Genomic DNA, 144179 nt, shown 5'->3' on the forward strand with positions numbered 1-144179 from the left:
TTGAAAGTGAGTTTAGGTATGGAGTTGTGTTTTAATTTTGTATGGGATTTGACAGGAGTTTTGTTTCGTGTTTGCGCTAAGAACACGATAGCGGCAGAGAACACGCTAGCGGCTGCGGTGGAAACTTACTATTAGCGCAAACACGAAACAAAACTCCTGTCAAATCCCATACAAAATTAAAACACAACTCCATACCTAAACTCACTTTCAAAGCGTGTTTTGTGGGTTTGCGTCTAATTTAAAGCGTGTTTTGTTGGGTTTGCGTCTAATTTAATTATTAAGTGGTGGCAATGTTGCTCATTTTCCTCATTTATTATTGCATTCTTATCGAAACATGGCAACAATGATTGCAATTTGTCAATATGACATTTGATTGACGGCCGCCGTAGCCGAGTGGGTTGGTGCGTGATCACCATTCGGAATTCACAGAGAGGTCGTTGGTTCGAATCTCGGTGAAAGCAAAATTAATAAAAACATTTTTCTAATAGCGGTCGCCCCTCGGCAGGCAATGGCAAACCTCCGAGTGTATTTCTGCCATGAAAAAAATCTGCTCATAAACATATCATAAAACAAAATGAAATAAATGTATAAAAAAAAAAAATTTTTTTTGTGATTCGAACCAAGGATTTCGGATCGGAAGCCCACATTGCTAGCCGCTGGGCTATCGCGCTGTGCTGTCGCCGCAAAATAATGTATCATAAATCTGCTTACCATACCAAAGACCATACACTTTGCAAACACATTTCGGTGGAAACAGTTGACAGTTCTCCCAAACACAACTCCTGCAAACACGGTGTTTGCTTTTGGTGGAAACGTAATATAAGACGAAAGCAGCATTAGGAGCGGGATAATTATAGGTTCATTATAATATTGTTATAAAGTTCATATTTTATTTTCTTCATTTTATCATTATTCCTTCAATGTTTTCAATTTCAACAAATGATACGAGTGGCTTATGATAAATAAAATATGATACAAATTCGATGTTGTCAAAAAAAATACCCAAACGGACCGAAGAAACAGACTTACAAATTTCTTCCATTTTCGTCTACTTGTATTCATATAAAAATTTATGTCTCTTCCCACCAAAGCTAAATGTATGTATTTGTATATTTCTTCTTGTATTTATTCAATAATTTGGGCCTAAATCCCGGCGGTACTGCAATACCGGGCCAACCCGTGGCAGAGGTGGAGCAAGCCCCTAAAACACTCCGCCCATTTCCAAAAATCAGTTTAACATTTGTTGTCCTCCGATGGAGGATCTATCAGATGTTAAGCTGATAAGAACAGATACTACACTTTGATCTTAGCCATAAGGCCGAGAAGCGATAACCATACACAACCAACAAACTACCTTGTCATTACATTTTCTAATAAACCTTTTGAGAATTACACGCTCACAAAAATTAATGTACGAAATATTTATACCGATTCACTTAAACACGGCGAGCTGTTTGATTTCATGTTCGTGCCTGTGTATGTGCATTTATGCGTTCATATCGCCACAGTGCATGACTACCAGCCTTGGCTAAGCACAGTAAGAAAATGTATTCGAGCGTATATATATATGTATGTACGTTAGTGTGTTTGTACGATTGTGCTCTGTGCTGCGCAGGTTGGGGTATTCTTGCAGAATTTAAAGATGATTCACACACTGTCGACCGACTGGGTACAGTTGTCACAAGTGATGATATGTAAAATTTTTATATGAAAAATCAAGGCGAATCTATTGAAGGTGGTAGCAATAACACAGCTGATTTGTTATTTTCTTCTTCCGCCGTGTACATTTGGATGTTAACACAAAATTGAATTACGAAACGTTTTACTTAGCTTAGTGTATGAATTCACCTTGGAAAAAATTCAATTTTCTTCTATAATAAATTTTAATAAAAAACTGTTTTCAATAAATAATCAAAAATGTCCTACAATGCAAATTTCAAAAAAAAAAAATTTTTTTTTCTTGTGATCCGAACCAAGAATTTTGGATCGGAAGCTCACATCGCTAGCCGCTCGGCTATCGCGCCATACTGTCGGGGCTGGCCTAAAAGTTATTTAGTTCGTCGCTACGTTTATATGTAATATTTGTAGCCAAGATGGTCGCTTTTTTCGTTTCACTTTTTCTCAAATCACTCCCAACGATTCTAAAGAAGTTTTCACTTCAAAAATGGGCTATAGAAAATAGGGTGTAACATAATGTAGTTAGACATCTACATACATACTTCAAATGCTTAGGAGAATAGGCGTCAAAGATTTGCCCCTGTCGGCTAAAACTCTTTTTAAAAGGATTTGCTTTTCGAAAAAAGTTCATAACCTACGTTCTGATGTTTCTTTTAAATATAGAGCAGAACCCGGCACATCATAGTTATACTTTTAGAACTTGCGAAAGCATTTTAGAAAAATCAGGTTTTAAAATGGTGTCACAATTTCCACTTGATCCAATGCACCTAGTCGATCTTCGTGTAACTAAAAAGTTGACTCAGTTGTTAATGAAGAGAGCTAATTTTACTAAAATTAATGAAAAAAATAATTTTTGTCAAAATATGTTCCTACAGAATTTGGTCGTGTGTGCAGGGACTTCAATGAAATCAATAATTGGAAATCGACGAAATACAGACAATTTTTATTGTATATAGGAATTTTCGTATTAAAAGACTGTATTGGTAGTGATTTTTACTTTCTCTTCCTCCTATTGCACACTGGAATACGGCTATTATCAAGCCAAAAATCATTAAAAACTGAAGCAGACGTCGTAGCACAGAATATTTTGCAGGAGTTCGCCTATTTGTTTGGGCAAATCTTTGGTGACTATTCAGTTAGTTATAATGTGCATGGGTTGTTGCACATAACAGATTGTGCTAGGCAGTATGGAACTCTTGATAGTTTTTCGGCATATATGTAAGTTCGAAAACTATATGCAATATTTAAAGAAAATTGTTAAAAAGCCAAACAAAATTCTTGAGCAAATATATTTTGGGCTAGAAGAAGGAAATGATGTCGAGAATATTTCAAAAATTGCTGCTTTCAAAATTGATCACAAAAAAGAAAAAGATTCCTACCGTTTTAGCAGAAAAGTTGGGCCTGTCAAAATAATAGGTATAGATGATTATTTGATAGGATACAGTTTTGACAAATTAGAAAACTATTTTGACCAACCGGTACAATCTTCTCCGGCACTAGGTGTAATACTAGGTGATCAATTAGTTAATGAAGTAATAAAAATACCCAAAAAGGGCATTGCATACAAATACTTTTGCATACCCCATGAAGGCAAACACCTACTTATGCCAGTTCTGCATCACCTTTTCCACGTTTTTGAAAATTAGATTTAACATTTAAAATATTAAGAAATTTGATACTGCTATTTTTTATGCTATTATTACAGATATGCAGTTTTTGTGCGGCGAAGAAAGTATTGGCATTGAGGGTCAGCAGCCAGTTGGCGATAAGGGCATTTTAAATGCATATATATATTATATTTATATTGTTAATTTAAACTTAAATTTATAATTTTTCCCATCAGTTGAAGATTTGTTAAAAATGGTTTTAGCAAACCAAGCAAAAATATTGGAAAACCAGAAAGTAGTTGTCGACCAATTCTTTCATTTCGGCAAGCGACTAAGTAATTTAGAAAACATATTTAATGAAAATGTACGTATTTAGCGGCATACCACTGTCGTATCAAACTATTTACATTCTTATTTTGATAACTAAAGAAAATCGAAGCCAGTGAGCAGTTTACTCAATTTAAGACGGTGCGTGAATGTAAGGTACTACTCCGCAGAATTCATCATTCTGTTTGCAAAATGACTGGAGAAGAAGTAGATGAAATGTAAACGGAAATATCGTCCACACTACCATTGCAAACGTTAGCTGCCGCTAAAGAATTTGAGACAAAGCTGCTGCAACAAGAATATCTTGAGGCAATGGTTAGTAAAAAAATAATATAATTTCTTCGTTCTTGACTAATAAATATTTTTGTTTTAATTTTTAGCAAACTTTTCTTTTGAGACTTAAGGGTCCTGAAACGACTGTTGACGATTTGTTTCGTCAAATTTATAATGATGATTTTTTGGCGCTTTGCAACTGGGATGGTAGGGGTAACAAGGAAGCATTATCCCAATTTTCTATTGTTTTGGACATACTTTATGGTAGGTAAATTTGTACTTTCTTTTGTTTTTGGTTATTCACTTTATGTAAAATTGTAATATGGTAAATAACTAGTTCTAAAAGTTTGCACAAAAATTAAAAAAAAAAATTAACATATGTACATATATACACCGCATCTATAACATCGTATCTGTTTTCTTGTTTCAGATATTTTTCAGCTATACGGACGAGCAACTTACGAGAAGAACATTCGTAAGTCCCTTGAGCTTAGTCACCACCGTTTTAAGCAGCGAAATTATGGACAGCGGAATATAAATAAAAAATAGTATTTAACAGTTAATATATGTATGTATATGTATATAAAAGTTATATGTAAATAAATTATAAATAATAATAACTAAAAAAAATTTTAAATTAACTAATTATTAATCAATGAATGTTGCCTTCGAATATCAATGTTTGTACTATTTTCGTGAGCACATAGTTTCTAAAATATAAGTGTAAATATATTAATAGAGTTAAATGAATGTTATTTACGTCATATTTGCCGTTAATTTGTAAAAAAAAACCACTAAACTAAAACAAAATCAAATAAATATAAAAAAAAAATTGTTTGTGACTCGAACTGAGGATTTTGGATTGGAAAGTTGTATTGCTATCCGCTCGGCTACCGCGTTAGACTATTAGTGATGCGCTAAAAGTTTAAAGGCCTAAAAACCATGAGTGCTAAGGACAGATATGATAGCGAATCCATATGTATGAAGGTGATGGAAAATCACACGTACAGAATTGATGACTTTTGCTTGGGTCTTGGCGACAAGAAAAAGTTTTGGCGGCAAAAATGATTTAGCGACTTATCTGGCGACTTTTGCAGAGCAAATCAAAACTGTTTTAGACACTTATTTCTTTGGCTGTCACAGTGGTGTTCCTCCTTAAAGCGTAGCTTTTTTATGCCACTTTTTCTTCACTATGCTTAAACATATTTTATACATCCATTTTAAGACTTTAATTAATAATAATATAGTAAATTGTTGTATGATTTGCCTGGTTTTATTATAAAATCGTCATAGTTAATATTATTAATTTTATAAATTTTCAAATTTGCATTTGAATCCAGTACTGGATCAACTTCGTAAATAACTTTTTCAACATTTCTTGAATCATTCATGCTTTCCAATGATATTTTAAAGAGACAAATGTTTTTCAGACACAAATTAACAAAGCGTTAGAAAATTTAGTAGATTTATCGAATCATAATAAAAAACCAGTATTTCAGGAGATTGAAACTAACTTCCGTTGATATCAAATTTCAGTAGAGTTGGTATTACTGGTTTAATTATTATTCATCTAAAAATTTTAAGTCCGCAGCTGGCCTCTTGTGCACCTCTCAGAATGAAATTTAGGATCCGCCCCTGATGGAGTTAGCGACTTTCTAGCGACTTTTGATATTGGCCCTAGCGACTCAAATTTATTAGCGTTGGCAACACTGCGTTTAACGGTCATGCGTGACGGTAACGAGACCAGGACTCTTCTTGCTGGGTTTTGTCCAAAGTATGATACATCCATACCTACATATGTATATATTTTTCTCGTTTTGTTTTTAGAATTATGAGGTTTGTTTTGCGGGTTATGATATTTTCTGGAGTAAGCTTATATTACGTTTCCACCAAAAGCAAACACCGTGTTTGCAGGAGTTGTGTTTGGGAGAACTGTCAACTGTTTCCACCGAAATGTGTTTGCAAAGTGTATGGTCTTTGGTATGGTAAGCAGATTTATGATACATTATTTTGCGGCGACAGCACAGCGCGATAGCCCAGCGGCTAGCAATGTGGGCTTCCGATCCGAAATCCTTGGTTCGAATCACAAAAAAATTTTTTTTTTTTATACATTTATTTCATTTTGTTTTATGATATGTTTATGAGCAGATTTTTTTCATGGCAGAAATACACTCGGAGGTTTGCCATTGCCTGCCGAGGGGCGACCGCTATTAGAAAAATATTTTTCTTCATTTTGGTGTTTCACCGAGATTCGAACCAACGACCTCTCTGTGAATTCCGAATGGTGATCACGCACCAACCCACTCGGCTACGGCGGCCGTCAATCAAATGTCATATTGACAAATTGCAATCATTGTTGCCATGTTTCGATAAGAATGCAATAATAAATGAGGAAAATGAGCAACATTGCCACCACTTAATAATTAAATTAGACGCAAACCCAACAAAACACGCTTTAAATTAGACGCAAACCCACAAAACACGCTTTGAAAGTGAGTTTAGGTATGGAGTTGTGTTTTAATTTTGTATGGGATTTGACAGGAGTTTTGTTTCGTGTTTGCGCTAAGAACACGATAGCGGCAGAGAACACGATAGCGGCTGCGGTGGAAACTTAGCATTAGGCAGCCAGTTTAAAACCGCTTCTTTTCAATGAAGAAAATATTATCTGCAGTATCACAGAAAAATCTTATAAAAGGTGGTTTTAAAATAAATAAGAAAGATGTTTAAAGTATTTATTAATCAATAACATATTTTCCTTCATTATTTACAAGGTCTTTCCAACGTTTAGGCAAATTTTTAATTCGCTGCTCAAAAAATTGTTTGTCCTTGGAGCCAAAATACACTTCGATATCCCTTTTTATAGCTTCTTTTGAGGAGTAGTTCTTGTTACTCATATGGAATTGAAGTCCACCGAAAAGGTGATAATCACCAGGTGCAATATCCGGAGAGTATGGTGAATGCAGCATTAGCTCCCATCCGAGCTCGTTCAGCTTCCCTAATGTTTGCCTTGCGGTATGAGATCTTGCGTTGTCGTGGTGAAACAAAACTTTGCGTCTATCGCTAAAGACGGTCGCTTTTTTTAAGTGCCTCATTCAGGTTTGTGATAGCTGATGGGAATAATAATCAGCAGTTATCGTCTGGTTTAGTTCCAAAAGTTTATAATAAACAATACCGGCCATATCCCACCAAATAGACAGGAGAATCTTCTTGGGGTGAAGGCCATCTCTAGGGGTTGGTTCTTGTGTTTCATCTTTATCTAACTATTGGCGTTTGCGAACAGGATTATTGTAAAGGACCCAGTTTTCATCACCAGTAACGATACGGTTAAAAAAAACTTTCATTTTCGAGCCGTTGCAGCAGCTGAGCACACACAATCACTCTCTGCTGGAGGTTGGCGACGGAAAGTCTATGCGGAACCCGTTTTCCCAGCTTGGAAACTTTTTCCAACTGAACCAGGTGCCTGTGAATTGTTCCATGCGATGAATTAACCTCTGAGCTATCTTATCGACTGTCGAATTTGGCTCAGCTTCCACGAGTTCGAGCGTCAGAGTTAAAGACTTCAGTACGACCACCGCGCGGGGCATTCTCCACGTCGCAGTTACCACTTGGGAATTTTGAAAACCACTTTTGCGCAGTCCTTACACTCACGGTATCCTCTCCGTGAACAGTGTTTATTTCTGCAGCAGCAGTTGTTCCAATTTTACCAATTTTATAAAAAAAAAAAAAAAAAATATGCGTTTTATACGCGTTGGAAGATTCCATTTTATTTTTTAACAACACGTGCTTCTATCCGCGAATAAAATCACTTGTTGAATGCACAATCTATCAAAATAAATATAAATAGTTCCGTTATGTTCCGCGAATAATTTTTTGTATGCAAAATCGTTAAAAAGTGAAATTATGGGTAAAATACGCACGAACTTATGGACTAACCTGATATTTATATTTACCTGCAGCAATGATTTTTTTAAATTGTCACTTGGAAGTGTCTAAAGTTTTGTCCGCGACACTGTAAAACAGCAAACTTTTTTAAAATTATTTTTAAAATAGCCCAGCATAAAAATGTGCTTCCCGGATATTTCAATATTTTAGTTATTGAATTTCTAATAACTCGATGGACCTGCCGAAGGTCTAAGTGTATCTTTCGACAACCACCCTACCTACCTACCTTCTAATAACTCTAATGAAAATTCATAATCGAGCAAAAATGTACTCATAAATTGTATTGGATATTTTTTTCCCACCAAAAAATCTACTAAAAGGTACAAAACTTGATCCATAATAAGAACTAAATGGCTCTTACTTAACAATATTTTAATCTGAAAACAGACATTTAATTATTTAGTTTCCCATAGAAGAAAAAACGCATGATTGAGAAGGGACGATTGCCGACACACAATTTACTTCTTAAATTCCAACAACAATCATATTATGTTTTTCTCATAACTTTCAACCATATAAAATTGACTACTTAACCTTCAATTACTTCATTTAAGTATTAGTAAAAACTACTAGAACCGAAACTAAAGTTTAAATTCATTCATTAACGTCGGGACGGCGCGAACGCCATTCCCGGCTACCAAAAATTACACGCACGAGTTATTCGCATTAGGAATAATCGCGAAGGTCAACTCAGCCGAAGTGCAATGGCCAAGCCTCGCTCCGGAGGAACCGCCTTCATGATCACGGTAACCTCTACGCCAGGTAAGTATGCTTTCCTCCGCTCACAACCAACTTCTTACGCCATAACTCTCATAAAACATCTGAGAATAACAAATACAAAAAATTCGAAGTCAAACTGATGAATGAAAATTTCAAATACAAATTCTGGCACAATTCTATTTTTAGTGGTTGATTTGCTTGTATACACACAATTTCATGCATTGTGCTAAGTCACACGCTCTGCTACAGGGCATAATGAAGAGGTAGCGTACGTTTACAGTGGCTACCTAAGCATATACGACAAAATAAGATTAACATTCGGTCGTGATTAGTGGCAAACCTGAGAGTATTTTATCGCTTTAAAAAGACATATGTGTATGTATGTATGTGCATAGCTAAGTACAAAATCACATTACACTAATAAAAGCAGTAGAATAAAAAAAAACAAAAGCAATGTATTTTGTCCTTGCATTTGCTACCTAGAATGTCAAATTCTATAAACAAAATTTGACAGTTCAGAGTAACTTAAACAAAATTTGATAATTAGAGACCAAATAAGTAGAGAAAAATCAGAATTACGCCTACTTCTACCACCTGATTAATGTGCCCAGCTTTGTTGTACTCGTACGTATGTATGTACATACATATGTATACTCGTATGCAAGTAGAGATACCCAATAAACATTGAAGTAGACTGGCTTATTATAGTAGGCATTAATTTTAAATTGTAGTTAATATTCAATATAATTTAGTAAGTTAACCCATAATTAAAATAAAAATGCCTTCTAAATACAAGAAAGGTGTTCGACAATGGATTGAAATTCTAGTAAAGAACGATTAAAGTGTCGTACGCCTTCCGATTATCACCTGTTCCGATCGATGGCACATGGTCTAGCTGACCAGCAGTTCCATTCATATGAAGACATCAAAAATGGCTTGATCCGTGGATAGCCTCCAAAGATGAACAGTTTTACGAGATCTACCAGAAAGATGGGAAAAAGTAGTAGGCAGCGATGGGCAATACTTTCAATGATTCAACCATTTTTTCAGAATAAAGTTGTGTTTTCATCAAAAAAAAAAAAAAAACAGCGATAACTTAGTTGCGCACCTAATAATATAAAATCAAGTGATTTAAAACAAAATAAAAAAAATAAAAAAAAATTAATTCAAAATAAAATAATAAAAGCATAAAAATAAGTTAACAGAAAATAATAACCAACAGCGAAACAAAATAAAAATAAAGTTAAAATAAAAAATGATAAATAAAAATTAAATTAATTAAAGTAGAATAAACCAAAATAATTAAAAAAAAAAAATAAACAAATAAAAATAAAGTAAAGAATAAATACAATAACAGTGAATATCAGTAATAGTACAAATTAAAAAAAAATTAAATAAAATAAAATCATATGCATCTACATTTTGGAGGACAAACAATTTTGCAAAGCTCAATTCATTTTTCCCTAAAATAAAAATTTTAATCCACAAAAAAATGTTTTTTTGAGAATCTCTGGAAAATTATAAAAAATCGTTCCAAAGTAATAAACACAAGCCTTATCACACGTTGCTAATTTTATTACGGTATTTATAATACTTTCCTGTTATAAAGAGCATTAAAAGAATTAACAATTAAATATACTTATGTGGGTAAGTTGGGATTTGCAATAGTGGAGAGGTAGATAAATAATTCGTTTTTAATTACGATAAAATTTGATAAAACATTCTACTAATAAGCGCAAAAATTTCCAAAATCTATAGAAGTTGCCATTCACATAGACTTCCTTTTCATACTTCTGCATTACCAAAGCCAGCATATCCATTACGACCAACTTTTCCGTTTTGAGTGCGCTCGATCAGCTGCATATCCGGCTGATCGCCATCTGGTTGCTGATCCTGATGATGGTGGTTGTGGTTGTGATTGTGATTGTGGTTGTGATGTCTATGATGATGGTGGTGGCGATGGTGATGATGCGGTTGCGGTGCTGACTGCTCGACTGGCTGCTCTTCCACCTCCTCCTGCTGCTGCTGTTGTTCCTTCTCCTCTTCCTCATCCGACTGCTCATCTGAGATTGGTGTCGTCTGCTGAGCCACCTCGCGTACCATTTGCGTGCTCTTGCGAATTGTGGCATGATTGTGATTGTTGGGGTGGTGATCGTTGCTTTTCAATGCTGGTTGCGCTTCTAAGTGTATGTTATTCACAGATGGTTCGGATCGTGCAGACTTCAGTGAAAACATAGAGCTGATCTTACGCAGCTTATCATGCACAGACAACCTATCCTTCTCCTGATCGTGCTTGTCATTCGTGATACTTTTCGAGCTGTGAGAGAAGGAGCGGGCATAGGATTTTGATGAGTGTTTAGAGCGCTTTGATGAGGTGGAGGAGGAAGAGGACGATTTAGTGGACTTGGAAGACTTGGACGAGGAGGATGAGGAGGAGGAAGAACCGCCACTACTGGTCGATGCGATGTGTACTGGTTTAGTTTGTATCCAGAAGCGTAAGGCGAATAAGAGTTCAGATTGAAAGGCCTCCGAGAGAGAGATCTGGGAGAGACAAAATGTGTGCAAATTTATAAAAACTTCGTTAACAACAAAAAAACAAATATATAGAAGAAAATTAAACATAAGGAAAAACAAAGTAAAAGTTATGGTAACCTGAAATAAGATAAAGTAAAAAAGTAATAAAAATTTAATAATTAAATAAATAAAGGGCGGAAAATAAATAGAAATAATTATTAAATTAAATACAAATAAAATAAAGGTAAATAAAAGAAAGATACAGAATAATAATATTAACTAATATCACATTAAAAAAAAAAATACAATATAAAAAAACATCTGGTGAAAATAACAAAACAAAACAAAAAATATAAAGTTAAATAAATAAAAAAAACATAGGTACAAATAAAATTAAAATTTAGTTGAGTAAAATAATATAAAATAAAATAGGACGAAAGAGATAAATATAAATAAAATAACAAAAACTGAAATAATAATATAAATATAGTAAAGTACAACAATATACACAAAAAAAATTTAAAAACAAATTAAGTAATAAAATAAAAAACTAAAAATATATATATATACAAAATATTAAATTCGAAATCAATAGCGAAGAAATAATGAAAAACGTTAGAAAAAAGATAAAATATCAATTCAATTATATCTAAAATGAGATAAGTAAGAAAACATAATAAATTACAGTAAAACATAATTCAATTAAAATTAAAATTAAGTGGAGCAAAATAATATAATATAAAATAAGATAAGAAATATAATATAAATTTAAATAAAATTAACAACTTAAAAAAAAGAGACATAGAAAACTAAAATTAATAAGATTAATTAAAAATTAATAAAATTAATTAAAAACAAATTTAAAAAAACAAAGTAAATATATATCATAATAACAAAAAAATTGGAAGCAAAATGTTAAAAATGTCAAGAAGAAAATTACACAAAGTATAATAAAATTAAAAATGTATTAAAAAATAAAAAAAATTATAATAAATTTAAAATCAATTGCGAAGAAATTAATGAAAAATTAGAAAACAAATCCCTATCCACATAATGAATTCTAATAAAACAAAAACACTAATAAAATTAAACTTAAGTTGCAAATGGGAATTTAAATTAAATAACATAAAATGAAAACTTAAACAAAACGATGTAAAAAAATTAATAAAAAAAAAAACAATTAAAAAAAGCAAAATTACGTAACATAAAATAAGATTAAAAATATAAATTTAAATAAATCAACAAAAAATAAAAACTTAAACAAACCGAAGTCAAGAAAACTGATATTAATAAAAACAATGAAATACATGAAAAAATAATTAAGTAAAAAAACTAAATAAAATAAAGTTAAATAAAGTTACATAAAACAAATAATAACAATTTAATAAAATGGAATAATATTAAATAATATGAAATAAAATAAAACAATAAAAAAAGTAAAAAAACAAGAAAAGAGAGAATATCAGTAAAACAAAGTAGATAAATTTTAGAATAAATAAATAAAAAAGTATTAAATACAAAAGGTTTAATAAAAGTAAATGGAAATAAAATAAACACAAAAGAAAGGAAAAAATAAAAAAGAATTGCAATTAAAAATATATATATAAAACAGTATGAATAAGTTTATCAATTTTTTATTAATTAATTTAATTTAATTTAAAAATAGTTAGGAAAATATTAATAAAAAAAAGTTAGAAATACAAGTAAAAATATATGTATATAAATAAAAAAAAAATTTATTTGAATTTATTTAAATTTAATTCATTTAATTAAAGTAAGAAACAAAAAAAATATATAAATAAAAAAATTAATAAATTTATTTAAGATGCTTTCCATTTCAATTCAACCGGGCTATTCGGGTCATGTTCTTCGATTTCGATGTAACTCAAATACATATGTTGCTATCTGGTCAAAATAATGAGACACGTATTTTTTTGTTCGCCCGAAAAAAATTTTTTTCAAGAGTTATCGGCAATTTTGTTTTTCGGCTCAAAATCGATTTTTTTAATTATATAAGAAAATTTTTTTTTTAAATGCCCATACGGCGGCCGCCGTAGCCGAATGGGTTGGTGCGTGATTACCATTCGGAATTCACAGAGAGGTCGTTGGTTCGAATCTCGGTGAAAGCAAAATTAATAAAAACATTTTTCTAATAGCGGTCGCCCCTCGGCAGGCAATGGCAAACCTCCGAGTGTATTTCTGCCATGAAGAAGCTCCTCATAAAAATATCTGCCGTTCGGAGTCGGCTTGAAACTGTAGGTCCCTCCATTTGTGGAACAACATCAAGACGCACACCACAAATAGGAGGAGGAGCTCGGCCCAACACCTAACAGAAGTGTACGCGCCAATTATTTATTTTATTTTTTTATGGGCATTTAAAAAAAAATTTTCTTATATCATTAAAAAAAATCGATTTTGAGCCGAAAAACAAAATTGCCGATAACTCTTGAAAAAAATTTTTTTTCGTGCGACCAAAAAAATACGTGTCTCATTATTTTGACCAGAGAGCAACATATTTGAGTTACATCGAAATCGAAGAACATGACCCGAATAGCCCGGTTGAATTGAAATGGAAAGCATCTTAAATTAAATTAAATTTAAAAATAATTAGCAAAAAATGAATAATAAGAAAGAAATTTTAGTAATAAATTATACGTATAAATAAAAAAAAATATTTTTTTAAATTAAATAAATTAATACACAAAAAAAATGAAATCAAATTTAAAACCAATTAGTAAGAAATTAATTAAAAATGTTAGAAATATAGGTAAAAAAACTAAAAAAAAATTAAATTAAATTTAAAAACAATTAGGACAAAATAATTAAAAATAAATAATCATAAGTAAAAATATATTAGGTGCGCAACTAAGTTCCCGCTGTTTGTCAATAGATGCCGCCAGCAGTGTGTGCTGGTCGATTCTAACATAACCCAACGTCATAAACCAAGCTTAGACATATGGTAAACAATCCACTTCGACACATTAGTGATTTTGTTTTGGTATCATATACTTTTGGTGTTGTGAAAATCTCAGATTTTGTGCCGAATAATGTGTGTTTGATTTTCCTCTTTCATTCGAAAAAAAACGGCGGCTGACGCGCATGAAAGCTACAAAAAGTTTATGGAGATGCTGCTTTAAGTGAAACAACGTACCGAGATTGGTTCCGTCGCTTCAAAGACGGTGATTTTAATGTTGACGACCGTCCGCGTGAAGGAAGGCCAAAGCCTTCGAAGACGCTGAATTGGAGGCATTGCTCAATGAGGATCCGTGCCAATGCAAGAAGAGCTTGCTTCAGTATTAGGAGTTAATCGCCAATCCATTTCGAAGCGATTGCATGCTTTGGGAATGATTCAGAAACAGGGGGCTTGGGTTCCTTGTGAGTTAAAACCAAGGGATGTTGAACGTTGTTTTTTCGACGTTTCGCCTGTGAACAACTGCTCCAGTGGCAAAAAAGGAAGGGTTTTCTTCATCGCATCGTGACGGGTGATGAAAAATGGATTCATTTGAGCAATCCAAAGAAAAGAAAGTCATGGGGACTGCCCGGTCATGCTTCTACGTCGTCGCCTCGGCCGAATATTCACGCTGCGAAAGTTATGCTGTGTATTTGGTGGGACCAAGTCGGTGTTATTTATTATTATGAACTGTTAAAACCAAGCGAAACCATCATTGGGTCGATGGGTATCGATTTCAATTGATGCGATTGAGCCCAGGACTGCGCGAGAAGCGGCCGCAATACGCGGAGAGGCATGGAAAAGTGATTCTACAGCATGACAACGCTCAGCCTCACATTGCCAACCGTTAAAACCTATCTGGAAACACTGAAATGGGAAATCCTACCCCACCCGGCATACTCTGATGTTCCGATCGATCGCACATGGTCTAGCCCTGCTGGTCACATGAAGACATCAAAAAATGACTTGATCCGTGGATAGCCTCAAAAGATGAACAGTTTTACGAGATCTACCAGAAAGATGGGGAAAATATTGTAGTAGTCAGCGATGGGCAATACTTTCAATGATTCACTTGTAACCATTTTTTCAGAATAAAGTTGTATCTTCATCAAAAAAACAGCGAGAACTTAGTTGCGCACCTAATATAAATACAAAGTAAATTAAAGTAAATTAAAACAAAAAAATAATTAAATCAAGTTTAAAAACATTTAGGAAGACATTAATTAAAAAATTTATAATAGAATTTAAGTCAAAATGTTCAAACACAAAAATTAGTAAATTTATTTAAATTAAATTTAATTTGAAAACAATTAAGAAGATATTAATTAAAAAAGTTAAAATAATGAATATAAAATATTTATATCTAAAATAATTTATTTAGAAAACAAAAACCATTTCCTCAGTCGTATGGCATACAGTAAAACAAAATCAAAAAAATATAAATAAAAGTAAAAGTAACGAAAAAATGTATATAAAATAAATAAATTTAAGTTAAATAACAAAAAATAAAATAAAGTAAAAAAACTAAAATAAATACAAGCAATAAAAAGAACACAAAATATAAATAAAAAATTTCATTAACTGAAAAATAAAAAGTTAGTGCTAGTAACAATAATAATATTAATACATGATCAAATTGAATAAAGAGGAATAAACAAAAAAAAATAGAAATAAGGTAAAATAAAAATAACAAGAAAACAGTAAAACAAAATAAAAACGTTACTAAAAATAAAAAAAAAAAACATTTATATAAAATAAAGTAAAGTAAGATAACTTGAAGTAAAATAAAACAAATCCAAAAATAAACAAAATAAAATGTTAAAAACATCAAAAGCAGAAAAAATTGGATAGCATAGAGTAAAACCAACATAAAAAATTAATAGAAATAAAAAAATTAAATTATGTAAAAAAATAATATAAAATAAAAATATATAAATGAATGAAAATAGAAATAAATAAACAAATAATTGACGCGCACACTTTTGTTAGGTGTTTGCCCGAGCTCCTCCTCCTATTTATGGTGTGCGTCTCGATGTTGTTTCACAAATGGAGGGATCTACAGTTGTAAGCGGATGCCGAACGGCAAATGGTTTTTTACGAGGAAATAAAGCAAAATAAAATAAACTAAGATAAAAAAATACAAAATAAAGAAATGAAAGGAATAAAAATTAAATAAAAAAAGATAAAAAATAACCTAAAATAGCAATAAAAAAATAATAAAAGATAAAAATAGCCTAAAATACCAAAAAAAAAAAAATAATAATAAATAAAATAAAAAATGAAACTAATAATAAATAATTAAAATTAAAAGCGATTAAGAAAAACTTAATTAAAAAATGTGGGAAAAAGATAAAACTGAATTTTATAAAACAAATACCTTTTCTTCAATCGCTACCGCTTTAATGTTCCACAAAAATTCACACATCCCGATAAGAATAGCAGTGAGTAGACCAATGCCCAGCACCAAGAATACACCACCCACATTCTCCAAATCCAATTCGGGAGTGTCATCACTGCTGCTCTCCGTTTGCGAACACGAACCACCGCCATGCATCTCCTTCCACCATTTGCGCTTCAATTCGGACAGCGTACCCGATTCACCAAGCTTCAACACAGCGCCGCTAATCTGCTTGCGATATGGGGAATCTACGCACGAATATACCATATTTCGAATCATTAAAACTCCAAGCATCGGTATCAATCAAGATACTCACTAAACGGCATTGCAATGCCATAGGTTTTATAGTCCAACCAACCGCCCACTTGCATTAGAGCACAATCACGTTCAATTATATACTCCAGTGTAGTCGACTCCATTAGAAAAGCATAAAGTCCCTTGCCCTTGAGTACGCGATCCTTGCCTTCGTCATTATTTTTGGTAAATACCGAAGGACGAGCTGTTTCCATGGCAGTCCACATGCGTTGATAGGTGGTGAAATTGGAGTCCTGATTGTGGGGAAAAACAAGAAAATGAGCAAAAGTTCTAGTTAAAAGTGAAAGCTCTCAAGCTAACGCTTTCAAAGCAATGCGCTCACCCGAAAAAAACCCATTGTGCTGCCGCCCAATAAAGTGCCATATTTAATTTTACTTTGAGTCGCCAAATCTTCGGCGCTCTTAATCGAACTCTCCATCTGTAGAAAGAAAATAGAACTTTGAATGTTGTACGCAGAAAGACTTTATGTAAAAAGTCACCCTCGACATTGTCAAAAAGGCAGCCAAGTTAGCGGTATAGGAGTTCAACATCATCAAGGCAAAGAACCACCACATGCCGGTAACGAGGCGTGTCGAAGCAGCTCTGTTAAGAAAAGATAAAGTAGGTTTCATGAGTTGGGTAGAGCTTTAATGAAGCTCTGTCTCTGCTCTTCTACTCACTTAGGCAATATATCACATCCCTGACCCATGATGGAGCCGACTGCCAACCATGTCGTATTCGACATGCACCAAGGATTTTCCACCTCTTCTGGTTCCTTGCAGGGATGTGGATTCTCCCAGTCTGCGGGCGCCATGCGTGATAGACCGAAAATCAATAGCGACACACCCAAATAAGCGGTGGCCATATAAACCCATACATCCAAAGAAAATGGTGAGAGGAAAGAGAATAGATCTGGCGGTTGCTGCTCGGGCTTAGCGTATAAGATACTAATGCCCAGTGTCATGAAGGGTGGTGTGAAGTCGACAGCTTGGCGACGCGCTGAGGTCATGGTCAGATCGCAAATGCCCAGATCGGCATTCTAGCAAATAAAGAAGAAGGTTTATAAACATTTTCGTAAGCATTAAAGCTCATTGCCTGGTACTTACGCCATCCAAAAGCTGCTTCACCAGTCCATCCCAGCTTTCAGTTAGTTTATTAAAACTACCGTATTTACCATCTGGCGCTAACACGAATTCATATTTGAAATTCAGCAGTCTGGCTATGGCATCAATTAAATCCATTGAGTAGCCTTCATAACGCGCATTGCCCTGAAGTATTTCGCCATCTTTTGGCTCTCTGCAAGTGATGAACTTTAGCTGTAAATATTTATTTGCCAAAAAATTTCCTATTCTTACCGATCCAACAAGAAAGGCGCACCAATACGCGACGTGATTATGAAAGTTTTATTCGAAAGCTTCTCACCTACACGCTTCTCACTGGCATCCTCTTTTTCAACTGAATCTAAGCCATTTACCGGATCCCAAGTAGATAATTCCAGAAAACCACTGGGTGTGAATTCCATAAAGCGTAGAGTAAAGAAGTTTCGTTCGCCGTGCTGGTTGAAACCGATGCGACCTGTGGCGCCTTCTAGGGGACGCTAAAGAAAAACGGTAAAGAGGAGTTGCAGTTATTAAGATTTATAAAAAAAGGAAAGGATCTATTTTCGGTTCTTTCTTATACGAATACTCTCGGTGCGTTTACAACCTACGACTTATCTACTCTGTTACTGTCTTGTATCTCTTTTAAGAGACGAGAGAGAGAGCGAAAAAAAAAACGTTTAGTACGATACGAGATCGAATTTGTAGGGAGCGTTGGATGTATTCACCTAGTAAGCATTGGACCCAGCATTCCCTTCGTTAAGCAAACGATTTTGGTTAATCTAATGTTCTTCATACACGATTTAACAATGACCCCCTACAACCACTGAGGCATTGGGGTCGATATACAATATTTGTAGGCTTTCTGAGGACACTCTCCTTCATCCAGATCTTCCAGAAGCTCGCCGTCCAGGTACTTCCAATTTATTCAGCAGTAGAGTTTGCTTTTCCAGTCTGGGTTTAGGTAAGGATGAGATAGCTGGGCTCAAAGTGTACAATTCGGCTCTTCTCCTACATAGTGTGGGTCAGTCAAACTATATTTGCCTGACAGTTTTTGCATCCTCTTCGCCAAAATAGGTTTTCCAGATATTGCACGCCATTCTGCTGTCTCCGGATCAGAATATGACCTGGGAATAATCTGCATGGCTATGACTATTTCTGTTCTACTTAGAATAGAACCACATGAATATGTTTCCCTGTCGTTCAAGATTATTTGAGGAAGCATTCTATAATCCTGTGCTTGTAGAAAGAGACTGGCATGCCTAATGCCGTCTAGGTAGTCGAGAGGGGTACTGAAGTACGCTTTCTCGCAAGTTTTTCTGCTTCTCGCTACCTGGATTACTACATTGCACCAGCTACCACAGCAGACAAAAAGCGAAATGCTCTGTTAACGAATCTGCTGCAGTAAACAGTAGCGAGTTTCCGATTCGGTAAAAAGATAGAGAGTCAGCCTGACTGAAACCTCGTTTGGTATTAAATGGCTCGAAGAGGTCTTTCTCAATCCTGACCGAGCTGATATTGCTGCTGGTATTGCATCAGTTTTGCGTGTTATTGTGTTAGTTCTGTACTAGACGGTGGTGTGTGTCGATTCTCCTTTCATGAGTCTTTTTCAAAACTTCGCATATTGTGAATATCTGGCCGATTGTGGATTTTCCAGGTCTAAAGCCACACTGATAAGGTTCAATCAGTTGGTGAATGGTGGGCTTCAGCCTTTTACACAATGCCTTCGCTAGAGCCTTATATGCGCTATTTTGTAAACTAATTCCGCGGTAGTTTGCACAGCTCGCAGGATCACCCTTCTAAGGGTTGGACAGAGCACACTTAAATTCCAATCGATAGCCATGAATTCATTCGACCATATTTTGCATAGGAGCTGATGCATGCACCTTATCAGCTTCTAGCTCAGACGACAGTCCGTCGGCTCCCGCGGTTTGTTCTTTACCCCCGTAATCGCTATTCGCATCTCATCATGGTCGGGTAGCTTATAATTAAAGAGCGATTGAGGGATTGGGATTTTCACATTCTCTGTGACATTCACACTTGTGAGAAGTAGATCACTTGGAGTTTCGGATAATATTTAATTCCATATCGATGGGTCGTTCGTGTCCGGCCAATTCGTTCAGAAATCATGATTTTTTATGAAACTACTGCACGGTGCATGTTTCACAACATTTGGTTATGATAGATACCTTATGAAGTTTTTCTAATTTTTTCTAATTTTTTGCTGGCGTTATATAGTAGTAATAAGCGCCGGACGCAAACGACCCATGGGATGAAAGTGCCAAATGAAACATAAACCTGCGTCCAGGCCCTCTGCCCGGGACGGTAATGCATCGAAGATAATCTCCATTTGCTTCCACTGTAGATGGGAAAAGGAACAACAACAATACTGTCTTGATTAAGTCGTGGGTGTCAAACTCGGGCGTCTGTGATTGTCGCCAGTTCGTCTCTTGTTGATCTCCACTGGACTCTGCTTCTAAATTAATATAGGATCAGGCTTCATAACTATCAGTCTGTAGCTGCGGCTGTTGAAACAGTTCCTTTCTTAGCCTTTCTTCATCGAACCTTATGCTTATTAGATCAGATACACTCGGTTATATTCTACATACTAGGGTTAACTTCTTGCGAACCTGTGGAACAGAACAAGCTTCGCGACGTCGAGCTCTTCAAGGTGGGTGGGCCAATATGGTGAAGCAGCCAGACCAAATATGTGCAGATGAACTTGAATGCATTCCTGATCAGTCAGAAACGGTGCTAGGTAAAAGTCTCTTCATATCTACAATACAACCATGTCTCGGCGTACGGGATGAGCAAGCGTGTCCAGCGACCAGTGGAGGATGAATTCAATCTTCGTTGCCACTCATTCATGAGGTGTTGAGCTTCGTTCCTCTCATTTCTGCTATCTTGAAGCTCTTGCGCCTGTCCAAGAGATATCCAAAAGAATTTTTCGGGCAATAACACAGATTGCGTTTTCGGATACTGTCCTATAGGCGCAGGCTTCGCGCTTGTCCTATATACATCTGGCATCGCGCAGGTGCATATCTCGAGCTTGGGACTATATTGGTGCGGCATAAAACAAGATGGAGTATGTAACTGTGTAGAAAAATCTTCGTCTGGCGCCTTGTGCTCCCCCTATATTGGACAGGCGTCTTGATGTTGTTTTATAAATGGAGGGACCTACAGTTTTGGGACGTCTCCGAACGACAAGTGGTGTTTTAAGAGGAACTTTTTCATGCCAGAAATTGAATCGAAAGTTTGCTCTGTGTACCAACCCATTCGGCTACGGCGGCCGCTATATTCGAGGGTCTTTTGAAAAGACCGAGACATGGCACAACTGCCGCGATCGAGGTTATGTTTAGTTACTTGCACCTCGTGGAAGTACAAATAGTTAGTTATTGCGAACACAAATGAAAAGTTAGGTTAGGTTAATGTAAACAAGAAAGGGTATAGAGAAGAAAATAGAAAGAGAAAAGTTTGTTGAACACAAAAAAAGAGCACTCTGCAATTATGTCAACTCAATGACTGCCAAATTAATTGAGGGCTGAGTAGTGGTATTCTCTCAACCGTGACTCGTAGTATCAAAGTTCTATTTTTTGCGATTGTACTATCACTACTCTACATATGTAGAGTTTTTTTCACTCGACTATTTTCCCATATGATATCCTGTATTTTTTCTACAATTTCTGGTGTTGTTGCTGTTTTTGAACGTCCTTGTCGTGGATCGTCTTCAAGGCTGGTGAGGCCACTTTTAAATTCAGAACTTTTGTTTGATGAAAAACACTTTCCACGCATGAATTATTTTAGGTCTGGAAACAGATCGAAGTCGCTAGGGGCCAAATATGGTGAATATAGTGGATGCTCGAATAATTCGAACTTTAATTCATGGATTTTAGCTATTGTCAAAATGCTCTTGTGAGACGGTGTATTGGCCTGTTGAAAAAGAATTTCTTTTCTTTTGCAAACTGGGTCTTTTCTCACGAATTTTTTCCTTAAGCTGGCCTACAATAATATTCATAATTTATTATATTATTTTACCAGTTTGCAAGTAATCCACAAACAAAATTTCTTTTGCGTTCCAATAAATTGACCTTCTCGGTCGATTTCTTGACACAAACGAGCCACTCTTTAGACTCTCGTTTTAACTTATCCTCTTTATGATAGTCCCAAGTCTCATCCATAGTGATGTATCGATGCTCAAAATCCACTTTATCCTTTCGAAAGTGCTCTAAATGTTGCTGAGAAAGTCACATTCGAATATGTCTTTGGTCTATTCTTAGCGAATGCGGCTCACAGCTTTCTGACACCCGATACTTCAGTCAAAATAACCTAATCTGGACTTCAAACAGGATTTCAAAGCAGACAAATCGTAAATAATCAACTGAAAAAAAATATTACCGCTTTCAAGAACTCAATGATGCGTTTCCCATGCGGCCAAGCGCGGTTTTTACGACACTCCAATTTCGGTGGACTAAGCTTCTCGACAATATCCAGCTCAGCAAGCCCTTTTGCAAACATGGCAACAGCATCATTAGCCAAGATCATATTTGTCTATACAAATGCAAAAGAAAAACATAAAACCGTTACAAAAATTTAGTTAACAAAGACTAACTTTACGGAATTAATTTCAAGTCTTACCTTAACTACTGATGGGTCAGCACGATAATAACGTTTCTCACGGTTTTCACGTTCCTCCCAATCATGTGCCGCATTCTTCACCTTATAATCGGTGGGATCCATTAATCGTATAGTGGTAATATTGGCTGAAACTGAGAGCAATTCTTTGAAGTCCTGTGTGTGTGTGTCGAGTGCGGTGATGAAAACGCTCTGTGCAGAGAGAAGAAATCCAGTGAAATGTGTTGCGTGAAATAATATTTAGTCACATGCGAAATCACCTGATATTCACCCAACATTTTTAACTCATCAGCTTGCCTTAAAACGCTCAAAATGTTCTCCGTCGCGCAGTGCAGTATCATACAGTTATCGCTAGACAATTTTATATTCTTCAGAAATGGACGATAATCGGGGCCCTCACCCAATTGGCGTAACGTTGTTGGATTATTTTCGGGTTCACCCACCTGCAGCACGTCTTGTAATTGTTGCAGCTCTAAAAGTGTATAAATTATGAGGGGTTTGCAAATATTTGATGCCTGAATTAATCCAACCCTTTTCCGTTTCATAGACGATGGTGTAACTGCGCCAATTGAAACTTTGTAATATCTCAGCCATGCCGCGTGAAAGCAAAATATTATTCGGATGCACATTGAGTGTCATGGAAGTGTGCTCGCGATCGGAAAGCGACTCACTGGGCGACCAATCGAAAACTATGTGCGGTATATCGAGCGTGTTGCATATGTTGGTAACTATGTCTGGAAATTTAGAGTGAAAAATTTATTGAGTTTTAATTAATATTTTACTATATTAGATAACGAGCAGTCACGTTGGTTTACAAGAAACTCATCCCTTTTTAACTTTCTTTATATAAAGGGTGGTTAAATTTCATGAGCCGATGTTGAATGTGAACCTCACCTAAACGTCAAGTTGTTTTCTGCATTTCAATTGACATTTTTCAATTTCAGACTAACTCAATTTGAACCATGGAAAGACACGCAATCAAGCAACGCGTTAAAGTTATTCAGGCTTTGTATGAAAACGGGCGTTCAAATCAAAATGCATATCGCGCACTTCATCTTCAGTGATGAGGCACATTTTCACCTCAGTGGATTCGTCAATAAGCAGAATAGCCGCATTTGGGAGAATGATAATCCAAGAGTGATTGCCGAAAAACCAATGCACCCACAAAGAGTGACTGTTTGGTGTTGTTTATCGGCCGGCGGCCGTATTTTTTCCAAAATGAGGCCGGAGAGACAGTTACTGTGAATAGTGTTCGCTATCGTAAGATGATAACGAACTTTTTATGGCCCGAATTGGACGATATGTGGTTTCAACAGGACGGTGCCACTTGTCACACAGCTAACGAAACAATGGCTCTTTTGCGCGAAAAATTTGATGGCCAAATAATCTCACGTCGTGGCGATGTCAATTGGCCGCCAAGATCATGTGATTTGACACCGTTGGACTTCTTTCTTTGGGGTTATTTGAAGGAAACGGTGTACGTCGATAAGCCAGCAATAATTCAAGAGCTAAAGGATGAGATAATTCGGCACATTAACGGCATAGAACCTCAATTATGGCTCAGTGTCATCGAAAAAATTTGGACCATCGGATGGAGGTGTGTCGCCGAGATCGCGGCGGCCATTTGGCCGATATTTTGTTGTACACGTAATTGAGTCATACCAATATTATCATAATAAAGAGAAATGATAGTAATTTTCTAAAAAAATTGTATTTTATTCAAAATCAACACCGGCCCTTAAAACTTAACCACCCTTTATATGTAAAGGGTGAAAGGGCGTTCATATTGGGGGTACTTTTGGTAATAGCGTTTTTTGACAGATCACGCGTGACTAATGTCAAACTACAAGGTGAAGTCCAAAATAAACAAGACTGGCGTCATAAAAATGTTTTTGGTTGCGACATCTTTTTAGTGGGTAAGTGCGTTGGAAGTTACATCCCTAGCTGATTTCCAGTAAAAGCTTGGTGACATTTTTTTGTGTTTTTTTTGGTGGTGCGGTAGGGTTAAAAATGCTTTACTTAATTACAGCGGCCGTCGTCTACTGCGTCGTGATCTACTGCGTCGTGTGGTGTGGCCACTAAAACGATCCCTCCTCTCCTTCTGGGGAGACACCCTTCCCGGGACTGTTTTATTATTTCGGGAGGGCCCAGAACGGCATCCATAAAGGACCAATTCTATTCACCTACGTCTGGGTCCACCATATTTGTAACAAGCTTTCATGCTATAGGCTCCTCTTCTTGTGTCTCTATCTGTGCTTCGCTTTGTTGGACTCTGTCGAGGTCAATCTTTTTTTCGTTCTCGTACGTTCTCGATGTATTCCTTTATCGCGTTTCAGCTGTCCTCGCGGTCGAGCATTTTGCTGATTATGTTGCATGGCGCGATGTCGCCAACCTGCTCCCTCAGAGCATTTCTTTCCACGAGCCATCAGTCGCACCAAAAAAAAACGTGTGTTCAGCGTCATCGCTCAGCGCTTCGCAGTATATATACTTAGAATCGGTTACTTTGCCCATGTGATATAGGTATGTATATCTGAAATAAGTTTCGCCGTCCATTTGCCACACGGTTCAGTGTCCCATCGGCTTTGCCACCGCAGCATGGTTTGGCATATCGGTTACGCGCCGCTAGTGATGAGGTGTTTCTTCTTGTATGGGTATCTGCCCGCTGATCACGAAAATTGCTGCGCCTGAGACAGTGCGGTAGGCTGAGGCAACTCTGCTGCTGTTCGTTGCACAGCCTCCAGTGCTTTGTGCTTGGCTTTGCAGTTTAGCGCACCTCCACATACTTCACTGCCGTACAGAAGTATTGAGTTTGTGGCCGCCATGATTAGCCTTCTTTTGCTCTGTGTTTGCCCATTGACGTTTGCCATTAATCTGCTTAACCTTCCCGTGATCTCTGCTGCTTTGGTAGCCGCATGCCGTATCTGGACCTAGAAAGTAAGTCTGCAGTCAGGTTTAATACCTAGGTATTTCTCTACTTTTTGGGTCATTAGGTATGTGTCGCCTATTTGCATGCTGGCCTTGTGTCATTAGGATGACTTCGGTATAATGTTTGGCGAGCTCCAGGCCATGATCCTCAAGCCATATTTGCGCCGTTATCATAACTTAATTAAGCGTCCTCCTAGCGACCTCAGTGTCTCGAACTGGTGTGACTGCGCTTATATCGTCCGCATATCCCACGTGATATGTATCTTCTGGCATTTCTATGCGCCAGACGTTACCGCTTTTATTTCCTGCCCATCTGGTGTGTGGCACAGCAGTTCCCGCTCACTCAGGTAGCTCTGGAGAATCCTTAGCAGGTATGTAGGTATGCAAGTATTTGAAATCTTTCTTGTAGTGCATTTATTATATCCATCTATCCATTCGCAAGCTGTTATAGGTGTTTTGTAGATCAAGCAATGCCAGAACGGTGATATGGTTAGGGTAGTGGCGTCTGCGTTGAGTGCGGTCTGCGCATTATTATTTCTTATTTATTTCATGGTGGGAGGGCTCTAAAATAATATTAATGCGGCGGCCGCCGTAGCCGAATGGGTTGGTGCGTGACTACCATTCGGAATTCACAGAGAGAACGTAGTTTCGAATCTCGGTGAAAGACCAAAATGAAAAAAAGTTTTTTCTAATAGCGGTCGCGCCTCAGCAGGCAATGGCAAACCTCCGAGTATATTTCTGGCATGAAGAAGCTCTTCATAAAAAATATCTGCCGTTCGAAGTCGGCTTGAAACTGTAGGTCCCTCCATTTGTGGAACAACATCAAGACGCACATCATCAATAGGAGAAGGAGCTCGGCGAAACACCCAAAAAGGGTGTACGCGCCAATTATATACATATATATAATAGTTTTTGACTTAGAGGTTAGGTCAGGTTAGCCTGGTTGGCAACAAGCCACTCATAGACCTTTTGGTCCCTCGTGATACCAGATGGAGGCCGACCTCTATAAATACTGCGACCTCGCTTTTTGCGAATCTAAGCAGCACTGGGAGATCCGCTTTTGAGACGTCCTCCAGACTCTCAAACAATGGGGCTCCCAGGCATTTTAAACGCGTTTTTAATAATGCCGGAAAAACGCACAGAAGGTGTTCTAAAGTTTCCTCAACATCCTCTCTGCATTTCCTGCATTTGTCCTATCTTGTACGCCTGTGCAGCCAATCGATTATGACCTGTTAGCATATCTATAATAGTTCTGGAGTCCTTTCGCGAGAGCGTAAGTACGAATTGAGTCGGTTTTTGACTTAAATTGTTGCAAAATAATGAATATCTTAATCCCGGGACTAGTGTCGAAATCTCGGGATTGTTATAAAGAGATCCCGAAAATACTGATACATTTTTTTTCAACTTAAGTTCCAAAATAATTAATACCTAAATCACGGAATGGCAATAACGGGATCCCGAAATCCCGTTATGTAAATAAAATTATATTTGTACTACTCTTCTCGTTCATTTGCTGTATAGGCAAGTATGAAAAGAGATTAGAAACAAAAAGCCAAATTTTTAATTTTGAAATTTTTTCGGTGCTTATTACTTTCGCCATGACTGTGCAGCACGTGCTGACAATGCCGGTATATTGTAGGTAAGTGGGTTAGCAAATTTCAAGGGGAGCTATAAATATACTACATGCACATATGCATACTCATATGTATATATATACGAGTATATATATATGTGTACATGTATGTATGTGTGTGCTTTCACTTACACTGATTTATCAACAATCAACCGCCGCAGCAGAGCAGAGAATTTGCTCTAGCACACGTACACACACATATATGTATGTATGTGTGATGGAATGTTGTACTGCATTTACATACATATGCACATACACACACACACACACACATGTATTTATTCACATGTTAATGCGTTGTTTCTTTTTGCACATACATACCTGTACCGCCTGCTGTGTTGGGCCCGAAAATAGCAATAACGCCTTGCGCAATCAATTTGCAGACTATTTGCAGAAAAATGAAATTTTTACGCAGAATATTTCATATAAATAAATAATATTGATAAAAAATGTGTGTGTGGAATGCATATAACGGCAACTGACCTGTTTTCTCCACAATAAAACTATCATCGGTATTGGCGTACTCCACAATGGGCACCAATTCGAAGCTGCGCTCAACTACATTGGCGCGTTCGATGGCGGTGAGGAAGGCGATTTCGGTGTCATCATTTCTACTAGCGAAAATTATTCCTGTTGCATGGATGCAGTTGAGTTCAAGGTTATTGGTGAAAAACTAAATACATTAACTAGAGCATAAATTAGCGTACACACTTACCGACATTGAATTGTGGCCGGTCGGCGGTGTGGGCGATGGCGCAAAGTAGCGCGAAAATTAAATGCACCAAAGAAATTTTCATTGAAGTAAATTTTCACAATTTAAAAACTAGCATACATATTTCCAGCGAAGCACTAAAGTAGAGAATTGAAAATTTTTCGGCCCAAAAATGCACTTAATTTTTGTATTTATTTAAGATGTTTGCCTTTGCACTACGCGCACTTTAAAAATTTTTACCAACCGTTGCATTAAAAGATTCAAACCGAAATGCAGCGCACTCAGCCACTATTGTGCCCATTAATGCTAAAATTAAATTTAGATATTCGACATTAAGACACAAATCGACGGCCAAATTGAAAGCCACTGACTAATGTGAAATTTCGCATACGCCGACAGTCGAGTTAAAAGGCGACAAAAGCATAAATATGAAGGAGCGTCATTGTCCTCATTTTACTCAGAGATTAACACAGATTTTTCGCGTCTTTTCTATTCACTTGATTTGCTTTTATTTATTTAAATATTTCATTTGACCGTACTGCCACAACACAACAATAACAAATAAACACCCTTTACATGATTGCTTCTGTTTTGCTCGACGCATTCTAAACAAATCGTAAAATCTACATACGCTGAGTAGATAGTAAAAATGCGGGCACACATACATACATACAAGCGTTTATATAATATACAAAATGGAATAAGACAAATTTGAAAACTGGCAAGTGGCCAAGAATCAAGCATCCGCTAACCTTCTTTAGAATTATTTTCATATTGCCAACAGGGAAGCAGCTCATTAGCTCATCAGACACACTTACATTTGGTTTTAAGAATTCTGAAAAGGAGGAGGAGTGTAACAGGGCAGTATTCTATCCAGAAGCATAGTCCTCTGTGCCACCTTAGATGTAGGTTAGATGGCTGCCCTTGCGAGGGGCCCACTTGGACAAAAAATGGAAAAATGGAGGTGAAGGAGAAAGGAGAAGGGAAGAAACCAGTCAGGTAGAAGAAAAAGGAAGAAGGGGCTTTGGAATAGAGGATGACGACCAACAGTCGTGATTTACGTTTTTAATAACCGTTTCAGGCTTCTCATTTCCTCCTTGACTATCTACCCTCATTCCAGAGCTCTAAATACAATGGGCTTTTTAGCCTGAGTTTTTTGGAGCCACCAAATCTCTTGGTGCTCATTGGCTTGACCTATTCAAATTTCAATCGCTTCAGGCTACTGATGAATTTCACCTGATGTGTGATACTTAAACCCGCAATATCCGCAGGTGTAGCGAAAAAGTGAGAGCCCAGATGTCTAAAGCTCTGCCCGACGAGAGCAGGGCAGCTGAAAAGAAGCTGCTGAGATGAGTCCATCTCGTCCTCCAGTCAGTTTCTGCAGAAAGGATTTGATGCAATCCCAAGCCACGCCGCATGGACACCTAACGGACAATGTCCGGTAAGCATACACACCAAATTCGATAGCTGCAGCTTTGTTAGTCTAGGAAGTTGCCTCGAGCGCCGCTGATCTACCCGTGGCCAGAAGGATCTCGTAATTTTGACGTTTGCGCACTAGCCCAGCGCTCGCTGAGTTGGCGCAAGGGCCAGACCACAGGTTCTCGAGGGAACTCCAATCCTCTCAATCCAAATGAGCCTAATATCGAAGTATTCCGATGCAATCGAGAGAGAAGTCAGGTATTCCCCGAATATTTTCGAACGCACAAGCAACGAGCTCAAGACTAATTGCCGCTTGGCTGTCGGAGTAGATGTTCACCTCCTTTACAGTAATTATAGAAGCGATCAACCAATCCACTACTTCCTTAATTGTGGCTACATCCGCTTGGAAAGCACTACCGAGGTCCGGAAGCTTAAGTTTGAGCTTGATGGTGAGCTCCTCGCAGAATGATCCTCCACCAACTCTTTCGTCTAACTTCGGGCCATCCGTAAACATGCCGTTTGCTATGTCCTGCCTCCAAATGTTACACTATGCCGACTCTTCTCTTTAGATGTAAGGAACGCTTTCAATAGCGTAAGATGGGCGGACATGTCAGCCGCCTTAGATCGAAGGTTCAAAATTACGGCATACCTTCAGCGTATAATGAGGAATTACTTGCGAGATCGCAAACTCGTCTATCAAACCCCGTTGTATAGACGTCCCATCCGGAGTGGCCCACGGATTAATTCTCCATCCCGACTTGTGGAACACTAGTTATGACGTGACATTCAATATAGAAATGCCCGATAGTACTTTTCTAATCGTATACACAGATGATATCGCCGCTATCATCATAAGACGAAACCTTGAAGAAGCTAGAAAACTTAACCAAGTTATGATACCGACACAAATGTGGCGAAATTCACGTTGCCTTAAATTAGATAAAGAGAAAATGGAACTAATACTTTTAACCAAGAAGCATCTGCCGTTAGAAGTTAGCATGCAATCTTGCTCAAATACGCTAACCATAACAAGGTCCTAAAGCACCTAGGCTTATGACTGGACTCAAGACTAACCTTCTGGGCCCAAATAAAACACCTAGCAAAGAAAGCCGCTAAGATGACATTCCTACTCAGCCACAGCTAGCGGTAATTAGAGCCCAGGGCTCGATAATGGTGTGCTCAACACTGGTCGGGGAATGCCCTGGATTCTCTTTCGATCATTTCCAAATTCTTTGATTTAGGCTCAGTTGGATACCTGGCCACTGAGGTATTGAAGAAAACTGTTTAGTAGATGAGCTGGATAGACAAAAGACTTCTGAGGTGGTATCCTCGTGAGAAGTACATAAACTTGCATGGTCGCGTGATTCTTTCGGCAACGGGTGGAATAGAGGGAACTTCTAAGGCTAACAAAGCGTCAACTCTTGAGTTTTGTGGGTGTTCTTTCCGGTCATTGTTCGCTAGTATGCGTGCTGTGTGACTCGGAATTACTTTGAGTACCTACTCTTTAGCTGTCCTACTCTTGAGAGGGTCACGATTTTGGCATCTTGGCTCACTTTTTGGTGAGGCAGGTATATATATTAGCTACCTTATGTATTTCATCAGTAGAATGAAGCAGTTCACATAACCGTAATTCAGGCATCGTTGAATGAAAAAGTAAAAGAAAGTAAGTATTATATATATTAGTATAGGGTTTTCCAATAACAGGTGTTAGATGTTAAACAGGAGAGATGATTAACGATGTTTTATGGCCGGAATCGGATGGTATTGATCTGGACAACGTTTAGTTTCAACAAGACGTGCCACACAAGCAACGAAACTATTGATCTTTTACAAGAAAAATTTCCGGACCGTGTTATCTCTCGAAGAGGGGCTCACAATTGGGCACCGAGATCTTGTGATTTAACATCTTGTGACTTTTTTCTTCGGGGCCACGTGAAAGAGAAGGTCTACACCAACAGCCCAGGATCGATTCAAGACCTCAAAGATAGAATTCGTGAGGCTATCGAGGGCATAGGGCAACCACTTTGCAATTCGGTTATGGAAAATTTCATGAAAAGATTATTGTCCCGTAAGCGTGGTCGTGGTGGTCATTTGCCTGATGCTATTTTCCACTATTAAGGCATACCTTCCTCTTTATAATGAAATAAAAATTCGATAATTTATATTAAAAAATAGCATTTTTCTTTGAATATCAAAATGACACCTCTTATTGGAAAACCTTTTATTATTGGTTATACATTTCCTTGACGTCTCAGAAAATAAATTTTACACAAAAACGAAAGGAAAATATTTGGCCTTAATCAAGTGAGAACGAGCCTAAATGTAATTTCAGTCTTAGAATCCAGCTCTGCGACCAGATAGACTTATGGAATCGAAGTATCAAATCTATCAATTGCCAAAAACTTGGTTGAAAGAGTAGATGGTTATTCGTCGTTGTGTTTACAAACTCTTCTCATGTCTTGACTAATTTGTTGATGCAATTCCGCCAAATATCGGCAGGTCTGGTGTTAAAGAAGTTGTTGAGCCACTTTTTAAGGACCTCTTTGTAATCGAAGGTAACGCCTTTCATACGGTTTGACAGGGAGCTGAAAAGATGGTAATCGATCGGTACAAGTTTCGGAGAATACGGCGTTTGCTGAAGGACTTTTCATTCAAGCTCTTAAAGTGCGGCTTTGACGACTTCTTCAAAATGGAGCCTGGCATTATCGCGAAGGAGTATAGTTTGACCATGTCGATCAAGTCTTTTCAGTCGAATAGTCTCATTCATGCAGTGTAGCTGGACCTTGTTGACCTTGGCATTTTTTGCGAGCATTTCTCAGTGCACCATACCCGCTCAGTCCCACCAAACACATATCCTGACCTTTTTTGGATCAAGATCCGGCTTGGCTCTCGGTTTTGTTGTATCTCCTGGAGCCATCCACTTCTTTCTTTCCTTCATATTGATGTATGGCTCCATTTCTCATCTCCCGTGACGAATCGGTACAAAAAGCGCTGTGCATGACACACAAAGCCGTCGCGGGAACTGACAGGGGGATGTGAAGCGAGTTGGAAACCTGTTTCCATTAATTTTGCTAGCACAACTGCTGAGGCGTGCCAAACCTCTAACTTTCCATGAACTTTTGAAATGCTCCACTGCTCTTGAAAGGCTTACAAACCACACACGCCATTATCTCAAAAGTAGCATAAAAAACCGCCAATTCATCCCATATATTATGCAAAAAGTATTTAAAGAAAAATTATCATATCAAAAAAAAAAAGGAAAAAAGCAAAATCTATATCTTCTTTCGAATCACATGATCGTAGAATATTACATGCCCATATTTATCCGAGAAATGCATTTCGCGCGTGCAATTATTCGTATACATTTCACGGGACACATCGACACAGATTTTTTTATGATCGCCACGATGCATGAACAACAGACCATTCTCGACGTCGTGCAAAACTGCATAGTTTTCCGAATGATTATAGTTCACAGTGCCCTTATGCCAATCGTAGAAGCTGAGATCTGTGGGCTTGGGACGTAGTTGAATGCGCTCTTGGAAAATTCCCAGCCAATCGGTGCAATTTTCGGCCATCAAATTTGCCTGTCTCAGACTGTGTTCGAAGTCAATGTAGCCTGAAGCTTCGAAGCCCGATTTGAAGCGATGCTTAATAAAAATGATGGTCTGCAAACGAAACGTCATTTAACGCTAACTGAAAACAAACTCTTTTAGCGCTAACCCACCGATATGATTTTCTGCGTATTTGGTTCTTCACGCCGTGCCAACTCGAGCAGTACTGGATCGTCTGAGGTCATATTTTCACTGAATAGCATTGCCGATTTTTTGGTCGGCCACAACGATTCTTGTACGGCCGCCTTCCGCTTCTCATACTGCTCGGGCGTGTAGATTTCGGACGCCGAACGATAACCAAGTTCGACTAGCATACGACAGAAGCGTATGTTGCGTAGAAAGTGAATGTCTTTGCACGTAATGAATGTGTCCAAATAGTCCTCGTAGGTGGGACAGTCCAGCAGAAACATATCCTGTTGTACGGCACTCATTTTGCTGTTGCTTTATGGCTGCTCGCTTGAGTTTGAATTTGAGGTTTTTTGAAAATATTTTTGTTTTATGATATATTCTGGCTTGATTTTTATTAGATTATCTTAGTTAGTAGACATTTGATAGTAAAGACAGGAGCTTAAACAAATATATTTATCAGTAACTTTAGGCGTTTCTTTTATTCAAAATGATTTGGATTTTTAATATTTTCGTATTATTGTATTTTTCTATTCTTGAAATTTATTTTACACCAAATGCCGGTACGTTTCCTATTAATGTCAATTTTACACAAAAATCGGTTTTCATTGTGGATCACTTTGGTGTTGTATGTTAAGTACGTGATTCGGTATGAGTGAATTGATTTCATGAGTAGTTTGTATCGGCGTATTTCTTTCGAGTTCCACAGATCGTCAGCTCTAAGTATGTAGTACCGAAAGAAGATTGCCGTACACTGCTGAGTTTCAAGTAGTTTTGCAAGGCAATTTCGAAAAAAAAATTTAGAGTCTTCTACATTTTTCGTAATATATTCGACATTTACGGTCGGATCTTAATGTGTGATAGATCGTTGTTTTTGTGTCGAGGAGACGTTGCAAAACTCATTCACCTCAACTACTCCGCTTTAGGACGAGCGTAATGGCCGTAAATTAAAGCTCGCCGAAAACCTTTAGATTTCTCTTAGGGAGGTATTCTGATTGTCCCTGTACAACTATTTTAAATAATTTTTTTTATTGCCGAATGTAGGGATGGTCTTTTTATATCTGACATATCTATGTTTTTGCCTCTAAGCTACCATTTTAGTTTTTATTTGAAAGGTCGTTCACTTCAAATACTCCTTTCCTAATACATCGCCTTTAAGATCGGCCTGTAAATGTCGAAGATGTGACGAAAGATGTAGAAAGGCAACTCCTCCGTTCCGCCTAAAAAAAATTTCGAAAGTGCATTGCAAAAACATTTTAGAATTAACACCGTAATAAGAATTATTATTATTATTTTTTCTTGTAAGATGGTACGGTCTGTGGTGCACTAAATTCGGTACCAACTCCAAACTTTAGTTTTCTGCTCCAACAAAAGCATTTCAAGCACAGACAGGTGGGAAAAGAGGGTCTGTACACTTGGCAGTGTAGTCATTTATACAGAGAGCTGAAAGCTTTTTAGCAGAGTTGAAGAGAACATACTTTCGCGAGTCCACCCCCAAGGCTTGCGTTGCTAAATCGCCTTAGTGTTCTTCAAATACTTATAGAAGCTGCAGAGTAACTTGGAACCTTTATATATAAATATGATTGGCGCTTACACCATTTGTGAGCCTTTTGTCGACTCCTCCACCTATTTGTGGTATGCGTCTTGATGTTTTTCCACAAATGGAGAGCAAAACGACACTCAGAGGTTTGCTATTTTCTTTCGAGGGGGATCGCTATTATAAAACACTATTATAAAACACTTTTTCCATCCATTGGTGTTTCGTGCTCGGGTTTTCGAAACTGTGTACTTTTGAATGGTAATCACGCACCAACTCGGCTTTAGCGGCCACAAAACAGCATCTTTACAAGGAAATGCATTTATCTTAAGTGCTCTGCTCCCATTAACTTTTAAGTCTAAATTTGCGTTGGACTGCCGAAGATCTCTGCCAGAAACTATTGAACAAAATATATACTTGAAAAGCGAGAAGAACGCGCAAGAGAAGTTACGCCCAGAAAGATTATCTCTGGAAGAGACCACATTGGCAAATCCCATATTTACTTACTTAGCTGGCAACTACAACCGAGGGTCGGTCTTGGCCGCTACCAAAATGTTGCGCCGATCGATTCTGGATTGCGCGCGTTGACGCCAGTTAGAAGCACCAAGGGCGGTGAGGTCGTCTTCGACTTGGTCTTTCCAACGTAGATGAGGACGTCCTTTTTTGCGAGTTCCCCCTGTACGTCGTGGTTCCATCTTATTCGATATGCATTATTCACGTAAATCGGAGCATAGATCTTGCGAAGAATTTTTTTCTCGAAAGCTTCTAATAACCGCCCATCGGTGTTCGTCAATATCCAGGACTCAGCGCCATATAGTAAGACCGGGAGGATGAGTGATTTATAGGGCTTTTTTCATGCATCGAGAGAGGGCTCTGCTTATCAATTACCTATCCAGCCCTAAGTAGCCCCTATTGTTGTGTTACTGCTGGATCCTAGGTAAACAAAGTCTATGCTGAACTCCTATGCCGAACTCCTAATTGTCAATCGCAACCTGCTGTCCAATACGCGTAGACTTTTTGGTTGCTGACACAAGGTCCTTTGTCTTGCCCTCATTTAACGCAAGACCCACTCGATGGGACTCTTTTTCAAGACTGGAGAAAGTTGCACTGACTGCCCGCTGAAGAATGCCAACAATATCGATATCATCAGAATAAGCGAGCAGCATGACACTTTTAAAGAAAATAGTGCCGGAGATGTCGATGTTGGCTGCGCAAATAATATTCTCCATCATCAAATAGAAAAAAATCGCACGATTAGGGATTGTCTTGTCTGAAACCGCGCTTTGTTTCAAATGGCTCCGAAAGATCTTTTACCAATTCTCACTGCGCTGGTGTGTGTTAGGGTCAACCTGAAAGCCAGATGAGCTTTCCCAGGATGCCATGGCGTTATACAGGTGATCCCTTATCGTACTGTGGAATTCAGCTTTGTACTCGACGGAAAGATGGTGGGCGTCGATCTGCTTCTCTTGGGCCTTCTTCAGGGTTTGGCTTAGTGTGAAAATCTTTTGAATGGTAGATTTACCAGACCTGAAACCACACTGATAAGGCCCAGTCAGAGAGATGTTAGCCGCTGGACATGCCTTCAACCGACCATGTTTTGCCTATGAGTATTTATATGCTTTTCGTTAGTTCATCACCTCCAGCCTTGAAAAGCTCTGGTGGTAGGCCATCCGCACCCGCACTTCTCAAGACCTCGTCATAGTCGGGCGGTGGAAAAAGCACTACTTAGATCAACTCCTCCATTGGTGGAGGGATTCGCGTCATCCCCATTTAGTAGTTCTGAGAAGTGACGCCTCCATATCATCGACATGGTTTGTAAGTCCGTTACCAGCTTTCCGTTTTCGTTCCTGTAGGAAAAGACATCGGTGTTGGAACCATTCGTGAACCGTCTTATTTTTTCGAAGAATTTTCTTTTAATGAAATCCTTAACAGAAAAGCAGGCAAATTTATGCGGAGCCTGCACGTTTCGAAAACTACCAAGCAACGAATGTACACGACGATCTTGGGGCATTCCTACGAAACTCGGTTCTTTGTCACTGGAGGGACATATAGCTTTGTGCTACCTCCGGACGGCAGATAGTTTAGATTTAAAAAAGTTAATAATAACGTCAACTGGTAGCCTATATAGCTTAGGGGGGGCTGCGCGGGGTCATATATGAAAACTTATAGCGGTTGGAGATGAAAGATAATTTTCACCCCGTCTCCATCCCATTAATCATTGCAACCACATCATTACTAACATCTGGAGTCGTTTATGCGATTGATTGATTGCACGAATTTAACCAATTAATCTTTAATTGTGAGCACATACATACATACATACATATGTCGGGCCCACGATGACACAGTACAGACTTGATTTGGAGAGGCATCAAATTTTGAGTGGAACGAACATAAATCGCTGCCAGGAAGTAAACAAAGAACGCGCTATTGCGTCTGGCCTAAATTTACTGGCAAAGCAAATCAATGAAAATACGAATTCCCGTTGCCACAAAGGCTACAAAGGAATTTCACATTTGTTGTTGTTTATATTTTTATAGACCAAAAGCGCGACACAGCAAACGACAACAAACGACAGCGAGTGCAATACGAACGAGAGGTAAAGACCGGTCGCTCGTATGTAAGATCGGACGGCCAGTCGAGCGGTCGGTCGGTCGGTCGGGGCGTGCTCGGCTAAGTAAGTGCAATACAAATGTACCATACACAAGTGTGTGTGGAGGCCAAAAAATGTCCGCGGATCAGTGCCAGAGTGCGGTTGGTATTTCCAAAACACAAATATGTACACACACGCACACACATGAGCGTGAGCAATAATATTGGTCGTTATGAATTTGAGTGTCGTTCGCTGTTGTTGTTTTTTTTCAGTTATTACTGCCGCTCTAGTGTTGTTTGTATGTTTGCGTCTAGGGGAAAAACAAATACATTCATAGAAAATATAAACAAACACGAATGAGAGCGACAGCTCGTTAAGAAAAGCCGACGACAGTCAATGCAATAAAGCCTTGTACCGCAATGTTGACAGCCACAGTAACAGCAACAGCAGCAACAACAACTATAACTAATACATGAATAAAGCGGAGAGCGGGCAATAATAACAACAGCAAGCGCACGGCGCTAATAGCAGGAAGCAGCATTTTTTTAGTGAATAGCGCACATTATTTCTTTGAAGAAAATATGCTTATTTTTAATAATTTTTATTTTTTTTTTATGTCTCTCAAGGCGAACAGCGGAATGTCTAAGAGGCAGCAGGAGCAGTCACAATGTGGGAGATGTGAAGTTAAGAAATATTGTCTAATTATTTCCGTGCCGTCGCCATGCTCAGTGTGCGCTAAATTTTTCTACGACTGGATGGTTGCTGGTACAAATTCAAAAATATTTCGAGTGTGTTTTCGAATGGAGGCGGCGGTGGTCGCGACCGCGTTGTGGCAATAGTAATGTGAAGTGAAGTGAAGTGAAAAAAGTCACAGAAATAAATGGAATAGAGAAAAATACATATATATTTATAACACGGGCATGCAATTAATTTTTACGTAATATTTTGACTTTGTTTTTTGTATTAAATTTGTAAAAAATGTGACTTCTTATGTGAAATGTGATTGATGGTTTTTAAAAGTAGATACTTAAATAGATTGTTTAAGAAAAATCTGAGCATTAATTGCGAGTAAAACGTGTTTCTAAACTGGAGACACTGTGAAAAATGCATATCGGAAGCATTTTCGGCCCACTGCTGCTGCTGATCGTAGTCAAGATCACACACGAATTCAACGATGGCGGCAAAGTGGAAGTGAAAGTTGGTAATGAAGTGAAGAGAAAATGTTAAAAATCGCAGTATTTAGTTGGAAACGAAAAATTTTCTGTTAAAGAAAATATAGATGGAGACAAAAGTTCTGAGCGTTTTCTGATTTGGAGTGAGTGCAATGAGTCACATTGTACGCCGATTGAAAGGTGACATTTGAAAAGCAATAAAATAAAAGCTCTTTGATAATCTTATGCTTGCTGAAGCCAGTTGGGTGTTACCCAAAACGGTGAAAAAAGAAAAAAAAAATCGATACATTGCTTAGCACAACAGTACGACACAGCGAAAAGTCGGAGCAGGTGGGTAAAAAATGTGAGGGAGCCCCAATTTGTATCAAATACAACAACAAAGCGGTGGTTCAAGCAATTAAGCTTTGGATGGCAAAGATGAAGCACGCTATGGTCGCTCAATGGTCCCGAATTTCGAGAAAAATCGTGGAGTCGGACCAGAATGTGAGCCTTATTCCATTGTGCAGGAAAATGGGGACTAGCCAGAAAACTGGCTTGAAAATGGCTGGCCTCAGGAAGAAGCTCGATGTATGTAGGTGTGCCACACGACTGGATACAAAATAGCTTAATGCTATTCTTTGCTAGAACGTAATCTCCGTGTATGAAACACCAAATGATAGAAAAACTTTTTTCTAATATAATAGCGGTCGTCTTTCGGCAAGCAATGGGAAGACTCCAAATGTATTTCTGCCATAAAAAAGCTCCTTATAAAAAACCATTTGCCTTTCGGAGTCAGCCTAAAATTGTCGGTCCCACAAATAGGAGGAGAAGCTCTTTTGGAGGAGAAGCATTTTTGGAGCGGATGCTAACCGGTTAATGTTCACATACAAGAACAACAACCGAAAAAAATTGTTCTCAAATCGACGACAGCCGATCCAAATGATTAGATTAGATTTGTGGGGGGTTGGACAAGTCCAAGCACTCAGCCAGGAGACCATTGTATTACACCCGGATACAGATTTCAGTAGAAATAATAGAGAGATAGAAAAGTTAAAATTTGGGTGGTAAGACGGAAAAACTAGTTTGAAGTCACTCTTCCACAAATCTCTTGGATTTATTGATGAACTTTAAGAGATCCGGAAGAGGAAGCGTATGAACTTTATCCTTACTCAGTATATCGCAACCCAATATCCTAAGTCTGATTCTGGAAAACGTCGGACAGCTACAGAGAAAATGCTCTGCAGCGTCGTCATCCTCAAGACAGGATAGGCATATCGGGTTGTTAAGGATCCCCATGGCAGTCATATGCTGACCACAGGCGTTGTGCTCTGTGATTACACCCACCAGTACTCTCAGGTCCTTTCTACTGAGTTCTAGGAGAAAGGTTCCTGTTTGGTTCTTTCACAAAGCACTTGGCTACTCTGCACGAGTTCAACCCAGACTAATGTCCTCTATGGGTAGACCTCATGATGTCGTCAATCCATAGTTGAATCGATGTGGAATTGACACCTAGAAAGGGTTTAGGGCCTACTGGCATACTTGCAGAGCCTTCATTAGCCAGTTTATCAGCTAACTTGTTCTCTGTAATGTCACAATGTCCAGGTACCCAAATAAGACTAACTTTGTTATGTTTTGCAACACTTTATTTTTGTCCTACATTCACTGACTAACTTGGATGTGCAGCGTTGGTTAGCAAGGGCTTTCAGTGCAGCTTGACTGTCATTACAAATTCCAGTATGCCACGTTCAAGATGACATAGACTTCCGTAAATAATACCGTGGCCAACTGTCCTGTGGCATTCAAATGATGTCCAAATCCGGATTAAGAGCCAGTAAAGGCTAAGACGAATGGGTCTGGTGGTGAACGAGGACAAAACGAGTACCTCTTGATCAAACAAGCAGTCGGCGCTCTACGACGGTGTATCGGCACCCATGTCTCTGTTGACAATTATGATTGCGAGGTTGTAAGAGACTTCGTTTATTTAGAAACCAGCATTAACACCGATAACAATGTCGGCCTTGAAATTCAACGGAGAATCTCTCTTGCCTACAAGTGCTACTTTGGAGTAAGTACAGGTAATTGAGTAGTAAAGCCCTCTGTCGACCAACAAAACTAACACTCGACAAGGCTCCCATCATGCCCGTTCTAATGTATGGCGCATAAGCGTGGACGATGACAACATCCGATGAAGCGAGATTCTGCGGAAGATTTTTGGACCTTTGCACGTTGGCAACGGCGAATATCGCAGGCGATGGAACGATGAGCTGTACGAGCTTTACGACGACATAGACATAGCGCAGCGAATTAAGATCCAGCGGCTACGTTGGCTGGGTCATGTCATCTGAATGGATACAAACGCTCCGGCTTTGAAAGTATTCGATGCGATACCAGCTGGTGTTAACAGAGGAAGAGGCCTCCTCTGTATTGGAAAGATGGAGAAGGACTTGGTATCACTTGGGGCGTCCAACTGGCGCCGGTTAGCACGAGAAAGAAACTACTGCGCGCTTTGTTAAAATTGCGGAAGCGGTTATTGCGCTAATCAAGAAGAAGAAGAAGAAGCAGAAAGGCTAAGACAACATCACTATGAGTTGCTCCTATCAGTTCAAGCACTCAAATCCGAATTCTCGACCAACAACAGATCAACTTGAAGCAGGCAATCGACCGGAATTGACTATTAGGAAGAGTGTTGCCTTCCAGGAAGCAAGGCCAGATTGCAAATACCTTTAGCAATACCTCACAAGCTCCATCATATTCATCAAAATCTGACATTATGCGATTATCAATCTAAAGGGATGGAAATAAAGGGAAAACGCTCAGAGTTTTTATTTCACCTATTTTTGTTTTTTTGGACTCTATGCGCTGAGTAAAGTTTTGTCTTAGGTTTCATATGTATAACTCACGCCATCGTTTGCGAATACTCTAGTTTCGATTCCTTGCAGGCGTACTTTTCTTTCGCGACGAGGGCGATATTGAAAAGAGTTTTGACGAGGCATTCCGAGTGATTAATAACAATCAGTTATTTGGTGTAAGTTTCGAAACGATTAAGCGGTATGTGCCCAGCGACGATAGCTATATACTCCAACAGTTAAGTAAGTATCTATGCATGATGATGAAAATGTATATGGGTATATGTGAATTACTCAGATATGAAATGACGAATGAAATGTGAGGGAAAATTTCATAACCAATGATGAAAAAGTATTAAAAAGGATTAAGAAAAATTTTAAATATTTATTGCATCATAAATCTATACAGCTATTTGTATAAATAAAAAAAGGCGAAATATGCAAAAAAAAATTTAATTTATTTTTTAAATTTAATTTTAATTTTTTTTCGTGTTTAATATCTGCAGAGGCTAACTTCAATGTTCGGTTTTTTTATTACACAGCCTCCTATTCGAACTTTTTACTGAAAAATGTATAAAGTTACAGCGGCTGCCACCCTGTATGTTGCAGAGCGACCTACTTAGGTCAATTGGCCTGTTTTAACACTCATGGACGAACGAATTTTAATACACCACTGCTTCTCTTTAGTGAAACACTGGAAATACTGAGTGTCCATGAGCCGAAGTATGCGAAATATTCGAAAAAATACTTTTTAAGATATTGATTTCGATTTTTAGCCTGAGTGAAATTTTTTTTTAGTTTCTTTGACGGGACAAACTAGCAAGTACATCATTCAAACAACTTGTGGTGTCAAGGAGCCAAGGTGGTCGCTTCTTAACACATCAGTGCCAAAGACCTCAAGCTTCATTCGAGCGAAGGCTGGGCAGACGCCCATATAAAGTGGCTGGTTAATGACAGAAGGATCTGCGACAGTTGGTCGGATATGACAAATAACATCAGTTTTGTCCATCTGCAGCCTCACTCAGCCCGCCAAGCTTGCGTGTAGGCAGAAGTAACCTATTTGCTAACCGTGGCTTTGATGGCTGCAGAAGGGAGTGGCAGAACGGGCTCGGGGCCAAAGAAGTTGCTGCTAGCAAATGGGTTGCTTAATTGGCCTCCGAGCCCATCCTAGCTAAAAAGTCAGAAGTCTCATTCGCCGCGATACCCACGTGACCCGGGACACATGTTAGCATGAGGATATTATTTCTACCGGTAACTAAGAGCACGGTGTAGTTTTGTCTCGCTGGAACTGTGCTCGATCATGTAGCCATCCGGTAAAATGCGAACACAGTGTTTGCTGGGGTCATTTTCAGGGTTTGATCACAATTGTGCCTCTGGCAGCACCACACTGTATCTCTTTTCGACTACTACTCCTGATGGCATGGAGTCAAAGGGCACAGAGAGGATCATTGAATCGACATCCATGCTTTCTCTGTTGTCCAATGCCGGACAGGGGCCGTACCGATTCCCATTGTGTTTCAGCCTGCAGATGGCCTTCAGCATCTAATACCGGGCCTGAAGTAGTCGGAAAAGCTCCCGTGCAACAGATGACTACAGTGCGTTGTAGTCTTGTTAAGGTCCTCCACACTCCCACGAGAGAGGTCACTGATGTATAGGTGATAATAGATCTTATCATAGCTGTGTAGATCCATAAGATCTTGTTAGTAGAAAGACCTCACGTTTTCCCAAAGACACCCTTGCACTGCCAGGCTGTCAGTGCTTTGAATGACTTTGTTTCAACGTGTGACTTCCAAAGGAGTTTACTATCGAGGATTACTGCAAGATATTTGATTTCTTTGGATAGCTGAATTGTGACTCCTTTTAACTTAGGCAGAACGAGCCTATCAAGCTTTATTTCTTTTGGTAAAGAGGACAATACCTGTCTTGGTAGTGTTTGCCGATAGCCCATTAGCACATCATCAAGTGTCAATCATATCACAGGAACGGCCAAGCGAGATTAGCCAGTTTCGTTTTACTAGAACCGCATGTGTTTTTCAGGCCAATCTGCTATTTGTTAGCTCAAAGAGAGACGATCGAAGCCGAAATTTGTAAGAGGGTAGACGGGTGCTCACGTTAAGGGCACAGGTTACTGAGTGTCTGCAACGTTGTTCTCAGGTAGTATAATAAAGTGAAGGTTTTGCCTCAATCGCCATTGCTTTGATTTAAAAAATGTTTTTTGTTGATGGTATTGTGCATTTTCTCCCATAAGAAAAACAAATTTTTTATGGAGGAAAACTTCAGCACCCTAAGCTAAAAAAAATCAGTGTCCAAAATCAGTGCGATTTTTGAAGAACTTCAAATTTGACTTAAAATTGAAAGATCTATAAAACGCCCTAATTATGTATATATATATATAAGGTAGGGTTCCGTCGTTGAGTGCTGTGGCCACTAAAACAATCCTTTCTCCTCTTCTGAGGGGTCTTCCTTCCCAGAACTACTATCTGCATTACTTCGGCAGGGCCCAGAAAGACGCCCAACGACGATAAAATGGACTAGTTCTATTCACTCAGGTTTTGGCCCACCATGCTTGTAGCCAGCTTCATGCTATAGACTCGTTATCTTATATCTATGTCTGTGAGGCTTCGCTTTATGGTACTGCGTTGAGGTCTTCTCTTTTTTCGGTAATACACCTTCAACATATCTTTTAACTGTATTCCAGTTGTCCCCGCGTTTAAGCATCTTGCCGATCATATTGGTCGGCGCGTTGTCGCCAATTTGCTCCCTCAGAGTATCTCTTTTCACGAGCCGTCTGTCGCAATTAAAAAACGTGTGTCTGACGTCATCGCTCGGTGCTTCGCAGTATATGCATCTGGGGTCACTTACCTTACCCATGCGGTATAGGTATTTCCAGAAGTACCCGTGGCCCGAGAGGTACTGAGTCATGAAATAGCCAACTTCCCCGAAATTCCTTTGATCTCATTTACCTATTGCAGGAATGAGCTTCGCCGTTCATCTACCTCTCGATTCAGTGTCCCATCGGCTTTGCCACCGCTGCATGGTTTGGCATGTCCGTTCCGCGGCGTTAGTGGGGGCGTGTTTTTTCTTAGCGTATTACGTTTAATGAGCTCCAGGCCATGGTCGTCAAGCTAAAATTGGGTTCTTAACATGACTTGGTTCAGCTTCATCCTGGCATACTCGGTATCTCGCGCTGTTATGATCGCCGCTATATCGTCCGTGTGCCCCACCGGATATGTGTCTTCTGGCATTTCTATACTCAGGATCTCGTCGTAGCTCAGATTTCAGAGATCCGGGCCGAGTATAGATTCTTGAGCTGCGCCAGATGTTACCGCTTTAGTTTCTTGACCATCTGGTGTACTGTACAGAACTTCACGCTCGCTCATGTAGCTCTGGAGGATCCTTAGCAGGTATGTAGGTGGTCAGAACCTTTCTCGCAGTACTGTTATTATGTCCACCGTAAGCTATTAAAGCCCTTTCGTCATCAAGCGTTGCCAGGAAGATGATGCGTCTCGGGTAGGAATGTCCGCTGCACGATCTACTCTGCTTACCACGACCTGCAGCTCCCATTGAGCACACAGCTTTCTTAAACCCAATACTTGAGTCAAAATATTGCTTAGACTGCCCAATGAGATTCCTCGGGCTTCTGCCAAATCTCTTTCAGTCACTCGATGATTTTTCAATACCATAGCTTATACTTTTTTACGATTTCTGGTGTTCTTGCTGTTTTTGGACGTCCTTGACGTGGATCGTCTTCAAAACGTTTAAGTTCAGCTACCCATCTTTTTACTAATCGATGCCGAAAAGTCCTTATACACTTTGAACATTCGTTCATAAATTTCCTTTTGCTTTTAAACCTTCGAAAAATAAAAATTCAATCACTGCCCGATACTTGATTTTTTCCATTGTAGAAAATATTTTGACACGTCGATACTAAATGGTTTGTAAATAAATAATGAATTGATACATATATTGAAATGAAACTTAGCAGCATAGCAAAAAGAAAGTGTAAGCTAGTAGCAACGGCCTCTCTTATCGAACCGCGAAAATTATTGAACAACCTAGTAAGGCACCAAACTGTGACCTTTTGGTCGTGAAGAAAGTGTTGCTCAATGAATTGAGGTTTCTCGGTGGTATAAAACAGACAATTTGGTTTACTTACTCCTCCTTTAAATGTGAAATATGCCTCGTTAGACGGGGAAATGTTTCGATTTTTAGTTTTTATAACTGAGAAGTCATTTTTAATGTATCGGTCAGTCCATAAGTTCGCGCGTTTTTTAAAGGTGGTTTTAAAATTAATAAAAAAGATGTTCAAAGTATTTATTAATCAATGATATATTTTTTGCTTCATTATTTACAATGTCTTCCCAACGTTTAGGCAAATTTTTAATTCCCTGCTCAAAAAATTGTTTGTCCTTGGAGCCAAAATACGCTTCGATATCACTTTTTATAGCTTCTTTTGAGGAGTAGTTCTTGTTACTCATATGGGATGGAGTCCACGGAAAAGGTGGTAATCACAAGGTGCAATATCCGGAGAGTATGGTGGATGCGGCATTAGCTCCCATCCAAACTCGTTCAGCTTGCCTAATGTTTGCCTTGCGGTATGAGGTCTTGCGTTGTCGTGGTGAAGCAAAACTTTGCGTCTATTCACTAAAAACGGTCGATTTTTTTTAAGTGCCTCATTCAGGTTTGATAGCTGATGGGAATAATAATCAGCAGTTATCGTCTGGTTTCGTTCCAGAAGTTCATAATAAATAATACCGGCCATAACCCACCAAATAGACAGGAGAATCTTCTTGGGGTGAAGGCCATCTCTAGGGGTCGGTTCTGGTGTTTCATCTTTATCTAACCATTAGCGTTTGCGAACTGGATTACTGTAAAGGACCCATTTTTCATCACCAGTAACGATACGGTTCAAAAAACTTTCATTTCCAAGCCGTTGCAGCAGCTGAGAACACACATTCACTCTCTGCTGAAACCTTTCCCAACGGAACCAGGTGCCTGTGAATTTTTCCATGCGATGAATTTAACCTCTGAGCTATCATATCGACTGTCAAATTTGGCTCAGCTTCCACGAGTTCGAGCAAGGCGTCGGAGTTAATGACGACCAGCGCGCAGGGCATCCTCCACGTCGCAGTTATCACTTCGGAATTTTGAAAACTACTTTTGCGCAGTCCTTACACTCACGTATCCTCTACGTGAACAGTGTTTATTATAGCAGCAGTTGTTGTTGTTATAGCAGCAGTTGTTGCATTTTTACCACTTTTATAAAAAAAATACAAAATATGCCTCTTATACGCGTTCGAAGATTCCATTTAATTTTTTAATAACCGTGCTTCTATCCGCGACTAAAATCACTTGTTGAATGCACAATATATCAAAGAAAATATAAATAGTTCCGCTATATTTCGGGAATAATTTTTTGTATGCAAAAATCGTACAAAAACGAAAATATGGGTAAAATACGCACGAACTTATGGAATGACCTGATGTATATTTCAACATACGCGCTCTTTCGGAATGACCTTTTCCATAGTATAAATGTTTTCGACTTCGCGCTGCCAACGCGGTATCAGAATAACCAGCCTGAGAGTTCTGTCAAAAGTTGTAAAGTTTTATGATTTCCCGATGCTTTAAATGGCCAATTCACATTTTTGAATAATTAAATAAATTTTCTAATAAATTCATAGAATTATTCACAGTGTTCGGTTGTCACTCTGTTGGAGAATCATGCAGCTTATACGTAATGCGAGTGTATAAAAAGATGCAAAATATTTCAAAATTCCTTCATGCGGTTTTTTCCAAATTCTTAGTTAGTAGGTGTAAAAATGTTTGCTGAACAATTGCGAGATTGCTATTAATTTCTTTAATAAATTCTGGTAGTGCATAAAAAAAATTTTATTTTTAAAATTTAAAACATTTTCACTTTCAATTAACAATCTTTCTTATTTGTCTCTTCCAAACATTTCAGCTTGTGAATTGCTTTCAGATGGCGTTGCTGCTATTTTCGGACCAAGTTCAAAGGCGTCTAGTGGTGAGTGGAATCAAATGCGACGAAAAATGCGCCAACACTTTTGCTGCTGCTATTTGATTTTTATTTTTTGTGATCGAAAAGAATTTATGTATGTAATATATATATATATATGTGTGTATATATTTATGTGTATATGTAAATATGTATGTATATATGTATGTGTATGCACTCGTAGATACATACGTATGCCATGCCAACGCTGTGAGCTTGAATATATTTATGCATGTATTTCGAACTGGTTGGAATGCATTTTGGAAAAATAAATAAATTACTGCAAAAAAGATTGTGAGAAATTCGAAGCTTCAACGGACAATATAAAATAATATACATTTGAGATTATTTATTTTTTGATTGTTATTTGCCAGCTCTAAATGAATGGTTTCTATCAAAAAATTTCCCGCTTTCTCATTCTCAGACATTGTTGCGGTCATAGCCAATGCCACTGGCATTCCACATATAGAATTTGATTGGAAATTTCAATCCACATTTCAAGAGCGCGTCAATAATCGAATGACTGTCAATGTGGCGCCTTCGATAGCGATGATCTCAAAGGCTTACTTCAGCATTATTAAGTCTGTTTACGAATGGGAACAATTTACGATTGTCTACGAGACCCAAGAGGGTGGGTTGGAAATTGTGTTATAGAATAATTTTTTTTTTCTTATTTATTTATTATTTTTATTATTGATTTAATTATTTTGTTTAATGTTGTGCTATTTCATTTATGTTTTAATAAAATTTTATTTCATTTTATAATACTTTATTGTTTAATTTACTTTTTTCTATTTTTTCTGTTATTTAATTTGGTTTAATATTGTTTTATTAACTATTATTTTCTTTTAATGCGTAAGTTAATTAAAATAAATTTTATATTATTCTTTTGAACCTTTTTTAATTTTATTTAATTTTAAATTATTTAATTTCATTACTTTTGAAAGATATTTAATTTTATTATGTTTTATTTCAATAATTTAAAATTTTTTTTTAATGAATTTATTTGTTTTTATGTTTTTATTTAAATTTTTTTCCGTTTTTTTAATTTTTTCTTTTATTTGTTATTTTATTTCAGTTCTTATTCTTTCATACTTTATTTAAAAAAAAAAATTTAATAATTAAATAAGTTTTTTCATTCAATTTGAATTCATATTTTTTTACTTTATATGATATTTTCTTTTAATTAATTAATTAAGATAGTTTAAGTTAATTTAAATAAATTTATTTAAGTTTAAATAAATTTTATATTATTCTTTTGAACTTTTTTTAATTTAATTTAATTTAAATCTATTTGATTATTTTTGAAAGATATTTAATTTTATTTTTAATTTTTTTCAATAATTTTTAATCTTTTTTTTAATTTATTTATTTTTTTACATGTTTCTATTTAAATTTTTTCAGTTTTTTTTAATTTTTTCGTTTCTATGTTATTTTATTGCAGCATTAATTTTTATTATGCTGTACTTTATTTTGTTTTATTTTTTTTTTTAAACTAATTTTTTTTCCTTCAATTTGGTTTAATATTATTTTATTTTATATGCTACTTTTTTATTACTTCAGTTTATTTAAATAAGTTTTATGATATATTTTCAACTTTTTTTAATTGAATTCGATTTTAATTAATTTTTTTTCATTATTGATATTTAATTTTATGTTGTTTTACTTCAATAATTTTTAGTAATATTATAAATTCATTTAATTTTTTGTATGTTTTTATTTATATAGTTTATATATTTGATTATATATATTATTTTCGTTTTTATGCTATTTTATTGCAGTTTTTATTTTTATTATACCTTATTTTGTTTAATATTTTTAATTAATTAATTAATTTCATTTTTATTCAATTCGAATTAATATAATTTTGTTTTATTTTTTCTGTTGTTATTGAAGTCGATCTAAATTAATTTTATTTTATAGAATTTTTTAAATTTATTTAATTGAATCTATTTCATTTTAACTAAGTAATTATTTAAATTTTTAAATTTTATAAATATTCTTTTTTTTTATTTATATAATGGGTATGGGAATAAGTTTCCACTCTCGTAAAAGAGGTGTCGCTGCTGATACTATTTTTGTGTTCGATCTAATGATACTCGTATACTAGTGATTTGAAAGTGTATATGTGAGGTCTCGATCGCAGTAGTTCACATTCGTTTGAAGCGTAAAGATCCTTTTTTATCTGACGTCAAAAATGTCTACGTTTGTCCCGAAAAAACAGCATTTGCGGGAAGTCATGTTTCATTATTACCTTTTAAAGAAAAGAGCAGCTGAAACGTGTCGTATATTATTCAATATTTACGGTAATCATGTTCCATCAAATACAACTTGTAAAGATTGGTTTCGACGCTTCCAAAGGGGCGATTTCGACGTGAGTGATAAAGATCGAACGAGCGAAAAAATTCGAAGATACCAAAACACAACAATTATTGGATAAAGATGCATGTCGACCCCTGGATGATACGTCTAAAAAGTTGGATGTTGACAGAGCAACCGTCGGTAAACGTAGCAATGGGAATGGTCCAGAAACTGGGTGCCACATCATTTAAAGGAGAGGGATATCGAGAGACAGGAATAGAAAATGTGACGGGAATAGAAAATGCTTTCTGCATTGCTTTGCCACTGGCGATGAAAAATGGATCTATTACGATAACCCTAAGCGTCGAAAATGTTGAAGCCTGCCAGTTGAATCAGGTCCATCGACAGCGAAAAAAATATTCATGCTTCAAAGGTTATGTTGTGCATCTGGTGGGATCAGAAGGCACTCCTTAAACTATCTGAAACCATCACTGGCGATCGCGACCGACTACCGACTGCAGCTAATGCGTTTGAATGGAGCTCTCAAAGAAAAGCAGCCGAAAGGGACGGTAGACATGACAAACTGATTTTGCTGCATAACAACGCCAGGCGTCACACGTTGCTAAATCGGTGCAGAAATATTTAGAGGGACTGAATTGGGATATCTTGCCCTGCTCGCCGTATTCCCCAGGCATTGCACCTTCGGATTACCATCTGCTCCGATCAATGCAGTTAGCCCTTATTAGAGAGCGGTTCACTTCTTACGAGAGCATCGCAAACTGATCAAGTCAAAAGAACTCGAATTTTTCGTCAGAGGAATCCGATTGCTGCCGGAAAAATGCAGTAAAGTTGTAGCTTCTAGTGGCACATACTTCATATAATATTATTTATTATTTAATTGTTTAAATCATTTGTAACTTTGGCTAAGAAAGAACGGAAACTTATTCCTATCCTCTTCTTTATATAATATATAAAAAATTAATGTTTGTCTGTATGTCATCGATGAACTCAACAACTACTTGACCGATTATTATAAAAATTGGTATACTATATATATGTATTTTTCCACGGAGAAGGTTTGTAGAATATGCTCATTGATGCCACTCGCCACCAGGTGGCGCTGCAGAGTAGCAAGTTCTGCCCCGTTCAACCGATTGTCATAAAAATTAGTATGACTATGTATTTTTACACAAAGGAAACGAATATGACATGTTCATAGATGTAACTCGCCTAGAATGAATTGAATATTTGTGTACTGATTTTTCTTTACATTTATTTTTCTTAACTTTATTTTAGTTGTTGGTGTAGCAACGCGCGCCGGGTACAGCTAGTACCCAATATTTTTTAATTTTTATTTTACCTCATTTATTTTTTGTTATTATTATTCATATTTTTTGTATGTTTTGTTTTATTTTTTATGCTTTTTTTGTTATTTTGCTGTATTTAATTTTTTTGTTTAATTTATTTTTGATGCAATATTTTGTGAATTTATTTATTTTCATTTTATTTTACTTGACTGAGTTTTCATTTAATTTTTGTTTGTTGGTACTGCCTTTATATATTTCGTTTTGTTTTTTGTTTTTATATTCTTTTCCTGTATTTTATGTTTCATTAATTCATTTTTTTTATTTCATTTAGCTTACTCCAATTTAATTTGGTTTTATTTTATTTGATGCTTTTTTTATTTTATAAGAATTTTAATTAAAATTAATTTTACTTTTATAATTTTGAATTTTTTGTTTAAATTAGTTTGATGTTTATTTGTTTATCTTAAATTATTTTATTGGTTTTTAATTTATTTTAATTTAGTTGATTTAGTTTTTCTTTTGTAGGTACCGCCTTTATATATTTCGCTTATTTTATTTTTTATTAATGAATTTGTTTTTATTTCATATACCAGTTATAAACCTATGAAATGAGACTTTCAGCTATTAGTCCATAGATGTCGCTAGGAGTATTTTTAAACCTTCCCAAATGTCTTGTTTTTTTCGTCAGTCATCTATCAACAATATTCAGTTCATTGTTTGTTACATTTCATACAACAATGCATTTGTGTCGCTCTTAAAAATGTCGAAAATTGAAGAAAAACGCTTCTCAAGCTCATCAAATGCTTATAGAAGCTTATGGTGGATATTCTCTAAGCAGAGCACAGTGCTTCTGGTGGTTTGAAAAATTCCGAAGTGGTGATTTTAGCGTGGAGAACGAGGACCGTGGTTGGCCACCGAAAAAGTTTGAGGACGTCGAATTGGAAGCATTGTTGGATGAAGATGATAGTCAAACGCATCATCGAACAAGAGGGTCCCGGGAATTCGTGGAGTCATACGATTGGGAACCGCTGGTGCATGCGGCTTACTCACCAGACTTGGCGCCTTCCGATTATCATTTGTTTGCATCGATGGGCCACGCACTTACCGAGCAGAGCTTCAATTCTCACGAAGAAGCCAAAAAATGGCTCGATGATTGGTTTGCGGCCAAAGACGGCCAATTTTTTTGGCGCGGCATCCACAAATTGCCTGAGAGATGGGAAAAATGTGTCGCTAGCGATGGCTATTATTTTGAAGATTAAATTTGTAACCATTTTTTGTTAATAAACGTTTGAAATTGAAAAAAGTCTCATTTCTTAGGTATCTACCTTATTTTACAAGAATTTTAATTAAAATTAGTTTTATTTTTGAAATTTTTAATTTTAATTGTTTTCGTTTTATTTGATTTTTTGTTTAAATTAGTTTGATGTTTATTTGTGTATCATCATTTATTTAATTTTTGTTATTGTATTTTACTTGATTTTGTTTTTATTTTTAAGAATTTTAATTAATTTTAATTTGTTTAATTTTTTATTTTATTTTATTTTATTTAGTTTTTATTTATAAGAATTTTAATAAAATTTAATTTTATTTTTAAAATTTTTAATTTTATTTGTTTTTCTTTTACTTATTTTTTTTTGTTTAAATTAGTTAGAAGTTCATTTTTTTATCTAAAGTTATTTTGTTCTTTTTTATTTTATTGTGTTTTGTTTTATTTATTTTTTTTAAACTACATACTTTAACAACTCGTTTTTAATGTTTTTATTTAAATAATTTTTGCTTAATTAAATTGTTTTTTACTTTTATTTTATTTATTGTTGTTTGTTTTGATTTATTTGATTTTTTTTAAATTTAATTTAATTTTTTTTAACTTGAATTTGTTTTTTTTTTTGGGTTTGTTGTTTTCATTATTTTGGTATATTTAATTTATTTCCTATATTAATTTAATTCCTTTTTTTTATTACAAAATTTATTTTAATTTAATTAAATTTTCTTAAATATAATTTATTTTTATTATATATTAATTTGTTTTATTTTATTTTATGATATTTTAGAAATAATTTTTATTGCTTATTTCTTCATTTAATATGTTTTCATTAATATTTATATTAAATCGGTTTAATTTTATTATGTGTTTCTCTGTTTTATTTTGCTTTGTAATATTTTAATTTTTTATTGCTTATTTTTTTATTGTTAATTTTTTATGTAATGTTTTTATTCTAATGTTTTTTATTAATATTTATTACTAAATTAATTTATAATATATTATTTTATATTTCCATTTCCTCTCCCTTTTCCACTTTCTCATTTCCCATTTCCAGGTCTCGCACGCTTACAAGACCTTTTGAATATTCAATCCATGAATAATGATCTTGTCAAGTTGCGCTACATCGGTGATTATAAACACGATTTGCGTGTACTTTGGAAGGAGGTAAGGGAGACCTTGCATGAAAATAGAATTATTCTGGACTGTTCTGAGGACTCGTTGCAAATTTTGTTGCAAACTTCGATGCCTTTTAAGTTGCTGGGCTCTTTTCGGGTAGGTTGCCTACTATATCAATGTTTTCATTTCAATCATATTCATTTCTAGTATTGGTTCCTGTCTCATTTGAATACCCACAACTCGCCCTTGAGAAATTTGTACAATGCGGACTATAAAGCCAATATAACTTCTGTGCGGCTAAAATTGGTCGATGAGAATCCTTATGGGCGCAAAAAGACCCGAATACGGCCAATTGATGTGAGTAGAGTCAAAGAAATTGGGAAGACAGCTCACTTTAGAAGACTCATCTACATTTTTGATATATATGAACTTTTTTTAATAAACATAAAATGGTTTCCTTTAATATCAAAAGGAGATATTTGCCAGTCAGGATTTCTTGCCAATTCTGATGTACGATGCTGTTGTCTTATTTGCTAATGCCGCAAGAAATGTAATTATATCGTTGAGAACGTTTAAGGAACCATCAAACAGATGCGAACTTGGTTACCATGGCGGCATTAGTAGCCGTCCTTGGTATGTGGGACGTCAAATCGTGCGCGAAATGAAGACGGTGCGTATGCATTATCGATGTACTACTCTAAAATCTATTTTATTTGTATACAACGCTACATAATTTTTCGCCAAAGATCTCTGAAGATGATGTGGAGCCGCCCTTCAAAACGGAAAATCTGAAAATCGACGAAAATGGTGAACGCAGCGATTTTAGTTTGGAGATTTACAAGCCAACCACAAATGAAATTTTATCTATCTTTAAATCGGATGGCACTGTGGCACCGCCAAGTTCAATCTATGCGACGACGAGCAGCGCTTCGACCACCCCCGATTTTTCGTTGGAAAAGAAATTCTTTGTAGTGGCCACACGCTTTGAAGAACCTTATTTCATGTTGAAGTGAGTAGTGAGTGGCCAGTTGCCTGTGGTGCTGTTAAATTAAGATTACCGTTCGATTGATGTCAGTTACTTCGCAGAGAGGATCATGAAAATTTGCGTGGCATGGAGAAGTATGAAGGCTATGCGGTGGATCTGATAGGGAAATTGTCAGAGATAATGGATTTCAAATATGATTTTTTAATTGAGCGTGGCACTGGCAAACCCAATCCGGAGACTGGCGAATGGGATGGCATTATCAGACGGCTAATTGATCACGTGAGTGCTGGAGATGGTTTAATTTTGATGTATTACGTTGGGGAACAAGTACGTAGCGTTTTTACCAAAGACTTTTATTTAAAGAAAAAACAATAATTATATAAATAAGTTAATCAATTATATATTTGTCGTTGCTGTTTACAACCTCTTCCCACCTTCCGACCAATTTGTTGATGGCGTTCCGCCAAAAATCGCCTGGTCGGGTGTCAAAGAAGTTGTTGAGCCAGTTTTTAAGCACCTCTTTGTTATCGAAGGTAACGCCCTTCGCCCTTCATATGGTTTAACAAGGGGCGGGAAATATGGTAATCGATCGGCGCAAGGTCCGGAGAATACGGCAGATACTGAAGAACCTCCCATTCGAGCTCTTGGAGTGCAGCTTTGATGACATGGTTTGTCCATGTCGATCAGCTCTTTTCAGTCGTATAGCCTCATTCACGCAGTGTAGTTGGCAATGTAGAGCTCCTTCTCGTTCGTGACATTCATTTTGAGCATTTCCCAGTGCACCAATCTCTCCCAGTCCCACCAAACACATATCCTGATCTTCTTTGGATGAAGATTGGGCTTGAATCTCGGCTTTGGCGTACCTCCTGGTATTATTTTTTTTCGTTGAGCTCGTGGTATCCAGGCTCCCAATATTTCGGTAAATTCCATTGAATAAAGGTTATTGAAAATCGTGTTATGATCGCAGTTCATTTTTTTCGTCAATTCACGACTGGTTTGGCGACAGTTTTTCTTCAAAAGTGACTTGAGACGTTCTTTATCGAATTCAGAAGACCTCCCGCTGTCGGACGTGTCATTGATGTCGAAGGCGGTTTGAACTTTTCAAACCATTTCCATGCTGTAGACTCGCCTATGACACCTTCTCTATACGCATTGCAAATGTGCCGGGCTGCTTCGGCAGCTTTTTGACCTCCATGAAAAGAAAAGAGGCGCAGGTGTCGAAAAGGTTGATTTTTGCCTTCTGCGTATTCCATTTCTAAGCCTCAAAATTAGTAAAAAATTAAATAAATCAAAAATACAATTAACATAGTTTTGTAGAGCAGAAATAGTTCTATCGAATGAATACTTACCCTTGGCCAAACAGCAAACAAATCGTTGTAAAATATAATAAAAGGAAACATAAAAACGCTATGAACTTATTCCCCAACCCAATACATCCAACTTAAGCGAGTAATAACAACTAAACTTTGAATTCTAGCAAGCCCAAATTGGTATATGCGACATAACCATTACCCAGGCGCGTCGTCAAGTTGTTGATTTTACAGTGCCTTTCATGCAACTCGGTATTAGTATACTGTTTTACAGAAGAGCACCGGCACCGAAGAATGTTTATGCTTTCTTGGATCCATTTGCCGAAGAGGTGTGGTACAATATGATGCTGACACAATTGGTGATGACGTTGCTGTTTGTATTATTGGCGCGGTGAGTTACAATCTTAGTTTAGTGTTTAGTTCCTGAGTTGTGATGTTGCGGGAGACGTGAGTGGAAAGAACCAAGGCCCATCTGTCAAGGTCGTTAATGTCAATAATCCAAATTTGCTTTCAGTTGTGATGTCAAAATATGACATTTCTAAGGCAAGTTGACATTACGTTCACCAAGGCGCTAAAAATAACAAAAAGTTACCCGACAAGTAATGCAACCTTGATAGACTCGCCTTTGAAAGAACCAGGAGGACTCCCTCAGTCTTCTCAGCTGATGTATTGCCGCTTCTCTTATTTTTTGGTTTGTGCGAGAAACAGTGAGATTAACAGGGGCGTGTACGATGCGGTACCGCTACTCAGCTCTCAGTGAATTTGGCAGAATCAGCTGTTCTGATTCCCGACAAATTAGTTGTCGCAAATGCGATTTTTGTTTACATTTTTTATTTAACTTTTTTATTTCTATGCTCTTTTGTGTTTGAATTAACATAACCTATATTTTCACTTTTTATTTACAAAAGCTCACTATTTCGTGATTTTCTTCTTAGTTCTCTCACGCACTTCATCTCCAATTACGTCACGACAAATTTGTGCTCATTTTTCCACTTCAATCTACAATCAACGGTTCTTCGAATATTACTACAGTGACCGCAGGAAAATGGGGTCCCGGAAAGGGTGTACTGCAGAGTAAAGGGTCTTTGATTTATATATTATTGTACAAAGGGTGTTTAATTTAGAGGTATCGGATTTTAAAATGAAATAAAGCAACGAAAATTTAAATTGATTGAGCAAACTTTGTTAATTTTGTGTAGAAGCATTCTTGACATTTATTGGCCTCAACTGTGCCGTAATTCGGCTATCCATAAACACCAATTTTGAATGACTCGCTGGAGGACTTCGTTAGGTATCTCGTGAACAACTTTAGTAATGTTGGCTTCGAATGCCTCAATTGAAGTTGGTTTACACAAATCATTAGGACACATGATGCCACACACCAAGATCGATGATGCCACACGATCTTGGTGGCCAATCCACTGTTTGAGACGTGATATAAATCACCTACCGAAACGACGGCACAGTAAATCCATTGTTTCACGGGCTGCATGGCTGTATGACAAGTAAAGCCGTTTTGTTGGAACCAAATGTTGTGGAGATCACGGGCCTCAATTCCCGGCATCAAAAAGTCGTTTATCATGGCACCATAGTGTTCACCATTCACTGTTACATTGGCGCCAGCCTCGTCTTTGAAGAAATATGGGCCGATGATTCCTCCAACCCATAGGCCGCACCAAACGTTTGTTTTCAATGGATACAATGGCTGTGCTCTTTCAAAAAACCCTATTGGAAAAAGTGCAATCTGTTCAGCCCTTATATAAAGAAAGGCAAATCGATTTTTATCAGAAACTGTGCTCATGCAGAAATACAATCAAGTGCCTGCCCGTCGAGGAGCGGTCTCTATTAACAGAACTGGGACCGTGGCCGCCAGAATGATAGAATTGGGCTTAAATATTTTATCACTCAGAGGAACACTGATTTCCACAGTGCTGAGATCTTCCAACTCATTCAAGAATTGTCTACCTAGGGAGCTTCTGTAGTAGTCTGTATATCTTGCCATTAGACAGAGTCCCATTAAAATTAAAACTCAACTCGATGTCGCAATATTCTGGAACCCATTACATTCGTTAAGAGATGCCTGAAATTTCATAGGTACCATTTGGGTTGTCGATTGCTTTGTGAGGAATCTATAGCCATATGGCTGTCAGATCAAACGTAAAAATCGTATCCAGGTTTGGCTCACATTGCGCTATTGCCATGGCCTGAATTATTACCAGCTCTAGATGAAAAGTACTACAATAGTCGGCGAACCGAAAGCTAAAAAAGATGCAAGATGCTCGGAACGTAAAGCAACGCTCACGTAGCCCTTGAGCTTTAAGTCACCTGTGTATACATGAATGGACTCGCTATGTCTCACGACATTTTGTTTCTAAGTTTTTCCGTCGAAAGTAGGAGAGAAGAGGCTTTGTTTGTGTTTTCGTTGGGGAGAGTTTTACATGGCGGCTCTCAAATTCAGCGCTCAATCAGCTATCCTGTGAAGTTTCGCCTTCTCACATTCTTTCGAACGGGACAACATCCGATGAAGCGACGCTTGGAGTGTTCGAGAGAAAGATTCTGCGTAAGATTTTTGGACCTTTGCACGTTGGCAACGGCGAATATCGCAGACGATGGAACGATGAGCTGTATGAGCTTTACGACGACATAGACATAGCGCAGCGAATAAAGATCCAGCGGCTTCGTTGGCTGGGTCATGTCGTCCGAATGGATACAAACGCTCCGGCTTTGAAAGTATTCGATGCGGTACCAGCTGGTGGTAGTAGAGGAAGAGGAAGGCCTCCTCTGCGTTGGAAAGATCAGGTGGAGAAGGACTTGGCTTCACTTGGTGTGTCCAACTGGCGCCGGTTAGCACGAGAAAGAAATTACTGGCGCGCTTTGTTAAGCTCGGCCAAAATCGCGTAAGCGGTTATCGCGCCAATTAAGAAGAAGGAGACTTTCCCCACTTGCGTGGACTTCTACATATGGAATCATCCTTCTTTTTTACGTTGACGACGGCGAATATCGAAGGCGATAGAACGATACGCTTTATGAGCTTTACGACGACATAGACATAGTGCAGCGAGTAAAGACCCAGCAGTTTCGTTGTCTGGATCATGTCATCCGAATAGGTAAAAACGCTCCGGCTCTGAAAGTATTCGATACCAGCTGGTGGTAATAGAGGAAGAGCAAGGCCTTCTCTGCGTTGGAAAGATCAGGAAGAGAAGGTCATGGTTTTACTTGGTGTGAAAAATTCACTGAGAGCATGATAGCGGTTCCTGAATATGGGCACCTCTGTATTCTTTATTTAATTTTATTTATTTAGTAAGTGATTCATTTCTAACACGGCATCTTATAATTCCACAGATTTTCACAACACGAGTGGATGAATCCTAATCCAGCTGATTCCGATCCGGTAGAGCTTGAAAATATATGGAATAATTCGAATTCATTTTGGCTGATGATTGGCTCTATTATGCAACAAGGTTGCGATATACTACCAAAGTAACTCGATTTCAGTTATATTAAAAAAAAAACCTAATAATTTTCCTCCTAACAGAGGCCCTCCGATGCGTATTCTCAGCGGTATGTGGTGGTTCTTTACCTTGATGATGGTCAATGCGTATATTGCCAATTTGGCGGCTTCGCTAACGAACAACAAACTACAAAGCGAGTTCAATAGCCTCGAAAGTCTTGTCGATCAGAATAAGGTTAAGTATGGCACATTGGCTGGTGGCAGCACTTCAGTCTTCTTTTCCGAATCGAATGAGACGGATTATAAGAAGGCCTGGAATCAAATGATAAGTTTTACCCCATCCGCTTTCACATCCAGCAATAAAGAGGGTGTTGATCGTGTGCGTAAAGGTCAGGGTACGTATGCTTTTTTAATGGAAACAACCTCATTGTCATATAATGTTGAACGGAGCTGTGATCTGAAGCAAGTTGGTGAGCAAATAGGTGAAAAGCATTACGCATTGGCTGTACCATTTGGCTCCGAATATCGTTCAAATTTGAGCATCTCTCTTCTGCAATTAAGTGAGAAGGGCGTTCTTTTGACCCTCAAACGTCGTTGGTGGACACCGAAAAATGCTAGTAACTGCGTTAAATATACTGAAGTGGATGGTGATGAGCTTTCGATTATCGAGCTGGGTGGCGTCTTTCTTTCGCTCGGCGGTGGTGTGGCAGTTGCTTTCATTATTGGGGTTTGTGAGTTCTTGTGGAATGTACAAACAGTTGCTGTGGAAGAGATGGTATGAAATCACTTTGTTCTTTCGAAAATGAAATATTTAAAATCTCAAAGAAAAAAAAATTACTTTCCTTTAGACCACTCCGTGGCAGGCTTTTAAAGCTGAGCTATGCTTCGTGCTAATGTTTTGGATTACAAAGAAGCCAGCAAAAATTTCCGAGAGCACAAAAAGCTCCATTTCCTCGAAATCCTCTTCAAAACGTTCAACAGATCATTCGCGATCGCGTTCGCATAGTCGCGTAAGTGGTCGCTCTCACAGGACAACCAAATCGAAAGCATCTCATCGAGATCGTGAACGGAGTGTGCATAACCGGAGGTATTACGATTGAACGACGTAGCTGAAGTATTTGTGAAACTTATTGATTTATTTAAAGGCGTACAATTTTAGTTAATGAAAAATTTGGTCAAAATATGTATTTGAGTTAAATTTACTTACTTGCATTGTAATTTTGTTAAACTTGATTAATAAAAATAATAATTCTAGCAATTTTTTTTACGAGGTAAGACAAAAAAGATTGTGGTGTGGAGGGGTTATGGCGGACGGAGAATGTATTTTTTTACTACGCAAGACCTGACGACTCAACACAATAATAAATACCAAGCTTGAATCCAGTCGGTTCTTTAAACTTTGAGATAACTCCAGATAAACAAAATCCATCGGGACGGGATTTAGGTTGGAGCACTGCCCCAGACCGTCAAAGGAAGGAGCACTCAGTGAATTTAAACGTCTAGCTGTCAAGCCCGGGCATTTACAGAGAAAGCGCTCAACAGTCTCCTTCTCTGAAAGGTCCCCACAGCTTCCGCAATGGGGATTAAATGCTAAACCTAGTTTTCCTGCGTGTGTCTGCGATCGCCCAATGACTGGTAAATACAGCTACGAGTTTGGCGGGAGAGTCCTCAGTACTTTCTGAGTCCTGCATCTATTGTACTGGGGCCAAAGGGTTTTCGAAATAGAAGAAATGGAGCTCCATCTGTACTGCGCTTTTCTGAGAAATAAGTTGTGCATTTCCTTTTCGACAACAGTCAGGGGGATGTCGATGGCCAAACCTTTCTAGGAAGCTCATCAGCGATTTAATTACCCTCTATGCTTCTATGTCCTCAAACCCAGATCCTCAGATCAGAGAAATATTATTGTACCTGCACACCAAAGAGATTTAATTTCCTCCTTACAGAAGTTTACGAGTTTGGATCTGCACCATGGCGTCGTTAATATCTCCCTCGCAAATACTTCTACATGAATAACACCAGCAGCATTCGGCAGTTTTAAGGAGAGAGATAAATTGGTTGATTTAGAGAAAACCTCTGCTCCGACTCCCCATTCCATCCCGGAACCGTCAGTGAAGTTAGATGTACCAGTATCGGCATAGATTTTTCCCTCATTCCAATCCTGCCTGCTCGGAAAGATTACCCTGACAGACCATCAAACTCCACTTTGCGGATAGAGAATTCTGTACGAAATTCAGAGAAACGCGGTGTCAACTGCCTAAAACTGCTACCATGTCCCTCGAGAGATTGCCTCCCGAGGCCACCTTCCTTTATCCTGATTGCACTTTGAGCAGCGATGGAAATAGCGTAGAAGCCGATATTAAGGGCAGCACAGGGACAAGTTCTACATGCTTCGGTGATGCCAACACAAGTAGTCTCTTGCATTCTCCCTAGTTTAGTGATATTATAGCGCTTTCGAAGAGCTTCCCACTAAACCAAGCAATAAAGACCATAGAGAAGAGGGGTAATACATTTTTACACGGATGTATCCAAGCTAGAAAACAAGGTAGACTATGGAGTTTTTTCTAAGATCAAAGGTTGCTCAGGAATGTCTGACAGCTCTAAATGATATCTGTCTTCAAGGTCAGTCTTATATGGGTTCCGGGACATAGAGATATTGAAGGAAACTTCAAGGCCGCTGAGCTAGTCAGAAAGGATACTACATAGTCTTTCGCTGCTTGAAAAGAGTGGTAATATTGGAATCCCTATGGCAACTTGCAAATTAAGGATAAAAAATAAGGCCAATAGGGCATGGAGAGAAGGAAATACTTGTGTTACAACCAGGCTAATTTGACCGCAAATATATTAGTAAAGGAAATGTAAATTGCTCAACCTCTCAAGAGAAAACATCTCGAAGGCTGTGACTTGTGTCACCGGTTATTGGCTGTTAGGTAGGCACTCCTCTAGGTTAGGAGAACACTACAGAAGTTGTAGAGACGAGAAAGAAACAGCAGAACACTTCCTTCGTATTGTCCATTCTTAGAAGGAGTCCATCCTTAGATGGACTTGAGAAAGGTTGTTAGATTAGATTCTTTATGAGGGTTGCAGGAGGAGGTGCATTGGAATTTCCTGAGCCTGTTCGCAAAAACGACAAGAGTCCGGATACCAAATTCCGAACATGTGCAGATGACTTCGCGGTCTGCAGTGAGCTGTGAGAATATTTTCCGTTTATCTTTGCGGGGGGTTATGAGTTTTTTAAACCTTTCAGTAGGGATTTCGCCTGGCATAGCCCTATAATATGGTATCAGCAAATATCCCCTAGCCCCAGCTATTCACTCCTAAGCTTCCCCTTGATGGTGTGTTGTCCCATAGCAAGGAAGGGCTCGGGTCCTATTAAAGGCGAGGTCGCAGCCTCTCTCACCAATGCGTCTGTTATTTCGTGGCCAGTTATGCCCCTGTGTTCAGAGTACCAAATTAGCCGGATGCGTTTGTGAGTACTTAACACATTCAGTTTCTCCATATACTCAAGGACCACAGAGGATTTGATCTCACAGGACGATAGGACCATGAGTGCCGCCTTCCGGAAATTTCTGTCTTACTTTATTTCAGCACAAATGGTATAAATCTCTACTTGGAAGATGCTTGAAAAACTGCCCATCGGAACAGAGCGCTTGCTTCTGGGGCCATAAACTTCAGCGCCTATGCCTTCTGGGGTCTTCAAGCTATCTGAGTACCTAATCATGGTACACTCATGGAATTTCTTTTCAAATGCAGCAACGCTGTTAGGAAAACACTCTTTTGACTCTCTTATGGAATTATCCGGTGTTGGGATAAAACTTATCCTATGCTTCATAAGAGTGTCTAAATGATTCCATGATAAATAAATACTGTGGTTCCGTTGTTACACAGTGCTACCTCAACGGACCTGCATGGTCTACGTGAGTTGTCAATTTTTTGAAACTGACTGCCACAAAAACTTAAACTAACCTATTATATTATATATATAATATATAATATTCGGCCGCCGTAGCCGAATGGGTTGGTGCGTGATTACCATTCGGAATTCACAGAGAGAACGTTGGTTCGAATCTCGGTGAAAGCAAAACTAATAAAAACATTTTTCTAATAGCGGTCGCCCCTCGGCAGGCAATGGCAAATCTCCGAGTGTATTTCTGCCATGAAAAAGCTCCTCATAAAAATATCTGCCGTTCGGAGTCGGCTTAAAACTGTAGGTCCCTCCATTTGTGGAAAAACATCAAGACGCACACCACAAATAGGAGGAGGAGCTCGGCTAAAATCACAAAAAGGGTGTACGCGCAAATTATATATATCTATATAATATACAGGGTCCGGAACTCGAGGTGCAACCAACTTCAGACCGCTGGCGCAGCTGTTTCGCGGGCATCTGCTCTCTGTTAGTTGGCTAAATGACAGTTTAGAGTATTGTTTACAAGCGGAAGCATTTAGCCGAGAGTAAACGCGAAAAAAGAAAAGCAGCAAAATTATATTTGGCTGGTAAGTCACAACCCGCGATTGCTGGTGAGCTCGAGCACCTTAAAGAAAATAAAGTTTTTGCGTATCGCACCATTACTCTTTACAATTACACTGGTAGCATCGCGAAAATTCATAGAGGTGGTGATCAAAAGACTGCAAAGTCACGTGAAATGGTTCAAAAAGTAAAGAAGAGACTTGAGCGAAATCCCCTACGAAGAGCCAATCAAATGGCGAGAGAACTGAAATATCTGACCGTAGCATCCGCCGCATACTGAAAAATGATCTCAAAGTCAAGCCTTACAAGATCCCAAAGGCACGTGATCTCACACCAAAGCAGCAACAAGTCAGACTTCAGAGAGCGAAGGAGTTGCTTCGCTCGGCCGAAAGCGATCAATTTCCGAGCATTGTGTTTCCCGACAAGAAAATTTTTCAAATTAAGCAACTCGTAAACTGCCATAACGATAGGGTTTATTTGACCGACCGTTCATATCAGAAATTGGGTCATCGATCGGCCATCAGGAGGCAGCATCCGCCACAGGCAATGGTTTGGGATGCTGTAACCGCGGATGGGCGCTCTCCAATCGTTTCCATCGAGCCTGGCGCGAAGGTAAAGGCGAAATATTATTGGAAAAGCATTCTAGAGGTTGCTTTGAAGCCGTGGGCGAACAAATATTTCTGTGGCAGACCATGGACGTTTCAACAGGAAACAACAAAGCTCGAGTGAACCAAGAATCGCTAAAAAACAACGTTCCAAACTTCATAACTTCCACACAATGGCTGTCAAATTCACTAGACGCGAATCCGATGGATTATTCTCCTTGAACCGAAATATCTGCAAGTCACATTCGGACAGCTTGCGATTCTATTCTGGACCATCTCAAGGCCATAGTCAAGGCAAAAGGTGGTCATATCGAGCAAAAGTAAATTGATTTTCAATTTTGTGTTATTTTCACACATTTTTTACTTCGAATTGACATTTACACTTCGACTGCCGGATCTTGTATATATTTTTTTTCAAAATATTTAGGAAACAGTTTTTTGTCATTTTTGAAAAACACCGCTCCTCAAATTTTTTTCCTATTGGATTTAGCTGAAGGCGCAATAGATTTACGGACCTAAACTCTTAGCTCGAATAAGTTGTAAAGACGCAAATAAATTCATAAATCGATTGATGTTTAAGATAATTTCCAGCATCGTACATATATAAATATGAGTGTCAATCTACATATATAAGTACATATCCATATTAATATTAACATGTGTATCTTGGATTATTTTCAGTGCTCGAAAAAAAAATAAAAAAAAAAAAACCGACGCAAAATATTTTAGACACAGAGGGCAGCAGCGGTGTGATGAATGCGGCTGATGACGATCGCGACGAATTTTCCAAAAAATATTTTGCTTTATTATATTTTGTTGTTTTAATTTCAATTTTTTGAGGTTCTTGGCTTTTGTATTCTGGCTGAAAAACATTGTCTGGTAGACAAAGCAGACATCGACGACGGCGAGCGAGCGTCAATTCAACGCGTGCACCTTCTGGATTTTGTGTGTGAATGTATGAAGGAGGCATGTATGTTTGCATGTATGAATGCCTGTATGCATGTATGGTTGTGTGTATATATGTATGCATTTGTGTGTGAATGTTTGTATAGATTGACTTGTGGTTGGGCTGGTATACAAAAATATTGGGCTCTTCCATTTTTTAAATGAAACAAATTTGAAATTTCATTTTCATTTAAGTTGTGATAGGCGAACGCGTCGGTTGGGACGGAATTTTCGAAATAGATAAGTAGCTCGGCAATATTCTGCAAAAGTGGCGGCGCGATAAATTTATACATATGTATATTTATGTACGTGAATATATATAAAATTATTAAAAAAAAAAACAACTGGCACATTTCCTCGTTCGTTACGGAAATTTTGAGAAATTTAAAAAGTGATATTTATATAAGTTTTACTTAAGAAAAGTGTTAGTGTAGTGCGAAAAATATTATAAATTTTATGAATTTATTAGATTTCTTAATTTCTATTCTTTTTTGCAACTTTATATTGCCCTGAATGCTCAAATCTCTCAAATCAGGCGTAACAAAAGTGTTGAACTCAAGCATATACAGTCTGTTTAAGGTCTAACTGTAACTTTTAGATGCCTGCGCTTAAGTAGCGTTTTTGTAGATTTGAGGTTATGTGTGGCGCGTTGTGGAAATGAAGAATATTCTGCTTTACTGTTTATTTCCCTTTGTGCACTTCCAACTGACGGCGCAACTTACGACAGATATTGAAGTTATAAAAGTCGGTATGTTTCAACAAAAACCAAAAAAAAAACATATATTAAAATAAATAAATTTGTGTTTTATAAAAGTTGCTAAATAACGTATAATTATCTATGTATGTGTGTCTACGTAGGTGTGATATTCTTCTATAATGAAATGGAACTGGTCAATGCTTTTGATACGGCAATACGTGACATCAATGAACTGGAAGTGAATGTGCGCCTGGAGCCATTGAAACATTTTGTTAGCTATGATGATAGTCTTACGCTACAGGAAATGGGTAAGTCAAAGAAAGTGACCCTATTACCAGGTTACTCACTAAGTTTTGCAATTCGATAAGAAAAACACAGTTTTATTCTTTGAAATACGTTTTATTATTCGGACTTGTCTCCCTGAACATCAATTCACTTGTTCCAACGAGATTCCAATTTATGAATTCCATTCATGGGGGGAGAAAGTGGAAGAGCTGTAAAATACGCTTCCACAGCTGTTATGATCTCATAATTTGATGAATAACGCTTTCCACGCGTGCATTTTTTTAGGTTTAGGGGCAAATCTGGTGAATACAGTGGATGCTCGAACAATTCGAACTTTAATTCATGGATTTTCGCCTTTCTCAAAATGCTTTTGTGAGACGGTGTACTGCCCTGATGAAAAAAAAACTGGGTATTTTTTCTAGAATTTTTTCCTTCAGCTGGTCAATAATATTCAGAAGTTTGCAAGTAATCCACAAAAAAAATTCCTTTCCCATCCCAATAAATTTACCTTCTTGGTCGATTTCTAGTCTCGAACTCGTTTCGGAGCCAAAAAACCAGGTACATACCCACTCTTTGGCCTCTTGTTTTGATTTAGAATCATGATGAGAGACCCAAGCCTCTTCGTAGTAATAAATTGACGTACAAAATCCACTTTATCATTTCGAAAATACTCTAAATGTTGCTGAGAAAGTCACGTTCGAATGTGTTTTTGTTCCATTGTTAGCGAATGCGGCACCCATTGTGCACACAGCTTTCTGGAACCCAATATTCAGTCAAAATATTGCTTACACTACCCAATGAGGTGCTTAGGACTTCTACTAAATCTCTATCAGTCCCTCGACGATTTTCCAATATGGTACCCAGTATTTTTTCTACGATTTCATATCCCATAAACATGAGACTTTTTCTGTTAAAATTAAGCTGCCATACTATTTGAGAAAAGTGAAAGTGAACGAGCGACTGGTGATTTCAAATAAAAGCTTTTTTAAAATATTAAAAAAAAATATATATATACAGGTATATACGAGGGTCGTTTGAAAAGGTCGTGCAAAATCAGGGAGATGGCACTACTGGTGCATATCGAGGTTATGTTTAGAGAGTAGCATCTCTTGGAAGAACATACACGAAGTTTCAGCCAGATCGGTATATTTCTTTGTGTTTGGCATTCGTTTGAATCGAGGAAGTCGAGTGATTTAAAAAAAATTGACGACAAAGAATTTCGTGTGTAGAATTTCGGTTCCAACTCGTTTCATCTCTCCCCTATTCTCCAGACTTGGCTTTCTCGGATCCCTTGGACGACTACTTGCTCCCCAATTTGAGGAAATGGTTGGTGGGAAAATATTTCATTCAAACGAGAAAATGATTGAAGAAACGAATGGCAATTTTTCAGACTTCCTCATCAACATCATTTCTTTTATCTCACATTGGAGAAGTGACTCAGACTTGGACAAATCCTATTATTCGGAAGGGATCAAAAACTAGGACAGCGAAGTATATAAGCCTAAAATGAGACTACGTTGAAAAATAAAAAAGGTTTAAATAAATAGTTGGCTCCTTAAATAAATAATAGTTTCTCCTCCTATTTGTGGTGTGCCCCTTGATATTTTCTCACAAGTGCAATAAAAAGGGTTTACCCCAAACAACCCCCTTTCCACGTACTTTTTAAGCAACCTTCGTATGCATATTTCAGCATTTTGAGTTCGCTTTATTCTATTGAAGTAAAAGCTCTCAGCTTGATCTTCAACGAGTGGTAGAGGACATAAGTGTTCCTCTAAGCGAAGTGTACACCACGATTGACTTGAGTGTAATCGCGCAAATCAATACGAGGTGGTCGCCGACTACTAACCGTAGGGTCTCCAAAGCGCTCTGGCCAAAACTGAATCTTAAAAGGAAAAAATGCCTCCTTGGATTCAAAAGATCAACTACTGGCGTCCTCACAGGTGTTATAACCGGTCACTGTACTATTGGTACCCTAGCCAGTAGAATGGGTGTACCTCACAATGACTTCTGCAGGAGTTGTGGAGATGAAGAAGAAATTGAGTCGGTACAACACAGCCTCTGTGAATGCGCTGCACTTCAAAGAAGCCGTGCCAAATATCTTGGGGATTATTTTTTTGAAGACCTTGGAAAATTGCCTTCTTAAAAAGATTTTAGTGGCTTAAGCAACTTGGTTAGGGGATGGAAATGAAATGCAAGCTTCATAATGGGCCCTAGAGATATCGAGTGTCTTGTTTTATACAAGCAACCTGGCTAACCTAACCTTGCTTTTGCATAATGTTTTACTAAATAAGAAAAAAGATGATTTTAAGCCATGAAAGTCGATATTTTCAGTTTTACGCACTTCATTTCTTGTCTGCTGGTAATCTGCAGCTGTTTGGGTTCCAAATGTCAAAATTAAATGGCAAAGAATTCTAAATTTTCCGATTGGGTGATTAATTTTGCGCCACTCTCTACAAATCGTTTGAGTTACTTACTCGGGACCTAATAACATATAGATGACCATAGCGGAAACAGTCAGTACGCAGGTCTATCCTGTTTCTTTAAAAGTCCCTTCGTCACTTATTAACTGCTATTGAAAAGCACAAACTAATCGGAAATTGAAGTCGTTTGAATTCGAATTGGACATTTTTTCTTATTTATTCATTAATATCTATTTTACCCCCTTCAAAGTAATCCCCATGAGATATTATGCACTTGTGCCAACGTTTTTTCCACTCTTCGAAACACTTCAAAATATCAAATATAATTTTTTTTTTCTTGTTCAGCTCCTCCTTCGATGGCGTCTTTATCTCGTTAATCGTAGCGTAGTGTCGTCCTTTCATGGGCCTCTTTAGTTTCGGGAACAAGAAAAAGTCAGAGGGGGCCAAATCTGGGAAATACGGTGACTGTGGCATCATTAGTGTGTTGTTTTTGGCCAAAAAGTCGCGCACAAGCAACGATGTGTGAGCAGGGGCGTTATCGTGATGCAAGAGCCAATTTTTGTTCTTCCACAAATCCGGGCGTTTCTGTAGGACTTCTTCCCGCAAATTGCGCATAACTTGCAGGTTGCAAGGAATATTTCCTTATTGACCGTTTTACCCTGTGGGAAGAACTCATGATGCAGAACGCCCTGCAATCGAAGAAAACGGTAAGCAAAACTTTTACATTCTACCGAACTTGGCGCGTTTTTTCGGTCTTGGTTCATGCGGCAGCTTCCATTGAGATGGTTGAGCTTTGGTTTCCACGTCATAACCAAAAACCCACGATTCGTCACCAGTTATGATCCTCTGGAGCAAATTTGGGTTGTCGCGGACAGAGTCCAACAACTCATTAGCAATGTTCATGTTATGCTGCTTTTGGTCGAAATTGCGCAGTTTTGGTACGAATTTTGCGGCGACTCGTCTCCTAGCCAAATCATTGAAAAAAATCGAATGGCACGAGCCAATCGATATGTCTAGGTCCTCAGTAACTTCTCTAACGGTGGTTCGACGATTGGCCAATACCATTTGCTTCACTTCATCAATTGTTTCGTCTGTTGTTGAAGTGCTCGGGCGTCCGGCACGCTTTTCGTCATTCACATCTTCTCGGCCTTCTGAGAACATTTTGTACCATCGATAAACGTTGCTTTGGTCCAAAGTAGCTTCTCCTTATGACACAGTCAACATTTGGAATGCATCCGCGCACTTAATTTCGTTTTTCACACAAAATTTGATACAGGTTCTTTGATCCATCTTTTTGAATAGGTAAAAATCGAAGACGAGCCGAAAGACGTGCAAGCAAAGCAGCTGTCAACAATTAACTGAACATTCAAAATGGCGACATGAGTGAGAGACATGGGTACCAACATATCGCCACAAAAAAATCGAAATTCGAATATACATAACCTGCGAAAATTTAAAATTCACGATACTTTTTGAACACACCTCGTATATCATAATATCAATATTTTAATATCCTTTAGCTCAGCGGGGAGCGTAGGGTCACAAGCTAATTTCAGTTAGTGTTTTAGTTCCTTATGTCAGCATCTATCATACGTCGCCAGGAGGATTACAAATAATATGTGGCCATCAGATCCTTAAGATTTTTCGTAAACAGGAGTTATCAAAAGTTAGTCCATTAGTCAAATTGTTTCTGCTGCTTTGTCTATAGTGTAGATCTCAGCTTGGGGTAGAATATTCTGTAAAATTTCCCGCAACAATTTACACAGCCTCGGCTCTGTTAAAATACATGGTAATGGTGATGGTTGGTCTTTATGCCCTTTATGGTCTTTATGCCCTGCGACCAGATTGATCTATTATTTAGTATATCAAGGTATCGAACCAGCTCCTTATGAGGGAGCAACTGCAGATCTTCCTCCTCTAGTAGGTACGAGCCCAGGATTCTGTGTCTCCTGTGGCCTAATGCCTCACACTTGGTGATTAAGTGTTCCGTAGACTCCCCTTCATCACAGCGCATCACCTGCATGATCTTGTACTAGATACGCCTATTGTGTTAAAATACATACTTACGGATATAGGGAAAACGGTACCTGAATTCCTGTCGGTAAGGGTGATTATGAAGACCTCCGTTCACTACCCTACCTAAAACATTAATAGTGCCTGGAAACTTCGTGTGCATGACACAACTGGGACATAGCTTTCTGTCATTTCTGCGGTTTGTCTTTTGGTCTTTGTAGACATTTTTTGCCAGAAAAAAAAAAATAACATCACAGCCCTTTCAGGGTGTTTAATTTTGTTTAGAATGCGTTTTGATCAAATAATTCGCTGCTCTCGTGTTTGTTCCGACATAAACTGCCTTCTGTACATAAAGCTGAATTCATACCGGAGATCTTCATGGACAACTCGACGGGTGCGACCCACAGAAACATTAAGCTCCTTCGCCAGGGCACTCATTGATTTTGTAGGGTCTTCGTCATTTCTTGAATAAATTCTGCATATCGGCCAGCGTCAGAGCATTCTCTCGTTTTTTTGCGTTTCCAACAGATTCTACCCCACCGCTCTATGTATCCAATTCACTGCGAATCTTATAAACGAATGAACGGGCACACTTAAGAAAATTAGATATTTCTAAATCGGTGTGATATAGCGACGATAACTGCATGTCTTTTCCTTTCTTGACTTAAGTTGTAGTCCTCCTTGTCTTATCTGAAACGAAAGCAAGAAGAAAAATAATAGTTTCGGGAAGCTATAGTCATATGCCCTCAAATACTGTATGCAGCCTGCTGTGACTTTTTTTGAAATTTACTTCTGAACTTTGCACGCCGAAAATGCTAAGGCACGAGCCTCTATGTGCGGCGGCTGCATGTTGAAGTACTACGCGTATATTAACATTCATTCATTCATTGATGTTTATTTAAATATATTTATTTACTTTTGGAGAACATTTTTTGAGTGCGTTTTTTCTATTTATTTTATGTTTTTTTGTATTATTTTATAGCGTGCGATTTGATCGACAATGGCGCTGCCGCTATATTTGGCCCAAGTTCAAAGGCTAGCAGTGGTAAGTGTTAATTTTGACAGATTTTTTTAGCGTAAATAAATTTAAAATTAAAATAGAAAATATTTACGCGTGAGTATATTAAATGTATATATACATTTTTACTACATAATTTTTGCGCATTTTCTCAAATCGTTTTTTATGTGACTTTTTCGTTATAGTACTTATTTTTTATTTTCTATTTGTCCCAATTTTTATACTAAATTCGAAATTTTTTTTCTCACTCTTTAAACAATATTTAAATATTTTTTTTAATGTATTTTTTTTTGCTTTAGTTTTAAAATTTCTGCGAATAAAAGAAATGGGAAATAAGCAAAAACGAGAAGTTTCAGCTTTTTACTTTAGCATTTTCTTACTAGTTGAAACATAAAAAATGAGCCTCAAAATTTATACGAGGCTACTTGCTTAATGCTTAGAAAATTAATCCAGAAAACAAAAAGAAAATTGTGGCGGATGATGCAGAGTGTCTAACAGAATATAAAAATATTTTTTTTTAATTGCTTATGCCTAATAATCTCCGGAATGGGTGAGCTGAATTCAACAAAACTTCCACTGATAAATAAATAAATTGGTGCTTACACCCGCTTGTTTGGTGTTTGTCCGAGCTCCTCCTCCTATTTGTGTGCGAAAGTGCGCACTTTTTTTATTTTTCCATATGCTCTTCCGATTTTTCAATATAGAGTTTTGCAAAACAAAATACTGCCAATACATGACTTGTCTTGACCCATATGGTTTCCTATATTATCAAGAAAGATTTACATAAAGCATTTTATTTATAGCTTCAGAAACAATGTGAATGAAATTCGAGCAACCGTGCTAAAAAATATTGTAAAATAATTGCAATATTTTCTGTATACTTCGTTTTTTTCTTTAATTGACGTATGTATATATACCATTGTTTCTATAAAATCAGAATTCCATTATTCATAAAATAAATGTGCTATTCAGGTAAGCGTGCTTATCTGGTTATCTGCTTATTTGGTTATATTTTTACAGCATTTTGATCGAAAATAATTTTGATTCCAGAATTTTAATATACAGAATTTCAGTTCTCCATCATTTTGATCATACAGAATTTTAAATACAGAATATTGAACCAAAAGAATTTAGGCTGGACAGAATTTTTTTTTTGATTTTTACAGAATTTTCATCCAAAAGAATTTTGAAAAGCAGAATTTAGTACCTCTCCCATTTGTGTGGTGTGCGTCTTGGTGTTTTTCACAAATGGAGGAATATACAGTTTCATGCCGTCTCCGAACGCTAGAGATTTTTTTATATGGGGAGCTTTTTTCACTGACAGGTACAAATCATTTCTGAAAAGGATACAGCTTAATTTTCATCTTTACAAAATTACCTTCCAGATTACAGTAACGTATAAATATTTTCAAAACCTATTTGAGAAACTATTCAACTCATCTTAAAAACATATGTATGGATTTTAATTGGGTATAAATATGTAAATATTTTTCTAAAAAAATTTACCCGCTAAATGGCGCTTGGATCGAGATATTTGGAAAAATCAAATTTGTGGTCCGTTTTAGTAGAGATTCCTAATGTATTATACTGAGTGACCTATGATGATGAGAACCACTGGGAGTCCGAGTAGTGGAATTATTCAATATGTTCCCGAAAAAGGGAAAAATAACTGAGCTGTCATCATTTACATAATTTGAGCCATATCACGTCGGGCAAGGATGATAAATTACTAGGTTTGGTCATCAGCTATAGTGTAACACGAAATTATGAGAGTAATTGTGCTCACACTCACCAACGTAAACGTACGCCGGCCTTAGCTGACCCGATGAAACTAATGAGAGCCCCATGTAAATGAATTCTCACCACCGTTCCGTTCCGTAGTATCGTAGATTGTTGTTTCATCGCGTTAGCTGATACGGCCGTACGTTTACGTTGGTGAGTGTGAGCACCATTACTCTCACAATTGAGAGTGAGCACCGTAACTTCGGCTATCACGTCACATCGGATTTGGCAGCAGAATTTTGCCCACTCACTTTACACACATTCACACAGTCTACCAATCGATCGTTGCTTAGATGTGAACGAAACAACACGAGAGGAGACTGTGTTGATTTTTTTCATATCTCAGTTTTTTTGTAAACAAACCGCTTTCAAATTCACTGAGAGCCGGTTAACTGTCTGATCTTGGCCGCACCTTTTGAATTCTTTTCACTATGCGTCCAATCAGTAGTTGTTCAGATGAGAATTTAACAACGCGAGAGTAGACTGTGTTGAGTTTCTTTGTACATATATCACCAACACAGCCTTAGTGTTTCGTGAGCAACCTGCTGACATGACCCTCGTTACGCCAGCCAATCAGCTGCTTCTTTCAAATTCACTGAGAGCCGGTTAATGGCCAATCGTGGACAAACTTCTGAAATCTTTTTACCATGGCGCCGGGTATGTCTAATTTGTAGATAATATTTTGCCATAAATTGCTGTAAAATTCTAAACTTTTGGTTATGATTATTTATTAAAAGCAATAATTCTTTCATTTCTTTCAAGCAATCATTCATCTTTAGGGTGGAATATTTTTAGGATGGACCATTTTTAGGGTTGAATATTTTTATAAAAATTGCATTTATGTACTGTATTAACCCATAAATACTTACATACATACAAATCTACAAGAAGATTCGTACCAACGTACTCCGAATTCCGAATGGCAGTCACGCACCAACCATTCGGCTACGGCGGCCACAGCCACAGCTACTCGTACTTATGTATGTATGTAAAAAAGGCTGCAACACCCAAAAAAGAAGAATTATGTGGGCAGAACTGATTTGAAAATACCTCCGATATGAAGTATTTATAAATAAAATTAGTTTTTAAAAATACAATATATTTTCCAAAAATTCGCCTCGGATGATGGTAGAGTTTAAACTGAAAAGGTGTGCACAAAAGTATTTCAAACTTTTATAAACGGAGTCAAAATGACGAGAATTTTGAAAATTGAAAAATTTTATAATTCCGATGGAGAAACTAAACTGATTATTTTTTGTACCTAGCGTGACGCAGCCTAATCAGGGTGGGCCATGACATGTCAAATGTGTTCATAATTTACTTAAAGGTTTGACATTTACGAAATGGGACGCTATACGCTTGAACAAAATTGGGAAATATTGAAAACATATTTCTAAAGTGGTAAGTCTGATTTTGGAAATCTTTAATTTGCCCTTTGGTGGCGCAAAAAAAATCATCCAATTATATTTTTAAATATAAAAAAAAATTGCTTGGAGTAATGGAAATCTTTAATTTGCCCTTTGGTGGCACAAAATTAATCACCCAATTTTATTTTTAAATAAATTTTTTTAAATATACAAAAATCTGATTTTGAGTGATGGAAATCTTTAATTTGCCCTTTGGTGGCGCAAAAATAATCATCCAATTTTGTTTTAAAATAAATTTTTTTAAATATAAAAAAACTGATTTGGAGTGATGGAAATCGTTAATTTGCCCTTTAGTGGCGCAAAATTAATCATTCAATTTTGTTTTAAAATAATTTTTTTTAAATGTAAAAAAAATGATTTGGAGTGATAGAAATCCTTAATTTGCCCTTTGGTGGCGCAAAATTAATCATTCAATTTTTGTTTTAAAATAATTTTTTTTTAATATAAAAAAGCTGATTTGGAGTGATGGAAATCTTTAATTTGCCCTTTGGTGCCGCAAAATTAATCAATCCAAGTTTTTTTTTTAATAGTTTTTATACAAAATAATTTATTCAAAACAATTTTTTTTTAATAACTTTTTAACAAAAAAAAAGTTTGAGTTATGGACATTTTTATTTTAACCTTTTTGTGACGCATTCCATTGCTTGTTTGCTTGTGTACTGCAGCTGTCGCAAGTGTAAAAAATTATAAATCTTCCGATAGGGTGACTTATTTTGCGCCACCTTCCGTGTTAGGGTGCGGCCAGAGTGAACGCTGATGCCGAGCCGAGCCGAGCTTATTGACGCTTATTTTCATGCGAGAAGAAAATTTGTATATAACACAGTGAATGCGAGAATCAGCGCTGAAATTTTGTTTATTCCATGTGTTTTGCTCTTATGTCATTTAATTTTGTTGTTCATTTGTGTTTATAAAATTGCTGTACACGGTAATGGATTCATCTGATGAAGCGTATTTAGCTTCTCCTAGTGTGATTAATGCAATTATTAACACAAAAGAGTTTGGAAAACATCCAATTACACTAAAAAGGAATGATTTTGGTGAATTTCATCATTTATATAATGATTTATCTTATATTTATTTCGTGGAGGGAGCCTGAGAAACGGCTACCCCACTCCATTGGCCAGTTTTTTTTTCGATTTTCGTGGTGTGGTGCACTATGGATTCCTTCCACCTGGCCAAACTGTTAATAAGGAATATTGTTTAAGCGTTATACTTCGTTTACGTGAAGCAATTCATCTAAAAAGACCAGAATTATGGGCCAACAACTCTTGGTTTTTGCATCACGATAATGCACCGTCTCACACTGCACTCGTTCTTCGTGACCATTTCGCCAAAAATTCCACGCATATCGTTCCGCAACCGTGCGACTTCTGGCTATTCCCAAAACTCAAGAGGCCACTCCGGGGAACGCGTTTCGAGTCGATTGAGGAGATAGATGCTGAATCGAAGAAGGTGCTGATGGCTATACCGGAAATGGACTATTTGGCATGTTTCGGGGATTGGAAAAATCGTTGGCATAGGTGTATTTCATCGAGAGGGGATTATTTTGAAGGGGATGAAATTGATTTACAAGAATAAATAAAGATTTTTCATTTTACAACCAAATTCACCTTACTTTTTGCCCACAGGTAAAAAAAGAAAATATTAATCCTGGCAATCCTAATAAGGATAATGGAAAACTTTTATCAAATTATTGCATTGTCATCGGTCCTTGATAGGTGTGCAAAATTTCAAGTCGATCAGATTTTTAGAAGCCAGTGAAAATTAAGCTCAACCCGACCTAATAAAAGTGTGTTAAAAACACAACTGCACTCTAAAAAGTAAACATCAACAATCCAAAAAAGCGAGCAAAACGCTTTGAAACTGTTTTCTCGCACTCATCGGCTTTGCTCTCTGCTCTTGTCGGCGCTCACTGTGTTATACACAAGCTTATTTGTATTGACTTGTATGTAACCAGTTTTATCGCAATGACAATCTTTATCGCACTGACAATCTCGGCTCGGCTTTCAGCGTTCACTCTGGCCGCACCCTTACATAGCCTAACATTATTTCACCAAAAAAAAAAAGAAGAAGAAGAAATTTTGAAAGTTGATACTTAAACTTTATACTTCTCAACATTAAAAAAAAACCTGCTATTAAAGCTAATAATTTTTCATTACTCAAAACAAAGTTTCCACTTTCTTCACCTTTCAGTTAGATATTATATTTAGTTCATTCACTCTACCACTGTACGTGTTTGTCTAGTAATATCTAAAAACATCTCTTTTATAGAACTTTTGTGTCAATATTGTTGTTACTTACTCTATTTGCGTACTAAAGGGTTTTCCAATAAGAGGTGTTATTTTGATATTCACAGAAAAATGCTATTTTTTAATATAAATGATCGGATGTTTATTTCATTATAAAGAGGAAGGTGTGCCATTAATAGTGGAAAATAACATCAGGCAAATGACCACCACGACCACGCTTACGGGGCAATATCCTTTTCATGAAATTTTCCATAACCGAATTGCAAAGTGGCTGCCCTATGCCCTCGATAGCCTCACGAATTCCATCTTCGAGATCTTGAATCGACCCTGGGCTGTTGGCATAGACCTTCCTTTCACGTGACCACAAAGAAAAAAGTCACAAGGTGTTAAATCACAAGATCCCGGTGACCGATTGTGATCACCTATTCGAGACATAATACGGTCCGGAAACTTTTCCCGTAAAAGATTAATGGTTTCGTTGCTTGTGTGGCACGTAGCGCCGTCTTGTTGAAAAAAAATGTTGTCCAGATCAATACCATCCAATTCCGGCCATAAAAAATCGTTAATCATCTCTCGATAGCGCAATCCATTCACCTGTAACACCTGTTATTGGAAAACCCTTCATTTAAGTACAAGCAAATTCATATATAAATAAATAAAGCAAATTTAAAATACAAAAAAGAAAAAAAAAAAAAAAAATTACAAAATATTTTACTACCCATCGCAACTCATCATCACTCCAATCTAAAAATATTAAGTACCCACTTAATGACTCTGAAATAAACAAATTTTCCTAATTTTTTTCCTTCGAATTTTATGCGTCTTTTGTTTTAAAATAGTTATTGTTGTTTATACATGCAGTCTACATACATTTGCACAAATATATACACACTCGCTGCTTGGCATATAAACGCAAACCACCTTATTTTATGGCTCATATTTTCACGATTGCCTCGTTTGCTGAAATGTATTTATTTATTTATTCATGGAAAACATAAAAACATGAATATTCATTCAAAAGGCTCATTTGTGATTTTTTTATGATCGATGTTTGAGTTTATTGCTCCGTATCGAACATGGAAAACATATACATACATACATGCATACGACCAAGTGTACATACAAGTTTGTATGTTAATGCTTATTGGGTTAGTCTGACCTATATGCATAGGGTGGCGCAAAATTAATCATCAAATTTGTTTTTGAATCACTTTTTCATTAAATAAAAAGAAAATTAGTTTGTGTGATGGAAATCTTTGTTTTGATCTTTGAGCACTCCATTCCTGTCTGTTTGTACCAGCTACATGGTGAAAAGATTTTTAGAGGTGCTCTTTTTAGGAGATCGTTATTTGGTTCTAAGCGGCTTTTGACGCCACTTCAAAAAAAGCAAACCCATGACACTGCGGTTGCCGTCTGAACAACGACTGATTGGACGAGTGTATGAACACATGTGTAGTGATCGTGCAGAGTTCGGCTGAATCTCTCAAGTGACGTGGGAGTCGAAAGACTCTGCAAATGATTTTTGGACCTCTGCACGGTGGTGACGGTGAGGCTCGTAGACGACGGAAAAAGGAGTTGTATGAGCTTTACTCGACATAGATATAGCACAGCGAATAAAGACCCAGCGGCTTCGTTGGCTGGGAGGTCTCCTTTGCTTTGAAACGATCAGGTGAAGAAGGACGTGGATTCATTTGGTGTTTCTAACTGGCGCTGGTTAGCATGAGAAAGAAACTACTGGCACGCTTTGTTAAACTCGGTCAAAATCGCGTATCCGGTATTCGCGCCAATTAATAATAATAAGAAGAAGAAAGTGTAATAATTTTAGTTCACCGATGCATTCTTGTCTTCTTAATTCACGCCGAAAATTGTGGAATATAATCGCACGAAAGTGTTCACGGTTTAATTTCTTTTTTTTCGAGAGAAATTTTTTTAAAGCCACTGTAAACAGCACTAAAATGGCTCACTTATAAAAACGTTCATAAAAAAACGCCGACGAAGAATTGGAGGCATTACTCGATCAAAATCCATGTCAAACTCAAGAAGAACTTGGAAAAACATTGGAAGTCACTCAACAAGCCATTTCTAAACGTTTAAAAGCGGCCGGATACATTCACAAACAAGGAAATTGGGTGCCACATGAATTGAAGCCGAGAGACGTTGAGGAACGATTTTGCATGTCTGAAATGCTGCTTAATCGCCACAAAAAGAAATCGTTTTTGCATCGTATTGTTACTGGCGATAAAAAGTGGATTCGTTACGACAATCCAAAGCGTAAAAGATCATAAGCCAGGCCAGCCAGCCAAATCGACACCAAAGCCGAGTATTCATGGTTTGAAGGTAATGCTCTGTATTTGGTGGGATCAGAAGGGTGTGCTGTACTATGAGCTGTTAAAATCGGGCCAGACGATTACGGGAGAGCTATGCAGGCAACAATTGATACGTTTGAAGCAAGCAATAGCCAAAAAACGGCCAGAATGGGCGACCAGACACGAGAAATTGATTTTCCATCATGACAATGCTCGGCCAAATGTTGCAGTACCGGTGAAAAAATTATTTGGAAAATGCCGGATGGGAAATTCTACCTCACCCGCCTTATAGCCCAGACATAGCTCCTTCTGATTAGAAGGTATTAAAAAATGGCTTGATGACTTTCTCGGCGCAAAAGATGAGAAGTTTTTTTGGGATGGAATCCATAAATTGCCTAAAAGATGGGAAAAAGTTGCCGCTTTCGATGGACAATATTTTGAATAAAATATGTTTTCACTTTTATACTTAAATAAATGGTTTTTTTAACAACAAAAAACCAAATTAATTAGTTGTACAGCCAATAATTTTTTTTTTTCGTAAATTTGGTTTCGTCGATTTCGTTCAAACATTTTTAATGGTACATTGCCCATGTGAAGACCTTTTTTTTTAAGGCTGACAACTTTTTGTATGAACCTTGTATGGTCGAAAACAAATTTTTATTTTCTAACAATAAATCAAAAAATAAAAGAATGAAAACAAAAATAAAAAATCTTGTTTTCATTTCCATTGTACACGCTTTCAAGGAAACACCCAAAAACCTCCTTTCAAAAGAGGCGAGGGCCTTAAAGAATATGTCGATAAAATTACAGAAATAACCGAAGTTGACCGGCATGTTAGTAGTCGTAGCATCGTTCAGGAGCAACAGATTGACCATAAAACCAAAATAAAATATAAGAATAATGCATTTCTTTTATCTCAAACTAATATTTCATGCGAGGTATTTCCCACATCATCTGTTGTTGCGCATAGAGAAGAAATTGAAGAGAGTAGATCATTTAGAGAATATTTTTTTGCTCACGTTCACTTCAGATGTTTGTACTCATATGCCACTCGCAGTACTCTGTGCTTGGTTTTCTATTTTCTATTTTATTATTTATCCTCTTTCCTATTTTCTTTTACTCCATTTCATCTATTATTTTGTACTTTTTCCTTGTTTGTTCCAAATGCAGAAAATGCTTTGTTTGAATATTCGAAAATATTTCGTTTCGTGTTCAGTTCGGTAACGAACCCTTCGCCGACGCTTGCGCTTTTCAACGAAGACTTTCGCTACACTTTCGCATATTCGCCGCTTTTATTTTGATCTTAAAATTCGTAATAGAAAGTCACACAAGTCATTGACATCTAGCGATTGTAAACAAGCAAAATTCTACACACATCTTTGCACAGGGGCATTTTTACATTATTTCCACAGACTGCTCTCGAGAGAGGCGAATGCTCTTTTTCGTGCTTCTCTCTTTTCATGATTTATTGCCTTGATTTGTATGCTTTGTCTGATAAGCATGAGTGTTTTTATACCGGTGTATATAAGCGCATATTCACACATGTATACATATGTGTCAACGATAGATGGCAACCCAACGTAAGCGCAACCGATGAGCAACGAGTCAGTTCGTATCGAGTGGCAGAACGACACGGATGTACGGTGGTTTTAATTTAACTCGAATGTAACAATATTATAAGCGTTTTCCTAAAATACAAAGTCTAATTAGTTAGCGCGAACTCTTCGCAAGCTGCTTATAGAAATTACTTATTTATAACAAGTCAGAAGTGGATTTGATATCCATACGCCTACAACGAAAGCAAAAATTTCAACGCTGCGGCAAAGGTGTACAAACACACAAACGACGGGAATCTTCCACGTTCAACGGCAGCGCAAACGTGCACGAAATAGCAAAACGGCGCATCGCCAGGGAATAGAGAAGATTGTCAACGGCAGTCGAGTACTGCGAAACGAAGCCAAAGCAAAACGCCAGCGTAGTAAAAGGAACGACAAACGGAGCAATTACAACGTCTGGGTAAGAGTCTCAACAGTCAGCGTATTGTGTGTTTGCCGATATTTGCAAAGACAATTCAACGAAGGCAAGTGTGCTATACACGAAGGCGACTGCGTGGCATAGTCTCGACTGCGCAGCTATAAAACGACGCTTTTTCAACTTCTCTGCTTGTACGGGCGAACGTTCAAATTTGAATACGCATACATACAGACACTAGTTGATTGACGTGCGAGCGACGATTTCAATTGAAGTTGCAAGACGAGGTAGTGGCGAGCAAAGAAGAGACAACGAAATAGAGGCGAATAAAGTACAGTGGAGCCTGAATAAAAGGACGGTGAAATATATTATTTTAAGAATAGTGGGTTTCTACTAAAATTTTATTTTTCACCATGATCAAGTTAAACACTCTAAGGATCGTACAACTGAACACGTTATTAAGGGCAAATGATTTACCAACCACAGGCGCTAAAGCAATTAAAATTGCAAAGTTGCAAGAAGTTTTGGGTACCGATGAGGTAGATCCGATGGAGCTTGAAGACGATAGTGCCGTGTCCTCAAACGACTTACGCACGCAATTGAATAGTTTGAAAGAGGCAATGGCAGGGCTAACATTAGCTATTGGCACCATGAATCGTAACCCAGAGGTCATAACCGGTAATGAAGCAAATCAGCAAACGATAAACAACAACGATGATGGTAGGCCAAGCTCAAGTGTTGCGAGCTGGGAGTCTGCGGAGGGGTTACGAACGCCATCAGGTCCAACCATGAGAATTCAGGATATGATAGGGGTAATGCCTGAATTCGACCCAATAAAAGGAACTACGACCTCAAGGCAATTTATAAGTCGAACTCAACAATTACAACAGTGCTATGGTTGGAGGGAAGAGATGATTTTGATTGCAATCCAGCACAAAATGAAAGGCATGGCCAAGCAGTGGCTGGATGCACAAAATGTTTTTAGTTCTTGGTCACAATTTGTGCACGCATTTGAAACAGACTTTCCGTCAACACAGAATGCGGCTGAAACTCATAAGACTCTTATGAAACGCAAACGTAAACCCAACGAAAACTATTTGGAGTATTATTATGCCATGTTAACGATAGGTCGACAAGGTGGGGTGGACGATGTATCCATCAACACGCATATTATCGGTGGGCTTAACGATAGTATTCTAACAAAAACTTTGGCAACGATGAATTTTGCGACGTGTAGCCAATTGTTGGTGGCACTCAAAAATTTAACGACAGTCAGCAATGCATCGGTGAATCCAGCGACGGAAACTCAGCAAACACTAAGAGCCGAAGAGAAACCAAAACCGAATCTGACACAGATAAAATGTTTCAACTGCAATGATTATGGTCACATTGCAGCCAAGTGCCAACGACCACAGCGAAAACCAAGGTGTACCATATGCAAGAAGACGGATCATGAAGCCAAGAATTGTAACAAAAAGACTTCAGTTGCGAAGATTGGTGACGAAACCGACCGAGACGGAGCACCTCCAATTACGAAAATTGTGGAGCTTAACGGAAGGCAACTCAACGCTTTCATTGACACTGGTAGCGTATGCTCATTAATACGCGCATCGGCAGTAGGTGATATTCAGACGACAGGAACTCGGAGATGCTTCACGGGGTTTGGAGGATCCAAGGTGCAGGTCGCGAAACAGATCAACGTACAGATTACGGTGGACAATGTTCCACGAGAAGCCATATTGTATCTGGTTGCCGATGAGATGCTACCTTACGATGTTTTATTAGGTCGCGATGTATTACAGCAGGACGGGTATCACATGGTGATTGGCAATGGGTTACTACGCCTGGAGGAAGACAGACCGACGGAATTTAATATATCTAGCTGCCTGTCGGAAGAAGACAAAAACAAGACAGAAAATCTTTTGTTAACGTTTAAGCAATGTTTTGCAGAAGGCATTAGTCAAATTGGTAGGTGCAACAACGCACAAATGACCATAAGTGTAACGACATCAGAGCCGATCTTAGGCAAACGGTACCAGGTTCCGTTTTCACAACGCCCGATTTTATCGGAAATTTTAAAGGAACTGTTGGACAACGATATCATTCGTCCGAGTGATTCTCCACACGCTGCGTCGGTGCTTTTGGTTAAGAAGTCCAATGGGGAGAGTAGAATGTGTATTGACTTCCGAGCATTGAACGAAGTCACGGTTAAGAAAAACTATGTTATGCCAATCGTGGAGGAACAGCTTTCACGTCTAGCGGGCAATAAATATTTTACGACACTGGACATGACTTCCGGCTATTATCAAGTTCCTATGAACGAAGAATCGAAGAAATATACTGCATTTTTAACGCATGAAGGACTATTTGAACACAACGTTATGCCTTTTGGTCTGGTGAACGCTCCAATGGTCTTCCAGGAGATTATTGTAAATTTGATAAAAACGCTTAAACATCGGGACAAAGTGGTAAGCTACGTGGATGAGGTCATCATAGCCACGAAGTCCGTTGACGAAGGTATTGACGTACTTAAAGAATTTTTAAAAGCTGTGAACGCAGCGGGTCTTACGCTTAGACCTTCGAAGAGTACATTTCTGGCTGAGCAAGTGCAGTTTCTAGGTCATGACATCAACTCCGACGGCATACGTCCGGGAGAAAACAAAACGAAAGTGATTGAAGGGTTTCCAAAACCAACAACTATCAAAGCGGTACGACAATTTCTGGGAGTAACTGGCTATTTCCGGAAATTTGTCAAAGAATATAGCATTATAGCACGTCCACTGACCATCTTGTTGAAAAAGGATGCAAATTTTATCTGGAATGTTGAACAGAACGACGCATTTGAGAAATTGAAATCGATTATCACAACTAAACCAGTACTAACGATATATGTACAACGCGATAAAACCACACCAAGTGCATACGGATGCGAGTAGTCTAGGATTATCTGGCATATTGTTGCAAAACGATAGTGGAAACGAATGGAACCCTGTGTTTTATTTTAGCAGGCAATGCAATGATGCCGAAAGTAACTATGCCAGTCACGAATTAGAAGTTCTAGCAATCGTAGAAACGTTGCAACGATTTCGTATGTATTTGCTGGGGCATAACTTTAAAGTAATCACCGACTGTAACGCTATTGCGGCAACAAAAGCAACGACGCCATTGTTACCTCGGATCGCAAGGTGGTGGCTCAAACTTCAAGAGTTCGATTTCACGTGCATTCATCGCGCAGGAACGAAGAATACGTTAGCAGATGGGTTAAGTAGATGCCCGACACTTCCTCCAATGGAACCGACAACGATTGCTGATTCGATATACCGAGTGGTCGAGATTGACAACGACTGGATATCAGCAATGCAACGCCAAGACGACGTGCTTAAAGACATCATCGCTATTCTTAATGGGAAGTCAGCACCGAACGAGCGTCAACTTAAAGATGACTATGAATTGCTAGGTCAACGATTATATCGTAGAGTCGACGGCAACAAGCGACTAGCGGTACCACGAGGAGTGAGGTGGCGTCTAGTGAGATCGTGCCACGATGAAGCCGGTCATTTTGGATTGGACAAAACATATGAGCGATTATCGAAAGAATTTTGGTTCCCACGCATGCGACGATATATTAAATCATACATTGCGTCATGCCCCGAATGTTGTGTCAATAAAGTGACAGGAGGTAAGAGGGAAGCACAGTTACACATCAGCGATGTTGTGCCGATACCCTTCAGATGCGTGCATTTAGACCATCTAGGGCCGTTCGTGCGCAGCAAAAGGGGCAACTTTTACATACTAGTAATTGTATGCGCTTTTACCAAATATGTAATATTACGAGCCGTACGCAACACAAAGACGACGCCAGTACTTACAACCCTACGAGAATATATTACGGTATATGGAAGCCCAAGGCAAATCATTTCCGACAGGGGCACGGCTTTCACGTCGAAGGAATTCCGGAACTTCGTTCAACAATACGACATACGGCATGTCCAAGTAGCAGTTCGGACGCCCCGAGCCAATGGTCAAGCTGAGCGGGTCAATAAGACGATTCTAACCTCACTCAAGTGTATGATCAGAAACGATAAAGACTGGGACCAGGCACTACCGCAACTTCAATGGTGTCTTAACTCACAAAGCAACGCCACAACTAGGCAGAGTCCGAATAGTCTAGTTTTTAACTTCCAGCTACGAGACGTAACGGCAAATCGATTAATTCAAGCTGTGCAAGATTACAAGGATGACAACGAGAGTGAGCGCGAAGACGTCCAACTCGACATCGTGGCCGAACGAATCAATTCAGAAAAAACGAAATGGAAACAGAGGTTCGACGCAAAGCATCGATTCCCCAGGCAGTACAATGAAGGAGATCTGGTGGTGATTGACCATGTACCCCCAGCCTCTGGTACCTCGCGCAAACTCGAACCAGCATACAAAGGACCATATGTTGTGACAAAGGTCTTACCAAACGATCGCTATGTGGTCGAGGACCTCCCAGATATACCCAAATACCGGAAACGCTATGCAGGCATATTCACGAACGACAACATGAGACCGTGGATAGACAGCAGTATCGTTGATGATGACTATGAATCAATTGACGAAGATGTTAACGACGAATCGTCCAGGGGAGACGATCAATCAGGATTGGCCGAGCTGTCAACGATAGATGGCAACCCAACGTAAGCGCAACCGATGAGCAACGAGTCAGTTCGTATCGAGTGGCAGAACGACACGGATGTACGGTGGTTTTAATTTAACTCGAATGTAACAATATTATAAGCGTTTTCCTAAAATACAAAGTCTAATTAGTTAGCGCGAACTCTTCGCAAGCTGCTTATAGAAATTACTTATTTATAACATATGTATGTATGCAATAGCGTAATGTAGTGCAAGATTTTTGTATTTCATGGTGTTGTGCAGCATTGGAGGATCCCCTTAGTCAGTCTGAAGTCCGCTTTTGAAGTAATATTAGCATTTTTCTATGGAGAGTAAAATAGGTGTAAGATGTTTAGACCACTTTTGGCTACATTACTTTTACTTATTTAGCGTATATTATTATTTATAAAAGTCAAGCTCATTAGGGAACAAAAACCATATAAATGATTTTCTCAAACTTTGTGAAAAAATTATGAAAATTCTGCAAATTTTTACAAGGATTTCAAACTTACTAATCAGAAGTTTTAACATAACTTTTGGTACATAATTTTAAAGCCCATTGAATTTTATTAAATAAACTCCAAGTTGCAAGTGGGTACAAAATACCGTTGATTTTTGAAAATTTTTCTTGCTGGCAATGTAAAGCACGTTTTTTCATACAAAGTACGTTCAAGTTCTCTGACTATTCATTTATTTAAAAAAAAAAATTAACAGGTATATTTCTTACTACAAGAAGAACCACATAATTGAAAGTTTCAAATTTAAAATAATTAAAAAAATTTCCATAATATATTTGAATAAATATCGAGTATTCGTTATATAGAAAAAAATGCTATGCCTTATCGTCAACAAAAAAGGAACTTAAATTTGCACAACATTTTACCAGAGTTAATATACGAAAACAGCTTAACTAGAATTTTTCTTAAATTCTGAATAAGAAGTATGAAATTTGAATAAACAATTTCAGATTGTAATCGTCGTCATCATCAATCGTAATTTTGTACAAAGTTTGACACTTCAAGTTATATGGTTTGCTATATTTTTTTCCAACAAAAAAATAAAAAAATAAAACTAAAATAAAATAAAAAATAAAATAAATAATAAAAACTTTGCTCTAGTGCTATTATTGTGACCGCCACTGCACCTATAACGTTAATTCATGGAAAAAAGGCACATTTTTATGATTTTTTTGATGACACAGTTAAAATTTATTCGTCAAATCTTTTACTACATAAAACTATAGCATTTAAAGTATATTATATTTTGTGAAATTTTCATCCAAAAATATTTAAAAATACGGCAATGGCAGAAATTATTCGGACGCATCTCAAAAAAAAGTAGTTTTGCGGTGCCCCTCATAACTCGGTGTTAAATCATCTGAAATCAAAAAACCAAAGTTAATTCGCTAGATAATCGTTTTCTCCGGGTAACGCCGAGAGGGTTTTTTGAAATTAAAAATTTTTCGATTTTTGGGAACACGTTAAAGTCAAAAACACGATTTTCGCGTAAAAAATCGGTGAATTAGTTACCGTAAAAACAAAAGTATCAACAAATTCGAAAAAAACTTCGGCGTTACCTTGTAAAACATCTACAGAAAAAGTGTTCAAAATTTCAAAAGGATCGGTGCAGTAGTTTCAAAGTTATGAGGGGCACCGACTTGGAAAACGTAAGTTGTGGGAAAAACGCTTTAAAGTTCAAATGGCGCGCGGTTGAGCCAGGTAGGTAGCAACACTTACATGGCTGTATCTTTGTAAGTTTTGCTCCGATTCATCTAAAATTTTCACAGAACATTCTTGAAAGGTTCTTCATTTAAAAAATCAAATAAAAAAAAATTCAAAAAAAAATTTAAAAACGTTACTCCCCCCTTAAAACTCTTTATGCAGATACAAATTTACAACCCACCGATCCTAAATAGTATTAACGCTTCAATGATTCTGCTATTTAGCATTTTGCCAATGAAGCCTACAAAGCCCGATACTACCCAAGATCAGTGAGTGTTGCAGTGATTGTCTCCCCTTTAACATTGTTAAAGACTCCTTCAATATCAACAAAAGCAGGTAAAGTAAATTCCTGTTTGTGCAATGAACTCTCTACCGTGTAAATAAGGTTATGGAAAGCTGTCTCCATTGATTTCCCTTTTGTATAGGAATGCTGTGCCGTCGATATAAGATTTTTATATATAGTTAAGCTGAAGGGAAATTCTATCAACCTCTCCATAGTTTGCAGTAGGAAAGAAGAAAAAGATATCGGTCTTACGACTTATGGGTGAGCAGGTGAATTTTTACCAGATTTTGGAATAAAACAATTTTGACTTGTCTCCACTTAAGAGGTATATGACCGTGAAAAAAGCAACCTCTGAAGGTTGTTAGTAGACAGTGTGTTAAATATCCAGCGACTTTCTGCAGTTCCACTGGATAAATACCATCTAGTTCCGGTGATTTAAAGGGTTTGAAACATTCAATCGCTCATAAAAGTCGGCCCTCAGATATAGCGTCTATTCTGACTCCACCGCAATGTTCTGTATCTTCTATGACATACCTAGTAATGTATGAGTAGCCTGGAAAACGAGTGTTAAGTAAAAGTTCTAAAAACTCTTACTAGTTGTACGAGTAGTGAATGTACCATCACTTAGTCTTTCTGTGCTTAGTCACTTCTTTGTTTATTTTCCTTTAGGTTTCCGTACATATACATTTTTATTAAATTTTTTTTTTATCATAATCCATTTTCCAGATATTGTCGAGGTTATTTGTAATGCCACCGGTATCCCGCATTTACAGTTCGATTGGCATGTACAGGAAACCGAACACCACAGACACAATCACCAGTTGACTGTGAATGTGGCACCTACGGAGCAAATGCTCTCAGTCGCTATTTTGGATATTATGAAGAACCTGAATTGGAAATCTTTTTCGATCGTCTACGAGAACAGTCGAAGTAAGTAATAAATTTTCGTTTAGTGTATGTTTTAAACGCTTCCTGACCGTCTCCCTATATGCTTTCCTAAGAGGATGAAAAAAAGTCTTATTTGTCTTTTAGAATTCTCTTTAAAACTTAATATCACTCTTTAAAGATATAAAAAAATTATCACTTTTAGGTTTGACTCGCATGCAACTTTTATTCGGCTGGCGTCAACTTCATAAAACTGGCATAAAACTATGGAAATTCGAACGTGGCGATGATTATCGCATACTTTGGAAATTCATCAACAATGCGCGTGAAAAGTATGTGATATTAGATTGCCCCGCCGACATGCTCACCGAAGTGATCAATGCATCCATATACTATAATATGACGGGACAATTTAATGTGAGTTTTCAATATAATTTTTTGTTCCTTATTTATATTAAAATATTTCTTATTCTTCCAGCAATGGTTTCTCACGAGTCTGGATACTCATACAACCAATTTACGCTCTTTATACTCTCCCAAATTTCTTGCCGTCATGGTTGCTCTGCGTATGCGTCCTTTTAAGCCACCTCCAGTGCACGATGAAGCGGACTTTTTCGATAAAGAACAGTTCGAACAGGTAGGAAATATTTTGCAATTCGTTATTTTGTCTGAATGACAACCGCGAGGAAAATAGTTTTCAAGTGGACCGATAATTTATTTCACTGTGCACGGATTGTGAACTCGTTTCGGGCCGGTATTTCAAATTTCAAGTATCTTTTTCTTGAAAACTGGGGCGAATCGGGCAAAACGGCGGACTTCATTGAATTAAGAAGGCCCCAAATAAGTAAGATTAACTAAGAAAACCGTTGCCAAAATTTTGATCTCACACAGTGTTTCCATTGAATTCAACTAAAGCATAGTTATTTATGTTACCCCAGTATAGAATTTTTTTTAACTTCGAGTATTTTTAAGATTTTTTTTAATTTTTTAGGATAAATAGGTTCTTATTTGCTCAAATTTTTACAAACCTTTTATTTTGTAAATTTATTATTGTAAAAATTGTATTATTATGCGGATTATTCATCGTTGAAACATTTAGTATAGAATTTTTTCAAGTGAAATAGCTTCGAGTATTTTTAAGATTTTTATTAATTTTTTGGGATAAAAAGTGTTTTTGAGAAAATATTTTTTTGTTTTTTAGTTTTTGGAGAAAATTTTTTTTGATAAAAATTTTTGAAAAAAAATTCCTTTTGCCTAAAATGTTCGTTCAACATTCATCTTTTGTCTCATTCCCTTTTTTTCTTATTTTGGTCATTAATAGCTGAGGCTTTACTCAGAAATCTCTGAAAGTTTTACACTGGGACTCTCTAAACTTAAAAAAAATAACAAAAAACAAACTTCCCAAAATTTTAGTCAAAAAAAATAAAATAAAAAATCGAAGTTTAAAAATGTTAAAGAGGACCCCAGATTACCAAAAAACTTAAAATTTTTAAATTATTTCAAATTTGTTTTGAATTTGGTTCTTATAATATTAAAGCCTATAAATGCGTGACTACCATTCGCAATTCACAGAGAGAACGTCGGTTCGAATCTCGGTGAAAACATCAAAATTAAGAAAAACATTTTTCTAATAGCGGTCGCCCCTTGGCAGGCAATGGCAAACCTCCGAGTGTATTTCTGCCATGAAAAAGCTCCTCACAAAAATATCTGCCGCTCGGAGTCTTCTTGAAACTGTAGGTCCCTCCATTTGTGGAACAACATCAAGGCGCATACCACAAATAGGAGGAGGAGCTCGGCCAAACACCCAAAAAGGGTGTACGCGCCAATTATAATATATATATATATAAATAAAAAAACATTACAAAAAATTTTTAGTGGGTTTTCCTAAACTTTCAAAAATAACGGAACAAAACTTCACATTTTTGTAAAGAAACATTTTTTAGTTAAAAATCGTTGAAAAAAATTTTTTTTTTAAGATTTTTATAAGTTGGTTTAGGAAGAAAATTTGTTTGAGAGAAGAGTTTCTTTTGTTTAAAGTTTATGGAAAAATAGTTTTTTTTTAAATGTTTAAAAACATTTGGTGTTCAAAATCGTTGGAAAATTTTTATTTTTTAAGATTTTTAAAAGTTTGTTTAGGAAGAAAAGTTTGTTTGAGAAAAGAGTTTCTTTTGTTTAAAGTTTTTGGAAAAATAGTTTTTTTTTTAATTTTTGAAAAAAAAAAAATTTGTTCAAAATTTTTATAATATAAATTTTTGGGAGGCAAATTTTTTTGTTCAAAATTTTGTTAAATGTTTTTTTTAGTGTCCCCTAACAATTTTTTGTTATAAATTTTTTGAACATTTTTTATTTTTCTCGGGAAAAACACTCCCCCAAATTCTTTTCTTATTCTATTCAATAATAACTGAGGATATGCTCAGTAATCTCTCAAACATTCACAGTGGGATTCACTAAATTTTTAAAAATATAAAAAAATTGACATAAAATGGCTCGATTTTTTTCGTCTCAGGGTACTCTGAGCTGCAGTTGCTCTAGTAAATTAACCTATGGGTTAGTATAAAGTAGGCACCGCTTTACATGATTTGATTGTCCCAGTAATCATAACGCAGAACGACCGTTGGGTCTTTCCATTCTTTTTGGAGTAACATATTTTCTTACGCTGTGATCCAGTTTAACATTTTTGTTCAGCATGTCCTTAGGCATTTCGACATCGGCGAGAGAGCAGAATGAAACGAGATACAAAATCACCAGTTTATCTGAGGTCTAAAATACGGCCAAAATTTCATGGAAATTACTGTGATGATAATTTTTTAGAGCCAATTAACTTTATTTCCCTTTTAAATATGACTTATTTTTATCCCTTTGAGGAAGAATACACAAAAAACACGGCTTACGCCTTGCAGTGTACAAAATTGTTATAAAATTTCTGCTCATGACTCTTTATAAATATACAAACAATGTAAAGGGTGGTTAAATTTCAAGCGTCGATGTTGAATGTTAACCACACCTAAACTTCAACGACACCGTTGGACTTCTTTCTTTGGGGTTATTTGAAAGAAAAGATGTACGTCGATAAGCCAGCAACAATTCAAGAGCTAAAGGATGAGATAATTCGGCACATTAACGGCATAGAACCTTAATTATGCCTCAGCGTCATCGAAAATTTGGACCATCGGATGGAGTTGTGCCACCGAGGCCGCGGCGGCTATTTGGCCGATATTTTGTTCCATACGTAATTGAGCCATACCCATATTATCATAATAAAGAGAAATGACAATGATTTCTTAAAAAAATTGTATTTTATTCAAACTCAACACGGGCCCTTGAAACTGAACCACTCCTTATTTCAGGGTTAAAGAGACGTATATACCAACAACTTCATATGAAACCAAATATTTTTTATTTATTTGTTTATTATTTTCTATTATTTATTTATATGTGAAAACAGTAATAATCATATATAATTATTACACTTATGAACTAAAGCACTGCCTACTAAGGCCTTCGTCTTCCAACACTTTTTATTCCTTCATTCTATTTATGTCCTTATTTTGAAATTTTTACAGACATGCACGTTTAGTTTTTGCAGATTTTGTCTGAAAGAACCCTTAATAAAATTTTCCGAGGAATAATTTTTTAGCACATTTTAACCCTTTAGCGACCTTAGACATGCAATCTTTTTAAAACATCTCCAAAAAAGGATCAAAACGACCCTATTTTTAGCGAGATAATGGGTTAAGATATTCCATAAAAATATTCCTCTTGAAATTCTACTTTACATATTTAAACTTGGTATTTGTTTCATATAAGTATTCTAACCGTTTTTTCCACTTTTTCGAGAATCGCCCAGAGCACAAAATTTAACATGAAATTGGCTATTCAAAACATTTTTTTTCTGAAAAATGCAAAAGGCTCGAGTGTTTTATTGAGTATTATATATATATCGGCTTACTATATGGACTATATGGGTGATTTCATCATAAATTCATTACATTCTGCTCTCAGTTAATGCCTCTAAAATTGTTGCACAGTCTTATTGTTACTTTCTACTGGTAAAATAGTCACACAAATCATTGATATTTTTTGAAAACTTTTAACACAAAATATAATTTTCCTTACTCTCCCCGTCAGATAATAACTACTCATGGTAAATTGCTGTACGATGCTGTGGTTTTATATTTTAATGCTGTACGACAACTAATTCACAGTTCACATTATCAAGAGCCTAGAGTGCGTTGTCAACGAGGGTATTGGCGCACGGGGCTGAAGATTTTAGATCAAATGAAACTTGTGAGTATTTTGCTATTTAAAAATTTTGCGTTTGCTTAATAAACTTATTCTCGCGCTATTAACATATCATCAATAATCTCATTTTGGAAATAAATTTAACCCATCTACCTTTACGCACTCGCAGTTCACGTCGCGCAACGTAACTCCACCCTACAAGACGCAAAAAATGCAACTAAATGAAAATGGAGAACGCGACGAATTCAACTTGGAATTGTACAAGCCGATGGTGGAACGTGTAACACATGTCTGGAATAAAAATAGAAAATTGGTTGAAGAGAAAATAAATTTGCCGAAGCATGTAGACAAAGAAATAGAAGATTTTACGCCTAAGCGCGCAAAGTACACAGTGGCCACACGTATTGGCGAACCTTATTTTATGTGGCGGTAAGTGAAAGTTTACCAAAAAAGGTGACTGTAGTAAAATAGGGAAGAAATGGCAAAAACGAAAGCGGGTTCAAAAGAGAGAGGAAATGGAAATACAATAAATATGCACATAGTTTAAGTAAAGTTTCTTTCTTTCACAGCCCCGAACCGGAGGGCACTCACTATGAAGGCAATGAACGTTTCGAGGGCTACGCTGTGGATCTGATCTATAGCTTGGCGCTGGAGTGCAAATTTGATTTTGTCTTTGAGCCAGTGCCCGATAATAATTATGGTAGTCACAATCCAGAAACGGATGAGTGGAATGGCATTATACGGGCGCTGATTGATAATGTAAGTGAAGAGAAGTGGTTTTAAATAACCAGACTAGGTCTGTTGTATGGGTAGAACAAGTAGACTTGCCTCACTTCCCCGTGATAGGCGGTTGTTCAGCTTGAAGTCTCCGCTTTCGAATGGAATAGCTCTTGCTTCTGTAAAGGTTTCGTTTATGCATTTACGTTTTACCTGGTTTCATACCTTTTTTTGTGCCAACGGAAAAATTTTAAGTGCAACAAATAGCAAGAAACTTTTGTAAAATCTCCGAAGAAATTTGAATAATGGCAGCTTCGTATGGGTCGCCGTAGGGATAGAAGAGGGGATGAAATGTTTGATGAATATATTCTACAATGTGCTCCTAAAGGTATCGCCACCGTTACCCTCAGTCATGCCTGAAATCTTCGAAGGGTCATTGGTTGTACTTTGTCACTGGGCTGCCAGTTGCAGACTCAAAGTCAACTCTAATAAAATGGAGTTGATGCTATTTACAAGAAAATATAAACATCCTCCCTCTTTGAACGGAAGTTAGGCATGATGGAGTGATACTTGACTCCAAACTTCATTGGAAGCTACACATTGAAGATCGGGTAAAGAAGGCCAGCGGGGCTTTCTACTCCTGAAAATCTTTGTTCGGTAGTTGTTCTGCCAATTTTAACGTGCGGATGTCTGGTTAGATGAGAAGCTCTTCGGAAGCACTATAATATCGCTAAACTGGAGAAGGTGCAAAAGACTGTTTGTATCGGCATCCCCGGAGCATGTAGAATCCTGAATGTCTTTTTGCACTTACCTGCCATCGACTTTCACTTTATTTCCATCGCTGCTCAAAGTGGAATTAGGTTAAAGGAGGTCGGCCTCTCGAGGCAGTCTCGTAAGGGACATGGTAGCATTTTTAGGCAGTTAACACCGCATTTCTCTGAACTTTCTACAGATCTCTCTATCCGCAAACTAGAGTTCCAGAGCCGTGCCAGTGCAATCTTTACAAGTAGGCAGGATTGGAATGAGGGGAGGATATGCACCGATGCTGGTACCTCTGTCTTCACTGACGCCTCTAACATGGAATGGGGAGTCCAGCCGGGGTTTTCTCTATATAGTCAAGCTGAGACCAAGAGTCTGACGGTGCCATGAGGCAGATCCGAACTGGTTAAATCCTCAAATCTCTGGGGTGTGCAGGTAACGTTTCTCTGATCTGGAGTTCAGGACATAACAACATAGAGGGAAATGAAATTGCTGATGAACTTGCTACAAAGTGGTCGTTTGAATTGGTCTTAGAGGCCTCCTACCCGCTCATCGGCATCCCCCTGACTGTTGTTAAAGGGGGATTGCGCAACTCAGAAAAGCGCAGTACAGATGGAGTTTCATTTCTTCGTCTGCTATTTCGAAAACCTCTTGGTCCCAGTACTGCAGACGCAGGACGCTGAAAGTTATGTGGACTCCATGCCGTTCAATTTCCAAACTCGTCGCAGTGTTTACCGGTCATTGGGCGGTCGCAGGCACTCGCAGAAAAGCTAGGTTTACCATTTAATCTATATTGCAGAAGGTATGGGGCATTGAGAAGAGGACTGGTAAGCACTTTCCCTGTAAATGCCCGGGCTTAGCAGCTAGATGATTAAGGTCACTGGGTGGCTCTTTCGTCGACAGTCTGGGGCAGTGCGCCAACCTAAATCTCATCAACCTTCTCCATTATATCAACAGCTCAGGCGGGCTGTAGATATCTGCCTGTTGGGGGGTCCCAAAATGGTATCGAAACGGCGCTTCAGTACTACTTGGGAAGTGCCAGACTGGTACTTTAACTGTTTCACATAATTACCTACCTCTTTTACTATGCGCACAGGCGGTTTGCGATTTGGGAGGTTAAGCCACCAAATCGAAAAATCCAATTAATATATTTTGTAGGTTAGGTTATAGTGGTTGCCGCTCTCCATGCGGTGTACAGGGAACCACTTAGGCGTGGAGTTCCATTTTCATATCACTGACTACGTATTTTTTAGTTAACTTATTTATTAACTTATTTACATAAATATTTTTTTATGTTTTAAACATTTTTTTAAACAAAATTTTAACTCTCTGAAGTTTTTTCTGGTACGTCTCTATTTCACAGCGTTGATTTTATTAGCTAATAGCTTTTACAGCATTGGTCTCAATAGTTAGTAGCTCCACCTCGCAAGTAGTCATAAACAATCATTAATTTCGTGTAATTTCCTATTTTTTCTTGTAGAGTGCGCAGATGGGCATTTGCGATTTGACCATTACGCAGGCGCGTCGCAGTGTGGTGGATTTTACAGTGCCCTTCATGCAACTGGGCGTTAGTATATTATTTTACAAAGAACAACCTCCACCAGAGGCCCTTTTCGGTTTTCTTGAGCCATACTCCCCTGAGGTTTGGATCAATCTACCAATAGTTATAATACTATCAGCATTGGTTTTAGTAGTGTTAGGACGGTAAGTGTGGTGAATATGTGGTTTGTGGTGAATAATTCAGAATTTATTCTCTTTGTTTTATAAATCTCGTCTAAGCATTTCCAAATCAGAGTGGAGAAGCCCAATTGCGCACGAACGCGATCCCGTCGAAGTGGAAAATATTTGGAATTTAGCCAACACTCTTTGGCTGAATATTGGTTCGCTTTTGTGTCAGGGTTGTGATTTAATGCCAAGGTGAGTTTCATGATTAGCACACTCACGCTGCTCACATCACCCTCAATCCGTGTAACTCTCTCTCTCTCTCTGTCTCTTTGTTTTTCACACTTTTTAGAGGTCCCGCTCTACGCATACTCACCGCTTTCTGGTGGTTTTTTGCACTCTTAATTTCTCAGACGTATATTGCCAATTTGTCTGCCTACATAACCAGCTCGAAGATGGGGCGTTCTATATCGAATTTACATGATCTCATCGATCAGGATAAGGTACAATTTGGCATGCTGAAGGGTGGCAGTACGTCGTTTCTTTTCTCCGAATCGAATGAGTCGGAATATCGAAGAGCTTGGAATAAGATGTGCGCCATGAAACCGAGTGCCTTCACAGCGAACAATAAAGAGGGTGTGGATCGCGTGAAGCGCAGTCGTGGTCGGTATGCCTACCTTTTGGAGACCACTACACTGAAATACTATCTAAATCGTAATTGTGAGTTGAAGCAGATCGGTGAAGCTTTCGATGAGAAGCATTACGGCATTGCTGTGCCATTGAGTAAGTAAATGAGGGGAAATCAACACTAAAAAATAATCGGGGTATAATTTTTAATTGAAATCTGGTGCTATTTATGTTCAATTTCGTGTGCTTTCTCTTTCTGCGTAGATTCTCCCTATCGGTCTAATTTGAGTGTGGGCATATTGAAACTCAGCGAAAAGGGCGAGTTGTATAAATTGAAAAGAAAATGGTTCACAAATAATGGCTCAGATTGCGATGCTAATTTTGTAGACAAAGATGACCAGTATACCTTCGAAAAGACGCGTGGCTTGTTTTTAGTATTACTCTGTGGCGTTCTGCTGTCCATTTTAATTGCTATATTCGAATTTCTATGGAACGTTGAACAGATTTCAGTGCGAGAAAAGGTAATGATTATTTGATAAAAACAACAAAAATTCTTAATTTTTTTGCTTACGATAAAAGTGATTTATTCAACAGCTGCCACCATCGGTCGTTTTTAAGGCTGAAGTGAAATTTTTGCTCCGCTTCTGGCAAACTCGCAAGCCTTTGCGCACGTATGTGGAGAGTCGTGACTCAACATCGACGGGTTATTCCTCTTTTGATGAAACTGCAAGTAGTTCGACAGTAAAGGCGAAGAAGAAGAAATCTAAGAAGAAAAATCACAGGAAATAATAGTGAAGGGAGGGTGTTGAAGGTGGGGGTTTGTCTACTATTACTACTTCCCGACTACTGTAACTAGTTACTAAGCCATTAAATAAAGAAGTAAATCAGTAAATAAATATTTTTTGGTCGTGTTTAGACAAAATTTAGCAAATATATAGTTGATGAACTAGTTTAAGTCATAGACTATTTTTTAGAGCGAGTTGCCACTTAGTTAAATAGTTAAATTCAATTAAATTATAAATTAAAACAAATAAATTGCAATATGGATGTGAAACGAAAGAGGTTTAAGAAAGATTAATTTTAAAAATATGTTTGGTGAGAGTTGCCATCTGTTTGAAAAATTGAACACAAATTAATTAACAAATTAAGTCAAATTGGTGTAGCTTACGTATTTACTCCAAGTTATTTTGAAAGAAAATTAAAAAAATGTTGCCACGCTTTTAAAATTTAAGCACATTTTTCTGTTGAAATCAAATAAAGTATAAAAATAAAAAATATATTAATATGAAAAAAACGTTTTTGTTGTATGCATCTATGCAAGCACATTGCTGAATAAAAACCGAGGTTCTCTTAATCGAAATTTTTTCATATGTTCGACGTGGGACTTGAATTATGTGTACATTACAATAGAGACTCCATCTTACGTAAGTTCATCATAAGTGGGTTACACTGTGTTTCGCCTATGGGACTGAAAATTTTTTCCGCTTAAGAGAAATTTAGAGAAGAAAGAAATTTAAAAAAATTTTTAAGAATTTGTGGTATGTACTGAAAAAAGTGTCCGCTTATGGGTCTACTATATGGCGTCCGCTTAAGAGAGGTGTCCGTTAGGAGAGATTACACTGTATATTAGTTATCACACAATTTTAGGATTAGTTTTTTAACAATAGAGCTAAAAAAATAAGAGAAATATATATATGTATATTAAAAACAAATTTAAAAAAAGTGGCAACCCTATTTTGGAACTTTCCAAGTCTCCCTTAATTAATTTCAAGTACTCTTGATATGCTATCAATTTAATGCATATTTTTGGGTAGGTGGCAACCCTTTACAAATTTGTCTATTTTAAGGCTTTCTGGAACACCTTTTCTTTTAATTCTAATATTGAAATGTAATATCAGACTTCTATATTTAAATAATAATTTAAATTTTTTCTGCAGTTGGTAACTCTATTTAAATATTCTGCAATCAAATGTTTTAAATAAATTTCGCCTCCCAGCCAGGTCTAAAAATATTCTAGCTCATTAACAGATTTAACTAATTTGAATTTTGTATATAGGTGGTAACCCTACTAAAGATAAGCTCTATTAAAAACTATATCTTATAACAAACTCTGCTCATACATATATACGAGGGGGGCTCAATAAGTACCCGTGTTAGAAATGAAGGCACCATTTTTTCAAATTGTTTTTTTTATTTTTCAACATAGTCCCCTTTTAGAAAGATACAGTTCTCCCAACGCTCCGGCCATTTTTAACCCTAAAAAAAAAAATAGGATTTGTCGAACTCTCCAAAATACGCCTCTGTTTCGGCGATAACTTCCTCGATTGAACTAAATTTTTTCCCGCGACCCATTTCTTCATGTTAGGGAAGACGTAAAAGTCGCAGGAAGCCAGATCGGATGAATACGGGGGTTGTGGCAGAAATTCGTGCAGTTTGGTGGCGACATCTCCGAATAAATGTGCTGGCGCGTAATCGTGGTGAAACAGCACCTTCTTTTTCGCCAAATGCGGACGTGTCACCTCCAATTTTTTATGGAAGCTGTCCAATAACTCACTGTACTTTTGTTCAGTGATCGTTCTTCCTTTTTGTACAAAATCCATGAGGACGACGCCGTTCGCATCCCAAAAAATCGCCGCCATGACTTTTCGGGCCGATGGGACTGTTTTCGCCTTCTTTGGAGCAGATTTACCGAGAGTAATCCATCGTTTTGATTGTTGCTTATTTTCTGCTGCGTAATGATGAATCCAGGTTTCATCAACGGTCGCAACTCGACGCAAAAGTTCCTTCATAGCTCGCTTAAATTGCTTCAAACTCTGCTTCGACATGAACAGCCACATCCGCTTGTGTTTGCTTGTGAGCAATCGCGGCACCCATAGGGCCGACAACTTTTTCATCGCCGACTTATCATGTAAAATATTAATTGCCGTTCCGGTCGACCCACCTATGGCCTCTGTTACTTCACGCACTTTCGTTCGTCGATCAGCGTGAATCATGTCGTGGACTTTTTGAATGATTTCCTCGGTAACCTCGTCTGCCGGGCGTCCTGGTCGCTCGCCTTCGAAAACAAATGCTCACACACAATTAAATTCGTTTGGCCAATATCGAACTGTGGTCATAGATGGCGAAGCCTCCCCGTAGACAGCATCCAACTTTGCTTGTATCTCCTCGCATTTTTTCCCATCCACAAACAAAAATGTAACTATCGAACGATACTTCTCTTTTCCATCTTAGCGAAAGTCATGAAACACGTCTTACTCGAACAGCTGCCAAAACCAAACTAACCTATCTATCAGTCTGAAATTTGTTTTGCCGTCGTTTGATAGATGGCAGCAAACGATGATAGCACCAACTTCCCTCAGGAACGTCCTCTGTTATCAAACTTGAGTACTTATTTAACCGCTTACGAAAATATGGCCATATCCGAGCTCCTCCACTTATTTGCGGTGTGCTTAGGAATACTTTTTCCACAAATAGAGGGACCTACAGTTTAATGCCACTTTGAACGACGAACTGTTTTTATGAGGAGTCTGGTCATGGTAGAAATACACTCGGAGGCTTGCTACTGCATGCCGAGGAGTGGCCACTATTAGAAACAACTTTCTTTATCAGTCGGTTTTCATGGCCATATCGGAAATTATTTACCCATTATTGTATAATTGAATATTTAGAATTCAATTTTCGAAAGTAAGTGGGTACCTGAATGCAAAGTTGTTTTAAAAATCAAAAAAATTGAAATCATTTCATTGTTTCCTATAAAAAGACTATTCGCGAAGCATTTCTCTATACAAAGCCTGTTGAAAAACTTATTCTAATAGTTTGTTTTAAAATTTTTATGAATTTGTTATGTGGAGGCTTGACAACAAACATTTCGCTAGATTTGGCCATGGTCAAACATTTAATTTATTTTTGTGGATAATTTTTGTATGAAAGAAGGACTAGGCGGTATAAAAAGCAGGCTTTTTCAAGACATTTTAGTCAAAAGGTTCGTTATATAAAGGTTTCATTGCTTAACAAATTCCAAAATTCCTATTAATTGGTACGACTATTTGCTTACTTCCCCAATATGATATTATTTTAACCTATGCCTAGTGAACTGAGCCTCATCTTATTCCAAATTCCGAATTCCAAAAGTGCAACCTCTAAATATTTTCGTTTTCGTCGCTGGATTTCTTAAGCAAGATTCTGACTGGGGATCATATACAAAAATCCTTAGAATGCTACATAGCTGAGTTTGGATGCGAGCTGAACTCTGAAATAGACAGACTTAATGATTCGCTTCATTACAATTTGATTATACTGGGCGAGAATGGATAAGGTTATGCCGTCATCATTGGCGCCGAAGACAGCGACGCACTGAGACTGAAAATACACGGGCAGGTTTTGTAATTCACTTCGGAGTGAATTTCAATGCGGTTTTAATGAAATTCAATCTGAAGTGAAATGCAAAACTTGTCCAATAGCTCATTAGATTTGGTCAGAAATTAATATTGAATGGCGCTGAGAAATGTCTACTTTGCAGTTGAAGTCCAACGATTCTTTGACGAGGGTAACTCTATTAGGTTTATTGGCAGTTTAAATGGCTATTAGTAATAGAAATTCAACTTTAAATTTAATAGGACGTCTATATTAGTAGAATTTACCTCAAAAAAACGTCTCAGCGCTTGTGGAAATAGGCCAAAATAGTAGAACGTCAGGTGTAAGGTATCGTAAAAATGTGGTCAGCGAACATTTAAATCATGTATCAGCAGTGACACAGCCAACCAACCAATTCACTCACCCACCCAGTGCCTCGTCAATGGTTAGGAGCTTAGCAAGGATTTTGTTTACAATCCATTGCACCCAGCACAGGCGTACGGGTACTCTAACTCGAATGGTAGCTAATAAAAACTTCAAAATCATAGCTAACCAAAAAGAAAAGAGAAAAAAAAAGAACAAATAAAAAAGGAACCATTAAAGGAGAAATAAAATGAAGATGGCAAAAAGCAAATGTAAACCTTTGGATAAAAACGACAAGCAAAAACCATTTAGCTGAAAGTCATAAACACATTTTTGCTGCTAAACCGGAGCGCAACAACAAATGAAAACACATGTGCATACATACATACATGCGTGTACATGGGAAATCACAAAAACAATTACGAAAACCAGCACACACTGAAAGTAGCTTATACGCCATGGCATACCATTCTCAGTTATGTGTTGACCACCACCACCATCACCAACCATTCACTGACAAACCAAACCAAACCAAACCAAACATGTCGGAAAACTGAAAAACTGTAGTGCAAGTAATTTTATTAGAAAAAAAAATTGAAGGAAAAAAGGTCAAGTGACTGCGGCTAAATTGGCCATTGCGGTGTGGATTGACTGATATGTGGATTATGCAAGTTAAGCTGCTTGCGGGATTTCACAGTTGGTACTCATAAAATTTTGTTCACCCTATTTGTCCATTTTCTTTTCTATATGCAGAAGTATTTTTATTTTTGGTCAACTGCCCTCACAATTCCTATAGTCTGCTCCAGTAGCAATCTTATTTCATTAGTCTTTTTCTGCTTGAAATACCATGGATTTGTTTTGTTGAAATGCCAAATGGAGTGTCAATTGAATTGTATTTGGCATTTGGCGTTGAGTGGGTTAACTGGAAAATGCCAAAAAGTCAGTCAAATCCATTTGGATGTAGCTAGCAGGAAATGCGAACGACAATCGGAAGGAGTAAACGGGTGATGACAAATAAAAGTGAATTTTGTGAGGAAGTAAGAAAGGAAGGAAGTATATGAATTAATAGCGGCAAGAGGACACTCAGAGTAAGGACTATTTAATTAAAAGTTGCTAATTATCGAAAGAATATATTTAAATGTGTTTAGGCACTTATAGATGTATGTATAATACTGTACAGCATTCAACTGGGTATTGGACCAAATCAATTTTTTAAGAGATGAAGTCCTGAGGAAAAAAAAAATTTTCGATTCTCGAAGTTAGCCTCCGATGGCCTTGGAAGTTTGAAATTGGAGCTTTTGTAAATAATAATTTTAAATTAAAGTTTATGAATAAATAAAATAGTAAAAATATGGTCCTAATCCATAATTATAATTAATGAAAAGAGTGATGCTATCTTTTCCTACTTCGGAATTAAAATAAAAGACAGGAAGAGCGGATGTGAAAAACGGCCCTTAATTACATGGAAAAATTCTCTCTGCAGCTTCATGAAGAAGCTGAAAAAATGCCTAAAAATAGGGCATGATTAGTACTTACACAAACAAGCAGCTCCTTAGTTTAGCTGTGTACCTTAGTTTATTGTAGAGGAACATTTCTAGACGCTCTGTATAAATTGATGCTGGACTACCTAAGTACCCTACCACAGTTGTCGAATAGGTGGATATTTGTCGGGCGACGGCCGCTGTGTGAGCCCTCTCAAGATGGCCCTCGAGCTATTCAGAAGGAGATATGAGATACCTACAGCTATAAACCGCTCAATAGAGGTGGACGACCTATGTGTGAGACCTCTCAAGATGGAGCTCGGCCTATTTAGAAAGAGATATAAGATACTTAGAGCTCAATAGAGGCTGCTTTATTGGTACTGATTCACATACTGAAGTACCTGAGACTAATGGACAGAAAGCTAACGAGGAAAAACAATCTTAATCGGAGAATTCAGATTTCATCAGTTGCCAGGTATGATTGCAGAGGCTCCAAAAATTATATTTTGGTGCCATAGCACTCGTTTAAACCCTATTCTTTTGTATGGAGACCTCGTCTGGTGGAACTCGCGTGAGAAAATAACATTGGTGAAGAAGTTGCAGAGAGTTTAAAGGCCTTAATGTATTCTGCAACATCCTCAATTACATTCTGCCCTCACGGGAATCAGTGGTGCGCTCTAGACTACTCGTATCCCAGCACTTAAAGAAATTTGAAATGTAGTTTGAGATGTGAACTTTGCAGACAAAATTGCAACAAGCCCACGAGGCTGCGACTATAAGTTTGATTAAAATAGGGCCACTCCAGTATCCTCACAAATTTTAGTTCATCTCCGTGGTGACTGATCAATCACAGCTCCACTGGATCCAGGTGGCACATTTTCCATTTATATCACCCAATGGAAAGAGTTGCTGGGATACAAGGCATGATGAAATTGCTGGTGGATGACTCGAAGTTGGACGGCAATGTTGGAGGAGGAATATTTGGCGAGGAGCTCCCCATCAAGCTAAAGTTCAAGTTATCGGATCACTGCAATATGTTTTCAACGGAGGGCAACGGATACAGCAGGTTTAGATGTAACCCTCCTAATGAATTTCATCAGTAGTACGACACGATTAACATTATCGGAAAAAGTCAATACTTCATTGCAAGCTCAAAATCACAGAGAGCCGGGCAATTTGGATTTGGGCAATCTTTTGTATTCTTTCTATAGTGAGACAGGTCGCATCTAATTTATTGCCTATAATTATGAAGATTGCATCAGAATATGCTTGGCCTACGTCTTTGGGTATGAATATATCTATGATTATCTCAGCGCCCTTATCTATGTCTTTGCCTAGGTCTTTGCATCTGTTTATTTCTATGTCTATGGCTATGTAAGCTGCTGTTTATAAGTCCAGGCGCACTAAACTGCGAAAATTCAGCTTAGGTGGGAAGTCAGTTTTGATGTTCGCAAAAGAAACATAGAGGCTACAATCTGGGAAATATTCTGATCGAATGCCATAAGCAACGACCCGTTGTGGAGGTCAATGAATGAGGAGCCCATCATACGGCAAATCAAACGAAAAAAGTTGCGATGGATAGGTCACACGAAAACCACCAGATAACATAACGAGAATGTCACTGGATTGGAACCCGAAAGTGAGCAGAGGTCGCGGTCGGCCAAAGATCACTTGGCGAAAGTCGATGTTGCGCGAACAAACAGATGCCGACATCCCATGGGACGGCATGAAAACAGCAGCCCAGAACCGTGTACGATGGAGCATGTGAGCGGAGTGAATAAGGATATAAGAAAGCTGCTGTTTATAAGTATCATCCTTCCATTGTCTGCGGTAAACATAACGCCCTTAATTGCCATAAGGAATGCCGATTATATTGAGTTTCATAGAATACTCTAAGACTATTTAAAATATGCGAAACACAGGACAGTCGTCAGAGAAACTCCACTAATATCTTTGTTCAAGGGACTCCTCCTATACTTATTAAGAATGTATCCAACAGTATCGCTGTGCCGAGATGCCTATACTATTCCATTAGAAAATATTTTGTAGACACTTAGCACGAAATCAGAATATACTCAGTGGTATCTTATTTGAAATGCTATGCCACGCCCAATACTTGCGGGACGGTCTGGTGATGATGAAGGAACAACTGGCATAGGGCTCCATCTGGGTTGTGAAGCTTCTATCTTTGAAGCACATATGCTTGACTTAGTTAGGCCTCGGAAATAAAGATCCGCCGGCTCCGTTGGCTGGGTCACGTCGTCTGAGCGGATCCAAATGTTCCGACTCTGAAAATATTCCATGCGGTACCAGCTGATGGTAGCAGAGGAAGTAGAATGCCTCCTCTGTGTTGGTAGGTGGATGAGGTCTAGGTGGATGAGGACTAGGCTTTACTTATCGCGTCCAACTTGCACCGGTTAACACGAGAAAGAAACGACTGGTGCGTTTCGTTTAACTCGATCAAAATCATATAAGCGGTTATCGCGCAAATTATTATTGCAAAAACAAATATTGTAAAATATACCAAACATATGTATTCATACAAATCTAGAGCGTTTCATATCAAAACAGCACTTAGTTGCTACTTCGGTGCCACCACTTTACCTAAAAGTTTCAGATATTGCAGAGATATCAATTCTTTTATATTTTCTACGAAGTTTCATGAGCGGAGAAGGCCATTCTTCAAATTCGGTTTAATTGAAATAATGTAAAACAAGAGGAAGCCTCCTTTTTTCCTTCTCCCGTATTTAGCTACAACCTTTCCACTTGAATTGCCCACATTTCGCATTATGCTAATCATCCAGTGCCAAAACCAAAACTCTAACGTAACACATTTCATTGCTGCATTCGTATGAAAATTTTCGGCTTCAATTTAAAAGTATATTTTAGCCCGAAAATAATTAACCCTTATTTGTCCATTTTATTGTTGCTAGCGCCATAAAACTGTCATCAAATTACCTACGTCCAGTAAAATGCTCGTAAAGACGACTAACTAAGAGCAGGAAGAACGCGGCAAAAGGACTCTGCAAATTCAAATACCTTCAAGCGGAAGCGACACACATATGCACGTACACTCGTATATACTCACAGTAGGCATGCGAAGTTTTTCGATGTTTATGATACCGGGATTTTCGGGATTTTGCAAAACTCGCATTTGAAGCAAGTCAATATTCTTTTTTATGTGCCGCACAAACTACGCAGCTTCTTTTCTTGAGCATATAGCTTTTTGCCTTTATTTTCTATCCGAATTAAGTTGTGCTTTTTAATGTCTAGCGAAAGACGTCCAGGCGGATCAATTTTATAGCGTGCAGTCCGTTGAGCCTCTTCAATGTCCATCAACTCCAAATCTTCGGTTTGTTTGTCAAATATGTACATTACACCCCGCTTGGACCACTTTTTTGTTTTTCACGTAGTACGAAAGGTACTGGCCTGCCCTCTCAACACCTTTCATATATGTAGTTGTTGTATTCTATTACGTATTTAGGTTTCATTATTTTTGTCTTTGTGAGCCAATTTGTATTGGAAAACATCCTCGCTTCTCTCTTTGACTGCCAAATTTGTACTAACACGTCTCCCCATTCTCCGGAAATGCAACGCGGGTAGCAACTTATTATTTTTTAATTCATGTGGAAGTCCTCGGTTTACCTCTTTGGAAATATTGGTGTTTCTAATAATGGAGCTGTTATCCAATATTAATCGATAGTACTTTTTGGAATTTGGCCCATACGAATTAGTAATCCTAAAAATTTCTTGAATTCGCTAATAGTGAGGTCCGTCCATTTTACAGCTTTCTTCTTTTTAAGGTATTTTACGACGTTTTGATGGTAATATCAGTTAGTTTTTGAAATTATCATTAAGAATCACATCCAGAGATCCTTCAACCTCGTTCTGTAGTAAAATATTTAACCCCGTTCGATCCGAAAACGGTTCTTTAGTTGGTGGAATGAGGTATAATTTCTTCTTCATCATCATTTTCGCTTTCATCATCGCTAATCGGTAGTGGAAAAACTCGGGTCCTTCTCATAGGTCGTATAGAACTATCACTATCACTATCGCTATCGTTAATATCACTATCAGTATTATCAATATCTAACCCTCTTTCATCGCAATCAACGTCAGACAAATCGTTTGCATCATATCTTTATTTTCGCGTGAAACCATATTGAAGGATTTCAAAATTTATTGTAAGTAAATCCGGTAACGGACAGAGGCTGATCAACTTCGCCGGGCCCGAAACATGGTAGTCTGTAGCACCAGATTCCAGCATAAAAAGATTCACCAAGCCACCTGGCTGTATCCTGATCGAAAAACACGAAACCAGATCGATCATGTTGTGATAGATGGAAGACACGCTTCTAGTGTATTAGATGTACGTACGATCCTAGGACCCAACATCGACTCGGATCACTACCTTGTTGCAGCCAAATTGCGCACACGCCTTTGTGCAGCAAAAAACGTACATCTACCTACGCAAAGAATGTTCGACACCGAAAAGCTGCAATCACAACAGACAGCCAGAAGATTCGCCACTCGACTCTCACTTCTGCCCTCAGAGAGTACCGCCTAACAAACCGGCATGCATGAACAATGGAGCAACATTTCTCGTTATCTACGTACCGCCGCCGAAGAAGAAATCGGATTCCGACGAGCCCGCAAAAACAGTTGGTACGACGAGGAATGTCATGCTGCCGCAGAAAGAAAGGATGCCGCCTATAGAGCCACGCTGCGATCGGACGCAACGCGAACCATGTGGGATCGCTACAGAGAGCTGAAAAAGGAAGAGAGACGTATTATCCGACAGAAGAAACGAGAGGCCGAAATACGTGAGTGCGAGGAGATTGAGATGCTTGCCAATAGGAACAACGCACGAAAGTTCGGCACCTTACAGAACGTTTTAAGACCGTCGCGTTTTCCTGTATGAACAAAAACGGCGAGCTGGTGTCTGACGTACAGAGCAATCTTAAGTTATGGAGGGAACACTTTCCGAACCTGGTAAGCAGTGACAGCTGCGCATGTCACTGAGAATGTGAAGATCCCGATACCCCAATCGTTGACAACGGAATTGTCGTTCCGCTACCCGATCATAACGAGGTGAGAATAGCGATAACGCGGCTAAAGAACAACAAAGCCGTGAGCGCCGACGGACTGCCGGCTGAGCTATTCAAACATGGCGGCGAGTGGCTGGTAAGGTGCATGCATCAGCTTCTTTGCAAAATATGGTCGGATAAAAGCATGCCTGCCCATAGGAATTTAAGTGTGCTCTGCCCAATCCATAAGAAGGGCGATCCTGCAATTTGTGCCAATTACCGCGGGATTAGTCTTCTAAATATCGCCTATAAGATTCTAGCGAGTGTATTGTTTGAAAGGCTGAAGCCCACCGGCAACCAAGGTCCAATCACCTTATCAGTGTGGTTTTGGACTTGAAAAGTCGACAACATGGACGATGACAACACTCGAGGAAGCGACGCTTGGAGTGTTTGCGACAAAGATTCTGCGCAAGGTTTTTGGACCTTTGCACGTTGGCAGCGGCGAGTATCGCAGGCGATGGAACGATGAGCTGTATGAGCTTTACGACGACATAGACATAGCGCAGCGAATAAAGATCCAGCGGCTACGTTGGCTGGGTCATGTTGTCCGAATGGATACAAACGCTCCGGCTTTGAAAGTATTCGATGCGGTACCAACTGGTGGTAGCAGAGGAAGAGGAAGGCCTCTTCTGCGTTGAAAAGATCAGATGGAGAAGAACTTGGCTTCACTTGGTGTATCCAATTGGCGCCGGTTAGCACGAGAAAGAAACGGCTGGCGCGCTTTTTAAACTCGGCCAAAATCGCGTAAGCGGTTGTAGCGCCAATTAAGAAGAAGAATTTGAAAAACCGAATAGCTTCAAACTACAAAACATACTAAGTACAAATATAAAGGGGCGCATGGATTGTGCAATGTAGTTGCAAACTGTACTAATGCGACTCCCGCCTTTAAGGTACAGTCGATCTAAATCGTATTACTACGACTCCCGCCTTTAATGTGTTAAAATTCCGGTATAATGGGATTTGTTTCGAGATTTAGATATTCATTATTTTACAAAAAAACAAAACTCAACTTAACTCGAAAAAATTGAATCAATATTTTTGGGATCTCGCTTCTGCAAGCTCTTGATTTCGGGATTAGTATCAGGACTTAGATATTCATTATTTTGCAACAATTAAACTCGAACAAGTGATATCAAATTTTCGAGATCTCCCTTCTACAATTCGGTGATTTCGGGGTTAGCCCGGAATTAAGATTTTTATTATTTTGTAACAACTTAGCGAAAAGAATTGCATAAAAATGTTCGGGAATTAGATACTCATTATTTTGACACAACTTAATTCGAAAAAAATGCATCGTTATTATTATTTCGGTAGCAAGGAGTAAATATGCAGAATAGATCTGCGACTTTTAACAGGATATCTTACAGGTCACTGTACCCTGAGGTATCATCTAAATAATATTGGTATATCTGAGACCAATGTCTGTCGCTTGGACATTGCGAAATGGACATAGAAAGCTCAGAACATGTGCTTTGTGAATGCCCTGCGTTGGGCAGACAGAGACTTCATCACCTTGGTGGTATCGTAGTATCTCCATGCAATCTTTCGAACAACAAACCCAAAATTTTGCTAAAATTTTTAAAAAGCCTACACATCTAGGGTTACAAAAATAGGCCTTTCACAATAGATTAGCTCTGGTCGCAGTGCGTAATGGCCTTCTAATAATAATAATAATAATTATCTCGGTATTCCGGGATTGGTACCGCCATTGAGATATTCATTATTATGCAACAACTTAGCTTGAAAAAAATTCATAAATATTTTCGGGATCTCGTTTTAAAATCCTCTGTTACAAACGAGGATTTTCCGCCCCCAGTTCATATGCTTCGCAACAAATTGCAAATCCCGAAAATTGTTGTCTAATAATTCCAATACTTGCGTGACTTAAAAAACACCAGGGATTCCGGGATTCTCATCTCTAACTCACAGTTACGTTCATAATCATATCCATTGTAGGCGCTTCCATGGGCCTTTGTAGTAAGGCGACCAGCATATTTGAGCTGCTTTAAAACGAGCAACGATTTGGCTTACTGCAGTGCTGCGCTATGTCAAGTTGAGCAAAGAGTTGGTATGCAAATATCCGTGGACGTGAATGTGTGTGAGTGTTGGTGCACAACCAAATAACCGACACACTTTGCCGGAAGTCGCCGAAAAAACGGCCGTATAAATTACCCGCACTAGGCTACTTTAAAGCACACACACACACACATACGAAGTGGGACATGCCTATGTCGAAATGTAGCTGCATTCCAACGTACTCACTTCAGAATGTATTAGCAACGTCATCGCCTGGCTTTGTAGCAAGCCTTTAAACGTATTGTTGCGGCTTGCCAAGTCCAGGTATGCTCTTTGGGTTGGTTTGGTCAGCACCTTTTAGGTTTGATTTGCCTCTAAATAGCAACCTGGCTGGCAGTTTGTTTGCCTCGTTTAAATGCCTTACCGGTTTACGGGTGCAACAAGGTCATAAACATTTTCAAGACATTAAGTGGAATTGTTTAGACATTTTATTGCTTTTTTCTATTGTTCCCTCTAAATGGCTACTCGTGTGCTTATATGTATTTGACTCTGTGTGTATGTGCCCAGTTCTTTGGCGTCTAGTTTGGCTCAAGGCTGTGCTTAATGTGTTTTTGCCTTGGTAGCGACTGTTGCCGGCAAACTATGATACAAATGATATAGATCGTACACTCACACATGCGAATGTGAATTAGAATTAAAATTTTAAAGCCATTTGAAGAAAATTAAGCGGTTTGAAGTACTACTAGTAGTACTACTATAGTACTACTATAACTTTACTACTTTACATGAAAGCCAAAATTTTGTCTAAATTTTATTTTAAATTTTTAATTATCTATTATTTTTGCCCAACAATTTTCAATAAGTTAAGAGGTTAGGGATAGTCAGAGGCCCGAAAAAATGATGATTTTCACGAATTTTTTTTGCTACTTAATTAATTTATTTAACAAAAATAAAAACATAGCATAAAAACATCATGTTTTAACTTGACTTCACCAAAATTTAAAAAAAAAAAATTAATAATTGCAAAAGTTATCGCTGTTTGTGTGAAGCCCGTTTCTCCAGAAGTCCCTTGCGGTGAACATCACAAGTCCTTGCAGATTCATCTAAAACCAATCGGACAAGAAAAATTAGTTTTATTAATAGATAATCTTGTGCCTGATCGAAGCTTTTTTTTTTTCAAAATGAACAAAATGGCGGCCTCAGAAATTTTTTTCCAGATTTTAGAGCAAAAAACCAACAGTTAATTGTTAAAAAAAAATCGAAATTTTTGAAAAAAAAATCCTTCGATCAGGCACAAGTTTTTTATGTTTTTCAAAAGCTGTATAAATTTTATTGAAATCTACGTAGCGGTTTTTAAGTTACAGTGTTCACCAGTTTGAAAAACATAGCTTTGAGAAAAACGCATTTAAAGTTTTGCTATCGGCTCCGGAGCGGCCGAGCGCCCTTTGTTAATTGTTGAATAACTTGAAAAGTATTTGTCGGATTCACTTCAAATTTTTACACAATATTTTTAAAACATTATACTTTAAAAAAATGCAAAAAAAAAATCAATTTTTTGAAAATTCTGACTACCCCTAACCCCTTAAATGTACCATTCTAGGTGTTACTTCACTTTTGCATTCGTCTTTCTGCACCTTCCTCGTATATTTAATAGAAAAATTCATGTTTCAGAAGAGCAACAATTAAGGAATTCCTCCTATTAGTGGTATGAGTTTGCTTGTGGAAGTAAACTGCAAAAGCTAATCGTTCGAATGCTATTAATAATGAAATGGAAGGGTGCAAGTGATCATCTATCAACAGTTTTAGGTACTGAGCTTGACCTGAAGAAATTCAATACAAAACTGCTCTTCATTGGCCATATTTTTGTTTTTTTTTTGCTATGGGGTTGGCCTCTGGAGGCAATCTCTGAAAGAACATAGTAGCATTTTCGGGCAGTTAACACAGTATTTCTCCGAACCTCGAACAGATCTCTCTATCCGAAAACTAGAGTTTGAGGGTCATGCTAGGGCAATCTTTGCAAATAGGCAGGATTGGATCGAGAGAAAATTTGCACCAAAGTGTGCATCTCTGTCTTCACTGACGGTTCCAAGATGCAATAGGGCAATCTTTGCAAATAGGCAGGATTGGATCGAGAGAAAATGTGCACCAAAGTGTGCATCTCTGTCTTCACTGGCGGTTCCAAGATGCAATAGGGAGTAGGAGCATCTCTCTTAAACTGCCAAATACTGCTAGTGTTTTTCAAGTCGAAGCCTTTGCGATCCTGTAGGCATGCAAAATGCTTAGGAAACGCGGGAGTGAGGGAGATATCAACATTTTCTCCGATAGTCAAGCCACCATCAAGGCTCTGACGACGCCATGGTACAGAACGAAACTAGTAAACTCCTGTAAGGAGGAGATCAAATTTCTTGGGTGTGTAGGTAACAATTCTCTGATCTGGGTTCCAGGACATAGGAACATAGAGGGAGATGAAATTGCTCATGAGCTTGCCAGGAAGGGGACTGATTTGGCCTCAGAGACCTCCTACCCGGTCATCGGCATCCCCTTGACAGTTATTAATGGGGAAGTGCACAAATTATTTCTCAGGAAAGCGCAGAGAAGATGGAGTTCCATTTCTTCATATGCTATTTCGAAAACCCTTTGGCACCAGTAAACTATACGAATTATTCAGAAAGTCATATGGACTTCTCGCCATTTCCAAACTCATAGCTGTGTATACCGGTCACTGGACGATCGACACACACGCGAAAAAGTTAGGGTTTCTCTCTGTAAATGTCCGAGTCTGGCAGCTAGACAATTAAGGTTACTGGGTGCTCCTTTCTTCGACAGCCTGGAGCAGTGCGCCAACCTAAATTCCATCAATCTTCTCCATTATATCAACAGCTCTGGCTGGCTTTAGATATCTGCCTGTTGCAGGTCTCATAATTGTATTAAAACGGCGCTCTAGTCCTACTTGAGGAGTACCAGACTGGTACTTCAATCATTTCATCTACCTACATATGAGGTTGGGTTAAAAATGCCTTAGCACCATAAATTAACTGTCGTTATTACGTGCGTGGTGATTCCACTAAAAACATCTCTTCTCTTGTATTCGATTTTTTCTTCAAGCCCGGGACTGCTTCCGCATTGCTTCGACGTAGAGCTTCGGCGTCCTAAGAAGGACACATTCACTTACTCACCCTACGTCTAGGTTCGCTTATATACTTAATGCTCTTAAGCATAAGATTCCATTTCAAGCCTCTTTTTTCGGGCAATATCATCAACGTAATTTGCGACGGCATTCCATTTTTCTTCGCCTATCATCATTTCATCGATTATTTTTGCAGGCCTACATACACCAATAAAGTTCGTTGCAGAACTGTTCTCTCTCTCATCCACATCTCGCGTTTGAAGAAGATGTCCTCGCATCACCATATTCAAAGTCTTCATAAATGCAAGTTGAGAGGCTCACCTTTCACATTCGCCAAAAAAGACTTTCGATAGCACCCGACCCGTATCCGTACAAAAATTGTGTGAGGTAATAGTTAACGTCCCGTGCTTTCTTTCCACCGACTTTTTTAATCGGGTATTAGTCTCGCTGTTCGTCTACCGTACTGTTCAGAGTTCCATCTTGTTCGCCAAAGTGTGGGCGCTTGAATTCTAATGTCGCAGAACCATGTCCTGGAATTCCTGAGATTTTTGCATCTTATCTCTGTTTGCGTTCCTGTGCTAGAAACTGATACTCTTCTGTATGAAAAAGTCACTCCGAGAGCGCAGGTGCATTGCAGGGTATTCAACTCTCGTTTTTTTAGGCACCAACTTGATATTTATTCGGAGATGCCACAGAGAAGCCAAAGGGGAAGCGAGGAAATTTTCTTCTCTTACAGGTAAACTTGGAAACAGTTTAAGAGACCATCTGGAGGCCGAATGAGCTCAGTATGCACAGTACTGTGACATTTATGTGGGCACTCGAATACTCTGAAGTTTTAGGATGGACACTGAAAAGACTGATATCCTCGTTGGACAAACTCCCAGAGCTCTAGTCTGGTGTCGAGTGTTGTTCAACTGTGCTCACTTGGACTTAAACTACTTGGTATCACATAAGAATCATGATTACTGGCACAGTAATAGACATGAAGGCGGTTGAAAGTGTTTTTTTATTCTCCAGACTTAGTTAAAAATATGTTTATACTCAGCTTAGGCAAAAGTGATTCGATAAAAACTTACTGCTTTTTTTGTCGGGACAACTAGCAAGTACAACACCCAGACAACATTAATTCAATTGATATGACAGGTAACATCAGTTTTGTTCATCTGCAGCCGCTTGCGTGTGGGCTGAAGTAACCTATTTGCTAACAGGCTGCAGATGGCTGCAGATGGCTGCAGAAGAGAGTGGCACAACGGGCTCGGGGTCAAAGAAGTTGCGGTTAGCAGATGGGTTGCTTAATTGGCCTCCGGGCCCATCCTAGCTAAAAAGTCAGAGGTCTCATTATCCGCGATACTCACGTGGCCCGGGATCCATGTCGCTTCTTAACACATCAGTGCCAAAGGCTTCAAGCCTGATTCGAGCGTAGGCCGGGCAGAGTGCACTGTCTGAGATGCCTACCTTTTCCAAGTGCTTCGTCCATAGAAAGTGGCCTATCACCACTCCTCACTTGCGTGGTTAGGTCAGGTATATCTGGCTGATCTGAATACATATCACATAGACCACAAGGGTCCATAGTGTTACTAGTCATGTTCGAGTTGTGTTAGACATAGCTCGTGATACATGCCTTGGCGAATTTTAATAAACAGTTTAAAATTTTGTCGGCAATATCCTTCAGAGATGAAAAGTATACCGATCCCAGGCAGTTGTAACGAGTTCTGATTAGAGCAGAGAATAGTGGCAAAGGAGGTGTTTTAACGTACCCTTTTCTTCTTTGCATAATAAATACACGCGTCGTTGGACCAGTCCCATTTTAGCTGCGTTATACGGAGTTAGACAATATCCCGTCAGTACTCCAACCAATATTTTACGTTCCTTCCTTGGGAGAAATGGAATGAAATTGGTTGTTTTCGTGTTACAAGTTCGTAGCATTATTTTGGCAGTCCTGTGAGAGGTAAAGGCTTCCCATATAGACTGTACTCCCAGAGTTAGTTGCTCTTCTAGTTCCATTTTCAAAACTGAGGGATATATGCTCGACGTAGCCATCATAGGCAAGTGGTTGCCTTTTTAACAAGCTCGCCATCTCTCTCATCTCCCTCTATTCCCTTATACCCAAGTACTCAGTAAACTGTGACCTGTCTATTCTCGCAGAGCTCGTGTATTTCAGATCTACATTGGTGCACGCATTCCGAACTAGTCATTACAGCCATTATTGACTATCGATGAAGACGTTTGTGCGAGTGTCGAGGGGAGTTAATTCCAACGAAACTCGGAGCAGTGATTAGGAAGCTTGACGGACTTTTGGAGATCAAACTGTGGACAGAAGACAGTAGCTCCTGCTTCTTCCGTCATTTTGGATCCATTTTTAAAGAAAGCGTATACCTCATGATCGGATTCTAAGCCCTTCGGCCTGCCATTTCGTTGCAAAGCCAGGCCTCTTGCCAACGTCGGTAACATCCATCGGTAACATCGAACAAAAACTCCGAGGAAGTTCTCAATATCATTAGAAGCTTTCAATAAATTCATCAGAGGTCGCTGTGAAAGTTTCACAAAAGAGTCATATTTCAGACTGTTATTAAGGACCTTTTAGTATTAGGATGAGGTAAAAAGTTTCCTTTTAGCAAAAGTTGGCACACTACCAGCGATTCCAACCTGATCCTTCACCAAAATATGTTTCTGTTGAGTTTAGTCGTGATTTTCATAGCCAATTGCGTGCCAGCTTGCAAAGTGATGATCTGACTACTGATCGAAGGATTGGACACTAGTGTGATAGTTAGTCGCGTATTTCGTCACTTTGATCGAGGTCTGAATGCTATTCACCGTGAGTTTGGTGTGAGCTGTGGTGAGAAAATCAGCACAGAAAATGCTATACTGCGCGACAGGAGCTACTAAAGAAGTTATCTTCCCTCAGAAAATATATAGAATATTTGTACTATTTTGCTTGCCATCTGCTATAGAGTGGCCAGATCAAGAGGATTCTAAGAAAGTAATCTTCCATAATGCGATTTTCTAAAATATAATAGAAACTAATTATTATCAACATTTTATCGGCGCAATGAAATTTGTTTCAAGGTAGATGCTAAGTTCCAGCTTCATATTAAGCTGAATTTTATACGGAATACGGCCGAGCAATCTAAATAAATTTATATTATTTTTCTTTGCTCCTCGATCCCAGAGCTCCACTATGCAAGGATACTTCATTTAGCTCCAGAGTTGCCGTTCAAGCCTAAGCAATCTCATTATTTCCGCTTAAATTACGATTAATTTTGCAATTTCCGTTTGCCCAAATCAAATTTCTGAGATTGTTATGGAATCTTCAAGTAAACAAAATTACTCTGCGAACATTTCCTATACAGCCATAGTTAGTTGCCATCATAATTTGTTTACTCACTGACGGCTATTGACGCAAAAGTTGCACAAAAGTGTCTCATCAAAACAATTTGTTACGCCTAAAAGCACGCTAAAGTTTTTGGTAAACAATAAATAGCGACTGTTGTTGATTTCATTTATTTGCAGTAGTAGAAATATTGCACATAAAATTTTGTGAGTAAACACTCATAGTGGCGCAGACAAATTTGATATTTCGCTGATTATTTAGTAAAATTTATTTACCGAGGGTACTGTTGGGTCGGTAGAAAAGAGTTCGGGGAGTGACGTGAAGTATACGATGATGGAAATGATTGCCTGAGTAGTTGAAAGGGGTAAAGTTTCAGTTAAGTTATAAGTAATTGTAATTGGAATCTTTATTAATTAAATAAAATTTTTAATTTAATTGTGATTGGAATAGTGGTGGTAATTGCATTTATAGTTGTATTTGTAATTTTAATTATTATTGCAGTTACAATTGTATTTGTTATTTTTATTGTAACTAGAACTGTAATTGTAATTGTAATTGTAATTGTAATAGTAATGGACATCGTAATTGCAATTTTAATGGTACTTCAAATTTTAGATATGATTATGAGGGTAATTGTTCTTGTAATTGGAATTGTAATTTTAATGGTAACTGTACTTAAAATTCTAGATGTATTTGTAATGGTAATTGTTGTTGCAATTTTAATTGCAATTGTGATGTTTTTATGATTTTAACTACAATTAAAGAGAGTGCTTGTAATTTTAATGGTAACTTTACTTGCAAATGTAAGTGTAATTGTATTTCTTATTGTTATGGCAATTGCCCAGCGGGTCGGGGAAAAGAATACATCCGCGGTAAGTACATGCGACTAAGATCCGACAGGATAAAAGGGGGCTCGGTTCAAAAGGCCTCACATACCTCGAGAATCTCCAGCGGCAGGGCTGTAAAGCTCATCAGGATCGCCGCCAGTAAGGTCCTGATTCCGATATACTGAAAAATCTTTCAGATCAGACATTCTATAGACTGGTGAAAGTAGTACTTTATCATCTCAGTTTAGGATGGTGACACCTCACCGAAATTGCTGATAGGCTAATGCTACAATCGCCTCCGTTCAGCTAAAACTTGGCAAGCCTTCGGGTACGTTCCTCGTACGTCGCCATTAAGTTGGTGGTGCAGGCAGAGTTGGTAAATCCTGCCTACTTCTTGTACTGTCTCTGTATCCTGTCCTTAGCATGGCCTCCCTGCTTGCATAGATAACCATGGGGACACTTAGGGAGGATAGCGGCCTGAAGCCGGGACTCTAAAGAGCTGAAAATGAATAAGCAAAATTAAAAACAAACAACCGGGGGAAAATAGATGGTCGAAATGACATCGTGGATCCAAGAACAGCCTTCAAAAGAAGTTGCCTACTGCTAAGATCCCCGTTGGCAAAGAACACACCTATTCTGAATGCAACTAGGAAAGGACCAGCCCGCACAGCCTTCAAACGGAACGGCAACGAGCACCCTACTATCAGAAAGATGCCTTCTGCACTAGCACTGGAGGGCTATATCCAGCGTAGTACACGCCAACCAACACGCCTCGCCACTCCCACCCCAGCAAATGGCAATACAGTAACGATCGCCACAAAAGTGAGCGCGTCAGTCGGCGCAGTCTTGAGCTGATTAAAAAAATTACGAGAATGAAAGAAGACGCAATCTTCCAATGCAAGCTTGTGGTACGTTCTATGTAGCAGGCGTTCAGACACCTAAAGAACACTAGCAACGAAGTAAAAGTTCGAGTATCTAAAATGGCTGAACTGCTGGATGTAACGTTGAACTGCAGACGTTCGTGGAAGGTAGCAGAAGATGGAAGGGCACTTTCGAATCTCCGTAAGAACCTAACAAAAAAATGATTAAGGCTGACAGACAGTTAGCAAGAGCGGCAAACAAAAGAAGCCGAAGGATAAGTTAGCTGAGCCAATAAAAAGGAGCAAACCATGAATACGACACCTAAACCCAGAAGCTGTTGCGAGAAGAGGAGAAGGTCATATTAAGGCAGATGTGCTGAAGGACTTGCGCGCGAAGATGCAATTAGTATGAAATGATAATTAGGATTATAATTATATTTGTAACTGTAACTGAACTTGTGGTTGTAATTGTAATTGTAATTTGTACAATAAATTTAAATATTACTGTACTTGTAATTGTAATTTAGTAGTAACGGTATTATATTTTTAATTTTAATTGTAATTTGAAATTATTTGTAATTGTAGTTGTTGTTGACTTGTAATGGTATTGTACTTGTAATGGTAATTACATTTGTAATGGTAATTGTAATTTTAATTATTTGAAATTGTAGTGTAATTAAAATTGTTGTTGACTTGTAATGGTATTGTATTTGTAATGGTAATTACATTCGTAATGGTAATTGTAATTTTTAATTATTTCAAATTGTAGTGTAATTGAAATTGTTGTTGACTTGTAATGGTATTGTTTTTGTAATGGTAATTGTAATTTTTAATTATTTGAAATTGTAGTGTAATTGAAATTGTAGTTATATAGTAATGGTGTTGTATTTATAATGGTAATTGCAATTTTAGATGTAGTTCTAATTGTTATTATTATTGTTTTTTTTTATTTTTTTGCAATTCCAGAAAAATTAATTTTAACATAAAGAACAAAAATGGATGTTTATTTATATGACAGCCATCATTTATTTTATAATTTTCCATTTTATATCTTCGTACTAAAATGCGCTCCCGCAAATCATTATATTATTTTAATCAGCAAGTGGCCTATCAATTTTCATGCGTCACTAGCTCGCAAAAAGTCCAAAGCAATAAAATAAAAAAATTGGCTTTCACCAGTAAAAAATAACACCTCAAATCTGCGCATAAAATACCTCGAGCAAAAAAAAAACGCAATGCAAAGAAAAGTGTTTGCCGACAACATCATTATCCTTTGTCAATATAAGCAAACTCACCCTTGAAAATACTCGTAAACCCATACATACAGACATAAATATTCATGCTCACACACACACGTATAACAATCACAGCTAAACACTCAATCCTTTTCACGCCCACTTACAATCGACCGTTTACAGTCGGGCACAACCCACTCGCTTGGAGCCTCATCAATTTGTTTACTTATTCCACACTCAGTCCCCTCAATTGTTGTTCCACTCAAATACCTCACTCGCCATTCGTTTCGACCCTGCGGCTCCTCGTAAAAATGACGCACTTCATTGCCGATGCGCTCAAACGGAAACAATTGAATATATTACAATAACAACAATAAGAAGTGTAGTAATAGTAATAGCGGCAAAAACAACAAAACAGCGTCAAGTAAACATAAATGCGAAAACAAAGCAAGAAAGGGCCAAAAAGTTGTAAGGATGTACAGGCACAAGTTGGAGCTTATTGCCAGCGTGTGAAGGAGGAGTGGGAGTGGGAGTTTGTGGAATTTATGTATTATTTTACCGGCTATTGAAGGCACGTGCTCAGCATTGAGTAGCAGATTTATCTGATTTTAAGGTTCTTTTTCAAATTTGTGATGCTTCGCATTTTTTTAGCCGGATAGTTGCTGTTGGATTTAAGGATTCTTTTATTTGCTTTGAAATGGATTTGATCCTTTATTTTCACTCCTTTTTATTGTCCCACAAGCAGAAATACTCGTACACAATCCATTCTCATATTCACATGTAATGTTTTGAACATATTTTTCTCATTTGCCTCACAAAAAACTAAAGCTTTCTTTACCTACTAGAGAAAATAGCCCTGTGAAGAAAATTTGGATTAGTGAAATAAATTTATAGTTTAATGTTACCGCTTATTCAAAAACAATTATGGTTTTATTTGGAAAAATTTCGAGCTCGTCTTTCAGCTGGTCTTACATAGGTACACCTCTTTTTCGCATAGTTCAAGTAGTGCAGAGTCTCCGACCGGTTTCGGTCCAACAACCCATGCATGAATTCAAAAGCCGGTGTGAAAGCGAGAATGAGAAATGTTGTATGTAGTAGAGCAAATCCGACGCAGAAAGTGGCGATGGATAAGTCACACGCTTAGAGAGCCATCAGATAGTATCATCAGTGCCATTGTCACTCGATTGGAACCCGCAAGGGAGTAGAGGTCGTAGTGCGCAAAAGAATATTTAACGCAGGTTGATGTTGCGCCAGCTAGCAGATGCCGTTGGAACGGCGCAAAAACAATAGCTCAGAGCCGTACAACGATGAAACAGTCTTGTCGAGGACTTGTGCTCCCAAGCAGAGCGAAGGTAGGTAGGTGTAATGGTTGAATTACCATACTAGACTGACGCTCTCCAAGTAGTAAAGCGCCGTTTTGATAGCTTTATGAAACTTCCAACAGGAAGATATAATATCTACAGCCAGCTAGAGCTATTTGTATTAAGAAGAAGTTTGAAGCGATTTAGATTAGCGCACTGCCCCAGGCTGTCAAAAAAGGAACACTCAGTGATCTTAATTGTCTAGCTGTCAAACCCGGACATTTTCAGAGAAAGACCGTCTCCTTCTCTGAAAGGTCGCCAAAGCTTTCGCAATGGGGATTAAATGGTAAACCTAGCTTTTCTGTGATTGTCTGCGATCGTTCAATCCCCGGTAAACACAGTTACGAGTTTGGAAATTGAACGGCTGGGAGTCCCCAGTACTTTCTGAGTCCCGCATCTATTGTACTAGGACCAAGGGGTTTTTGAAATAGCACACAAAGAAATGGAGCTCCATCTGTACTGGGCTTTTCTGAGAAATAAGTTGTGCAATTCCTCTTTGACAACAGTCAGGGGGATCTCGATGGCCCACCTTTCTGGGAAGCTCCTAAGCGATCCTCAGATCAGAGAAATGTTACCTGTTTACCATGTTTTCTAAAGAATTAGGACTGGAATTATCTGTCCGACTTCCGGATTGCTGTAGCGTTTACCAGGCAGAACTCTTAGATAGTTATACCAAGATCAAAGGTTGCTCAGGAATGCCTGACAGCTCTAGATGATATTTGTCTTCAAGGTCAGTCTTATATGGCTTTCGGGACATAGAGATATTGAAGCAAATTGCCAGACCGCTGAGCTTATCAGAAAGGGTGCTTGAAAACAGTGGTAATATTGGAATCCCTATCGCAACTTGCAAATTAGGAATAAAAAATAAGGCCAATATGTCATAGAGAGAAGAAAATACTTTTGTTATAACCAGGCTAATTTGGCCGCAAATAGTTAAGAAAAGGCCTGGAGATTTGCTAAACCTCTCAAGAGAAAACATCTCGAAGGCTGTGGCTTGTGCCGCCGGTCATTGGCTGTTAGGTAGGCACTCTTCAAGGCTAGGAGCATTGCATGATATTTTCTCATAAACACTACAGAAGTTGTAGAGACAAGGAAAAAACAGTAGACCACTTCCTCTGCACACGAAGAAATGGACTTCCATCTGTACTGCGCTTTCCTAAGAAATAAGATGTGCAATTCCCCTTCCTTTAACAACTCTCATGGGGATGCCGATGACCGTGAATAAGGTCTCTGAGGCCAATTCCGCCCCTCAGCGATTTCACTTTCTTCTATGCTCCTATGTCCTGGAACCCAGATCAGAGAAATGTTACCTGCACACCCAAGAGATTCGATCGCCTCCTTACAAGAGTTGACCAGTTTGGATCTGCACCATGGCGCCGTTAAAATCTTGCTCGCGGCTTGACTATCGGATAAAGTGTTAATATCTGCTGTGAGAAGGCGAATGAACCCAGGAGATCTGGTTGTGCGCTGAGTTCGGGGCCAACCGCGTAAAAATCCTTTCCGAATGAAAAACAAAACAAAGCCTCGGATGATAACTGCTTCAATTTCTTATGCAACGAAGGAAATAAATTAAGGACTCTGGTAGAAGAATTTGCAATTTGAATGTCTAGCACTTTAATAGGCTGTCTCAGGTTGAAGTCTTTGTAGAAAAGAAAGCTGAAATCGCTACCTGTTAAAAAATGCTTTCAACCACGCAAGCTTAGATTTCGCTTTGTGCTGTTTACAGCTGTTTTCGACATGAAGCCCAAAATCGGCTTCGGTGATGGAAGCGAAAGACGGTAGAACAAAAGCTTGGGATTTGAGAAAAATCGAGACACTTCAACGTTGCCTGCATTATTAATATCATAGTGGGTCATTTCAGGGTCATAAGGTTGCAAAGAAAAATCAATTTTGGCGCAGATGTTCAAAACCTTCAGTTCAACTTCCAAACATACTTCGGAAAATATCGCAATCAAATTGATGAATTTGTGACTGAAAAGAGAGTCTAACATCGTCTTGGATCACTGTCTTGTTAGAGATAATATTCATACTCGGTTCTGTATAGCAAAGATGGCATAACTGATGACGTTGGCAACGCTCAAGTTGAAAAGCTGTAGTAACAAGTTCTTGTAGGCTTATGAACGGTGACTAGGCTTGCGACTTACTAAGAATATCTAAATTACGGAGCCAGCTACGCATAGATCCGGCAGCAAGCGGGTCGAAGAAGTGCATGCAAGAACTTGTAAGCAGAACAGAAAATTGTGCGTGTTTTACTTTATTCACATGAAAGCTAGCCCCTGCGCCATTCAACGCAGAATTCTCTAGCTCAAAGTCATACATAAGATTTGGTGAGTGACGGCAATTGTTAGAAACTGATTTTACTATTTGCGTGGCTTCAGATCTGGTAAAATTACAGATTACAATACAAATCTTAACACTTACTAGATCGTGGAAAATACCGGTGGATTCCAGAGGATTCACATTTAAGTGTATTGGAGCGATTACACATCAACTGATCCAATAGCTTCGACATTGTCGTCAAATCTTCTTAAAATTGGTTTATTTGTAGGTTTGCGTATAATAAGAAGTGAACTGAAAAAGTTTTGAATAATATTAAATAATTTTGAGACTTATGCAATGTTCAAAATTTTGGTACAAAGTTTTAAAAGTGAAACATCTTTTGTTCTTTTTAGTATTCTTTAAATTTTTGAAGTGAAACTTCTTAGGCATCGATGGACGAGCGAGAATGGAGAGTAAAATTACTAGGCCATGCACCGTTTTGGGCATTTCCGTTCCGCGAGAGAGAAAAAAGATATAACGAAGAGGAAAAGGAGAGAGAAAGCTATACCTTATATATGTATATCTTAGGTATACTTTAGGCTCCCTTTCCTGAGTTTTTCCTTGTGGTTGCTAATTTCTAGTGAGAAAGAACACTGCCTACTTTTTGGCGCTTGTTTGGTGGTGCAAACTTGTAGCAAATATATTTTTGGTGCCTACTTTTTGGCGTTTATTTCCTATAAAGTGCTATCCATTCCGGCGTCGGATTTATTGGTATATATTATAATATATATATTATATAATTGGCGCGTACACCCTTTTTGGGTGTATGGCCGAGCTCCTCCTCCTATTTGTGGTATGCGTTTTGATGTTGATCTCAACAGTTTCAAGCCGACTCCGAACGGCAGATATTTTTATGAGGAGCTTTTTCATGGCAGAAATACACTCGGAGGTTTGCCATTGCCTGCCGAGGGGCGACCGCTATTACAAAAAACTTCTTCTTAATTTTTGATCTTTCACCGAGATTCGAACCGACGTTCACTCTCTGAATTCCGAATGATAGTCACGCCCCAACCCATTCGGCCACTGCGGCCGCCTTGGTATTGCCTTGCGGTAATTTGTGCCGTTGCTGCGGTCCTGGAATCGCTGCGTTTGTGCGGGTGATAAACGTTCGGAGTAGTGCGCGTTGTTGCCACGGTTTGTGTCCGGTGTTTACCTACACCGGTCGACCCTTTTCCGTTATTTGTAAATTTCGTCTATTTGTATTCTCTGCAAATGTTGTGAATTCATTTAGATATATATTCTTTCTCTCTCCCTCTCATTCTCTCTCGGGTCTCTCCCTCTTTCTTTGCCTGCTTTGAAAGTCTCACTTCTGTTATGTGTACTACGCTACACGCACGTTTTTTTATAATTTTATGTTTTATAATACAACATTTTTCGGAAAAAATTTAAATTTTTGTAAGCTACTTTTTAACCTGCAATTTAATAGTTACTTGTTCATAGTGAGTTTATAGCCACTTTATACTTACTTCATTACCTGCTCATTAGCCGGGTCGATTTGTGGGGAGGCAAGGGATCAAAATAAGAAACTTTGCCGAAGCAACCATACCTCTAAAACGAATTCTGATCTCCCCCAATTTGGGTCGAACTTTTTAGTTTCTTTTTTCATGTAAAGGCCAAAAATGATGATATTTTGAAATGATTGTATGGGGGGTTCCCAGGGGAGTTCGATTGGAGCACTCTAAATGGGTCAAAGTGGAATTTTTCGTTCGACCCAAATTGGGGGACATCAGAATTCGTTTTAGAGGTTTGGTTCCTTCGGCAAAGTTTCTTATTTTGATCCCTAGAATACGATTTTCACAGAGCAATGAGCGATTTTTAAATCGACCCGCCCTACTGCTCATAATCCAGTTCAGATCTATTTCATACCCAGTTCGTTACCACTTCATATACAGTTTATAACCACTTCAGTCAGTTCCTAAGTAGTTCTTGTCTAGTTCCCAATCAACTTATAACCAGTTCATAATCATTTAATATCCGGTACATAGCCAGCTTAGTTGCAGTTCATATCAGTTCATAGACAGTTTGTAGCCATTTTATAACCAGTTCATAATCATTTCATGAGCAGTTCTTGGGTAGTTAATAGCAGTTCATAACTATTTTATATCCAGTACACAACTATGTAGAACTGAACCGCACCTAATCATAATCAGTTCATAGATAGTTTGTAACCATTTCATAACCAGTTCGTAACCATTTCATAACCACATAACAGTTCATAAGTAGTTCTTGGGTAGTTCACAATTAACTTATAACCAGTTGATACCCAGTTCATAACCGGTTTAAAAGTACTTCATGAGTTGTTCAAACCAGTTCATAACCATTTTTTATCCAGTACCCAACTAACTTAGGTGCAGCTCATAACGAGTTCATATACAGTTTGTAACCACTTCATTACCAGTTCATAACCATTTCATACCCAGTTCGTAACCTTTTCATACCCAGTTTATAACCACTTCATAACCAGTTCATATGGAGTTCTTAAGAAGTTCACAATCAACTTATATATCCAGTACAAAACCAGTTTTATTTCACTGCAGTGTACTTTTGCTCTGTGTATGTGTTTTGTTATTGGTTTTTGTGCGCGCATTTGTAAACATAATAAATAAATATTTACAAAGGATATATTTCAAGATACATATTAACATATTTTCACATCCGTTCACATGTATTTGTGTATACTGCTTTTTTCACAATATAACTTTTAACAGTTTTTTTATCCGATTTGTGGGCAACGTTGCGTATGAGTAGCTTTCAGTTGGTTTCCGGCCGATTGAGTGGATAAACAAATGAATTGATGGCAATATTACTAGTGCATATGCATATGTATGTATGTATTTGTGCAGGCATGCATATAGTTTTAGAGATTTATTTATGCGACATACACAGGTAAAAGTGAGATTAGCAAGAGATTTATGTGCCCCGTTGTTTGTTTGCCCTTTTGGGGCACTTTAAATTAATAAGTGCTGATTGCCTTTCATGCTGATTTAGGGTAGGGTAGCATATTGTAGTTCATTTAGCGTTTTTCATTTTCTTACACTACACTAACTTAACAAATTTGTTTGGTAGTTATTTTTCAATCAAATTTGAGTGGTTGAGAGTTTTTTGTACTAGAAAAAAAAAATCTGTCCATTTATGTGTAGAAGCACTGCTTCAGATTATACGGCATGTTTTTGTTTTTGCGCATATGGTTTTTAATATTTAATCTCGGGGATAAAAAAGTTACTTGAGCGTAATAATGGTAGCTGCGGTCGTTCTACACATAAATTTAGCTGCTTATAAAGAGTTTTTTAAAAAGTCTATTGGAAACGAAATAAATAAGTTATTCATATAAAAACTAATGAAATCAACATAGGTAAATATATACTATAAGAGTAAAGTTTAGTAATTATTAACGAAAAGTGATATCCGACAGATATTTACTATGACCCTGGTTACAGGTGCCCGGTCATCTTAGTGATATCATCTCTGGGTAGCTGGGTTAGTTTGATATGCAGCTTTAGCTTTTCCATATTTTTAGATGACATCACTTTTTCGCTCCCGAAGCCTTCCTTGGTAATATTTAACAGTGTACGCTTGGCTGATTGATGGATAACTATATTAAGCGGTGTCAGCTCAAGCATCCCCTCCATCGCAGCTGTAGGGCAGGTCCGCATCGTTCCCGTGTTGCATACGCTTACTAAGCAGTGGAGCTTAGTTAGCGCTTCCCGCACTCTCGAGAGCGTAACTCTCGATGCCCAAGCGACCGCTCCGTATGTCACCATTGGTCTTATTATCATAATGTACATCCATCTCCGGATACTTGGGCTACAGTCCCAAGGTTTTCCTGCTAGACGTTTGCAGATCATGAGAGCCTTTGTTGCTTTGGACAAGATTGGGTCAGCATGCCTCTTCCAGTTAAGCTTGCCATCCAGCACAAGATCAAGATAGATACATACCTTCGTTGACCAAGACAATAAGACCACGTCTATGCTGATCCCTTTCATTCCTGATAAAGCTCTTTTCCTGGTGAAAGGGATGATGGCTGTTTTATATCCAGACGGGTTTATATCCAGACCTACCTACATATTTTGGTTAAAGCTCTGTGCAGTATATCGCAAAGAGTCTTCTCGCACCTGCCTCTCGCTATAATTACAATGTCCGTTGATAGTACTGACCCCTTTTGCGGTTGCAGCAATCCTTATCTGTAGCAGAGACTCTATATCCATCTGCAGATGGCTCCCTGCACGTTTCTCTTTTCTAGTGCGTGACATTATCAAAATTTCTACAATGATTTATAGTATGCAGTTTTATGGACCATGAAATTTTAGTCTAACAAAGTGCGTGTTTGAATTTGCTAAAAAATCTCTTTGATTTTATATAATTTTTTCTTTCTCTTGACTGAGTTGCGTATTTTCCAGATACAAAAAGATGTCTGGCGGAATTTTTTAATTCTTGTACAAAAAGTGATAAAAATAAAAACCATTTACAATAAAACAAAAAGAAAAAATAATCAAAATTGGTCGAAGTCTTCATGTGCTATGATTTTGTCACGAGGTGTTTATTATACCAGGTTTTCCAACTGCGGAGTAAAAATATTAATTCTGCGCGAAAATTTCTTTAGCTTGAAAATGCTCCGCGAATTAACACTTTTGAAAAAAGTTTCTCACTCTTTTAAATGCGCTAATGAATTATTTCTAATCTCTCATTTTAATGCCAATCAAATATATCGTCAGTTAATTTTTGATGATTTTTGGAAGTTATTTTTCCTTTGCTGTAATATGGGCTCCTTTTTGCAATAAACCATCTGCCTATCTATGTAAATATGCTCGATTATTTGATTCGTTTGTTTTTAATTTCCTGATTATTAAATGCTTACGGCCGGATATTAGCATAGCTATTACAAATTTTCAGGTCATTATGAAATAAATTTCCCAATTTATCAAGCCAAAAAATAACCTAATAGCTTCTAAGCCCTTTTGCGCTATTAGCGTTATTAAAATGCATAAAAATCAACGATGAATGAAATGCGACAAAAAAGTATCCGCATATCATTATATTTAAAAAAACAGATGCGTTTCTGAAAGCTAAATAGCTTAATAGCCTAAAAATATTATGTATAATAATTTTATATATTTTAATTAAATTAGGCCACTTAAAGCGTGAAAAAGTGGGCGTTGGCTTTGCAGAGTAATATTTGAGGTGGACAATTACGTTGACGCATGTGCATGTGTGTGTGTTTATATACATACGTACAGCTACTCTCCATTGAAATCTGATCGCTGACACATAAAGCGTCGCTTAAGGGGTCCCGGTGGCCTACAGCTTGAAAATTTAGGGAATTTTCAAGAATTTTGTTTTACAATAAAAAAATGAAAAACGATATTTTAATTTTTTAGTATTTTTATTTAACTAATTTTGCATACATCAATGAAACAAATTATTTTTTTTTATTTTAATAATTTTAAAAATGACGCTGAAGTTGACCCTCCCGAAAAATTGGACCTGGACGGTGTTGTCAATTTTGGCTTTTCTATTTATCTGAAACTAATGTCCTCTGCATCGTATCAATGAATATGCAGAGACCATTATTGAAGACTATCAGTGTGGATTCCGCAAGGGAAAATCCACAGTCGACCAGTGCTTTGTCCTCAGTCAAATCTTTGAAAAACTCCACGAATATGAAAATGATATTCACTGCCTTTTTATAGATTTCAAACAAGCGTTTGATAGCGTCAGGAGAGATAAAATTTTTTACGTACTGCTTAGCCTAGGAATTCCAGCAAAACTTATAAGGCTAATCATCGTTACGCTCACGGATACAAAAGCAAAAGTAATCATCCAAGGGAAGCTCACAGAGTCATTCGCAATTGAATCTGGTGTCAAACAAGGTGATGCACTATCCTTTGCCATATTCAATTTGATGCTGCATTTTGTTATAAAAGAAGTCAACAAAGGTGGTACATTACTAATTAATACAACGCAAATATGTGCCTATGCAGACGATATCGCCATTCTTTCGAGGAACACGAACGACTTAAATGAAACCTTTTTAAAAATTGACAAAATTGCCAACGACATTGAGCTCTTCGTTAACGAGTGTAAAACGAAATACATAGTGAAATCAAGACGGCACACAAATGCTCAGAATCTTCATGTAGGTGCATATACTTTTGAAGCCGTGCAACAATTTAAATATCTAGGTGCTATGTTCACTTGTAACATTCACACGGTAACACAAGACCCGCAATCAAAGATCGCGTCAACGCCGCCAATAGAGCGTACTATTTACACCTTAATTTGTTCAGGTCTCGTATTTTATCTAGATCTACGAAGCTGACCATGTATAAAACTCTAATACGACCAATTTTGACCTATGGTTGCGAGGTGTGGACTATGAAAATTAATGAGAGTGCGCTTATTGCTAACTTCGAAAGGAAAATTTTAAGGAAAGTGTTCGGACCCATTAAAAATGAAGATGACAGCTACAGAATAAGGTACAACTCGGAATTGAAGGAACTTATCTAAGACGAGACAGCTGTGCGTTTTGTAAAGGCGCAGCGTATGCAGTGGCTAGGTCACGTGCTCCGTATGCCTGCTGAATCCGCTGTAAGGAAAGCTATGACTGGAAAGATAATTGGTGCGAAGGCGAAGGAAAGACCAAGAAACCGATGGATAGACGCAGTAGGAAGCGATCTCACAGCAATGGGAATTCGCAACTACGAAGGAAAAGCAAGCAATAGAACACTTTGGAGGAGTTTTGTGAAGGAAGCTTTGATGCTGTGAATGATGATGATTTATCTGAAACACAAAAGCCAAACCAATTATTAATCAGTACGATTGTAACTACATATGTCCCGCTAGGTTAGGTTGGGTTGAAGTGGTTGCCCTGTGGGTTACACTCAGGCTCATAGCCCATTGTGATTCTGCGTGGGGAGCTTTCCCTATTTCTCCTAAAGCCAGAGTGTGCTTTTCAAAAATTTTAAAATACCTTCTATTTCTGCGGAACTGAGATCTTCCAATTCGTTAAAAAATTGTCTGCATAAAATAGCAAATCTCCGTCTGGATTGAGAAGGACAATGACACACAAGATTGTCTCTTACTCTTCCTCATCAAGAAAACTTCTACAGAAGTCATGTGCTTGCACACCCATCCTTTGGGCGTGCCTACCTATGAGACAATGTCCCGTTATGACTGAAATCAGTGTGCTAAGACTGTGCTTATTTTGGCTTAGCAAAGATTCTGTGCGTTTAGCATTGAGAGTCGGCCCCAATTGACGGGCGATTTTGCAGTTGGCTTCATTACGCCATCTTTCGTTTGCTCTCCTTTTGATTTTTTCAAGGATAAGTAGTTTACATGTTTGTAAGGGTATGCTTATGTCATTGTCTATGTACTCATCGGTCAACTTGGTGCCGAGTCTCGCTAGTTCAGCGGCTCTGCAGTTACCCTGATTGTCGCGATGGCCAAGAACCCATATTATCCTTAAGCGAAATGACTCAGCCGTCTTATTAAGAGATTTGCGGCATTTCATCGCTACCTTGGCGATTGTCGACTATTTTGTGAGGGATTCGATCGCCGCCTGGCTGTCAGTGAAAATGTAGATGTCATTTCCAGATATCGCATCACACTGTACCAGTATCGCGGCTGTCATAATTGCCATCAGTTCGGCCTGAAAGACACTACAGTAGTCGGGGCCCCGAAAACTGAAGGAGATCCCTATATCCTCGGAGTATACATCTCCGCCCACCCTGCCCTCGAGCTTTGAGACATCTGTGTATACATGGATAGAGACTCGCCCTGTCTTACCACTTCCCGTTCCTACTCTTCCCTTGAGGGTAGGAGGGTCGTGAACGTTGTAATGGTAAGTGTGGGCGGGAGTGCATAGTCCATCCATCCTGGAATCTCCGAAGTGCTAACCAGCTATGTCCCGTACTACAATAAAAAAAATGGTACGGTTTTGATTGACACTCTAAATATCGGGGTTTTTTAGTTCTTTCAATCAAAAAAATACGAAATAATTGAAATAATAATATGATTCTAGTATAGGCGATGGCTATTGATGTTGTGAACAACATATTAAGATTTTAGACGATTCGGTTTAATATTTTTTTATCACAGGGCGAAAAAAGTCGTTTCGAGATAAATGAGTTTAAAGTTTGAGGTACAGGAGTGCGCGGACCACTCTCTACCCAGCTAATGGGCGGTAGAAGCTATAGTATTGGGAATTTCAGCATATTCTTAAGATACTACACTTTCGAAATATCGAAAAACCAAAAATCTATGTTTTTGAAGTTTCTAGGCAGACCATGGGGTCCCATTAACAACATTAGCTTTGAAAAAAAGAGTGAAAATTTTAACAACGCATTTAAGAATACTTAATAAGAAGAAAGGCTGTGAAAGCTGTGTAATAGGCAACTATTTTTCATTTTCGATGTAAGATTCACATTTTTCCTCAATTTATGCCTTTTCAGCTAGAAAAGTTGCTTCCTTAAAAACCTATAAAACAGTCATCGACTATATTTCAGTTTCCTCGCACTGTATGTCTGCGACGGTGCATTCTAATAATAGGTATTATAATACTTTAAATAAAAAGCCTAGTCGCGTGTCACTCACACGTCATATCGACCGCAAAATTTCATTAAAATTCAACGATAAAAATTCACTTAATATTTAAAGCGAATTGTGTTTGTGCTGGCAATGTGTTGGTATCTTGCATTGATAGTCAAAATACTCTGCTGACATTCCAGTGCATCGAAATGGTATATGATAAAGAAGTCATACTAGTTCGAACGGGACTAGACTTGGACCAGTTTCAAAATGACCAATTAGAGATGTGAGCAAAAAACATTTTTTTTATTAAATTTTTGGGTTTTGTTGGTGTTATATTTTCATTTAATAAATAATTTTTTATTTATAGTTACTTTCATTCCTCTTTTGCCTACAGATGGGGCTGGAGAGAGTTCAAAGGATTGCACTTTTTAGAATCAGTGAGGCGCTTCCAATTACTCACACTCTAGCGCCTAAAGTAATTTCAAATGTGGTACCTGTAGACACCGTATGCAAAACTGCCGCTGCACGTACCGCAATCAGACTGAGAGGTTCAAGCTATAGGCTCCACTTCACTTATGAACATTCAAGTATCCTTAGAAATTTTGGGTCCGTCCCCCTGGTGATGGATCGATGTACATCCTTGCTTAGTCGAAGCGGAACATTTCCATTCACATTCTACCAAGGGAGTAGTGGGCGTTGGGCTACAGTAGGATACAGGGTTTGGTGAACCTCTTCACGGTTGGCTCAAAGTTGGAAGGAAGGGTTGGTGAAGGAGTATTCTTCAAAGAGCTCTCCAGCAGACTCAATAATAGGTAGTCGCAATCAAAGAAGCAGCTGATTGACTACTCACCTGCATATAAACTGCCAGGAATGTAAGTATTTATTTACTCCGATAGCGAAACGGTAATTGCCGTTGACCCTCGGCTCAATGAATGTGCATTCAAAACTCGTCTGAGAATGCCTGACTTGACTTTCGATTGCATCAGAATTCTTTGACATAAGGTTAATCTGGTCACAGCTACATTGCGGGAAGCTGTGAAGCGGGTGAGCTGGCTAGACAAGGGACGTGTGATATGATAAAATTCATCAGCAGCATAAAGCACTTAACACAACCTTATCGTAGTCATAGTCAGTTCATAATCCCCATATACTAATCCTCTCCTCCAACCTACTACACATCCTCTTCTCTTTCCTTTCGTCTTCCACCCCCTTACTTCCTTCACAATGGAACGCCAAAGGATGAATTCGATTTCTTTGTCCAAGTGTACCTACTCTTTAACTAACTCACTAAGTCATGTGAATTTATGCATGGACGTACTAGTTAGTTAACTGTTCCGCAATGTTGACTCGTATAATGTTCATGCAGAGGCTGACTAATTCGTTAACTGGTAAAAAGAATTAATAATGTATGAAAATACTAGTTTGTTGACTGGACTATTATGAACTAGTTGCATGACTAGTATAATTCTGATGCAGAGGCTGACCAGCTCGCTAAGTGGTAAAACAATTAATAATATATGACATATTAGTTTCTTGACTGGTCCATCATGAACTAGTTGCTTGACTAGTATAATTCTGATGCAGAGGCTGACTAGTTCATTAACTGGAGTAATGCTAATGCAGTTGGTATTCACTAATCAGTGTGAGACTGACTAGATCGTAAACTAGTCTCATATTAACTAGTTCACAACCTGGGCCACTATGAACTAGTTTGTCTACTATTATAATACTAATGCATTATAAGCTAACTAGTTCATTGACCAGTGTAACGCTGATATACAGGCTGAAAATTTATATTTCGTATGGGACGGTCATGTTGAAAATACCAGTCGCTAGTATTGAAAAAGGAAAGAAACAGAATTAAATCAGATGCAAGGCAAATTAGTAGTAAAGTGGGTCAGAAGTGGTAGATTTTACTGCAGGGTATTTGCGCAACAACTGTGTGCGTGTGTGTAGGTTGGCCTGTTTTTTGTTGAAATATGTTTCCGAGAGAAGCTAAAAAAACCAAAGTAAAAAGTAAATAATAAGCAAATAATTTTGTATATTTTTGTATGTGTGCATTAGCGTATAAATATAATTAACACATATGAGCAATTTTGCTAAACTAATTAAAAATGCAAAATCACTTAATTACAAAAACGGATAGAAGCTTTTTAAATTTTAATTAACTGTTGGGGTGGCAAACTCACGCAACCGAATAAGCAAACACACACACACATATAAATATGTATTTGTATATTTATAAAAAAACAAACGCATACATCGCCTGCTAAATTAATTTATAGCAAGCCGGCTCGTGATCCGACGGCGTATTTCGCTTTATCAATTTGTTGTTGTTGGCTCAAAACCCTCTTGTCGCTTCTGCTGCTGTTACTGTTGCTTTTGCCGCCTTTTTTCGACAGTTTATCGCAGTGCAGGCATACGAGTGCATTCGCACTTTCGAAAGGCCCCTCACCTTTTTTGCGCTATGCGCCTGAGAAGAGTTTTGCAGCGCCTATTTCATGCTAATTTTTGCCGCACGCGTTCACACGAGCATTCACGAATAAATGTAAACGAAAATTTAGACAAATCATCGTTTAAACTGACGCCCGTCAGAGTCGCGTGGGTTAGTGGAAGATTATCATTCGGTAAGTTACAGGCTTGAGAATCACGCGGGATATGAGAAATCAAATAATAAGAACATTTTTTTTCTAAAAGCGGTCGTCACTTGGTAGACTAGCAAGCAAGCCTTCGAGTTTCTAGATTAAATAAAATATAGCTTAAAAAAACTAAAAAACACGCTTTTATTGCTAATCGAACTAAAAAGTAGAAAATAAATTTTAATGACAAAGGGACCTATAATGAAGTAATAGCAAATCGAAGGATCAGTCATAGTCAACTACCTCAGAACAGAATTATAACAAAAATTAAGATACAAATAGAGTAATTCAAATTAGAGTTAAAAACGTGGGATGCTTGATATAGTACATATTACAATCATTTTATTTGCAACTACCTATGTACAGAGGGTTATGAAAGTGAAGCAGAATGGACATGTTTTGGGGATTGGAAAACTCGTTGGCATAAGTGTATTTCATCGAGAGGGCATTATTTTGAAGGGGATGAAATTGATTTACAAGAATAAATGACGATTTTTCATTTTACAACCAAATTCACCTTACTTTTTGCCCACAGGTAAAAAAGAAAATATTAATCCTGGCAATCCTAATAAGGATAATGGGAAATTTTTATCAAATTATTGCATTGTCATCGGTCCTTGATAGGTGTGCAAAATTTCAAGTCGATCAGATGTTTAGAAGCCAGTGAAAATTAAGCTCAAAGATTCCGTTACATACATACATACATACATACAACCCGTCCTAATAAAAGTGTGTTAAAAAAGCTGCAAATGAAGGCGGCATAAAATTGCAGGTACCGTCATTTGTTTATTTTTGTTTTTGTTTTTTTATATTCCATTATAAATTACAATCTGTTAATATTAACAATAAGTAATTGGTGTTGGGGGGCTTGGGATTAAAATGTATCTTCCCTTTGGAAGAGAACATTATTGACTTTGCTGGTATTTAGTTATAATTTTACTGATATAACATAGTTTTCTATAATTTTTTTTTATATTACAGTACGAGCAAGATCTGTGGTTGTTTTGCGCTTAAGTCTTCTTAGTTTAAGATCCATTTCCGAAATCAGTCTCATTTTATAGTTTTTGTGCTGTAATAGTCGCAAGATGTGCTTACTGCTGCTTCTTTCTACTGTTTCAGTGACAGTGTCTATGCCGAGGTCGCAGTGAATATCGTAATTTTTTATGTACCAATTTGTGTTTGTGATTGTCCTTAGCATCTTAGATTGACTTTTCTGTATGATTTGATTGACTGGCAGTCCCCCAAATTTCTAGTCCGTAGGTCCATGTCGGTCTGATTATTGATTTGTATATCATTTGTTTATTAAGTAAGTTTAGGGTTGATTGTTTTCCTCGTAGCCAGTAGAGTTGTCGGAATTTGTTTTTCATCTCGTTTCTCTTGTTCAGTATGTGTTTTTTCCATGTGAGTTTTGAGTCAATCGTTATGCCTAAATATTTTGCACTTGAGTGTATTTTTATGTCTTCTCCGTTAATTTGGATTGGGTATCTTGCAGAATTTCTCTTCGCGTATACCTATTACATGTTGTGTTTTGACCCCAATGCTCCATTTTTCAAACCATTGTGTTGTAGCTGATAGGGTATCTTGCAGTGTTTTTATTGCTGCTTCTTCATTGTGGTTAGCTGACATTAAAACTGTGTCGTCTGCAAATGTAGCTATCATTGATCCTCGAGTAGTTGGTGTTGGTATATCTGCTGTGTATACTTAGTATAGTATGGGGCCCAGTACGCTTCCTTGAGGTACTCCATCTGACGCCGTCAAGATAACAGAGCACTCATCGCCATAGTTTATGAAGAAGTGTCTATCAGTCATGTAGTTTTTAAGGATATTAAATATGTTAAGTGGTAAAATGTTTTTTAGCTTATATAGAAGTCCTTTGTGCCATACTCTGTCAAAAGCTTTCGCGTTGTCCTAATACACGGCAATGCAATATTTCTTCTTATCGAAGTCGTGTATAATTTTGTTTACTACTCTGTGAATCTGTTGCACAGTTGAATGTTGTTTTCGGAAACCGAACTGGTGTGAGGGGATAGCGTCTTTTTGTTTTAAAATCGGGTCCGTTTCTATCAAGCAGTATTTTCTCAAACAATTTGAAGAGGATGGGCAGCAAGCTAATTGGTCTGTACGAGCTACAAACAGTGGCGTTCTTGTTTGGCTTGGGGATCGCTATAACTTGAGCAACTTTCCATGCTTTTGGGAAGTATGGTTAATGGTTAATGCTAGTAAAGGTTTAAGATACGAGTATGGCCCTTTAGCACTGCGACCATATTGATATATTATGCACCCTATGCTGTCTATTGACTGTTAAGTACGCTTATGAATTGTACCACCTCCTTCTGAGGGAGTGATTGAAGGTCTTCATCTGTAAGCATGAACTTGTTTAAAAACCGTTTCCTTCTATGCGGCAACCCCGGACATTCGATGATGAGATGTTCTATAGACTCCTCATCTTCGCAGCAGAATCTGCAGGTGTTTGTTGCAGGTGAAGTGACCCGTGAGGGCGTCTGTGAGAGTGCGAATGCTCGTTTTGTTTAACGTGAGGGCCATGTTAGCTCTTTTAGCATTGAAACTTAAGAACTTTTTGGAGTGTCTAAGACCCTCTACGTTGTTCCAATGCTGATTTAATAGAGTTTTGGCCCAGTATTTTACTTTTTGTTTTAGGCCGTTTTTGTTAAGTCCAAACATGGGACTAAGTCCGATGAAATTTACATCTGCCCCCTTTTTGGCTTGAAAGTCTGCCTTTTCGTTGCTGTCATATCCCTCATGTCCTGGTACCCAAATTAATGAGACATTGGTTTTGGATGCCAGGTTATTGAGTGTCTTGTGGCATTCTAAGAGAGTTTTAGAGTTGTAGGTATAGCTATCTAAAGCTTTTAGAACTGATTGGCTGTCCGAGAGTATTCTAATCTTTACTCTCTTGTGGTTTATACGTTGCATGATGTTTGCTACTTCCATTATTGCGTATAATTCCGCTTGGAAGATGGTGGTGTCCCTGGTGAGAGTGAATGATTTGTGGATTCTGGGCTCCACTACTCCTGCTCCTACTCCATAAGGTGTTTTTGATCCATCAGGGTACCATTTTTGTGAATCATCATTCATCTATTTTGTGTTTGTTTTCCACTCGATCCTCTCAGGAAAGGTAACTGTGTATCCTTTTGTGAAACAGAGGGTTGGGTCAATATGGTCTGAGACTTGAGCCATGCTTATGGTGTTTTTGATTTTATTTAGGATACTTAGGTGACCGGTGAGGTTGTCTAATTTGAAATTTTCTTTCTTTTTTTTACTTTTCTGCTATATGAAGTGGTGGGAGATTAAGGAATGCTTCCATGCCAGCTGTTGGGGTAGTGCTCATAGCTCCTGTGCTGCATAGGCAAGCAAGCCTTTGTACTTTTCCCAGTTTGGTTACCGCTGTTTTTTTAATAGATTTGCTCCACCATACTAGTGCCCCATACAGTATGATTGGTCTAACCATTTGAGTGTATATCCAGAGGGCCATACTAGGGCTGAGACCCCAGGATCTCCCTAGTAATCGTTGGTTGTCCACAAGGATTTCGTGGCTTTTTTGTTATATTATTTATATGTGATTCCCAAGTGAGTTTTTTTATCTAAAGTTAGTAGTTTGGGAAGTATTGTAGTCTAATTATTCCATTGAAGAGGTCTTGCATGTAGTTTATTATAGTATTGGGTAGCTCCTTTAGTATTTTTCCATTTTTTTGGTCAAGTCCCGGTGTCTTTTTGTATTTAAGTTTCTTTATATAGTATTTGATTTCTTTTTTTGTCGTGTTTTGTATTGCGGGGCCTGCATTTTCAATTGTGTTTGGCTGCTCAATGTCTTCATTATCCATGCTATATTATTTGTAAATATTGTTTTAAAGTGGTCAGCTAATGTTTCAGCCTTCTCTTTGCTTGTTCTTTCCCATGTGTGGGAATTTGTTTTTATTGGAGGCTTGTGTATGGTTTTTTAGCGAGTTTTTTAGTTGCTTTCCATAGGGAATAGTTGGTAGCTGTAGTTGTTTCTAGGCTGCTAAGGTACTTCTTCAGTTGATTGTCATTATGTTCTTGGAGACTTTTTTTGAGTTCATTTGATGATTTGTTTAGTTTAGTTTTATCGGCTGGGTGTTTGGAGCGTTGCCAGTTCTTCCTGACTTTGCGTTTTTGTTTGATTTTGTCTAAAATAATAGGAGGGATTTTCTTTGTTATTAAGGTTTCTAATATTGGTGTCGATTGTGTTCCGTCATTTGTGAAGCAACACTTCACAATGCAAGCGAGAAATATTTTGGAGAGTCTCGGCCAAACAAATATCATACATAGAAGATGTATGAATCAATTACACATATATACATATTCACGCAGTTGCTTTCTATACCCACATTTGCACATCACTTAAACTGACGCATACCTTCAATTTCGCTAACACAATCGAGTAAATGATCCGTTCGTTTGTTAGCACAAAAAGTCAATGCACGCAAATTCACAATGCAAATATGCAAACAGGTTCAGCAAACACACACATACACCCACACATCCATAATTCTGCATTTGTTTGAGCATACGCTCATTCACATTTTAAACATTTACGTACTGCTTTGCGCCTAAAAGCATCAAAAATATTTGGCGCGGTGACTGGCCACTTCTCGCTAACATCATTTTTATGCCTGGTAGTGACAGATGTGTGGCATGCAGCACTTACGGCTACTCTTGCAGCAGTTTTGGCTCCCAGTGGTTTTCGCTGGTTTTAATATTTGCACTTGAATTTTGTTGTTAAAATTTAACTGGAAAATATCGATCGGGCTCCTAAGCCTAACACAGCTGGTTCAGATGTGTAGGCGAACGTTATCACTCTATGGCCATTGTTTTTTTCTGCTAAACGCTAAATAAGAACCATTTATATCGTACTATATAATTTTCAAATATTATTTTACATTGATTTATTTTGGGTTGGGGAATAAGTTCATAGCGGTTTTATATTTTCTTTTATTTTACAACGATTTATTTGCTGTTTCGCAAAGTGTAAGTATTCATTCGCAAAAACTCTTTCTGCTTTACAAAACTATGTTAATTGTATTTTTGAGTTATTTTTCTTTATTAGTTGTGAGGCTTAGAAATGGAATACCCAGGAGGCGAAAATCACCATTTGCGACACCTGCTACTCTTTGCTTTTCATCGAGGTCACAAAGCGGCTGAAGTGTTCCGGGCTATACTTGCGACGTGTATGGAGTAGGTGTCATAGGCAAGTCTACAGCACGGAAAGTGCTTACAAAGTTCAAAAATGGCGACTTTGATGTCAATGACACGCTCCGCAGCGGAAGGGCTTCTGAATACGATGAGCAACGTCTCAAATTACTTTTGACGAAGAACGGTCGCCAAACCAGTCGTGATTTGGCGAAAAAAATGAACTACGATCACAAAACTATTTTCACCGAAAAATTGGAAGCCTGGGTGCCACATGAGCTCAAAAAAATAAAACATAGAAAGTCACCTTCAAATTACTTCTCAGCATCTCGCCCCCCAGTGGGCAACACGCAGTCATAAACAACGTTTCTTGTACCGATTTGTCACGGGAAATGAGAAAGGGTGCCTGTATGAGTACATAATATGAATCAAATGAAACGTTCAACAAGGAGCTCTACATTTCCCAGCTACGTCGCGTGAATGAAGCTATTCGACTGAAAATACCTGATCGTCATTGTCAAACCATACGCCTTCACGACAACGCCAGGTCGTCAAAGCCCCAGTCAAAGAGCTCGAAAGGGAGGTCCTTCAACAACCGCCGTATTCTTCGGACCTTGCACCCACCGATTACCATCTTATCCGCTCCCTATCAAACCATATGAAGGTCCCTTCGATAACAAAGGTATCCCTTCGATAACAAAGATGTCCTTAAAACTGGCTCAATCACACTTTTGACACTAGACCAGACGATTTTTGGGGGAAAGGCATCAACAAATTTTTCGAGATCTTGATTATTTTATTTTGTGCCTTATAAGTGACTCATGAGCGTAAAGCAAGACTCTTGCCTATGTTCAATGATTCACATATAAACACCATAGTAGTTTTTGAGTAACATTGACATAGTCTGTTTCAGTGGTGGTACAACTCACAGAATCGCTTTTAGCTGAAGGTCCCACTGTTATACCCAGTTTACCGTTGCCTAAATTCCTAGAAGGTCGCAAAACTGAATTTTATGAAACTTAACGTAAAAAAAAATGTGAAATAAAGAAAAGAGCATATGGATGGATAGGGCATGCTCTGCGAAAGCCTTATGAGGAAATACCGCATGGCGATTTGACTTGGAACCCGCAAGGAATGAGAAGAAGAGGCAGACCAGTGATGACTTGGCAAAGGACTATCCGCAATGAACCTGGGAAATCGTTTAATGAACTGAGATTTATGTCTAGAAATAGAAATGTTTGGAATACTTTTGTTGAATCCTTAAGCGCCTAAAGGAGTATGGGATAGTAATAATAATGTACGACTGTGGGCAAAAAGTAAGGTGAATTTGGTTGTAAAATGAAAAATCTTTATTTATTCTTGTAAATCAATTTCATCCCCTTCAAAATAATCCCCTTTCGATGAAATACACTTATGCCAACGATTTTTCCAATCCCCAAAACATGCCCAATAGTCCATTTCCGGTATAGCCATCATCACCTTCTCGATTCAGCTTTTATCTCCTCAATCGACTCGAAACGCGTTCCCCGGAGTGGTCTCTTGAGTTTTGGGAATAGCCAGAAGTCACACGAAGCCAAATCAGGCGAATACGGTAGTTGCGGAACGATATGCGTGGAATTTTTGGCGAAATGGTCACGAAGAACGAGTGCAGTGTGAGACGGTGCATTATCGTGATGCAAAAACCAAGAGTTGTTGGCCCATAATTCTGGTCTTTTTAGACGAATTGCTTCACGTAAACGACGCATAACGCTCAAATAATATTGTGCACCACGAAAATCGAAAAAAAACTGTCATCATGACCTTTATTTTTGAACGACTTTGACGTGCTCTTTTCGGTCTGGCCTCGCCTTTAGCCCGATATTCGCTTGATTGGTCGATTGTTTCAGGGTCGTAAGCATAAATCCAAGTCTCATCTCCCGTAATGATGCATTTGAGCTTGTCCTGATAGTCTGAAAGCATTGTTTCACACACACAACGCGACGACTTTTTTCCAAGAAATTGAGAGTTTTCGGTACCAAACGAGATTTGACTTTTCGTAGGCCCAAATGGTCTTTCAAAATCGTTTTCACAGATCCTTCTTTCACAGCACTTCTCTGCTCAATCAAATCAGACATTGTAAAAATCGAAAAATGCACTCTTGGTCGTTTGGTAAACACAAGCGTAAATATATTACTGATAATGACATTCACATGAAAGTTGGCCCAGATGTTATCAACAGTGCTGCTAACTCATGAAAAAAATAACTAGAGCGAAATTTTAATCCCGCGAACTTTGACAAATAAATTCACCTTACTTTTTGCCCACAGCAGTATGGCATCACAACGGACGAATTTGCAATATTTGTCCAAGTGTGCCCCAAGCTGGGCAGTCATTTAACGTAACCTAACCTAAGTTTTCCGAATAAGTTTAGATTCAAAAATTGTTTTGGAGTTTAAGCACTCAATGGCAGGTGGTTTAATATTCTATAAACTGCCTTTTTCGTAATTGCTATAACGTAGCCTTGCCGTATTTTGCATTCCATTTTATCGCAGTGTTTTTAATATAAAATTTAAATTATAGCCCCGCCGTGAAATACCGAATTGAAGTTATAACTCACAATGGCTTTTAAAATGCAAAATCACTAGAGTGAAATTCACATTTGAATCTTTTTATGCCAATTAACTGAATGACTGCTAATTATTGTAAAATCGTAACAGCAACAGTTTAATCTCAAAGAAGCCATGCATACGAACACAAAGCCAAGCCAGCTGCGCCTGGCAGCTGCCATGCCTTCATGCGCTTCCCAAGCTTTTAAATCACATTCTTCTCTGCTTCCCTTTTAGGCTCTTGCACACGCTTCTTAATTCATACCCACACTCGTGTCAGCATTATTAGGTTGGTTAATTATATCTTTTGTGACAAAATGAGGGTCATTAGGTCAAAGGTTTATCTCAAGTAAATGCCCTGCTATGCTATGCAGCAGAGTACTTAGCCATGTGTGTATGCTCGTGTGTGCGTGTAGTAGTAGTCATGACATTGCCGTTGCCAGCAGGCCAGTTATGGAATTGCCAACATTTTGGGCAGCTTAAGTATTAGCATTTAGCGCTATAACGGAACATTTACTCGTACACACGTAACTCTGATCCTCCTGCACTATAAGCCGTGTGGTAAGTTTGCTGCATTGAGGCTGTGCATACAAGTTGCTGTGTGGGTGGGTGGGTGTGTGTTTGTGACCACTTTAGTGCATCGCTTCGTATTTCGTATGCGCAATGTGACGCTGGTGATTATGCGTTACTTCATAATACAAATTCATACTTAAGCACCTGCATATGCAAGTTCGCTAATGTAAGTTGAATTGCAGCAGCACATAATAATGCAAACAAAAGTAAGTATGTGTGTGTGTGTGCGTGTGTGTGTTGGCAAATACAAATGTTTATTGAGTGCAGCATGAATTGTGTACATTTGACGTTTGTGTGGCATTATGGAGCAGAGGCTTAGAAATTGTTTTCAAAAGCAATTAATCGAGCATTGCCGAACGAATTTATAATAATGCAATGTTGTTAGCTACTCATTGGAAGCATATCCGCAAATGCAAATACTATATTTGTACATTACTATTCCACATACATATCCACATACCCTCATGCATACGTACATACGCAGTTAAATAATAGCACTAAGTGGAAACAGTTAGCTTACTGGTGGACTTGTAGCAGTTATTGTTGTAATAGCCTATTTTGTCAGATATTTGAGTATAATGGGTGCCATGACTCAGAAGCTGAGCTTGGCATTGGCTTCAACAAAAGCTCCACTCAGGTATGTAGATACAAATTTCAATGAGAAGCTAAACTGAGTTTAATTGCAATGGAATTGTGGATGGTCGAACATTTTCCAAGTACTCGGTTAATATCGCCCATTGCGCTTAAGAGAGCGGAATTACAGGAGTACAGAGTGCGTGCGGTATTTGAGAACAACTTGAGAGTAAAACTAATTAACTTTTACTTCGAAAAAATTTCCACACAACATTATAATAAGTTAAATTTCAAGGGCCGATATTGAATGTGAACCACATTTAAACGACAAGTACTTTTCTGCATTTCATTCAATATTTTTCAAATTCAGACTAACTCAATTTGAACTATGAAAAGATACACAATCGAGCAACACGTTAAAGTTATTCAGGCTTATTATGAAAACAGGCGTTCAAATCAAAATGTATATCGGGCACTTCGTGATTTTTTCGTTCAAATTAATCGTCCAAATGTGCGTACAATCGGAAAAATTGTGCAAAAGTTTGAGCATACCGGGTCTGTGAAAACCGAGATGTGAAAACACCAGTGCACGCTTGTACAGCTCGTACTGCAGAAAATATTGCTGCTGATCGCGATAGTGTGGTTGAAGAGCCGTCCACCTCAACTCGTCGTCGTGTCCAACAATTGCACCTCTCACGCTCGTCGTTGATGAACATTAAGACTTGCATTTACACGCTTACAAGGTGCAATGGACTCAAGAACTAAAGCCTCTTGACCATATCAAGCGTCGTTAATGGTCAGAATGGTGGCAGGAAATAGCAACAGTGAATGACCAATTTTCGCAGAAAATCATCTTCAGATGAGGCGCATTTTCACCTCAGTGGATTCGTCAATAAGCAGAATGATAATCCAAGAGTGATTGCCGAAAAACCAATGCACCTACAAAGAGTGACTGTTTGGTGCGATTTATGGGCCGGCAGCATCATTGGGCCGTATTTTTTCCAAAATGAGGCCGGTCAGGCAGTTAGTGTTCGCTATCGTGAGATGATAACGAACTTTTTATGGCTCGAATTGGAAGATATGGATGTGGACGATATGTGGTTTCAACAGGACGGTGCCACTTGTCACACAGCTAACGAAACAATGACTCTTTTGCGCGAAAAATTTGATGACCGAATAATCTCACGTCGCGGCGATGTCAATTGACCGCCAAGATCAAGTGATTTCACACCGTTGGATTTTTTTCTTTAGGCTTATTTGAAAGAAAAGGTACACGTCA

At 38.0% G+C, this 144179-nt stretch overlaps 4 protein-coding genes, 2 non-coding genes and 1 pseudogene across 6 annotated transcripts; 3 read left to right on the forward strand and 4 right to left on the reverse strand.

Annotated features, from left to right (window-relative positions):
* Positions 1 to 1132: 1132 nt before the first annotated feature.
* On the reverse strand, positions 1133 to 1330 carry LOC129249613 (U2 spliceosomal RNA). The gene has a single exon (XR_008582670.1). It is a non-coding gene; the product is annotated as a U2 spliceosomal RNA (small nuclear RNA).
* An 894-nt stretch (positions 1331 to 2224) lies between these two features.
* Positions 2225 to 3535, forward strand: LOC129248693 (uncharacterized; annotated as a pseudogene).
* A 4897-nt stretch (positions 3536 to 8432) lies between these two features.
* LOC129249601 (U1 spliceosomal RNA) lies at positions 8433 to 8596 on the reverse strand. The gene has a single exon (XR_008582667.1). It is a non-coding gene; the product is annotated as a U1 spliceosomal RNA (small nuclear RNA).
* Positions 8597 to 10135: 1539 nt separating this feature from the next.
* Positions 10136 to 27955, reverse strand: LOC129248324 (glutamate receptor ionotropic, kainate 2). The gene is made up of 15 exons (XM_054887821.1): positions 27705 to 27955; positions 27473 to 27619; positions 27311 to 27373; positions 22962 to 23165; positions 22692 to 22903; positions 22435 to 22623; positions 22195 to 22347; positions 18058 to 18299; positions 17809 to 17998; positions 17383 to 17741; positions 17203 to 17305; positions 17046 to 17141; positions 16725 to 16956; positions 16388 to 16656; positions 10136 to 11087 (listed from the first exon to the last, which is right to left on the reverse strand). The coding sequence occupies exons 1-15, from the start codon at positions 27784 to 27786 to the stop codon at positions 10332 to 10334; spliced, it is 3297 nt and encodes a 1098-aa protein (XP_054743796.1). The 5' UTR covers positions 27787 to 27955; the 3' UTR covers positions 10136 to 10331.
* Positions 27956 to 32328: 4373 nt separating this feature from the next.
* LOC129248102 (cilia- and flagella-associated protein 299) lies at positions 32329 to 33427 on the reverse strand. Its single transcript, XM_054887536.1, has 2 exons — positions 32848 to 33427; positions 32329 to 32788 (listed from the first exon to the last, which is right to left on the reverse strand). The coding sequence occupies exons 1-2, from the start codon at positions 33163 to 33165 to the stop codon at positions 32393 to 32395; spliced, it is 714 nt and encodes a 237-aa protein (XP_054743511.1). The 5' UTR covers positions 33166 to 33427; the 3' UTR covers positions 32329 to 32392.
* Positions 33428 to 37462: 4035 nt separating this feature from the next.
* LOC129248682 (glutamate receptor ionotropic, kainate 2) lies at positions 37463 to 59914 on the forward strand. Its single transcript, XM_054888311.1, has 14 exons — positions 37463 to 37538; positions 37617 to 38191; positions 41081 to 41230; positions 46953 to 47015; positions 47431 to 47637; positions 52933 to 53150; positions 53202 to 53351; positions 53467 to 53664; positions 53741 to 54003; positions 54081 to 54258; positions 55457 to 55680; positions 58632 to 58769; positions 58825 to 59515; positions 59589 to 59914. The coding sequence occupies exons 2-14, from the start codon at positions 38095 to 38097 to the stop codon at positions 59838 to 59840; spliced, it is 2829 nt and encodes a 942-aa protein (XP_054744286.1). The 5' UTR covers positions 37463 to 37538; positions 37617 to 38094; the 3' UTR covers positions 59841 to 59914.
* A 4454-nt stretch (positions 59915 to 64368) lies between these two features.
* On the forward strand, positions 64369 to 97270 carry LOC129249120 (glutamate receptor ionotropic, kainate 1). Its single transcript, XM_054888773.1, has 15 exons — positions 64369 to 64443; positions 65291 to 65503; positions 65614 to 65760; positions 71153 to 71215; positions 88310 to 88513; positions 88674 to 88885; positions 88947 to 89105; positions 92597 to 92755; positions 92880 to 93139; positions 93280 to 93469; positions 95667 to 95890; positions 95966 to 96103; positions 96201 to 96631; positions 96740 to 96996; positions 97070 to 97270. Exons 2-15 carry the CDS (start codon positions 65413 to 65415, stop codon positions 97262 to 97264), a joined length of 2730 nt encoding a protein of 909 aa, XP_054744748.1. The 5' UTR covers positions 64369 to 64443; positions 65291 to 65412; the 3' UTR covers positions 97265 to 97270.
* Positions 97271 to 144179: the final 46909 nt, after the last annotated feature.

The sequence above is a fragment of the Anastrepha obliqua genome, chromosome 5, assembly GCF_027943255.1.
Source record: "Anastrepha obliqua isolate idAnaObli1 chromosome 5, idAnaObli1_1.0, whole genome shotgun sequence".
Taxonomy (NCBI): domain Eukaryota; kingdom Metazoa; phylum Arthropoda; class Insecta; order Diptera; family Tephritidae; genus Anastrepha; species Anastrepha obliqua.

Excerpts from the sequence above, each read along its gene's own strand:
- LOC129248102 (XM_054887536.1), bottom strand. The coding sequence starts at position 33,165 with ATGAGTGCCGTACAACAGGATATGTTTCTGCTGGACTGTCCCACCTAC. Across the intron at positions 32,789-32,847 it reads ATACGCAGAAAATCATATCG|ACCATCATTTTTATTAAGCA; the intron begins GTGGGTTAGCGC and ends TTTCGTTTGCAG.
- LOC129249120 (XM_054888773.1), top strand. The coding sequence starts at position 65,413 with ATGAAGAATATTCTGCTTTACTGTTTATTTCCCTTTGTGCACTTCCAA. Across the intron at positions 95,891-95,965 it reads GTTTTAGTAGTGTTAGGACG|CATTTCCAAATCAGAGTGGA; the intron begins GTAAGTGTGGTG and ends ATCTCGTCTAAG. Across the intron at positions 96,632-96,739 it reads CGGCATTGCTGTGCCATTGA|ATTCTCCCTATCGGTCTAAT; the intron begins GTAAGTAAATGA and ends CTTTCTGCGTAG.
- LOC129248324 (XM_054887821.1), bottom strand. The coding sequence starts at position 27,786 with ATGAAAATTTCTTTGGTGCATTTAATTTTCGCGCTACTTTGCGCCATC. Across the intron at positions 27,620-27,704 it reads CCGGCCACAATTCAATGTCG|GAATAATTTTCGCTAGTAGA; the intron begins GTAAGTGTGTAC and ends TCCATGCAACAG. Across the intron at positions 18,300-22,194 it reads TCATTGAGTTCTTGAAAGCG|CGTCCCCTAGAAGGCGCCAC; the intron begins GTAATATTTTTT and ends GTTTTTCTTTAG.
- LOC129248682 (XM_054888311.1), top strand. The coding sequence starts at position 38,095 with ATGCATATCGGAAGCATTTTCGGCCCACTGCTGCTGCTGATCGTAGTC. Across the intron at positions 41,231-46,952 it reads CTATATACTCCAACAGTTAA|CTTGTGAATTGCTTTCAGAT; the intron begins GTAAGTATCTAT and ends CAAACATTTCAG. Across the intron at positions 58,770-58,824 it reads GGTTGCGATATACTACCAAA|AGGCCCTCCGATGCGTATTC; the intron begins GTAACTCGATTT and ends TCCTCCTAACAG.